Here is a 122323-nt window from a genome sequence, read left to right on the forward strand (position 1 = left end):
ATAGTGTATTTATCGGTGGTGACAGAGTTTCCTATCCTCAGTGCAGTGGGCAGCTGGGAGGAGGTGTTCTTATTCTCCATGGACTTTACAGTGTCCCAGAAGCTTTTGATTTTGTGCTGCAGGAAGCAAATTTCTGCTTGAAAAAGCTAGCCTTGGCTTTTCTAACTGCCTGTGTATATTGGTTTCTATCTTCCTTGAAAAGTTGCATATCACGGGGGCTGTTCGATACTAATGCAGAACGCCACAGGATGTTTTTGTGTTGGTTAAGGGCAGTCAGGTCTGGAGAGAACCAAGGGCTATATCTGTTCCTGGTTATACATTTCTTGAATGGGGCATGCTTATTTAAGACGGTGAGGAAGGCATTAAAAAAAATAACCAGGCATCCTCTATTGACGGGATGAGGTCAATATCCTTCCAGGATACCCGGGCCAGGTCGATTAGAAAGGCTTGCTCGCTGAAGTGTTTCAGGGAGCGTTTGACAGTGATGAGTGGAGGTCGTTTGACCGCTGACCCATTACGGATGCAGGCAATGAGGCATTGATCGCTGAGATCTTGGTTGAAAACAGCAGAGGTGTATTAAGAGGGCAAGTTGGTTAGGATGATATCTATGAGGGTTCCCGTGTTTATGGCTTTGGTGTGGTACCTGGTAGGTTCCTTGATCATTTGTGTGAGATTGAGGGCATCAAGCTTAGATTGTAGGATGGCTGGGGTGTTAAGTATGTCCCAGTTTAGGTCACCTAGCAGCACGAGCTCTGAAGATAGATGGGGGCAATCAGTTCACATATGGTGTCCAGAGCACAGCTGGGGGCAGAGGGTGGTCTATAGCAGGCGGCAACGGTGAGAGACTTGTTTTTAGAGAGGTGGATTTTTAAAAGTAGAAGTTCAAATTGTTTGGGTACAGACTTGGATAGTAGGACAGAACTCTGCAGGCTATCTCTGCAGTAGATTGCAACACCGACCCCTTTGGCCGTTCTGTCTTGTCTGAAAATGTTGTAGTTAGGGATGAAGATTTCAGAGTTGTTGGTGGTCTTCCTAAGCCAGGATTCAGACACGGCTAGGACATCCGGGTTGGTGGAGTGTGCTAAAGCAGTGAATAAAACAAACTTAGGGAGGAGGCTTCTAATGTTAACATGCATTATTCAGTTACATTGAGCTGATTTCTGACATGCTGTTCCTTCTTTATCCATAGTGTATTTCTGTATTGTTTTAGTGATTCACCATAGTGAAGGGGTAGACTCAGGTTTTTCGGGTCTCTATGTTTTTGGTTTCTCAATTTCTTTCTTAGATTTTTACGTTCTTCATCAAACCATTTGTCATTGTTGTTAATTTTCTTCGGTTTCTATTTGAGATTTTTTAGATTTGATAGGGAAGCTGAGAGGTCAAATATACTGTTAAGATTTTCTACTGCCAAGTTTACACCTTCACTATTACAGCGAAAAGTTTTGTCCAGGAAGTTGTCTAAAAGTGATTGAATTTGTTGCCTAACTGTTTTTTGGTAGGTTTCCAAACTACACTCCTTCTATCTATAGCATTTCTTAATATTATTCAGTTCCTTTGGCTTTGATGCCTCATGATTGAGTATTGCTCTGTTTAAGTAGACTGTGATTTTGCTGTGATCTGATAGGGGTGTCAGTGGGCTGACTGTGAACGCTCTGAGAGACTTTGGGTTGAGGTCAGTGATAAAGTAGTCTACAGTACTACTGCCAAGAGATGAGCTACAGGTGTACCTACCATAGGAGTCCCCACGAAAGCCTACCATTGACTATGTACATACCCAGCTGGTGATAGAGCTACAGGTGTTGTGCCCCGTTTTTGTTGGTTATTTTATCATAGTTGTGCCTAGGTGGGCGTATGGGGGAGGGAATGCTGTCATCTCCAGGCAGGTGTTGGTCCCCCTGTGTGCTGAGGGTGTCCGTTTGCCACAGACTAGTACATGTCCCTGGGCCTGGAAATGATTGAATTCCCCTTCCAGGATGGAGACGCTGTCTTCATTAAAGTATGGGGATTCTAGTGGGGGGATATAGGTAGCACACAGGAGGACATGTTTCTCTGTTAAGATCATTTCCTTTTGAATGTCTAGCCAAATGTAAAATGTTCCTGTTCTGATTAATTTAATGGAGTGAGTTAGGTCTGCTCTATATCAAATTAACATACCCCCTGAGTCCCTTCCCTGTTTCACACCTGGTAGTTTAGTGGATGGGACTACCAGCTCTCTGTAACCTAGAGGGCAACCAGTGGGTCCGTCTCCTCTATACCAGGTTTCTTGTAGGATGACAACGTCTGTATTTCCGATTTCTTTGATGAAGTCCAGGTTCCTGCTCTTTATGCCAATGTTTCTCTCTCTATATCGCTGTCTCTGTTTCTCTCTATATATCTCTATCTGTTTCTCTCTCTATCTCTGTCTCTGTTTCTCTCTCTCTCTCTGTATCTATTTCTATCTATCTTTCTATCTATGTCTCTATTTCTCTCTATCATTGTCTTTATTTCCCTCTCTATTTCGGTCTCAATGTCTTTCTCTATCTCTGCATCTACTTCTCTCTATATATCTCTCTCTGTTTCCCTCTCTCTATCGCTGTCTCTTATTCTCTCTCTCTCTAGTTCTCTCTATTTCTCTCTATATATCTATTTCTCTCTATATATCTCTCTGTCTCTATTTCTCTCTGCTTCTCTCTCTATGTTTCTGTCTCTCAATTTCTCTCTCTATCGCTGTCTCTGTTTCTCTCTCTATATCTCTGTTTCTATTTCTATTTCTCTCTCTGTCTCTATTTATCTCTCTTTCACAGTCTCTATTTCTCTCTCTATCACTGTCTCTATTTTCCTCTCTTTCTCTATCTCTACTTCTCTCTCAATCTCTGTCTTTATTTCTCTCTCTGTCTCTATTCCTCTCTGTTTTTCTTTCGATCTCTGTCTTTATTTCTCTCTCTCATCTAGCTATTTATCTCTGTTTCTCTTTTTGCTTCCCTCTCTCAATTCAATTCAATTCGCTTTATTGGCATGGCGTAAAATGTACATATTGCCAAAGCTTATTTTGTATATTTACAATATAAAAATGAGAATCAAAATTGTCAACGGGACAACAGTAACAACAATAACCAAGGGTCAAAATAACCATACATTCAACAATAACAATAGCCATACAGTAGAGTACATGTGCAGGTTTATTGGTCTGTCAGACACTGTCCCTCATCTTATGGCAGGCAGCAATGTAGTGGGCTGTCAACCCACAGCTCTCTGCGTCCTCCCCCAACAGGACGGGTAGCCTACTCTCATCAGAGAGGTCTTTAAAACCTTGAATAAGGGTTTCAAATTTGGGGAAATGACACTCTCTAATTGTTTTATATTTTTGACATTTTGTCAGGAAATGCAGCTCCGTCTCAGGTTCTGCTGTTGTGCAGTGGTTGCACAGCCTTTCCTCTACAGGGAGACAGGTTTTCCTGTGTCTACCCTTCTCAATGGCAAGGCTGTGCTCACTGAGCCTGTACTTTGTCAAGGTTTTTCTAAGGTTTTGATCAGTAACCATGGTCAAATATTTAGCCATCGTGTACTGTCGATTTAGGGCCAGATAGCACTGCATTTTGCTTTGTGTTCGTGCTTGTGTTTCCCAATAAGCAATGTAGTTTTGTTTTGACTGTGTTTTAATTTGGTTTATTCTGATTGATTGGATGTTCTGGTCCTGAGGCTTCAGTGTGTTAGTAGAACAGGTTTGTGAACTCTGCCCCAGGACCAGCTGGATGAGGGGACTCTTTTCTTTGCTCAGCTCTTGGCATTGCAGGGCTTGGTAATGATATGAGAGGGGGTCACTGTATTTTAGATGTTTCCAAAACTTAGTTGCTATTTTTTGAGTTATTATTAGTGGATATTGGCCTGTCTCTATCTTTATCTATGTCTGTCTGTATTTCTCTCTCTCTATTTCTCTCTCTATGTAACAGCTGTCGTATAGAGGGGACCAAAGCGCAGCGTGTTGAGTGCTCATATTGATATTTATTAACTAAAAAAAACACTAAAGACAAAATAACAAACGGCAAACGATCAGAATACAGTTCTGTCAGGTACAGAGCCTAAACAGAAAATAACTGCCCACAAACACAGGAAGGAAAAACCCTTACTTAAATATTATCTCCAATTAGAGCCAATGAGGACCAGCTGCCTCCAATTGGAGATCAACCCCCCCCAAAAAAACATAGAAATAGAAACCTAGAATTTAAACCTAGAAATAGAAAACATAGAAAACCACCCAAAACACCCCCCTGTCACACCCTGACCTACTCTACTATAGAAAATGACAAGGTTCAGGACGTGACACTATCACTGTCTCTATTTCTTTCTCAATCTCTATCTCTTGATTATTTATTGGTTTATTACGTTAGTATATTATGTATGTTTGCAATAGTGTGTTATATGTGAAAATGTGTTCGTATATAAATTGTATTTTAATATTTAAGGACTCTTGGAAGATTAGTCCAAATGGGGACTAAAAGAGATCCAAATAAAATCAAATCAAATCTCTGTCTCTATTTCTCTCTCTATCACTGTCTCTATTTCTCTCTCTATCACTGTCTCTATTTCTCTCTATATCACTGTCTCTATTTCTCTCTATATCACTGTCTCTATTTCTCTCTATATCACTGTCTCTATTTCTCTCTATATCACTGTCTCTATTTCTCTCTATATCACTGTCTCTATTTCTCTCTCTATCTCTGTCTCTGTTTCTCTTTCTCTATCTCTGTCTCTGTTTCTCGCTCTATCTCTGTCTGTATTTCTCTCTCTATCTCTGTCTCTATTTCTCTCTCTATCTCTGTCTATATTTATCTATATATATCTCTCTCTGTTTCTCTATCTCTGTCTCTATTTCTCCCTATATATCTCTTTCTGTTTCTCTCTCTCTATCTCTGTCTGTATTTCTCTCTCTATCTCTATCTCTATTTCTCTCTCTAGCTCTGTCTCTATTTCAATCTATCTCTGTCTCTCTCTATCTCTGTCTCTGTTTCTCTCTATATATATCTCTGTCTCTGTTTCTCTCTCTATCACTGTCTCTATTTCTCCCTCTATCACTGTCTCTATTTCTCTCTCTATCACTGTCTCTATTTCTCTCTCTATCACTGTCTCTATTTCTCTCTATATCACTGTCTCTATTTCTCTCTATATCACTGTCTCTATTTCTCTCTCTATCTCTGTCTCTGTTTCTCTTTCTCTATCTCTGTCTCTGTTTCTCGCTCTATCTCTGTCTGTATTTCTCTCTCTATCTCTGTCTATTTCTCTCTCTATCTCTGTCTGTATTTATCTATATATATCTCTCTCTATTTCTCTATCTCTGTCTCTATTTCTCCCTATATATCTCTTTCTGTTTCTCTCTCTCTATCTCTGTCTGTATTTCTCTCTCTATCTCTATCTCTATTTCTCTCTCTAGCTCTGTCTCTATTTCAATCTATCTCTGTCTCTCTCTATCTCTGTCTCTGTTTCTCTCTATATATATCTCTGTCTCTGTTTCTCTCTCTATCACTGTCTCTATTTCTCCCTCTATCACTGTCTCTATTTCTCCCTCTATCACTGTCTCTATTTCTCTCTCTATCACTGTCTCTATTTCTCTCTTTGTCACTGTCTCTATTTCTCTCTCTATCACTGTCTCTATTTCTCTCTCTATCACTGTCTCTGTTTCACTCTCTATCACTGTCTCTATTTCACTCTCTGTCACTGTCTCTATTTCTCTCTCTATCACTGTCTCTATTTCTCTCTTTGTCACTGTCTCTATTTCTCTCTATCTCTGTCTCTGTCTGTATTTCTCTCTTTACCTCTGTCTCTATTTCTCTCTTTATCTCTGTCTCTATTTCTATATCTCTCTCTGTTTTTCTCTCTCTATCACTGTCTCTATTTATCTCTGTTTCTCAAATTCAAATTCAAGCTGCTTTATTGGCATGAAAAACATTGTGTCAATATTGCCAAAGCAACAATGTATACAATATACATTGTCATAAAATTATAAAGAATAAAAAATAATAATCTAAAATGGTAGTAAATAATAATACAAATGTAAATACAAAAATAACAACAATATAGTAGAAATGTAATAAATATGAAAAGCTAAACATGGAAAATGAAACTATAACTACCTTATAACTAAATAACTGTCATCTTCACCATTAAATCAGTACTACAACTACCATCATCATTACTACTACTACTACCACCACCATCATTAAACTGCTATCATTACCAGCATCATTACTACTACTACTACCATCATTAAACTGCTATCATTACCATCATCATTACTACTACTACTACCATCATTAAACTGCTATCATTACCATCATCATTACTACTACTACTACCATCATTAAACTGCTATCATTACCATTACCACCCATACCACTACTATTTGGAATGATAAACAACCATAATAATAGAAATAACAATAATAGCAATAACAATAATAGTAATAACATTAATACTAATAATAAGTAAGTTACTATTTACTATGCAGATGTTATTATCCAGTATCCGTCAGGCTACGGCAGGCAAATACATATTTGGCTGCTAGAGGAGCCATTGCTCCGTCGCCCATGAGTATTTTTTATTTTTCCTCTGGGTTTAATAAGTAAAACATTTGAATAAATGTAGTCATTTCTGTGAATAATGAATCTCTTGGTGTGGAATATTTCTCACAGTAAAGGAGAAAGTGCATCTCTGTCTCTACCTCCCCTGTCGTGCAGTGACCACATAAACACTCCTCTTTGGGTAGCCATGTTTTTTTTTATGTCTGCCGGTTTCTATTGCCAATCGGTGGTCACTCAGCCTGTACTTGGTAAGGATCTGTCTCTGCCAGGTGGTCACTCAGCCTGTACTTGGTAAGGATCTGTCTCTGCCAGGTGGTCACTCAGCCTGTACTTGGTAAGGATCTGTCTCTGCCAGGTGGTCACTCAGCCTGTACTTGGTAAGGATCTGTCTCTGCCAGGTGGTCACTCAGCCTGTACTTGGTAAGGATCTGTCTCTGCCAGGTGGTCACTCAGCCTGTACTTGGTAAGGATCTGTCTCTGCCAGGTGGTCACTCAGCCTGTACTTGGTAAGGATCTGTCTCTGCCAGGTGGTCACTCAGCCTGTACTTGGTAAGGATCTGTCTCTGCCAGGTGGTCACTCAGCCTGTACTTGGTAAGGATCTGTCTCTGCTTCGTATCTCTGACAGAGTAGAGATAATCAGCCAATTCATATTCTCTGTTTAGGGTCAGATAGCAATTTAGTCGGCTTTGGGATTTTGTTTAGTTTTTCCAATGTTGTAAATATGAGTCCTTTGATTGGTTCATGATTTTGTTTATTGGATTTTTTTTTTTTTTAAGCAATGCTGGTGTCAGCTTGGTTGGTTAGGTCCAACACCAGCTGACTGAGAGGGCTCGTTTCTGGGCTCAGCTCTTGGGTTTGAAGTGCTTTAAATTGTAGACTTGAATTTGGACTTGAATTTAGATGAGGCCAATATTTGAATGATCTTTTCTGTATTTTCATTACCACTGGAAAGCGGCCCAATTCTGCCCTACATGCATTAGTTGGTGTATTTCTCTGGACTTGTAGAATGTTCCGACAGAATTCTGCATGTAGGGCTTCAATTGGATGTTTGTCCCACATATTAAAGTCCAGTTTATTGAGTGGCCCCCAAACCTCACTTCCGTAAAGAGCTATTGGTAGGATTACACTGTTAAATATTTTGGTCCAAATTCTAATTGGGATCTTGATATTGAATAATTTCATTTTTATTGCATACAATGCTCTGCGGGCTTTTTCTTTGAGTCCATTCACTGCCGTATTAAAGGTTCCCGATGCAGATATGGTCAGACCAAGGTATGTGTCATTTTTTTGTGTGTTCAATTATGGTGTTGTTCAGGGTGAATTTATATTTGTGTGTCTGACATTTATTTAATTTTTTGGAAAATCGTGACTTTCGTTTTTTTTGTAAATATACTGCCAGTGCCCAATTATGGCAATATTGTTCTAGAATATTACGGTTCTGTTGAAGACCTTCTTTGGTTGGTGATAGAAGTACCAAGTCATCAGCATATAGCAGGTATTTTACCTCTGTGTCAAATAGTGTGAGTCTCTATTTATCTCTGTTTCTCTCTCTCTATCTCTGTCTCTATTTCTCTCTATACATATCTCTCTGTTTCTCTCTGTCTATCCCTCTCTCTATGTCTCTCTCTCTTTCATTGTCTCTATTTCTCTATATATCTCTCTGTTTCTCTCTCTCTCACTGTCTCTATTTCTCTCTATATCTCTCTCTGTTTCTCTCTCTATCACTGTCTCTATTTCTCTCTGTTTCTTTCTCTCTGTTTTTCTCTCTCGGTCTCCATTTCTCTATCTCTGTCTCTATTTCGCTCATTCTCTCTCTGTATCTATTTGTCTCTATCTCTGTCTCTATTTCTCTCTATCGTTGTCTATATTTCTCTCTCTATTTCTGTCTCTATTTCTCTCTCTTTTTCTCTATATCTCTGTCTCTATTTATCCCTGTTTCTGTCTCTGTCTGTGTTTCTCTATCTCTGTCTCTTTTTTCTCTACATATCTCTCTCTGTTTCTCTCTCTCTTTCTTTCTTTCTTTCTTTCTATATATTTCTTCTCTGCTAAAGGTGAGAAACCGTCACTGTGTTGAGTTTTAGAATAATCATTAACGTACTTCAGATTAACCTATCCGAGCTCTCGTAGACCTTTAGATAAACACATTCATTGTAGTTCAATTACCAGTCCTCCCCATGGGACAGCGTAATGGTCCAGACAACATAGTTAATGACTGTTTATTTTTAGAGTTGGTTTGGAGACACAGTAAATTGGGCTTTAGAGTAAATATTAGTCCACAGAGAGTCTAGATGTATTTTCAGCTTGGTCCAAATCAAATCAAATCAAATGAATTTTATTTGTCACATACACATGGTTAGCAGATGTTAATGCGAGTGTAGCGAAATGCTTGTGCTTCTAGTTCCGACCATGCAGTAATATCTAACAAATAATCTAACAATTTCACAACAACTACCTTACACACAAGTGTAAAGGAATTAATAAGAATATGTACATAAAAATATATATGGATAAGCGATGGCCGAACGGTATAGGCAAGATGCAGTAGATGGAATAGAGTACAGTATATACATATGAGATGAGTAATGTAGGGTATGTTAACATTATATAAAGTGGCATAGTTTAAAGTGACTAGTGATACATTTATTACATCCAATTTTTAATTATTAAAGTGGCTTGAGATTTGAGTTAGTATGTTGGCAGCAGCCACTCAATGTTAGTGATGGCTGTTTAACAGTCTGATGGCCTTGAGATAAAAGCTGTTTTTCAGTCTCTCGGTCTCAGCTTTGATGCACCTGTACTGACCTCACCTTCTGGATGATAGCGGGGTGAACAGGCAGTGGCTCGGGTGGTTGTTGTCCTTGATGATCTTTTTGGCCTTCCTGTGACATCGGGTGGTGTAGGTGCCCTGGACAGCAGGTAGTTTGCCCCCGGTGTTGCGTTGTGCAGACCTCACTACCCTCTGGAGAGCCTTACGGTTGTGGGCGGAGCAGCTGCCGTATCAGGCGGTGATACAGCCCGTCGAGCTGACACCTCTGTGTTTGTTTATTTGAAATGGAGAGAGATCAGCTATTGTTGGGGGTTAACTGCACCCGGGGAGCAGTTCTTGTTGGGGGTTAACAGCCTTGCTCAATGGCAGAATAGATTTGAACCAGCAACGTTTCAGTTACTGGCTCAAAGCATGTAAATCAAATCAAATCAAATCGTCACATGCGCCAAATACAACAACCTTACAGTGAAATGATTACTTATGAGCCCCTAACCAACAATGCAGTTTTTTAAAATACAAGTAAGAATAAGAAATAAAAGTAACAAGTAATTAAAGAGCAGCAGTAAAATAACAATAGCGAGACCATACACAGAGAGGTACCGCTACAGAGTCAATGTGCGGGTACTGGTCAGTTGAGGTAATATGTACGTGTAGGTAAAGTTATTGAAGTGACTATGCATAGATGATAACAACAAAGAGTAGCAGCGGTGTAAAAGGGGGGGGGCAATGCAAATAGTCTGGGTAGGCATTTGATTAGATGTTCAGGAGTCTTATGGCTTGGGGGTAGAAGCTGTTTAGAAGTCTCTTGGACCTAGACTTGGCGTTCCGGAACCGCTTGCCGTGCGGTAGCAGAGAGAACAGTCTATGACTAGGTGGCTGGAGTCTTTGACAATTTTTAGGGCCTTCCTCTGACACTGCCTGGTGTAGAGGTCCTGGATGGCAGGAAGCTTGGCCCCAGTGATGTACTGGGCCGTACACATTACCCTCTGTAGTGCCTTGCAGACGGAGGCTGAGCAGTTGCCATACCAGGCAGTGATGCAACCAGTCAGGATGCTCTCGATGGTGCAGCTGTAGAACCTTTTGAGGATCTGAGGACCCATGCCAAATCTTTTCAGTCTCCTGAGGGGGAATAGGTTTTGTCATGCCCTCTTCACGACTGTCTTGGTGTGCTTGGACCATGTTAGTTTGTTGGTGATGTAGACACCAAGGAACTTGAAGTGCTCAACCTGCTTCACTACAGCCCCGTTGATGAGAATGGGGGCATGCTCAGTCCTCTTTTCCTGTAGTCCACAATCATCTCCTTTGTCTTGATCATGTTGAGGGAGAGGTTGTTGTCCTGCCACCACACGGCCAGGTCTCTGACCTCATCCCTATAGGCTGTCTTGCCGTTGTCGGTGATCACGCCTACCACAGTTGTGTCATCGGCAAACTTAATGATGGTGTTGAAGTCGTGCCTGGCCATGCAGTCATGAGTGAACAGGGAGTACAGGAGGGGACTCAGCACGCACCCCTGAGGGGCCCCTGTGTTGAGGATCAGCATGGCGGATGTGTTTTTACCTACCCTTACCACCTGGGGGCGGTCCGTCAGGAAGTCCAAGATCCAGTTGCAGAGGGAGGTGTTTAATCCCAGGGTCCTTAGCTTATTGATGAGCTTTGAGGGCACTATGGTGTTAAACTCTGAGCTGTAGTCAATGAATAGCATTCTCACATAGGTGTTCCTTTTGTCCAGGTGGGAAAGGGCAGTGTGGAGTGCAATAGAGATTGCATCATCTGTGGATCTGTTAGGGTGGTATACAAATTGGAGTGGGTCTAGGGTTTCTGGGATAATGGTTTTGATGTTAGCCATGACCAGCCTTTCAAAGCACTTCATGGCTACAGACGTGAGTGCTACGGGTCGGTAGTCATTTAGGCAGGTTACCTTAGTGTTTTTGGGCACAGAGACTGTGGTGGTCTGCTTAAAACATGTTGGTATTACAGACTCGGACAAGGAGAGGTTGAAAATGTCAGTGAAGACACTTGCCAGTTGGTTAGCGCATGCTCGCAGTCCATGTCCTGGTAATCCATCTGGCCCTACGGCCTTGTGAATGTTGACCTGTTTAAAGGTCTGACTTACTTTGGCTGCAGAGAGTGTGATCACACAGTCTTCTGGAACAGCTGGTGCCCTCATGCATGTTTCAGTGTTGTTTGCCTCGAAGCGAGCATAGAAGTACTTTAGCTTGTCTGGTAGGCTTGCGTCACTGGGCAGCTCTCGGCTGTGCTTCCCTTTGTAGTCTGTAATGGTTTGCAAGCCCTGCCACATCCGACAAGCGTCAGAGCCGGTGTAGTACGATTCGATCTTAGTCCTATATTGATGCTTTGCCTGTTTGATGGTTCATCGGAGAGCATAGCGTGATTTCTTATTAGCTTCCTGGTTAGAGTCCCGCTCCTTGAAAGTGGCAGCTCAGTGCGGATGTTGCCTGTAATCCATGGCTTTTGGTTGGGGTATGTACGTACGGTCACTGTGGGGACAATGTCATCGATGCACTTATTGATGAAGCCAATGACTGATGTGGTGTACTCCTCAATGCCATCGGAGGAATCCCAGGTATGTAGACAGCTACAAAAAATAGGTAGATAGTGTGGCCTACAGCTTATCCTGAGATACTCTACCTCGGGAGAGCAAAACCTCAAAACTTCCTTAGATATCGTGCACCAGCTGTTATTTACAAAAATACGTAGGCCGCCGCCCCTTGTCTTACCAGATGCCGCCGTTCTGTCCTGCCGGTACAGTGTATAACCAGCCAGCTGTATGTTGTTAATGTCGTCGTTCAGCCACGACTCCGTGAAGCATAAGATATTACAGTTTTGAATGTCCTGTTGGTAGTTTAATCTTCCGCGTAAGTTATCGATTTTATTTTCCAAAGATTGCACAGTTGCTAGCAGAATGGAAGGAAGTGGGGGTTTATTCGATCGCCTACGAATTCTCAGAAGACAGCCCGCCCTCTTGACCCTTTTTCTCTGCCTTCTCTTCACGCAAATGATGGGGATCTGGGCCTGTTCCCAGGAATCAGTATATCATTCACGTCGGGCACGTCGGACTCGTTAAAGTAAAAAAAGGATTCTGCCAGTCCGTGGTGAGTAATCAGAGTTCTGATGTCCAGAAGTTATTTTTGGTCTTAAGAGACGGTAGCAGCAACATTATGTACAAAATTAGTAAAAAAATAAGTTACAAACAATGCAAAGAAATGAACAAAAAAACACAATTGGTTAGTAATACGTTCAACGTCAGCCTTGTTCCCTGGCGCCGTCTTGCACTTAACTGCTAGGCTACCTGCCGCCTTGAAGCCTTTAAAGTTTTTTTATTCCGACATCATTCTCTTAATTTGTCACGCCCTGATCTGTTTTACCTGTCCTTGTGCTTGTCTCCACCCCCCTCCAGGTGTCGGCCATCTTCCCCCCTTATCCCCTGGGTATTTATACCTGTTTTTTATGTCTGTCTGGGCCAGTTCATCTTGTTTGTTCAAGTCAACCAGCAGTTTGTCTCGGCATCTGCTTTTCCTCAGTCTCTCTTTTTCTCATCCTCCTGGTTTTGACCCTTGCCTGTCCTGACTCTGAGCCTGCCTGCCGTCTGGTGCCTTTGCCCCTACTCTGGATTACCAACCTCTGCCTGACCGGACCCTGGGCCTGCCTTAACCTATCGTTTGCCTGCCCCTGTTGTTGCAATAAACCTTGTTACTTCAACACATTCTGCACTTGAGTCTTATCTGAAACCTGATAAATTAAGTAATATTTTTTTATTTGTTTCTTCTCTGCGCTGTCTGAATGGACTGTGTTTTGTGTGAAAAGCCCTCTGTATCATGTTACTGGTTTCACTTCCTTACTCTGGATTAATAAGGAAGCCATCTTCGTCATGGTGATATTTTTGGCCTGTGAAATTGTAAGGGGATTGTCGAGGAGGTGGTTTGGGAGGCTGTCTGAGAAGCCTTGGAGTTGCTCAGAGTTTAAAAAGACCGAGAAGGTGATTTGACATTAGCTACGCTGTCAGGAAAAAGAGACTGTTTGTCCTTCATACCATCTCCCAACGTCACTCTCTGTTAAACAGTGGTAATAAGGTATTTCCTGAAGGGAAATTTGGAGCCAAATGATGGTTTATTTTAGATGGTTTGAGAATCCAATATAATCACTGTTTAAATAGAGTGAGGCTGTCTCTACCACACCACGTGGCAGAGGAGGCTGCTGGGAGGAGCTATAGGAGGATGGGCTCATTGTAATGGCTGGAATGGAATGAATGGAACGGAGTAAAACATGTGGTTTCCATATGTTTGATGTGTTTGACTCCGTTCCATTGATTCCATTCCAGCCATTCCAATGAGCCCATCCTCCCATAGCTCCTTCCACCAGTCTCCTCTGTTGTACTCAACCTGGTCTGTGTGTCTAGTTCTCAGTCTATTTTCTATCTCTATCTAAATCATTTTAAAGCCTGTTGGTGTTGAATGTTTGCCAGTTAACTAAGTGGATGTGTCCAGGTCAGTTGGAAATCCCATTCATGGCTCATGGAGTGATGCTCTGACGCTCCATGTCCCTTCCAACCGCTCCTCAAAACCTCTCCTAGCTCACAGAAAGAAAAAAGTTGCTCCATTCATTACAGTCACAATTTAACAGTGGTGGAAAAAGTACTCAATTGTCATACTTGAGTAAAAGTAAAGATACCTTAACAGAAAATGACTCAAGTAAAAGTGAAAGTCACCCAGTAAAATACTACTTGAGTAAAAGTCTAAAAGTATTTGGTTTTAAATATACTTAAGTATCAAAAGTAAATGGAATTGCTAAAATGTACTTAAGTATCGAAAGTAAGAGTAGAAACAAACCATATTGATGGATAGCCAGGGGCACACTCCAACACTCAGACATCATTTACAAACAAAGCATTTGTGTTCAGTGAGTCAGCCAGATCAAAGGCAATAGAGATGACCAGGGATGTTCTCTTGATAAGTGTATGAATTGGACCATTTTCCTGTTAAAATGTAACAAGTACTTTTGGATGTCAGGGAAAATGTGTGGAGTAAAAAGTACATTATTTCCTTTAGGAATGTAGTGAAGTAAAAGTAAAAGTTAGCAAAAATATAAATAGTAGCGTAAAGTGTGTGTGTGTGTGTGTGTGAAGGTGTGTGAAGGTGTGTGAAGTTGTGTGTGTACTATGCGTGTCTCGGTCTTTGATTAAGGGTGCATAACTTAGCTATTCCTCCCCCACTTTTCCTCTTCAAATTGACCCTCAGAATGCAGACCTCATCATCAACTAATCATTAGATAACTATGGTATTACATAGCCTTTATTGCACATCGACAGACATTTAACTCAGTACTTTACACCTCTGCAATTAACCAACATCCATCTATTTTGTGACTAAAGAGCCTGGACCTAGCATCTGGTTTTGAAGTATTGAAACTAAACCATATGGATTTGAATGAAAATTATTTTAATAAACATGAACACGTGAATGTAAGAAGCACACATTATTTCAAATAGTCCACATGTCACATTAAACAGCATTTAAACACTCTAAATAGGTCAGGAGCCAGACAGGGAGACTAAGAAGGAACAAAAATGAATTATTTAGGCTATATTATTTCTATTATTTCAAGGCCATAGACTACAAACAAATACATTGTGAAGCATTTGCAAGTGTGACACACTAGGCTCAGCATTTCAACAACATTTTGTTGTATTAAACCATTACATTTAAATTAAATCATTATAGTCTATAAATTGTGCATATAGGTTGTGACTTACTTAGAATTAAATATAAATTAAACGAATAATGACTTATTAGTGCCTCATTTTTAGAAATGGCCAGTCTGTGGCTTCAGGCTCATGCGATGGTCCCTTGAGAGCAGGCCAGCAGCAGAGAATATCCTCTCTATACTGGCAGAGCCACTGGGGATGCTAAACACCATTTTTGCCACTCTTGCCAGGCTGGGCAGAGGTTTGGTTTCTATTGTTTGGACTAAATGTTTTTAGGCAAAATAACCCAATCAAAATGGAAATCTCCTTGAACGTGAGAATACGCCAGGCCTATTGGGACAAAATCAATTATGGCCTATTGTATAGATAATAGAAGAAACATAAATTAACCGTTTAAGAGATCTGATTTGTAGTTTATAAATACTTTGCTACAAAAATACACTTAGTTGTCTACCCATCTTGTTCCTTTCTGTTAGCATGTACATGTAGTAAATACAGTGGCGAGTACACCTATTTTGAGCACCACCTTTTTAGCTAAAAAAACAAATACAAATATTATTTTGTTTTTAATTGAGGGGAGGTTGCCTGTTTTGCCTGTTATTTTGACATTAATACGTGTCACATATCAGTTTGCAAACAATGTAAAAAAAATAATAATAATAATTTGAGTTAATAAAGCCGCAAACAAGCTTGGTGTCACGCCCTGACCTGAGAGAGACGTTTTTCTCTGTTTAGTTAGGTCAGGGTATGAAATGGGGTGGGCATTCTATGTATTTATATTTCTATGTTTTGGCCAGGTATGGTTTCCAATCAGAGGCAGCTGTCTATCGTTGTCTCTGATTTGGAACCATACTTAGGCAGCCCTTTTCCCTCCTTGAGTTGTGGGATCTTATTTTTGTACTGCTCGGTAAGCCTGCAAGACGTGACGGTCGTTTACCATTGTTTATTATTTTGTTTAAGTGTTCTGAGTTAAAATAAATATCAAGATGAACACTTACCACGCTGCACCTTGGTCTACTCCTTTGGACAACTGTTACACTTGGTCTCTTTTTTGTTTTCTTGAGTAAGGCAGCTCCAAAATGCAGGTGTTTCAGCCTAGCTCAGTGCTTTCTGTGGTGGTGGGGCAAACCAGCAGAAAATACAGAGTATAGGGAGGGGTTGGTAATGTTCTCTAGTTGCGCCGTGATTGAGTAATGTTCTCTATTTGTGCCGTGATTGGCTCAGTGTTCTGTCACTCATGGGGACACTAAGTCACCGCCAAATCAAAGGGCAGAGCTCGAAAATTCAAGCCCCTTAGGTGCTGCCATAGAGTTATATTAGAAGTGCCCATCTAAGAAGGCTCAAGGCCATTGGCCAAAGATAAAATTACGTCAAATCACGTTATATATACAGTAGCTTTGATTGGACTGATCATGTCAACATCTTACTTTCAAAATCAAAAGCTAGCAGTCATCATCATGAATCAAGTTGACAATCTACTGGCAAATGCTTTTTAATCCTTGTCATCGGAAGAGAAATAATGAAGAGAAATTATAGATAAAACGTATCGGCGCTCATCGGCCATTGGACATAAACATTACACAACAGTTGGAAATCACAAATTCAACAATGAGGGGTTTGGAAGGAATTAGTGGCTAAATGCAAGCATTGCAAAGCAATCACTAGCCTGCTATTCAGTGGAGTGGGGATTGTGGTTCATGGGTCTGGGTTTAAGGGTCTCTTTTCCCAGCTTAAAAGGATAAACATTCAACATTTGCCATGCTGTCAATCCAGTTTGACTTCTGCCCTGCTCAACAGTGAGTTCCAGATAACTGGGAACTCTGAAAAAATGAGCTCTGACTGGGAAAATATGTTTTGAACGGTCATCCAACTCAGAATTGCAAGTTGGGAACTCAGGCCTCTTTCTAGAGCTCCGACCTGAAGATCACTGACGTCATGATGATTCAACCTTGTTTTTTTCTGAGTTCTCAGTTGTCTTGAAAGCACCATAAATCCAGAGATTGCCAGAATTTGATGACAAAATTTGCCCAGGAAGGACCGCCGCACCACCTTCCTGTTCGAGTGAGTACAGCACAACAAGTCTAAAAATCTATTGTACTGTATTCTGCATAAATGATGTAATATGCCAGGGAGATATGTATACTGTAGCTAAGAAAGTAATACTAAATGTATGTTGTGTAGTAAGCTGTTAGTAGCCCATATGCCTCAGCCTAATAATTTGGTCCCTTTTCCCCTCCTTAATTTTGCCTACTGTTCTGACTTGGTGGTGCACATGTAGCCTATAGCCTGTTTTACACAAATGTAATCATCAAATATTGTAAGAGCTTTCATTGTCTGCTTATATGCCCCCTTTATTTATCCTACATTTTTGACTTGGTGTACAGGGAGAATACAGTAAGAATGGCCCATGTTCTGAATTCTGTCGCTGTACATATCAAAAGTGCTGAACAAATAGTTATAATGACTACGTCCGTCGTCACTCGCTCATTAATGTCTTAATCGAAATTACGGGTTTCCTCTTATCCGCTTGTCGTCCCCTTATGCCATAGTTTGTACATCTCAATTGTCAGTAGAAACCACATTTGTTTAAGCAACTCAGCCATATCAGCTATGTTTTTTAAAAGGTAATAACTGAGGCTGAATTAACTGTTTCTCTGCCAGACAAGGCTCTGCTGATAGTCAGGTGTAGCAGTGGTAAGGTGTTGGGACTGCTGTTGGGACTCTGCTGTTGGGACAGCTTTATGTAGGCCCTAACAATTTGTGGGCACCGTTTGTCACCGTTATAGTGCAATTAATGTATTGTTTAGTGTTGTGTAGTGTTGTGTAGTGGCTTTGCTGGCATGTATCTAAAATAAAAATTGGGTTTGTTTACCCCACCAAGATTTACATGCTAAAATCACCACTGAGTAAGTACACCATCATGCTTTCGGGATACCTGTTTTTTCAGATTCCACAATGATTCTTTAGTTGTGGACACTACATCACCGCACTCCCTCTCTTACTCTTGGTCCTCATCTTTGTAAGTTACCTTGATTTAGCACTTGTGTGTTTTATTAGTTTCTTTATGAAAATATTTAGTGAACTCCATGACAGTAGCTAAAGCAAGGGGCAGCACTCAAGTTGACTACAAATGCATCTGCTCCTCGCTCCGCTCCAGCTCTGCTCACATACTCTGGTCCAGGTCCACAGCCCTAGTCATGTGAAAATGAACATACTCAGCTCTAACCCTTAGGAGAGATCAGACCTGTGGAGCTCACACCCCTTGACCATGGAAGCCTGTTCTGATTGGCCCACGGCCTGTCATCACTTGGAGCTGTGTGAGGCCACAGCGCACTGTCAATGCTGACTGGCTATGTTGGGCTGTATAGTTGCTGTTTAACTTGCTGTTTCTCTATGAAGCATCAGTAGTGGTCCTGCAGATCAACTTAGAAAATGCATGATCACTGCACAGTGCCCCAGCTACAACCTTAGATAAGTGAGTGACTGTGTCTCTCTCTTACCCTATCCTCACCTCTGCCCTCCGTCTGTGTCTCTTTAGGGAGCGGGCGTGTTCTGGAGGTCAACACCAATCAGCCTGGCATTCAGTTCTACACAGCCAACTTCCTGGATGGCTCTTTCAAAGGAAAGGGCGGGACTTCCTACCCTAAACACAAAATCTTCTGCCTGGTGCCCTGTAAGGTAGGTGTCCTGTAAAGTAGTCCTTCAGTAATAGGCGGAGTAGATCAATGGTAGAGGAGAGAGCCATATAATTTCGCCATTGGTCCATAATAGTATTTTTAAATTTAACTAGGCAAGTCAGTTAAGAAAGAATTATTACTTACAATGACGGCCCAATTGTGCCTCACCCTACGGGACTCCCAATCAAAGCCAGATGTGATCCAGCCTGGATTTTAACCAGGGACTGTAGTGTCACCTCTTGCACTGTGATGCAGTGCCTTAGACCACTGCGCCACTCAGGAGCCCAAATAGTAGTCTGTTGGTGCTTTTCCATGTAGACTTACCATTTTTACATTTACATTTTAGTCATTTAGCAGACGCTCTTATCCAGAGCGACTTACAGTAGTGAATACATACATTTCATACATAAAAAGTAATAAAAAAAGACATTTATTTATATATTTTTTTTTTGTACTGGCCCCCCGTGGGAATCGAACCCACAACCCTGGCATTGCACACACCATGCTCTACCAACTGAGCCACAGGGAACCACATGTCAGAGCTATTTTTTTCAGAGTTCCCAGTTATCTGGAACTCACTGTTGAGCAGGGCAGAAGTCAAACTGCATTGACAGCATGGCGAATGTTGAATGTTTATCCTTTTAAGCTGGGAAAAGAGACCCTTAAACCCAGACCCATGAACCACAATCCCCACTCCCCTGAATAGCAGGCTAGTGATTGCTTTGCAATGCTTGCATTTAGCCACTAATTCCTTCCAAACCCCTCATTGTTGAATTTGTGATTTCCAACTGTTGTGTAATGTTTATGTCCAATGGCCGATGAGCGCCGATACGTTTTATCTATAATTTCTCTTCATTATTTCTCTTCCGATGACAAGGATTAAAAAGCATTTGCCAGTAGATTGTCAACTTGATTCATGATGATGACTGCTAGCTAAGATTTTGAAAGTAAGAGAGTTGACATGATCAGTCCAATCAAAGCTACTGTATATATAACGTGATTTGACGTAATTTTATCTTTGGCCAATGGCCTTGTGCCTTCTTAGATGGGCACTTCTAATATAACTCTATGGCAGCACCTAAGGGGCTTGAATTTTCGAGCTCTGCCCTTTGATTTGGCGGTGACTTAGTGTCCCCATGAGTGACAGAACACTGAGCCAATCACGGCACAAATAGAGAACATTACCAACCCCTCCCTATACTCTGTATTTTCTGCTGGTTTGCCCCACCAGGCCAGTGTGTCCCCAGTGTTTTATGTTAATGTGAACTTTTGGTGCAATTGTGTCTCCATCAGAAGTGTGACATTAAAGACTTGGAGCAAGCAGAATCAACAACATCTGCACCATCAAGACAGTTGCTTTGTGAGAAGGTGTTAAATGTTCACAGTTAGCCATTGTTATGTTTATGACAGCTGAAAAGTACGCAGGGCCCTACACTGGCTCCAAGTCAGAGCAGGTCCGCCGGAGCCATGGCCCAGTGAGACACCGGAGCCATGGCCCAGTGAGACACCGGTGCCATGGCCCAGTGAGACACCGGTGCCATGGCCCAGTGAGACACCGGTGCCATGGCCCAGTGAGACACCGGTGCCATGGCCCAGTGAGACACCGGTGCCATGGCCCAGTGAGACACCGGTGCCATGGCCCTGGTAGATGGAAACAGAAAAGTCTGAGTCTTTTGCGTAAAACACTGGTGTATATCCTCAGTGGAAATGCACCATGTGTACACTGTAACCACAGAAATCAACTGCGGAAATGTTAAGTCACAATCACAGTGAATTGGTTTGCTAGTGGTCCATGGGCTAAACTACTGCTGATGTAGACTTTCTATTGATGAGGAACCTTACACACTGTCAGTACGTCTCTTCTATTTATGATGGGCGGTCTGGTGGGTCCACATGCATTTTATAAACTGCAAGGCAGGCTTCTAACACACACACACTCACACACACACTCACATTTTAATTGTCACTGAGCTTTTCCTCACAGTCCAATATCTCTAATAAGACTAACTTACTAATTAACCTCGCTACTATTGTTTTGTTACTACTATTAAGGTACGACGTTAATGATGTGTCCATTAACTAAATGATTAATGAGACTGCTACTGAAAAATGAAGCCTCGAAGACCATTCGATTCTCTTTGATCTAACATTGCAAACGCTCAGCCACTTAGTTGCATACAAATCTTTTTCATTTAAGTAAAATCAAAGGGTTTGTACTGACCAATATTAAACACCTTCATATATTGAATCATACTCACTTGTTTTGCAATTATGTGTAATACTTTGGAGTTACAGTAAAACTAAACCAAACTGTAATGTGTGTCAGTTAAAGTTAGTACTTGTTATACATGAGAGCATAGCCGTTTAATGACTAGAATGACGTGACTAGATTGTAGTTGGTGAATAGACAGTAAAAGCATAATGGAGAGATTGTGTGTCGGTGTGTAGAGGTGATTAAAGTACATGGTGCAGGTAGTGTTGATGTAAAGACTGGGGGTTTAGAGAGATTGTCTGAGCAGAGGACAGTTTCTGGGGGTTTAGAGAGATTGTCTGAGCAGAGGACAGTTTTTAGGGGTTTAGAGAGATTGTCTGAGCAGAGGACAGTTTCTGGGGGTTTAGAGAGATTGTCTGAGCAGAGGACAGGTTCTGGGGGTTTAGAGAGATTGTCTAAGAGCAGAGGACAGGTTCTGGGGGTTTAGAGAGATTGTCTAAGAGCAGAGGACAGGTTCTGGGGGTTTAGAGAGATTGTCTAAGAGCAGAGGACAGGTTCTGGGGGTTTAGAAAGATTGTCTGAGCAGAGGACAGGTTATGGGGGTTTAGAGAGATTGTCTGAGCAGAGGACAGGTTCTGGGGGTTTAGAGAGATTGTCTGAGCAGAGGACAGGTTCTGGGGGTTTAGAGAGATTGTCTGAGCAGAGGACAGGTTCTGGGGGTTTAGAGAGATTGTCTGAGCAGAGGACAGTTTCTGGGGGTTTAGAGAGATTGTCTGAGCAGAGGACAGGTTCTGGGGGTTTAGAGAGATTGTCTGCACAGAGGACAGTTTCTGGGGGTTTAGAGAGATTGTCTGAGCAGAGGACAGTTTCTGGGGGTTTAGAGAGATTGTCTGAGCAGAGGACAGTTTCTGGGGGTTTAGAGAGATTGTTTGAGCAGAGGACAGGTTCTGGGGGTTTAGAGAGATTGTCTGAGCAGAGGACAGTTTCTGGGGGTTTAGAGAGATTGTCTGAGCAGAGGACAGTTTCTGGGGGTTTAGAGAGATTGTCTGAGCAGAGGACAGTTTCTGGGGGTTTAGAGAGATTGTCTGAGCAGAGGACAGGTTCTGGGGGTTTAGAGAGATTGTCTGAGCAGAGGACAGTTTCTGGGGGTTTAGAGAGATTGTTTGAGCAGAGGACAGGTTCTGGGGGTTTAGAGAGATTGTCTGAGCAGAGGACAGTTTCTGGGGGTTTAGAGAGATTGTCTGAGCAGAGGACAGTTTCTGGGGGTTTAGAGAGATTGTCTGAGCAGAGGACAGTTTCTGGGGGTTTAGAGAGATTGTCTGAGCAGAGGACAGGTTCTGGGGGTTTAGAGAGATTGTCTGAGCAGAGGACAGGTTCTGGGGGTTTAGAGAGATTGTCTGAGCAGAGGACAGGTTCTGGGGGTTTAGAGAGATTGTCTGAGCAGAGGACAGGTTCTGGGGGTTTAGAGAGATTGTCTGAGCAGAGGACAGTTTCTGGGGGTTTAGAGAGATTGTCTGAGCAGAGGACAGTTTCTGGGGGTTTAGAGAGATTGTCTAAGAGCAGAGGACAGGTTCTGGGGGTTTAGAGAGATTGTCTAAGAGCAGAGGACAGGTTCTGGGGGTTTAGAGAGATTGTCTGAGCAGAGGGCAGTTTCTGGGGATTTAGAGAGATTTTGTAAAAGCACAGTTTCATGAGGCCAACAGTGGAATCATGGGAAATCAATTGTGGTCAGAGGTGTGGGAGGAGAAGAGAACACTTTACAGATGGAAGGAGAGAAAGAGAGGGAATAGAGAGGCAGTGGAAGGTGTGTGAAGGTGTGTGAAGGTGTGTGAAGTTGTGTGTGTACTATGTGTGTCTCGGTCTTTGATTAAGGGTGCATAACTTAGCTATTCCTCCCCCACTTTTCCTCTTCAAATTGACCCTCAGAATGCAGACCTCATCATCAACTAATCATTAGATAACTATGGTATTACATAGCCTTTATTGCACATCGACAGACATTTAACTGAGTGTCCACATGTGTATTTAGTCTTCAGTCAGAAAGCAATGTAACAACAACAAGTACTTTCCCTGAGTATTGAGTTTTCTCATTGACTGACACCAGAGCCACCAACCCCTGTATGATGCAATGTAATAAAGTGCTTTGACATCTTGTGCTCTTGATTCATCGGGCTCCATCAGCTTATCAGTGAGCTGGCATCCCTTGGCTAGAGTTACAGTACTGCATGGCTGAGCTGTGCAGCAGCCCACTATACATTATCACACACAGAACACGCAGTACAGAGACTGTCTCATGGACTGCATGAAAATAAGCTTTATTGAAACATTTCCCCTTCCTTTGTACACGTATACCTTCACCCCCAGTAATCATGCATTTTAAAGAACCAGATTTAGTTTAATTTATATAGCTTTAAATCTGATGGTGTTTTATTGTGTGTGTGCTGCAGACAGCAGCAAATCACATATACTGCCCATATAGACGGCATGAGGATATATTCCAGACATGGACACAGGACACATACAAGGAGCATGGACACGTGTAAGGTTGACACATGGTGCACTGAGAAATATTGTATAACACACACACACTGTCCAGTTCTCCTCTGTAGTTATAATGCACTCCGGCCCTCTCTCTGCTGGCCCCCTGTGCTTCCATTGGATTTATGGCAGTAATTGTTGCTTGAGTAATCACAGCATCAACGTATAATGGGACTTCAGGGAGTACCCTTCTATGAGATTTACTGAGAACTGTATACTCCTCTCTCCTCTCCTCCTCTCTCCTCTCCTCTTCACTCCTTTCCTCTCCTCCTCTCTCTTCTCCTCTTCACTCCTTTCCTCTCCTCTTCCTCTCCTTTCTCCTCTCCTCACTGTATCTCCTCTCCCCTCTCCGCCTCTCCTGCTCTTTCCTCTCCTCCTCTCTCCTCTCTCCTCTACCCTCCACTCCTCCTCTCTTCACTCCTCTCCTTACCTCTACTCTGCTCCTCTCTCCTCCTCTCCTCTCCTTTCTTCTACTCTCCTCCTCTCCCCCTCTCCTCTCCTCTCCTCTCCTCTCCTCTCCTCTCCTCTCCTCTCCTCTCTAGTCTCCTCTCCGCCTCACTCCACTCCTCTCCTTTCCTCTACTCTCCTCGTCACTCCTCTCCTCTCATCCTCTCTCCTCTCCTCTCCTTTCTTCTACTCTCCTCCTCTCCCCCTCTCCTCTCCTCTCCTCTCCTCTCCTCTCCTCTCCTCTCCTCTCCTCTCTAGTCTCCTCTCCGCCTCTCTCCACTCCTCTCCTTTCCTCTACTCTCCTCGTCACTCCTCTCCTCTCATCCTCTCTCTCTCTCCTCTCATTCTCTCCTCCTCTCCTCTCCTCTCCTCTCCTCTCCTCTCCTCTCCTCTCCTCTCCTCTCCTCTCCTCACTGAATACTCCTCTCTCCTCTCCTTCACTCTCATCTCCTCCTCTCCTCACTGTAACGCATTTTTCTGTCTAGACTGTCTCTTATCTCTCCTCCCATCTCTCTCTTTCTCTTCCTCTTTCTCTTTCATCACTGTTTCTCCCTTCCTCTCTGTTCTTCTTTCCCGACTGCCCTACACGGTATTGGGGGCTGCACAGTATCAGGGTGGCAGGTAGCCTAGCGTTGGGCCAGTAAACGAAAGGTCGCTGGTTCGAATAACCGACAAGTTGAATAATCTGTTGATGTGCCCTACTACGGCTGACCCTGTAAAACAACACATTTCACTGCACATACACAGTGTATGTGACGATACATATATTTGTTTGTATTGCCTCACCTCTCTCCATCTTTCTCTCTAGGCTCCCTTTGTCTTTCCATCCATCTATATCAAAACCCTGAGAAATGTAATTCTGGGCTGGGAGACTGACTTTTTAAGTAAGAGAAGGCTGCGTGAGGTTGTTGATTTCCATAAATCCGGTTGCTCCTTTCCTCTTGCTGTGGTAGCCTTGTGCAGATTAGTTTCACAGCCTCTCTTCTTGCCCACAGTGTCATTAGAGTGAACATGAGCAGGGGAAGGTTACAGGACACTGTACAGGTCTATGAGCCCCATTTCTGTGATTGCAAATGTTTATGTACAGTTGAAGTCAGAAGTTTACATACACCTCAGCCAAATACATTTAAACTCAGTTTTTCACAATTCCTGACATTTAATCATAGTAAAAATTCCCTGTTTTAGGTCAATTAGGATCACCACTTTATTTTTAGAATGTTAAATGTCAGAATAATAGTAGAGAGAATTATTTCTTTCAGCTTTTATTTCTTTCATCACATTCCCAGTCGGTCAGAAGATTACATACACTCAATTAGTATTTGGTAGCATTGCCTTTAAGCCTTTAAATTGTTTAAGTTGGGTTAAACATTTCGGGTAGCCTTCCACAAGCTTCCCACAATAAGTTGGGTGAATTTTGGCCCATTCCTCCTGACAGAGCTGGTGTAACTGAGTCAGGTTTGCAGGCCTCCTTGTTCGCACACACTTTTTCAGTTCTGCCCACAAATTTTCTATAGGATTGAGATCAGGACTTTGTGATGGCCAATCCAATACCTTGACTTTGTTGTCCTTAAGCCATTTTGCCACAACTTTGGAAGTATGCTTGGGGTCATTTTCCATTTGGAAGACCCATTTGCGACCAAGCTTTAACTTCCTGACTGATGTCTTGAGATGTTGCTTCAAATACATCCCTCATGATGCCATCTATTTTGTGAAGTGCACCAGTCCCTCCTGCAGCAAAGCACCCCCACAACATGATGCTGCCACCCCCGTGCTTCACGGTTGGGATGGTGTTCTTCGGCTTGCAAGCATCCCCCTTTTTCCTCCAAACATAATGATGGTCATTATGGCCAAACAGTTCTATTTTTGTTTCATCAGACCAGAGGACATTTCTCCAAAAAGTACAATCTTTGTCCCCATGTGCAGTTGCAAACCGTAGTCAGGCTTTTTAATGGTGGTTCTGGAGCAGTGGCTTCTTCCTTGCTGAGCGGCCTTTCAGGTTATGTCGATATAGGACTCGTTTTACTGTGGCTATAGATACTTTTGTACCTGTTTTCTCCAGCATCTTCACAAGGTCCTTTGCTGTTGTTCTGGGATTGATTTGCACTTTTCGCACCAAAGCACGTTCATCTCTAGGAGACAGAATGCGTCTCCTTCTTGAGCGGTATGACGGCTCAGTGGTCCCATGGTGTTTATACTTGCGCACTATTGTTTGAACAGATGAACGTGGTACCTTCAGGTATTTGGAGATTGCTCCCAAGGATGAACCAGACTTGTGGAGGTCTACAAATTTTTGAGGTCTTGGTTGATTTCTTTTGATTTTCCCATGATGTCAAGCAAAGAGGCGCTGAGTTTGAAGGTAGGCCTTGAAATACATCCACAGGTACACCTCCAATTGAATCAAATGATGTCAATTAGCCTAACAGAAGCTTCTAAAGCCATGACATCATTTTCTGGAATTTTCCAAGCTGTTTAAAGGCACAGTCAACTTAGTGTATGTAAACTTCTGACCCACTGGAATTGTGATACAGTGAATTAAAAGTGAAATAATCTGCCTGTAAACAATTGTTGGAAAAATGACTTGTGTCATGCACAAAGTAGATGTCCTAACCGACTTGTCAAAACTATAGTTTGTTAACAAGAAATGTGTGGAGTGGTTGAAAAACAAGTTTTAATGACTCCAACCTAAGTGTATGTAAACTTCTGACTTCAACTGTATGTGGGTATTTGAATAGGCACGAAGAGTTTTTGAAACATGGCTAATAACGCTGTCTTGAACAGAGGAAATCACAAGCACTCATGCAGGCCTGCACACACATCCATAAATACACTAGAATTACCTCATCACAGAATCTCGCACCACCGCACCACCGCACCAGTCAATAACACACAGAGTCTCAGACATGCCTGCATTCAAAGACTAGCTATGAGAAAGCAGCTATGAGAGACAATGAGCAATATGACTCAGGGTGCTTTCAGACATCGTTTTAACAGCCTTCCATTATTTACTGCATGCTGTGGCCAAAAAGTTTATTTAGAGCTATAAAAATGTGACACATTTACTGTCACTAATTTCATGATATTTTTTGTACAGTAATAAAGAAGGTGAAATATTTAGTGTAGATGTTTCTAAAACTGATTGGACATTATAAAATATGAAAATGTTCATTCACATTTTATGGATTCACATATAATGTTATCATATTTGTATATATTTATTATACTTTTATTGTGTAATAGATCTTATGGAGTGAAAAGTGTTTCTTCTCAGAGATAAATTCAGATGAATTCTGAATTCATTTATTTACACAATTCCAGATGAAATCCAATATCCATACCTTTCTGGCAGGGGACACTACTACATTATTCAATAAATTGCCTTCTTGGTAGATTGATGAATACAGCTATAGTAAAAACAGTGCAAAAGTGCTCTCAGCTTGAGAGTTTAATGGCTGCTGGTGGGTGGGCTGCCTGGTAATTACAGCCCTTTGTGTTGCCACTACGTGGGTCACATTCAGAGTGTTGGCTAGCGCCAGCTCTGGCCCCTGCTCCTCCTCTTCTGTACTGTTGGAGAGACAGCCATTTGCATTGGATTGAGCTCAAGAACAAAGTGTGCAGGCAAATGACAGATTGAGAAGCACTTCTATTTGCATACATATCAAACTGCCGCCCATATGGGAGCAAGAGAACACTGCAGTCAGATCAAGCAGGGGGAGGGGAGGAATGGAGAGGGAGGGTGGGAAGACTGGGTAGAACGTGTCAAAACAGGAGATTTGGAGAGAATGGTACACACACACACACACACACACACTTGGAGAGATTTGAACTGAACACTGCCTCTTGTCTTTTTCAGACTAAACAAGGCCAGCCAGTCCATGTTTTAACTTCTCTTTTTCTTTTTCTGTTTGGATGGTTCTTCTCCAGTTCCTTAAACCCGACCTTGACATGTGATGGGAAACACAAACACTGTGTGTCCGTGCACGTTTGTTCGTGTGTGTTTGTTCATACAGCACAATCACTGAACCTCACATTGAGCTACACAATGCAGCTGTCTGTCATGTGACACTTTGGGCCAACAGAGAGACCTCCATATTCACTCCTAACCACCTAGCAACCACATCTACAGATGCATGCCCCTAGCAACCAGTTTTAGCCTGCCCACGATTCTCCTAAAAGCCTTCACACCTTTCTTCTGTCTTCAAGGTGAGCCTCTTGTGTCCTGTCCTTCAGGTGTGACACTGACCATGTGATCCTATGTTTCTGAACAGGCCTCGTTCCCCGACGCCCTGCTGAGAGGAGTACTGTCATGACACTCGCTTCACCTTTTCCACTGCCTGATGGAGAGAGAGGGGGTTCAGGGATCAGCATCAAGCACCGAGCAACCAATCAGAATCCCAGCCACTGATCAGAGCTGATTCTTTGCTGAAAGGAGGGATTGAGTGACACGGACCAGGAGATGTTAACACTCAAATCAGAGGGATGATATTGCAATATACAAGGACCAATCTGAGATGGACAGGTAATGATTTTGGAATTACAATTCTGAAGATGATTGGCAGCATATTCATGGAAGGCGACGTACATAATTAGAGGTGATGGGTTCATAAAGACACACAGGGACCAATTTGACTCTTTCAATTTCCTCCACATTACTTTGTTCCCCTCTTTTTACAGCTGGATTTTGTACTGCATTAAACATTGTGATATCATATGAAGTTGGCTTTGAGCCCTGTTGAAATTAAGCTTTAAACCTAAATAAACTCAGCAAAAAAAGAAACGTCCTCTCACTGTCAACTGCGTTTATTATCAACAAATTGAACATGTGTAAATGTTTGTATGAACATAAGATTCAACAACTGAGACATAAACTGAACAAGTTCCACAGACATGTGACTAACTGAAATGGAATAATGTGTCCCTGAACAAAGGGGGGGTCAAAATCAAAAGCAACAGTCAGTATCTGGTGTGGCCACCAGCTGCATTAACTACTGCAGTGCATCTTCTCCTCATGGACTGCACCAGATTTGCCAGTTCTTGCTGTGAGATGTTACCCCACTCTTCCACCAAGGCACCTGCAAGTTCCCGGACATTTCTGGGGGGAATGGCCCGAGCCCTCCGATCCAACAGGTCCCAGATGTGCTCAATGGGATTGAGATCCTGTCTTGCAGGAAATCACACACAGAACGAGCAGTATGGCTGGTGGCATTGTCATGCTGGAGGGTCATGTCAGGATGAGCCTGCAGGAAGGGTACCACGTGAGGGAGGAGGATGTCTTCCCTGTAACGCACAGCATTATGAAACTCACCTGGACTCCATCACCTCCCTTGATTACCTGCCCTATATACAGTTGAAGGGGTAAGTTTACATACACTTAGGTTGGAGTCATTAAAATTTGTTTTTCAACCACTCCACACATTTCTTGTTAACAAACTATAGTTTTGGCAAGTCGGTTAGGACATCTACTTTGTACATGACACAAGTCATTTTTCCAACAACTGTGTACAGACAGATTATTTCACTTATAATTCACTGTATCACAATTCCAGTAGGTCAGAAGTTTACATACACTAAGTTGACTGTGCCTTTAAACAGCTTGGAAAATTCCAGAAAAGGATGTCATGGCTTTAGAAGCTTCTGTTAGGCTAATTGACATCATTTCAGTCAACTGGAGGTGTACCTGTGGATGTATTTCAAGGCCTACCTTCAAACTCAGTGCCTCTTTGCTCGACATCATGGGAAAATCAAAAGAAATCAGCCAAGACCTTAGAAAAAAATTGTAGACCTCCACAGGTCTGGTTCATCCTTGGGAGCAATTTCCAAATACCTGAAGTTACCACGTTCATCTGTACAACCAATAGTATGCAAGTATAAACACCATGGGTCCACACAGTTGTGATACCGCTCAGGAAGGAGACATGTTCTGTCTCCTAGAGATCAACGTACTTTGGTGCGAAAAGTGCAAATCAATCACAGAACAACAGCAAAGGACCTTGTGAAGATGCTAGAGGAAACAGGTACAAAAGTATCTATATCCACAGTAAAACGAGTACTATATCGACATTACCTGAAAGGCCGCTCAGCAAGGAAGAAGCCACTGCTCCAGAACCGCCATAAATAAAGCCAGACTACGGTTTGCAACTGCACATGGGGACAAAGATCGTACTTTTTGGAGATTTGTCCTCTGGTCTGATGAAACAAAAATAGAACTGACTGATGTCTTGAGATGTTGCTTCAATATATCCACATAATGTTCCTTCCTCATGATGCCAACTATTTTGTGAAGTGCACCAGTCCATCCTGAAACAAAGCACCCCCACAACATGAAGCAACATCTCAAGACATCAGTCAGTTCTATTATAATGACCATCATTATGTTTGGAGGAAAAAGGAGGGGGCTTGCAAGCCAAAGAACACCATCCCAACCATGAAGCACGGGGGTGGCAGCATCATGTTGTGGGGGTGCTTTGCTGCAAGATGGACTGGTTTACTTCACAAAATAGTTGGCATCATGAGGAAGGAACATTATGTGGATATATTGAAGCAACATCTCAAGACATCAGTCAGTTCTATTATAATGACCATCGTTATGTTTGGAGGAAAAAGGGGGAGGCTTGCAAGCTGAAGAATACCATCCCAACCGTGAAGCACGGGGGGTGGTAGCATCATGTTGTGGGGGTGCTTTACTGCAGGATGGACTGGTGCACTTCACAAAATAGTTGGTATCATGAGGAAGGAACATTAAGTGGATATATTGAAGCAACATCTCAAGACATCAGTCAGGAAGTTAAAGCTTGGTCGCAAATGGGTCTTCCAAATGGACAATGACCCCAAGCATGCTTCCAAAGTTGTGGCAAAATGGATTAAGGACAACAAAGTCAAGGTATTGGATTGGCCATCACAAAGCCCTGACCTCAATCCTATAGAAATGTGTGGGCAGAACTGAAAAGCGTGTGCGAGCAAGGAGGCCTACAAACCTGACTCAGTTACACCAGCTCTGTCAGGAGGAATGGGCCAAAATTCACCCAACTTATTGTGGGAAGCTTGTGGAAGGCTACCCAAAACGTTTGACCCAAGTTAAACAATGTAAAGGCAATGTTACCAAATACTAATTGAGTGTATGTAATCTTCTGAGCCACTGGGAATGTGATGAAAGAAATAAAAGCTGAAATAAATCATTCTCTACTCATTCTCTCAACATTTCACATTCTTAAAATAAAGTGGTGATCCTAACTGACCTTAGACAGGGAATTTACTAGGATTAAATGTCAGGAATTGTGAAAAACTGAGGTTAAATATATTTGGCTAAAGTGTATGTAAACTTCCAACTTCAACTGTACATATGAAATGAGTAAAGCGGTATGGAAATATTATTAAAGTGACCAGTGATTCCATGTCTATGTATATAGGGCAGCAGCCTCTAAGGTGCAGGGTTGAGTAACCGAGTATCCGGCTAGTGATGGCTATTTAACAGTCTGATGGCCTTGAGATAGAAGCTGTTTTTCAGTCTCTCTGTCCCAGCTTTGATGCACCTGTACTGACCTTGCCTTCTGGATGATAGCAGGCCTTGGCTCGGGTGGTTGATGTCTTTTTGGCCTTCCTGTGACATCGGGTGTTGTAGGTGTCTTGGAGGGCAGACAGTGTGCCCCCGGTGATGCGTTAGACAGACCGCACCACCCTCTGGAGAGCCCTGCGGTTGCGGGCAGTGCAGTGCAGTTGCCGTACCAGGCGGTGATACAGCCTGACAAGATGCTCTCAATTGTGCATCTGTAAAAGTTTGTGAGGGGCCAAGACAAAAACTTTTCAGCCACCTGAGGTTGAAGAGACGTTGTTGCGCTGTCTGGCACAAGTGTCGAAATCATGAATCAGCTGGCATAATTTTTATGGATATATACAAAGAAATGTCAAATGAAAAAAGCTTAAACAAACGCAAATGCAGAGACTGTTGTTATTCTGGCTACACTGTTTGACGTGACTGTAAATTAGTCATAGTTGGCTAGCTAGCAAGCAAAGCATTGCCTGTATGGCAATGGAACATTTTGAACGAACGACTGGGTCGCGTCCATAGATACAGAACAAAAAGACTGAACGACTGGGTTGCGTCTCTGACAATAGAACCGATAGAACAACCAGCCGCCTTGGGTAGCAGCCCTAAATTTGTGTCAGGACTATGTCTTGTGGAAGGATTAAATAGTATGAATAAATTCATCAAATTAACGTTCTTAATGAAAATATGTCAATAATTATTTGAATATGTTGGTAACCTGTTGTATAAAAGTCATAATGCCCTCGAAACTGGTGTTTGGAGGATATATTGGTACGGTTTCGACTTTGTCTCGGGCCTAACAACACCCGTGCCAATGTATCCTCTAAACACCGGCTTCGAGGCCATTATCACTTAATTATACTCTATAAATTGACTCCTTGAAATAATTTACTCTGGCAAGTTTGCTACTGGCGTGCTGCAGTAGGGAAGTAAAGCGGAAGTCGAATCCATCACTTCCGTTGTTTGGCTGTGCCCATAGCAACGTTCGAAAACGAGTTGGATAGGGTGGAGTGTATCATTGTGCCATCATAGGCACAATGGAAAGAGTGGTATCCCAAATAAGTTGCCTGTCAAACTAACTTTCTTCAGCACACCATTGAATGTTAATGAAATCCCAATAGTGTTGTTTCTGTCTGCGCCTGTCACACCTTTGGATTCATCTCACATGTGTACTATTTCAATTTGTTGCTACTCTAGCTGTAAGCGATTCATTCTCATCTGAACAAAGTGAGTACTACCCTTTTCGTAAAATCTGCTCAGATACTCGGCAGCAGCGTTGCTATAGTAACTCCTTCGTTCAACCTTCAAAAACTTCAAATTCAGAAGTTGGCCCAAAGCCTTTTTACTCTCTTGGAGAGATGGGGTGTTGAGTTTTAACAGGTTGCTAAATGTTCTTTTGCTTTACTGTTCATCTTTCTAGCATGGGGAAGAAGAGGTGTGTATGGTTGGGCTGGATTTAATTGGATTAGATTAACCTTCTTGTTCTTTTTTTATTGCATCAGTGCAATTGCAGGATTTGGGGATTTGTAAAGTATATTATTCATTCGGGTGGCCGGTTGAGCTGAATGGTTGAATCTAAAGAATGTGACCTGTAGATTTTGTGTTTGTCTTTAATAACTTTCTGAAAGTAAATGTGATTGTTCTGTGTTGACGTAAGGCAGTGTTCAACGTCACAGTTAAGAGAGTGTCATTACAGTCTAAACTCATTTCACATAAAGAATCACCGTGTGAGTGTTATACCACTTTTGTCTGTCACAGCTGAGGCGACATTATCTGGTCATGAACAATGACAAAATCATGCCAATCAGGAATTGTTTCTATAAATGAAAGTTAAGACAGGATTCGTTGAGGAGAGAAAAAACATTTTCCCAGTTAGAGAAATGGCACCATGCCAACTCTTCAGAATGCAGATGAGTGGGCGGGTGGAAGTGTGAAAATGACTGCTGTTACTATAGAAACCAAATCAACACACTGGTGGTGCTGTGTACGGTATTATAAAAAGAGCTTGTCACTGAATATGTTGTGTGTTAAATCAGATCATAAAATAACTTTACTTTAAAATGGTTGCACACATAAATCTGGTTGATGACCCAGGTATAGAGTCGTGAATACAGTATATGAAATATGGCATATTATCACAAACATTACTGAGATACCCTAACAACTCAGATATAAAGAATTATGAGGGAATTACTGTTTACTGTCAAATCATAAATAGACAATAATATTTTTCTGTAAGTATCGTAAGTATACTAATATTAAGTCTTGGTCATCATGTCAGCTCTCTGCACTCTAACCTTAAACCACAGCACTATGAAGATAAAATACACCTCAACTAGTTTCTGTTTTGGGGCTGACAGTTAACCTTATAGGTCATAGGCACTCATTTCTAAAAGAAGATTCCAAATTCTCCCACACTACTCATAGATCGACCTCGCAGTCAAAATAAATGAGGAAATGTTTGGTGACCAGAAATGATGTCACACTTATTAAAATACTAACTGCTCTCTTTTGACTTGTTCCCCATTTGTCAGGGATATGTCAGACACTCTGGCCAACTGCTGCTGTTAGCAATATAAACAAGTGACGATTGTGTCCAGCGGGCCATAATGTGCATGTCACATGTATAATACAGTATATAGAATACAATATGTATATAATGTCATTCACTCCATTTACCTTAGAAGCACGGTATAATAATGCACATTACTCACACTTGCTGTTCAACCTGAGGGCTCACTTGCAGTTATCACCTTTCTCTCTCCTTACCAATGGGCGTAAATGTTGGGATGTAAACTCAGCAAAAAAAGAAATGTCCCTTTTTCAGGACCCTGTCTTTCAAAGACAATTCGTAAAAACCTAAATAACTCACAGATCTTCATTGTAAAGGGTTTAAACAGTGTTTCCCATGCTTGTTCAATGAACCATAAACAATTAATAAACATGCACCTGTGGAACGGTGGTTAAGACACTAACAGCTTACAGACGGTAGACAATTAAGGTCACAGTTCTGAAAACTTAGGACACTAAAGAGGCCTTTCTACTGACTCTGAAAAACACCAAAAGAAAGATGCCCAGGGTCCCTGCTCATCTGTGTGAACGTGTCTTATGCAAGCTGCAAGGAGGCATGAGGACTGCAGATGTGGCCAGGGCAATAAATTGCGATGTCCGTACTGTGAGACGCCTAAGACAGCGCTACAGGGAGACAGGACAGGATGGCAACAACGACTGCCCGAGTTACACCAGGAATGCACAATCCCTCCATCAGTGCTCAGACTGTCCGCAATGGGCTGAGAGAGGCTGGACTGAGGGCTTGTAGGCCTGTTGTAAGTCAGGTCCTCACCAGACATCACCGGCAACAACGTTGCCTATGGGCACAAACCCATCGTCGCAGGACCAGACAGGACTGGCAAAAAGTACTGACGAGTCGTGGTTTTGTCTCACCAGGGGTGATGGTCGAACTCACGTTCATCATCGAAGGAATGAGTGTTTCACCGAGGCCTGTACTCTGGAGCGGGATCGATTTTGGAGGTGGAGGGTGCATCATGGTCTGGGGCGGTGTGTCACAGCATCATCGGACTGAGATTGTTGTCATTGCAGGCAATCTCAACGCTGTGCGTTACAGGGAAGACATCCTCCTCCCTCATGTGGTATCCTTCCTGCAGGTTCATCCTGACATGACCCTTGAGCATGACAATGCCACCAGCCATACTGCTTATTCTGTGTGTGATTTCCTGCAAGACAGGAATGTCAGTGTTCTGCCATGTCCTGTGAAGAGCCTAGATCTCAATCCCATTGAGCACATCTGGGACCTGTTGGATCGGAGGGTGAGGGTTAGGGCCATTCCCCCCAGAAATGTCCGGGGACTTGCAGGTGTCTTGGTGGAAGAGTGGGGTAACATCTCACAACAAGAACTTGCAAATCTGGTGCAGTCCATGAGGAGGAGATGCACTGCAGTAGTTAATGCAGCTGGTGGCCACACCAGATCCCCCCCCCCCCTTTGTTCAGGGACACATTATTCCATTTCAGTTAGTCACATGTCTGTGGAACTTGTTCAGTTTATGTCTCAGTTGTTGAATCTTATGTTCATACAAATATTTACACATGTTAAGTTTGCTGAAAATAAACGCAGTTGACAGTGAGAGAACAGTTCTTTTTTTGCTGAGTTTATTTATATGTCAACTCACCTTTGTTCTCTCATTTGCTGTTTTTTAGCAACAGTTTTTGATGATCACCCACCTCCCACCAGCTATAATAACTTTAAGGCACGTCATTGGAACATCTTTCTCCCAGTGGGGGGGTTTCGATGCCAGCAGCCCCGAATAGGGCAACCTGCTATCACATCATCTCGGAGGATCTTCCCTCAGAAGGCCATTCCCCAAACTATTTAATAAAATGTCATATTGCATTCTGTCTGTGTTGTTCATTCAGTTAAGCCTTTACTGGAATTAAATAAAGGATTGAGTGGCCAACAAGTGACGAGAATATTCCTACTCCAAGGGGCATTTGCACTCCAACATTTCCACACAAATAGGCTATGTGTCACGCCCTGACCTGAGAGAGAAGTTTGGGTGTGATTTGGGTGGGCATTTGAGATTTGTAGTTCTTTGTTCTATTCTATGTTTTCTATTTCTATGTTGTCAGGTTCGAGTTTTGTATTTCTATGTTGGGTTTTGTTTGGGATGATCTCCAATTAGAGGCAGCTGGTCCTCGTTGTCTCTAATTGGAGATCATACTTAAGTAGGGTTTTCTTCCACCTGGGTTTGTGAGAGATTATCTTTGAGTCAGTGTATGTTTCACATCTGCGTCACGGTTTGTTGTTTTTGTTATTCAGTTTATTTATATGTATTGCATAGTTTCAGTGTAAATAAAATGTGGAACGACACACACGCTGCACTTTGGTCCGCTCCTCCTTTCGACAACCGTGACACTATGGTCACTAGGTACAGTGTCACAGACAACAATGCTAATAGAATGATCATTGCTGCTCCTGCACTATTAAGCCATAATGTTAAAATGTAATAAACATTTTGCTGAAATAATGAACAATAACCACTAGAAACAGAAAGTTGTTGCGAAATCTCTCTAAAACTCAATATTCCCATAATAACAATTAGAATAATAAAGATTTTATCTAATTTTAATTAATAGGCTACAACCTCTGTCATCAGAGTTGGACTCTTCTGGCAGTCATGCATTTGAACCAACCCTCAAGCTCAGAGCACTGTTGTGGCATGCCTCTTTCACACTGTTTAGGGGAGGGGGTAGGAAATGGGAATGAAGTCTCCTCTCCCTCTCTGCAGTTTATCCTTTTTATTTGATTTTATTTCACCTTTATTTAACCAGGTAGGCCAGTTGAGAACAAGTTCTCATTTACAACTGCGACCTGGCCAAGATAAGGCAAAGCAGTGCAACAAAAACAACAGCACATAGTTACACATGGGATAAACAAACGCACAGTCAATAACACAATAGAAAATCTGTATACAGTGCGTGCAAATTAAGTAAGGAGGTAGGCAATAAATAGGCCATAGTGGCGAAGTAAATACAATTTAGCAATTAACACTGGAGTGATAGATGTGCAGATGAGGATGTGCAAGTAGAAATACTGGTGTGCAAAAGAGCATAAATACAAATATATAATATATATAATATATAATCTCATTGCAACTCCCCTCCAAATCTCCGACCACTACCTTGTATCCTTTTCCCTCTCGCTCTCATCCAACACTTCTCACTCTGCCCCTACTCGGATGGTATTGCGCCGTCCCAACCTTCACTCTCTCTCTCCCGCTACTCTCTCCTCTTCCATCCTATCATCTCTTCCCTCTGCTCAAACCTTCTCCAACCTATCTCCTGATTCTGCCTCCTCAACCCTCCTCTCCTCCCTTTCTGCATCCTTTGATTTTCTCTGTCCCCTATCCTCCAGGCCGGCTCGGTCCTCCCCTCCTGCTCCGTGGCTTGATGACTCACTGCGAGCTCACAGAACAGGGCTCCGGGCAGCCGAGCGGAAATGGAGGAAAACTCGCCTCCCTGCGGACCTGGCATCCTTTCACTCCCTCCTCTCTACATTCTCCTCTTCTGTCTCTGCTGCTAAAGCAACTTTCTACCACTCTAAATTCCAAGCATCTGCCTCTAACCCTAGGAAGCTCTTTGCTACCTTCTCCTCCCTCCTGAATCCTCCTCCCCCTCCCCCCCCTCCTCCCTCTCTGTGGATGACTTCGTCAACCATTTTGAAAAGAAGGTTGACGATATCCGATCCTCATTTGCTAAGTCAAACGACACCGCTGGTCCTGCTCACACTGCCCTACCCTGTGCTTTGACCTCTTTCTCCCCTCTCTCTCCAGATGAAATCTCGCATCTTGTGACGGCCGGCCGCCCAACAACCTGCCCGCTTGACTCTATCCCCTCCTCTCTTCTCCAGACCATTTCCGGAGACCTTCTCCCCTACCTCACCTCGCTCATCAACTCATCCTTGACCGCTGGCTACGTCCCTTCCGTCTTCAAGAGAGCGAGAGTTGCACCCCTTCTGAAAAAACCTACACTCGATCCCTCCCATGTTAACAACTACAGACCAGTATCCCTTCTTTCTTTTCTCTCCAAAACTCTTGAACGTGCCGTCCTTGGCCAGCTCTCCTGCTATCTCTCTCAGAATGACCTTCTTGATCCTAATCAGTCAGGTTTCAAGACTGGGCATTCAACTGAGACTGCTCTTCTCTGTGTCACGGAGGCTCTCCGCACTGCTAAAGCTAACTCTCTCTCCTCTGCTCTCATCCTTCTAGACCAATCTGCTGCCTTTGATACTGTGAACCATCAGATCCTCCTCTCCACCCTCTCCGAGTTGGGCATCTCCGGCGCGGCCCACGCTTGGATTGCGTCCTACCTGACAGGTCTCTCCTACCAGGTGGCATGGTGAGAATCTGTCTCCGCACCACGCGCTCTCACCACTGGTGTCCCCCAGGGCTCTGTTCTAGGCCCTCTCCTATTCTCGCTATACACCAAGTCACTTGGCTCTGTCATATCCTCACATGGTCTCTCCTATCATTGCTATGCAGACGACACACAATTAATCTTCTCCTTTCCCCCTTCTGATAACCAGGCGGCGAATCGCATCTCTGCATGTCTGGCAGACATATCAGTGTGGATGACGGATCACCACCTCAAGCTGAACCTCGGCAAGACGGAGCTGCTCTTCCTCCCGGGGAAGGACTGCCCGTTCCATGATCTCGCCATCACGGTTGACAACTCCCTTGTGTCCTCCTCCCAGAGTGCTAAGAACCTTGGCGTGATCCTGGACAACACGCTGTCGTTCTCCACTAACATCAAGGCGGTGACCCGATCCTGTAGGTTCATGCTCTACAACATTCGCAGAGTACGACCCTGCCTCACACAGGAAGCGACGCAGGTCCTAATCCAGGCACTTGTCATCTCCCGTCTGGATTACTGCAACTCGCTGTTGGCTGGGCTCCCTGCCTGTGCCATTAAACCCCTACAACTCATCCAGAACGCCGCAGCCCGTCTGGTGTTCAACCTTCCCAAGTTCTCTCACGTCACCCCGCTCCTCCGCTCTCTACACTGGCTTCCAGTTGAAGCTCGCATCCGCTACAAGACCATGGTGCTTGCCTACGGAGCTGTGAAGGGAACGGCACCTCCATACCTTCAGGCTCTGATCAGGCCCTACACCCAAACAAGGGCACTGCGTTCATCCACCTCTGGCCTGCTGGCCCCCCTACCTCTGAGGAAGCACGGTTCCCGCTCAGCCCAGTCCAAACTGTTCGCTGCTCTGGCACCCCAATGGTGGAACAAGCTCCCTCACGACGCCAGGACAGCGGAGTCAATCACCACCTTCCGGAGACACCTGAAACCCCACCTCTTTAAGGAATACCTGGGATAGGATAAAGTAATCCTTCTAACCCCCCCCCCTTAAAAGATTAGATGCACTATTGTAAAGTGGTTGTTCCACTGGATATCATAAGGTGAATGCACCAATTTGTAAGTCGCTCTGGATAAGAGCGTCTGCTAAATGACTTAAATGTAAATATATATATATATATATATATATATATATATATATATATATATATATATATATATATATGGGGATGAGGTATGTAGTTGGTTGGTTGGATGGGCTATTTACAGATGGGCTGTGTACAGCTGTAGCGATCGATAACCTGCTCTGACAGCTGATGCTTAAAGTTAGTGAAGGAGATATGAGTCTCCAACTTCAGTGATTTTTGCAATTCGTTCCAGTCATTGGCAGCAGAGAACCGGAAGGAAAGGCGGCCAAAGCAGGTGTTGGCTTTGGGGATGACCAGTGAAATATACCTGCTGGAGCGAGTGCTACGGGTGGGTGCTGCTATGGTGACCAGTGAGCTGAGATAAGGCAGAGGTTTACCTAGCAAAGACTTATAGATGACCTGGAGCCAGTGGGTTTGGCGACGAATATGTAACGAGGACCAGCCAACGAGAGCATACAGGTCGCAATGGTGGGTAGTATATGGGGTTTTGGTGACAAAATGGATGGCACTGTGAGACTGCATCCAATTTGCTGAGTAAAGTGTTGGAGGCTATTTTGTAAATTACATCGCTGAAGTCAAGGATCGGCAGGATAGTCTGTTTTACGAGGGTATGCTTGGCAGCATGAGTGAAGGAGGCTTTGTTTCAAAATAGGAAGCTGATTCTAGATTTCATTTTGGATTGGAGATGATTAATATGAGTCTGGAAGGAGAGTTTACAGTCTAACCAGACACCTAGGTATTTATAGTTGTCCACATATTCTAAGTCAGAACCATCCAGAGTAGTGACGCGGGACGGGCAGGCGGGTGCGGGCAGCGATCGGTTGAAGAGCATGCATTTAGTTTTACTTGCGTTTAAGAGCAGGTGGAGACCACGGAAGGAGTGTTGTATGGCATTGAAGCTTGTTTGGAGGTTTGTTAACACAGTGTCCAAAGAAGGGCCAGATGTATACAGAATGGTGTTGTCTGCGTAGAGGTGGATCAGAGAATCACCAGCAGCAAGAGCGACATCATTGATATTTATAGAGAAAAGAGTCGGCCCGAGAATTGAACCCTGTGGCACCCCCATAGAGACTGCCAGAAGTCCGGACAACAGGCCCTGATATGGTTTAGGACCTTGAGCGTGGATGAGGTGCACCTGTGACCAGCTCGGAAACCAGATTGCATAGCGGAGAAGGTACGGTGAGATTCGAGATGGTCGGTGATCTGTTTGTTCACTTGGCTTTCGAAGACTTTAGAAAGGCAGGGCAGGATGGATATAGGTCTATAACAGTTTGGGTCTAGAGTGTCTCCCCCTTTGAAGAAGGGGATGACATCGGCCGCTTTCCAATCCTTAGGAATCTCAGACAAAACGAAAGAGAGGTTGAACAGACTAGTAATGGGGTTACGACAATGGGGGCAGATAATTTTAGGAAGAGAGGGTCCAGATTGTCTAGCCCAGCTGATTTGTAGGGATCCAGATTCTGCAGCTCTTTCAGGACATCAGCTGTCTGGATTTGGGTAAGGAGAAGCGGGGGGGTTGCTTGGGCCAGTTGATGTGGGGGGTGCAGAGCTGTTGGTCGGGGTTGGGGTAGTCAGGTGGAAAGCGTGGCCAGCTGTAGAGAAATGCTTATTGAAATTCTCAATTTGTCACGTCCTGACCAGTATAAGGGGTTATTTGTTATTGTAGTTTGGTCAGGACGTGGCAGGGGGTGTTTGTTTAGAGTGTTTCGGGGTTTGTTGGGCTATGTTCATATTTAAGAGGGATGTGTTTGTTTAGAGTGTTTCGGGGTTTGTTGGGCTATGTTCATGTTAGTCTAGTATGTCTATTTCTATGTGGTGTTTGTTGGGTTGACCTTCAATTGGAAGCAGCTGCTCCTAGTTGCTTCTAATTGAAGGTCCTATTTAAGAGGGGTGTTTTTCTGTGGGATTTTGATTGTAGTTGTTCCTTGTTTAGTGTTTGTTGCACCTGACAGGACTGTTTCGTTTTGTTCTTTTTTTGTATACGTATTTAGTTGTTTCTCCTTCTTCAAGATAAAAAAGAAGATGAGTATACATATTCCCGCTGCATTTTGGTCCAATCCTTACGACAACCGTGACACAATTATCGTGGATTCATCGGTAGTGACAGTGTTTCCTAGCCTCAGTGCAGTGGGCAGCTGAGAGGAGGTGCTCTTATTCTCCATGGACTTTACAGTGTCCCAAGAGTTTTTGGAATTAGTGCTGCAGGATGCACATTTCTGTTCAATAAAGCTAGCCTTGGCTTTCCTAACTGAGTGTGTATATTGGTTCCTGACTTCCCTGAAAAGTTGCATATCGTGGGGACTATTCGAAGCTAATGCTGTGCGCCACAGGATGTTTTTGTGCTGGTCAAGGGCAGTCAAGTTTGGAGTGAAGCAAGGCTGATATCGGTTCTTAGTTCTACCTTTTTTGAAAGGGGCATGCTTATTTAAGATGGTGAGGAAGGCACTTTTGAAGAACAACCAGGCATCCTCTACTGATGGGATGAGGTCAATATCCTTCCAGGATACCCGGGCCAGGTCGATTAGAAAGGCTTGCTCGCAGAAGTGTTTTAGGGAGCATTTGACAGTGATGAGGGGTGGTTGTTTGACCGTGGACCCTTAATGAATGCAGGCAATGAGGCAGTGATCGCTGAGATCTTGGTTGAAAACAGCAGAGGTGTATTTAGAGGGCAAGTTGGTCAGGATAATATCTATGAGGGTGCCCATGTTTATGGATTTGGGGTTGTATCTGGTAGGTTCCTTGATCATTTGTGTGAGATAGAGGGCATCTAGCTTAGATTGTAGGAAGGTTGGGGTGTTAAGCATATCCCAGTTTAGGTCACCTAACAGTACAAACTCTGACAATAGACAGGGGGGCAATAAATTCACATATGGGGTCCAGGGCACAGCTGGGAGCTGAAGGGGGTCTATAACAAGTGGCAACAGTGAGAGACTTATTTCTAGAGAGATGGATTTTTAAAAGTAGAAGCTTGAATTCTTTGGGCATAGACCTGGATAGTGTGACAGAACTCTGCAGGCTCTCTACAATAGATTGCAACTCCGCCCCCTTTAGCAGTTTTATCTTGACGGAAAATGTTGTAATTGGGGATGGAAATGTCAGAATTTCCTTCCTAACCCAGGATTCAGACACGGCTAGGACATCAGGGTTGGCGGAGTGTGCTAAAGCAGTGAATAAAGCAAACTTTGGGAGGAGGCTTCTGATGTTAACATGCATGAACCCAAGGCTTTTCCGGTTACAGAAGTCAACAAATGAGAGCACCTGGGGACACACAGGGCCTGGGTTAACCTCTAGATTACCAAAGGAACAGAGGATGAGTAGGATAAGTGTACGGCTAAAGGCTATAAGAACTGGTCATCTAGTGCGTTCGGAACAGAGAGTAAAAGGAGCAGACTTCTGGGCATGGTAGTATAGATTCAGTGCATAATGCACAGACAAGGGCATGGTAGGGTGCAAGCACAGTGGAGGTAAACCTAGGCATTGAGTGATGATGAGAGAGGCTGCATCTCTGGAAGCGCCAGTTAAGCTAGGTGCGGTCTCTGCATGTGTTGATTGGGAAGGCTATGACAACAATGGGTAAACAAATAAAACAACAACAACGGGTAAATTGCAATGAATGGGCAGAGAAGGTCAGTTAGCTACACACAGGGCCTGAATTCGAGGCTGGGGACGACAGATAAACAAAATTAAATACCGTGTTAATGAACAGTCCAGTAGGCATCAGCTGTGTAGCCGAGTGATCATAGGGTTCAATGAGCAGCAATGGATGAAACAGGGAGCCGTTCGGTAGTCGTTACTACGCTAGGCAAGAGGGAGACACGGCGTTCAGAGAGCTAGCGGGCCTTGGCTAGTAGTTGGGTCTTCACCGACATCAACGAAGCAGAGGCCGGTTGAGAGCACATCGGCTGAAATACGTCAGCAGACCAGTCGTGATGGATCGGCGGGGCTCCGTGTCGACAAAGGGTCCAGGCCAATTGGCAGAGAGGTATTGTAGTTGGTGTACTTCGTTTGCTAGCAGGGGGAATGGGCCTAGCTCGATCCTAGGGTCCCTATGGGTTTCCTTCGTCTTGTGTCATCAACTGCCCTCTGAGACTCACTGTCAAAGCCACACCTCATTCATCTTGATATTAGATGCTGTAGACTACCAGAGGGAATATCCGTCAGAGAGTGTTGCATTAGTCAAACTGATCATGATTAAAATTCTAAACATACTCAAATGTAATGAATACGAGGGGAGAAAGAGAGCTGGTTTCAAGCACAGGGCACAGCAGGTGTTTATTTGTAAAGGACCACAGGAGGCAGGTAGCTGGGTCCAGGGGCAGGCAGAAGGTCATACACAGGGAGTCCAAAAAGGCAACAGTACAGGCAGAGAAAAGGCTAGTAATGTAGTCCGGGAGATTAGGCAAGAGGTTGATGACAGCAAATCCGATAGGCAAAAGTACAGGCAGGGAATAGGCAAAAAGGCATCGTTAGTGAGGGTGGCCAAAACTATGATACACAGGAGTACTAATACTGGAAAAAATCAGAGCTCCGAATAGAAATGTGTATCAAAACAAACAATACCTCACAGTGATGGGGTGCAAAGAACTGAACTAAATAGAGTGTGTAAATGACATACAGGTGTGTGAACAGGTGATCAGAATTCAGGTGATTGGGATCTGGAGAGTGAGCCGCATTCAGTGGATCTATGTGTTTGAGAGTGTAAGCTGGAAAGTGGGCTGGAAAGTGAGCTGTGTTCAGGGGATCTACATGTTTGAGAGTGTGAGTTGGAAGCAGACGTTACATCAAGTTGCACTGTTGTTCAACACCCTTTTGACTCACACTGGCGTACTGATCTACTGGACAGGGGCGTCAGAGGGTAGTGATCTACTGGACAGGGAGGTCAGAGGGTAGTGATCTACTGGACAGGGAGGTCAGAGGGTAGTGATCTACTGGACAGGGGGGGTCAGAGGGTGAACACGAGGGGAGAAAGAGAGCTGGTTTCAAGCGCAGGGCGCAGCAGGTGTTTAATGTAATGGACCACAGGAGGAGGCAGGTAGCTGGGTCCAGGGGCAGGCAGAAGGTCATACACAGGGGGTCCAAAAGGGCAACAGTACAGGCAGGGAAAAGGCTAGTAATGTAGTCCAGGAGATCAGGCAATAGGTGAATACCAGGAAATCCAATAGGCTAAAGTACAGGCAAGGAATAGGCAAAAAGGCATCGATAGTGAGGCAGGCAAAAACTATCATCCACGGGAGGAGTAAATCACAGGAAACCCAGCGCTCTGAAAGACGTGTGTCACAAAACAAACAATACCTCACAGTGATGGGGTGCAAAGAACTGAACTAAATAGTGTGTGATAATGACATACAGGAGTGTGAACAGGTGATTAGAATTCAGGTGATTGGGATCTGGACAGTGAGCCGTGTTGAGGAGATCCAGGTGTTTCAGAGTGTTCGCTGGAAAGTGAGCTGCATCCTAGTGATCTCCCTGTTTGAGGGTGTGAGTTGGACGCAGATGTAACAAGAAGTGTGTGAAACATGCTAATCACACTTCCTGCGATTGCAATGCCAGGTTTGTGGGTTTGATTCCCACGGGGGACCAGTACGAAAATGTATGCGCTCATTATCTACTGTAAATTGCTTTGGATTTAGCGTCTGCTAAATTACGTAAATGTAAAATGCTATTGAAGGCTCTTGAGATATGCAAATCTCCCCTTGGCACATATTAAGATTCACTCGTAATGTTTAAGTCGTCCAAATGAGGAACTGCAACTGGGAGAAAAAAACACCTAGCACTGAAGAGGAAGTGAGGCAATAGTGTGTATCTGTGAGTGTGTGTGTGTGTGTGTGTTTGTGGTCTTGTTCTTCTATCCTCATGAGGACCTGAAAACCCTAAATGTCCCCACAAGGATAGTAAAATAAGAAAAATTCTCCCTCGTGGGGACCTTCCTCACGTCCCCATGAAGAGAAAGGCTATTTTAAGGTTAAGGGTTATGGTTACAATTAGGGATTTTGAATACCTTTCAGATCCACACGAGGAAAGTGTGTGTGTGTGTGTGTGTGTGTGTGTCCTTGAGCAAGGAACTTAACCCACCACAAGTCAGAGACCACTATGATGACACACCAATGTGTTTGAGCGATTGCGGGAAAAGCGCAGGAATAGACTTTTGTAGGCTACAGTCCAATATATGTCTTACAATGGTGCAGTGGGTTAGTCTACGGCGATACGGATATCAAAGGTAGAGGCAAAGGTCGAGAGCCATGCATCCTCCGAAACACAGCGCAACCCAACCAAGCCAAGCCAAGCCACACTGCACATCCAACCTGGAAGCAAGCCACACCAATGTGTCTGAGGAAACACCGTACACCTGGCAACGTGCACTGCACCCGGCCCACCACAGGAGTTGCTAGTGCACGATGAGACAAGGATATCCCTGCCAGCCAAACCCTCCCTAACCCAGACGACGCTGGGCCAATTGTGCGCTGCCCCATGGGCCTCCCGGTCACGGCCAGCTGCGACAGAGCCTGGGCTCAAACCCAGAGTCTCTGTTGGCGCGATGTGCCTTAGACCACTGCGCCACCCGGGAGGCCCCTTTTGATAGACTTAAAGGGCGGCAGGTAGCCTAGTGGTTAGAGCATTGGACTAGTAACTGCAAGGTTGCAAGATCGAATCGCTGAGCTGACAAGGTAAAGATCTGTCGTTCTGCCCCTGAACAAGGCAGTTAACACACTGTTCCTAGGCCGTCATTGAAAATAAGAATTTGTTCTTAACTGACTTGCCTAGTTAAATAAAGGTAAATCAAATGGGCAATCTGTAGTTGCTACATCCATTTTTGGACTTATAAATCATATATATATATATATATATATATATATATATCCATTGATTCTTGAAGAATATAACTTATAAATGCCTCATGAGCTTAGTTCAACTGTCATACCCCATGAGAACCCAAAATATAAACTTGTTTTTCTCCAATGTTTGTAAACATTGGAAATGTAAACAAACATGTATAGCCTCATAACATGTTTAAAATAATATGTTTGATATCATGGATGGTCAATCCTTGCATCCATAGCTCTGTCTATTCATCTGAGAGTAGTTACATTTCTCCTGGCCCATCCCTCAGCTTTTTATCAAAACAGAGGCGGGGTGTCCATTTTGTTATTGTTTCATCGGTGGATCTGCCCTTTAAACAGCTGCATATTATTAAGATAAGATATCAAAGTGTCACCAACAAAAAGGTAAACAATAGGCCTATAGCAAATGCAGCATCTGGCATTCATTTTTCACGTGTAAATAGCACTTTTCAGTAGTGCTCAAAGCATGCCTTTCCATGAGCGCAACGTTTATTTTTCAACTCAAATCAATGAGCCCAATAAGTTCTCTATGACAACAAAATCATAAACAGCGTAGGGCTGGCTAATAAGTCCTCTGTTTTGGGGTCATGCTCAGGTAAACCAATTTGGCTAATCTATACTTCCATATTTCCAAGTCCTATTCTTGAAGATCAAGGGGTATAACATTTATTGGAATGACTGGAATTCTGATAGACTTTGGTTTTTAATGTAAATATATAATTTAATTGTATTATATGTAGTAGAAAGCGATAGGTTAGAAGAAGCCTACATAACCAACCCATAAAGTAAAATGTAACATCTATATATCGGCAGCTATGTAAGCTTTAACATTGAATGACATCTACTGCAGGCTTAATCAGTTGGTAACATACATTTTTGTCTTCTTCTAATGCCTCTTAAGGGGAAAGTAATCTAAAAGTAACTGAATATAATCAGATTATGTTACTGAGTTTGGGCAATCCAAAAGTTACAATATTGATTACAATTTTGGACAGGTAACTAGTAACTGTAACGGATTACATTTAGAAAGTAACCTACCCAACGCTGAATCTGAAGCATGCAGCTCAATACTTGACAAGTATCTCAACAGGGAAGAGAGAAGGGTGGAGCATAAAGACAAAGGAACATAGGGGAAAGTGAGAGTAAACAGGTATAAGAGGTTTGAATAACGCACTAAAATTGTGAGAGTTTTTCTGACAATAGAGTAAGTCAATGCTTGCGTAAAACCTCAAATATGTGGAGCACATTGTAAAATTAAGGAACGACGAAGCAAGGATCAAAACTTCGATCTTGAAGTCCTTGAATATCCTTTCAACGCCTCCTACATCAATGAGAAGAAATTAATTGTACAGACCTCATACAACATTTATATGGTAGCTCCTCTGGCCTCCCCCCTGCTGCCCCTACAATTTAGGCAGTGCCATCCAAACAGTGTCATACAAAACAGTGTCATACAAAACAGTGCCATACAAAAAAGCACCATACAAAACAGCGTTGTACAAAACAGCGCCATACAAAACATTTTCATACAAAACAGCGCCATACAAAACAGTGTCATACAAAACAGTGCCATACAGAACAGTGTCATACAAAACAGTGCCATACAAAACAGTGTCATACAAAACAGCGCCATACAAAACAGTGTCATACAAAACAGCGCCATACAAAACAGTGTCATACAAAACAATGACATACAAAACATTTAAGTGCAACACATGCTTCCCTTTGTGCTGAGGTGTAACCTGACTCTCAGGTCATGATGAGGAGATGAAGGAAACACCCAGTTGTTTGGATCCTCTGTGTGTAGGGTCAGAGGAAGATGATGATGAGGTGATATCTCTCGCTTTAACAGGGTCATACAAAACAGAGCCATACAAAACAGAGCCGTAGAAAACAGTGCCGTACAAAACAGTGCCGTACAAAACAGTGCCATACAAAACAGTGCCATACAAAACAGTGTCATACAAAACAGTGTCATACAAAACAGCGCCATATAAAACAGTGTCATACAAAACAGCGCCATACAAAACAGTGTCATACAAAACAGTGTTGTACAAAACAATGACATACAAAACATTTAAGTGCAACACATGCTTCCCTTTGTGCTGAGGTGTAACCTGACTCTCAGGTCATGATGAGGAGATGGAGGAAACACCCAGTTGTTTGGATCCTCTGTGTGTAGGGTCAGAGGAAGATGATGATGAGGTGATATCTCTCGCTTTAACAGGGTCTATAGGGGAGTGTCTCAGGGGTTTCAACAACAGGAGATTGGTGGCAACTTAGTTGGGGAGGATGGGCTTGTGGCAATGGCTGGAGCGTAAAAAGTGGAATGGTATCAAATACATGGTTTCTGGTTCCAGACATTATTATTAGCAGTCCTCCCCTCAGCAGCCTCCCGTGGCTTCAACACGACCCCGATTATCAGACGGAAGCCTCCGTTTGAAGCTTTAACAAACACAGCTCCCATGTCATCCAGGGACAGCCAGGCTTTCTCTGTGAAGAAGAGAGGTGGACGTTGAATAAACATTAGGCATAGATTGTCAATTTAAGCTAGTGCGTTTAGCCTACCGGTATTATTTAGGTGGGCAAAGACTCTAGAGCGCACAAGGACAGCATATAAAACTGAGAAGGTAAGGAAATATTGGGTTTCTGTACATGTGAAACTGACACACCCAAGCCTGAAGCATAGAGAGTCTGAATCCAGAAACTTTTGTTAAGAGCTATTGATTAAGCAGAGGACACTGGGTATTGTGTGTTTCATCCGAGCATGATGCAGAATCAGGAAGCCCAATGGCCAATTTACAACCTTGGTTAGATAGATAAACAGATTTCAGTCACATCTACTAGTCTAGTACCGTGGGAAGGCTTTCTCTTGACTGTAGTTATGATTCTCAACAATATACCACTGGCTGTAAGAATTTGGAGCGGATGGCTGTTCCACTAAGCTGGAGGATCTTCTCAGCTCTTGGACGCACTCAAGTCTAGCATCTTAGTGGGAACTTTAGAGAACCAGGCAATAGACTAAAGTAGGCATATATCAGGTGCAAATATGGAAATTAAGCTAGCCCAAGGCTAGTACTTTTCAGACAACGTTTCAATCCGAACCGGATCTTCGTCAGGTCTGTCCAGTGCCCAAAATTCTTAAATTCCATCCCTGACCAGGTGCAATACAAATATGTGCACCAACTATCGGGTGCTGTGGCAACCCTTCTGGAAGTGTTGAAAAGGGGTCCCAGGATGGTTCCCGTGGCTCTGTGGCAGATTGGTTTGGTAGAAGGCCTATGCTCTACCAAAGGAGGTGGATGGTGCTGTGATTGTTATCTCCCCAACTGAGGGAAAATGGCTTCTTCTGCACTTTTAGGAGATTCTCATATCTGCAGCTATAACTTGGGGCAGGAGAGTTGTATCAGGACTTCAGATATTTTCTCCCACCTTTAAAAGGCTCAAAGAATCATCAGTGATGTCAACATTAGCTAGGAACAAAATTGCAATGGTATCACTATTATGTTGCAATTTTCGAATTCAAACATTATTTCTGTCGCAGGAGATATGACAGCTCGAGCAGCGGCAATAATTTCTGCGTACTTCTTTACTGCATAATATGGAAACTGGAGAGCGACGGCTTTCTGTGTTGACACACAAATACTGGCCAATCGGTAGATGTATTCCTAAGTAGCAAGCACAGACTGTCCAATGAGGGACGTGCTGGGTGGGTTCTCTCCACTCACCTTCTCTGGGCAGCTCTCTGGTACAGAACCGCGGAGGAGGGCACGTTACAGAAGGACATTCAGCTTTCATTGATGCACGCTACGCCAGAGACATTTACGAAAAAGAACGAGAGGGAACTTTCGACGCACCACTAGTCCGTCTTCACGCTCTATCTCCAGATAAAGAAGGGTTCAATCGCTGTCCATCTGAAGAGCCATGTCACTTGTTGAAGAATACGAGGAAGGGGAGTATGGGAGGGCGCCGAAGCGACTGAAGACGGCAGAGGTGGAGGAGGGCGAGGAGCTGGAGGAGGGAGAGGACTCAGACTCGGAGTCTGCAGGGCTGCTCGGAGATGTAGAGAATGTAGGAGCCGAGAAAAAAGCCCTGTGGACCACAACGAAATACGGACCTGCAAGACGGGTAGGGAAGCGCGGCCATCGAGTATATATATCTGAATCTGATCTGTTACAATGTTTCGTAACATTACTAGGATTATTTGGTGACAATGTTGCTACTGAAATATTAGCCTAGCCTATATATAAGCTATTCATTCATTGTGTTCCTCTGCGTTTGATAACCTGTCTGCTCTTTGCAGTCAAGATGTCAATTGACAGGCTGTTTCACATGTAGGGTACCCTCACCAGGTAAACATCGTACAATGTATGGGCAGCCGATAGTTATTTTCTACTCTGACAAGGTGTAAATCTTGTTCAGACTAGATGCCCACGTGTTGAAGTTAAACGGGATTGTAATATGATCCAAATTATATGGATTATAACTGATTTATTGGACAATTGATGCATAACATCAAACTGCAGAAAAAGCAAGTTCTTTACAGAGGAGTTGAAACATACTGAACCCTCATTGACTACGGTAGTTTTAGGCCTACTATGATAGTGACATGTCACGAATATTGAATGAGATTTGTGAAGTTGGTGAAGTCACTTGGCCTAATATTACTATTATTAGCAATTCATTTTGGAAATGTCCTCTGTAAAAGTACATAGTGACATGATGACGTGATTTGCACTGCTTACATAGATAGTCTGTAGACTGTGCTACACTGTCAGAGTATAGTCTACTCTTTGGGGTTGCTCGCTTTGGATAGGCTACAGATGCGAATGGGAACATCTTCACTTCTGTTGTCTAATGTCTGGAATTAAGTTATGTGAAGACCTGCTCATGCCCTGCAACAGACTTTACCATGACATGACTAGTTTAGTATTTAAAAAATATACATATTTAACCTTTATTTAACCAGGTAGGCTAGTTGAGAACAAGTTCTCATTTGCAACTGCAACCCGGCCAAGATAAGGCATAGCAATCGACACACAACAACACAGAGTTACACATGGAATAAACAAAACATACAGCCAATAATACAGTAGGGGGAAAAAGTCTATATACAGTGAGTGCAAAGTATAATTAAAAGTAAATAGTCTACAAACGTATAATAAGTCTACAGAAACACGTTTAACCCTGCAGAAGAGAAGAGGACCCCGGCGTGTAAAGAGGGAAGTGAGTCTTTGGATTGTAAACCAGTCTACTGAGTTGTCCAGTGTAACTGAGAATCCTGATGTTTTAGATCTGATTTATCTCACTTCAACCTCCGCGGGGTGCAGAATACAGCCCAGCATGCCTTGCTTTGAGATCAACAACAGACAGCAATGTGGGAAGAGAAACCAGCTCCCTGCTCTGTGTCCGTATCGCTGCTACATTTTCTCCGCAGATTATCATAAACCGGTCCTGGCCTGGGTAGGCATTGAACGCATTATCTAGATTAGCTATGCAGTGTTTTGGTCTTTGCTACCTCAGGCAGTGCAGATCTTCAGTCCGTTGATCGGCTTTTCCCCTTATCACCATGGAAAAGCTCAGAGTCTGCCACCGGCAAGACAGATTCAGCTGCCTGATGTCACAACCTGCGGTGGAGGACGCGCCTTATCTGCACTCTCTCCCAACTAATGTCTCTACATCAAATGGACGAGCAACAACAACATCCACAGTGGTCCACACATCCACCTGTAGCTTATAACGTGAACCGTGAACACCTGACAATAGGCTAATGTGATTCTACATTTAAATTAGATGCTGTTTGCCAAATATGCTTCACATTACCTATGTTTTTATTTTTAGGCATATCAGATTCATCCCAATTCAACCTGGACTCAGTGCATTTTGTATTATTCTATACGGAAATCTGAGACACTCCATTTAGTATAATATGTTACGTTTCGTATGGTATGTATTCATTTGTGGATGTCCATCATCCATCTTGTATGATATGTTACAAATTTGCAAAGTGTATGATATGTTATGAATTCCAATTTGTTGTGGCTAATGTTAGCTAGTTGGCTAACACTGATGTTAGCTAGCGTTAGCTAGGCTAGGGGTTAGTGTTAAGGGTAGTTAGGTTAAAGGGTTATGGTTATGGTTAGGAGAAGGGTTAGCTAAAAAGTTAGGTTTAGGGTTAGCTTACATGCTAAATAGTGGCAAAGTAGCTAAAAAGTACTAAGTAGTTGCAAAGTTGCTAATTAGCTAAAATTCTACAGTTGTCCCTGATGAAATTCGAACACGCAACCTCTAGGTTGCTAGACGTTCGCGTTATTGGTTGTCCGGGATGAGATTCGAACGAGTAACCTTTGGGTTGCTAGATGTCCACATTAAACATTAACATATCATACTCATTTCAGTCTCCAGGATTTACATTTACTATTTTAGGTCTAGTCTATGAGACCAGGCTGCCCAATTAGGTAGCATATAGGCCGACCTGATATCTGAGTGCTGGATGCCGATGCTGGGTTTGTGCATGGTTAACACCTGGAATTCAACATGATGACAATTTATTTTTCTCCATCCTGCCATGCGCTTTAATGGGATTGGTCCCGCCATAAACAGTTATGTGGATATCTAAGAAATTGCATATTGATTTTATTTCCTAATCTGGTATGCAGGTAGCAGATAGTGCTGGGATCTCTCCTCATTGCTGATGTGTTTGGTTGTGTGTGTGTGACTGTGTGTGTGTTTGTATGTGCGTGTGCCTGCGTGCGTGCGCATGTGTATGTGAGAGCGACCTTGCAGGCAGCATGGACTGCAGACAGACCAGGTTTGTGTGTGTGTGTGTGTGTGTGTGTGTGTGTGTGTGTGTGTGTGTGTGTGTGTGTGTGTGTGTGTGTGTGTGTGTGTGTGTGTGTGTGTGTGGACTGGGTGCTGCTGTGTGATGCAGGGTGACAGGATAAAATGGACTGAGGCTGGGGGTGACCTCCTGAGAGGGCAGAGTGTCTTCTGAATCATCACTACTGGTAATATGACAGCTGGGACTGCTACTGAAACCAGCCATGGGCTGGAGAGAGAGAGATAAAGACAGAGAGAGAGACAGAGAGTGATAAAGAGGTAGAGGAGAGAGAGAGAGAGAGCGAGAGATAAAGAAAGAGAGAGAGACAGAGAGTGATAAAGAGGTAGAGGAGAGAGAGAGAGAGAGCGAGAGATAAAGAAAGAGAGAGAGACAGAGAGTGATAAAGAGGTAGAGGAGAGAGAGAGAGAGAGCGAGAGATAAAGAGAGAGAGAGAGAGAGAGAGAGCGAGAGATAAAGACAGAGAGAGAGAGAGAGAGAGAGAGAGAGAGAGAGATAAAGACAGAGAGAGGGCTATAAAACACTTTTGTATACAGTAAGTCAATAGGTTCCCTATCGGCATAGTGACAGAGACAGACAAGTCCATGACTAAATGTCACACCTAAACGATTAAGAAAAATACGTTTAAAAATGGTGTTTGAGCCTGTGGCACAGAATGTATTTATATATTACACCGTCTTTGAAGACGATGGAAAAGAGAGAGACTCTGACGAAGGGAGAGATTAAGATACAAGCAGACAGAAATTGAGACTAGGGATGGGGGATTTAAAATAATTTCACTATTCAAATACTACAGTGGGGGGGGAAGTATTTGATCCCCTGCTGATTTTGTACGTTTGCCCACTGACAAAGAAATGATCAGTCTATAATTTTAATGGTAGGTTTATTTGAAAAGTGAGAGACAGAATAACAACAAAAAAATCCAGAAAAACGCATGTCAAAAATGTTATAAATTGATTTGCATTTTAATGAGGGAAATAAGTATTTGACCCCTCTGCAAAACATGACTTAGTACTTGGTGGCAAAACCCTTGTTGGCAATCACAGAGGTAAGACGTTTCTTGTAGTTGGCCACCAGGTTTGCACACATCTAAGGAGGGATTTTGTCCCACTCCTCTTTGCAGATCTTCTCCAAGTCATTAAGGTTTCGAGGCTGACGTTTGGCAACTTGAACCTTCAGCTCCCTCCACAGATTTTCTATAGGATTAAGGTCTGGAGACTGGCTAGGCCACTCCAGGACCTTAATGTGCTTCTTCTTGAGCCACTCCTTTGTTGCCTTGGCCGTGTGTTTTGGGTCAATGTCATGCTGGAATACCCATCCATGATCCATTTTCAATGCCCTGGCTGAGGGAAGGAGGTTCTCACCCAAGATTTGACGGTACATGGCCCTGTCCATCGTCCCTTTGATGCGGTGAAGTTGTCCTGTCCCCTTAGCAGAAAAACACCCCCAAAGCATCATATTTCCACCTCCATGTTTGACGGTGGGGATGGTGCTCTTGGGGTCATAGGCAGCATTCCTCCTCCTCCAAACACGGCAAGTTGAGTTGATGCCAAAGAGCTCCATTTTGGTCTCATCTGACCACAACACTTTCACCCAGTTGTCCTCTGAATCAATAAGATGCTCATTGGCAAACTTCAGACGGGCATGTATATGTGCTTTCTTGAGCAGGGGGACCTTGCGGGCGATTTCAGTCCTTCACGGCGTAGTGTGTTACCAATTGTTTTCTTGGTGACTATGGTCCCAGCTGCCTTGAGATCATTGACAAGATCCTCCCGTGTAGTTCTGGGCTGATTCCTCACCGTTCTCATGATCATTGCAACTCCACGAGGTGAGATCTTGCATGGAGCCCCAGGCCGAGGGAGATTGACAGTTCTTTTGTGTTTCTTCCATTTGCGAATAATCGCACCAACTGTTGTCACCTTCTCACCAAGCTGCTTGGCGATGGTCTTGTAGCCCATTCCAGCCTTGTGTAGGTCTACAATCTTGTCCCTGACATCCTTGGAGAGCTCTTTGGTCTTGGCCATGGTGGAGAGTTTGGAATCTGATTGATTGATTGCTTCTGTGGACAGGTGTCTTTTATACAGGTAACAAACTGAGATTAGGAGTACTCCCTTTAAGAGTGTGCTCCTAATCTCAGCTCGTTACCTGTATAAAAGACACCTGGGAGCCAGAAATCTTTCTGATTGAGAGGGGGTCAAATACTTATTTCCCTCATTAAAATGCAAATCAATTTATAACATTTTTGACATGCGTTTTCTGGATTTTTTGTTGTTGTTATTCTGTCTCCCACTGTTCAAATAAACCTACCATTAAAATTATAGACTGATAATTTCTTTGTCAGTGGGCAAACGTACAAAATCAGCAGGGGATCAAATACTTTTTCCCCTCACTGTACACACGTGAAGACTACCGGTCGTTTTATGGGGCACACGTCATAAAAACTGCACTGAAAAGTTTGTAGTTTTATTAAATTAATGATTTGAAATGTCATGGTATATCCTTGTATGTAACAATGTCAAATGTATATTTTTATTTAATTTTGAAAAATCTTATTCAGTGTTAAAATAGGCCTATATTTTATTTGTCAGACAATTATTGGAATTCTAATGCCCGTCAGATATTGGAATATTGGAATAACCGTGCACATCCCTAGTTGAGACAGTCTGCACCCAGTAGAGAAGAGAGAAGACAAGCAAGTTGTCTGAAAGTCTGTGGAAGAGACTACTAGACTGTTCCAAATCAAAACACGGTTTCTGAGATTAGTGAAAAACAATATTATTTCAAGACAACAATAAAGCACGTTTGAACTCATGCAGTTGGATGTCTTGTTTGTTTTCCACTGTAAGCACTGTTTTGATGACGGCTGAGCATGAGTGTATGGTTTTGTAGTGTAAATGTGGTTATGTGTGTATGGTTTGTTCAGTGGTGTAGTTTGTATATTTGTTTAGTTTGTGTGTAAAAGGTAACTCAATAGCCTATTTACCAGTGCAAACATTGTAGCCTACCTAGTGTGCCAGAATATATTAAACATTTCAAGTCAAATCCAAGGCACAACAAAGGGTCAAAGGTTGAATAAAAAACTTTAAGGTAAAAATATCCATTTCAAGTTGTTCTTTTTAAGCTGACGTTATTTTGATAAAGGCGCTCAAAACTTTCTGTGGTGCAAAAGCATGATCTGCCTTAGGTAATTCTAGCAGTGCTGACAGAGTGTGTTTGTGTGTGTGGAGCCTCCTGCTGCTTACAGACCACTCTGTAGAAAGCCTCCCATTACAACCTCCTCCCAGGGAATTCACTCAGTGACAGACTCCAGCTTTCTAGCTCCCATCTCCTCCCTTCTTCCTCCCTCTCTCTCCTCTTCTCCCCCAACACTCCACACTCTGTTAGATTAGAGAAAATGTGAGAGGGAACTTTGTTCTCATATGTCTCCAGTTTTCCTCCTTTAGGCTGTGAAGTGACCTCCTGACTTCTCCTACAGCATCTCAAGTCTTCCACTGTTGCCAGAAGAACAGTGCAAATATGTGTTCGATTTCCCACTGGCTCTTTTGGGGATGTGCGAATTAAATGTATTTTCAAACTGAGAAAGGATTGAGTGTGTGCATATGGGTGTATAGTGTGTGTGTTGGTGACTGCGTGTGTTGTGTGTGTAATTGTATTTCACTAAGTGTGCTCACCATCTTTTATTAGCTGTGCTCTCCCACAAAGGAAGCTGTTGATTTAAAAACAAAGATGTTTTTATTAGGATCCCCATCAGCTAACGTCGTAAAGTTAGCTAATCTTCCTGGGATCTTCCATGAGTTTGATTTAAAAGTTAATGTTGTTGAGACCCTGTTTGTTAGGAGGTGTTGAAGTGGACTGTGTATGTGTGGTCTGCCCTATGCCCTTAATGTATTTGTAGAACTATACTGAACAAAATATAAATGCAGCATCTAAAGGGTTATTTCAATTAACTGATTTCCTTATATGAACTGTAAGTCAGTAAAATTGTTGAAATTGTTGCATGTTGCATTTATATTGTTCGGTATATGTTAAGTGTGTCGTAGCGACGCACTGAGAAGGTGCGTGTGTGTGTGCGCGAGTGCTATGATTCTAGTGTTCTATGCCTGTTACTCACATTTTGTTCATTCTATGTGATTGAGTTAACAGTCTAAAGGTATTTCTGCGCTTTAGAAGTCTGGGTCTTATGTAGAAGCTGTCGTTAGAGTACTAGGAACAATGCTCCTTGTTTTGGTACATTTTTGTGTTTTTAGACCGTCACCATGTGATCACATGCTTCAGGGTTTGCAGCTGCTCACATCAGTTACGGCAATTGCAGCGAGTAGAAAAGAAGGATTGATAAAGGCACTGACTGACATTGTGATTTTGTGTGATTATATGTGTATGTCCAGCATGTGTTCATAGTTTGTGTATTTGTGTGTGTTTAATTAGTTTGTGTATTTGTGTGTGTTTAATTCGTTTGTGTATTTGTGTGTGTTCATAGTTTGTGTATTTGCGTGTGTTTTAATTAGTTTATGTATTTGTGTGTATTTAATTAGTTTGTGTATGAAAGTATATCAGCATAAGTTTCGCATCAGTTCATCAGCCTTCGACTCCACAATGACCCCTTATGCAGATGACTGTTCATTTCACAGATAACATGTATTTCTGGAGGTATCCTTCCTGGTCGTTCTTATTGGTAAAGTTGACCTATCATGCTGCCTGGTCTGTTCATTGTGTTTATGATGTGGAGTCCTCTGTCTGTGTGTCTTTTCTCTCTACTTCCTCCTCACTGCTGGAGACAGTAAGCTTGATTGATTGATACTCAAGTGACAAGTCTCCATTCCCCTCGTAAGATCAAAATACAGGGCAACATATAGGGAGTGTGTTTTTCCTCCTGCTGCTGAGACACAGTATCTACGGCGTAGACTGAGTGTCACGCCACATGCCACGCCACGCCACATGCCTTCAAAATGTCTGTCCTGACTAGGACTGTTGCGGTGACCGTATTACCGCCACACCGGCGGTAACGAGTCATGAAGGCAGTCAAATTCCACTTGACCGTTTAGTCACGGTAATTAGGCTTCTCCAAGCTCTGATGCTGCTGCTGGTCATTAGTAGTCTACCAAAGTTGATAACTGCCTGGTACTCAGCACTCTATTGTCCTCTAATCAAACACTTCAAAATCTAATCAAACACTTCAAAATCTAATCAAACACTTCATGAGAACCCATGAGCTCATGTTGCACAACATTTCTATAGGTTATGCAATTGCGGGAGAAAACAGAGTGATGGCTGCTCATAAAAAGAGGAGAATCCCATCAGTTTTCTATAGGCTAGGCCTACTATGTTTATTTCTTAACGTTCCTAATGTTAAGCACATTGCTTCTCTTTACGACAGGAGTATAGCCTACCTGGCTGGTATATAACCATAGGGAAAAGCCTCCTTCATTCACTGTTTAAGTGCATAGATGACATGTATTTTTTCTGCTGCCCCTGTTTAGAGACAGGTGAATGATAATGGTCCATTCTAAAGCTAAACAAATTTCACACATATATTATTTGGTTTATGTAAAGTCAAGATTAAATCTAGAATAGTCTGATGGGTGACAATATTAGCCTATCACTTGTGAAATATATATTATCACTTGTGAATGCTGCCCAGCATAAGAAACTGCCTTTTTTTTGCGACTTGTTCGAATCATAGTCACACACCTCATGTAGCCTAGCCCATAGGCCTATATGTTTTAATAAGGTCTTTATCACAAACTTCTTAACATTAAGCACATTAATCCGCTTTACAAGGGGTGTAGAGCCTAACTGGCGTACATAAGCAGTACGTGAGTTTCAAGTTTGGGGAAGATCATTTTCACCATAAAAATGCACTTTTATAATAAAAGCATTGCATGCATAATTTCATTTGCGGTCACTTTTGATAATGGTGTTTCTGCTAATGGAACATTCACACTTATAGCCTACAGCCATGTACGCATTTCTGCGCTTATAATGTGAAGAAATAGCCTAATAGTTTATCAACATTTTAAACTAAACGTTCTGATCTGTTGCGTCAGCCACATTGCATTTTTTTTATGTTAGTGGTTGTATTTATTTGGGATCTATCACATCCCACAACTTTCCCAGACTATGTTTGGAATATTTATTTCTCGCACAGAATAGAATAGGTCGGGGCCTCCTGAGTGGTGCAGTGGTCTAAGGCACTGCATCGCAATGCTCGCTGTGCCACTGGAGATCCTGGTACGAGTCCAGCTGCAGCTGCGACCGGGAGACCCATGGGGCGGCGCACAATTGGCCCAACGTCGTCCAGGTTAGGGGAGGGTTTGGCCGGCAGGGATGTCCTTATCCCATCGCGCTCTAGCGACTCCTGTGGCGGGCCGGGCGCATGCACACTGACACGGTCGCCAGGTGTACTGGCTTCCGGGTAAAGCGGGCATTGTCAAGAAGCAGTGCGGTTTGGTTGGGTCGGTTTTCGGAGGACGCACGGGTCTCGACCTTCACCTCTCCCGAGTCCGTACTGGAGTTGCAGCGATGAGACAAGACTGTAACTACCAATTGGGGAGATTAAAAAAAGATTAGAATAGGTTGACTTGTACTATAGGGGATAGTAGATTGACATAGGCTAGTGCTTTTGCTGTTCATTAGGCCTACTCATCTTGTCGGCTGATGAAAAGTAAATGTGGACAGTTCTTCCAATATCTTCAATATGCACCTCGGAATTGGATAAGGACGCGCGGAGTTGCGTCCCCGATGTGTTTGTCTTAACTTGTAGCCTCTGAGAAAGACCCGACCACTTCATGGAGAGCCTCGGATTGCGCAGCACTCTCAGGGAGAAGGGCACAATGCAGCACTTCGTGCCGCAAAAGGGTGCATTACGGCCACAAGGTGATGCCGCGGTGAAATTTGAGGCTTGTCAAGTTGTGAATGAGAGACTATTGGAGTGTGAACAGCCTGCTCAAAAAACAAAGCAGAGCTCATGCCTTTCAAGCAACCTTTTTCAAATCATCATTAGAGTCTCATCATGCAGCCTTAGAATGTATTAAAAATCAAAACATATAGCCCAACGTTTGTAGAGCAACTAAAGTTACATAACTATAAATTAAGCACATAGGAATACCTATTTCTTTGTTAACCGCTCAACACAGAAAAGCCCATGTGCACACTCCCTCAAATCGTTTGGAGAAAATATTTATATTTTATTCAACTTTGTTCAATTGTATTCTTCATACTATAAAATAATGCCATGGAATTCTAAGCAAATCTTGTCTGCTAAATGAACTAGTGTAGCCCACAGCCATTTGGCATAGCCACATCAGGGCCTAACTGTAACGGTTGTTGCAAGGAGAGGACCAAGGTGCATCGTGGTACGTGTTCATCATGTTTGTTAATTCTGAACACTGAATCAAAAAAAAAGTGGAACAAAGCGCAACAGCTCTGTCAGGTGAAAAACACAAGACAGAAAACAACTACCCACAAAAACCCTGTGGGAAAGGCTACCTAAGTATGGCTCCCAATCAGAGACAACGATAGACAGCTGTCCCAAAACAAAGAAATACACAAAACATAGAAAACGGAACATAGAATGCCCACCCTAGTCACACCCTGGCCTAACCAAAATAGAGAACAAAAACCTCTCTATGGCCAGGGCGTGACACTAACATAAGGACAACTCAGAGTCTGCTATTATTTTCGTCTGAAATAGAATACATTTTCTTCATATCATGCTTCTTTAGACCTGTCTAAAATAAATAATGGATTTATTGTGAAGGTGTAGGCTATATTACATGGATTTATTAGACTGTGTGGAAGCCAAGAGATGCTAAATGTGTTTATGTTAACCTGTCTGGGAACGTGGGCCACCCTAGTCAACAGCCAGTGGAATCGCATCGCGCGAAATAAAAAACCTCATAAATGCTATAACTTCAATTTCTCAAACATATGACTATTTTACACCATTTTATAGATACACCTCTCCTGAATCGAACCACGTTGTCCGATTTCAAAAAGGCTTTACAGCAAAAGCAAAACATTAGATAATGTTAGGAGAGTACCCTGCCAAAAAAAATCACACTGCCATTTTCAAAGCAACTAGATGCATCACAAATACCCAAAACACAGCTAAATGCAGCACTAACCTTTGACAATCTTCATCAGATGACACTCCTAGGACATCATGTTACACAATACATGCATTTTTTGTTCGATAAAGTTCATATTTATATATAAAAACAGCATTTTACATCGGCGCGTGACGTTCAGAAAATATTTTCCCTCAAATGCTTCCGGTGAATCAGCGCTACAATTTACAAAATTACTATTTGAAAACATTGTTAAAATGTAATATTGTCATTCAAAGAATTATAGATTAACATCTCGTGAATGCAACCGCATTGCCAGATTTAAAAATAACTTTACTGGGAAATCACACTTTGCAATAAACGAGGTGCTATGCTCAGAAAAATAGGCTAGGCGATACATGTTAGCGCCATCTTGGAACCATCTAAAATCAAATATACTATTGTAAATATTCCCTTACCTTTGATTATCTTCATCAGAAGGCACTTCCAGGTATCCCAGGTCCACAACAAATGTAGTTTTGTTCGAAAAAGTTAATAATTTATGTCCCAATAGTTCCTTCTTGTTAGCGCGTTCCGAATGCTACTCATAATGTACTGAAGCGCGCGGGACTTGTCGTCACGAATGTGCAAAAAATATATATTTACGTTCGTTCAAACATGTCAAACGTTGTATAACATAAATCTTTAGGGCCTTTTTCAACCAGAGCTTCAATAATATTCAAGGCGGACGATTGCATTGTCTTACTAAACGTTTTGGAACAAAAGGGTTCCCATGGGCGCCCGCGTCATAGTAGTAATGGCCCTCCCCCTGTGACCAACTTCCCAAGCCTCTCTTTGGGTCAGTTTCTAGCATAGAAGACTCAAACCACTTTGTAAAGACTGTTGACATCTAGTGGAAGCCTTAGGAAGTGCTAAATGATTAATAAGTCCCTGTGTGTTTCAATGGCAAAGGCTTGAAGTGATTCCACACATCAGATTTCCACTTCCTGTTAGGATTTGTCTCAGGGTTTTGACTGCCATATGAGTTCTGTTATACTCACAGACACCATTCAAACAGTTTTAGAAACTTTAGAGTGTTTCCTATCCAAATCTACTAATTGTATGCATATTCTAGTTACTGGGCAGGAGTAGTAACCAGATTAAATCAGGTATGTTTTTTATCCAGCCGTGCAAATACTGCCCCCTAGCCCCAACAGGTTAATTAACGGTCAATTACCTTGAGACCAACAGTTATTTGCTTGACAATCACCGACTGACGAAATGTTGTGACCGCCACAGCCCTAGTCCTGACTGAACATGGTAAAATGCAGGTGTCAAATGGAAGGCCTGTGTTTGCCCCCAGTGCTGTGGAGCTAAACGTGTGTGTGTGCAACTGTGCTTGTGTCCATGCGTGTGCGAGTGTGTGTGTGTGTGTGTGTGTGTCTGTTCATCACAGCAGCTCTCTCAGCGTTTCCCAGCAGAATGAGTGTGATAATACACCTTAGTGAGGCATCCTGAAAGGCATCAGGAAAAAAACATAAAAATGAATGCCCGTGTTCAGATAACGGCAGAACTCTTCTCAGCTAAAACAGCACAACACTGGTAATTGGCTTCTATATTAAACAATAGGCCTGAATTCAGCTGAAATTCATAAATGCCAAACATTGCCTGATACATACTCAGAATAAATGGTTGTGAAAGGGCCAGTGAGAGGCCTGTTATTGTCCCAGACTTGATGAGACTTGATTGCTAATGTACTCAGACAGCGACACAGGTGTTAGAGCAGAGTTGGACTGAAACATTACCCTTTAAAGCTGCTTCGTCTGACTGTGGTGTTCGCTTGATTGAATGGTTAGTGTTTTTGGCATCATTTAAGTCAGAATGACAAATTACGTCAAAGTCCATTTTGTACAAATAATTATCACTGGTTCTATCTTTCATTTGAAGGTGTTATTCATATAAGATAGTCGAGGCTGGTCTAAATTATGATCATTATTCAGCCAGTGTTTCTGTCATGTGGATTAAGTCTGTTAATCCAAGTGCTGTAAGGCTGATTTATATGAAAGAGAGGAATCTGTATGATTAATGAGGGTCATGTGAAATGGAATGGTAGACTGACATTGTCACATAGCAACAATCCCTGTAGAATTCTCAAATGTTGTTTTTATGGATGGAGCTCTGTGGGAAACTGATGTTTCTCATCAATGTGAAGTCCTTATATATTTCAGGGATGCAGTCTGCTATAGAATGAAATGGTCTCATTTCAACTGAAGCCCGGTGGAATTGTAGAGGGATGATGTGCTGTATAGTATGTCTCTTTGAGAATATGTCTCAGTGAGGAATGGAGGGGCTGTCACTAGCAAGGTTGTTTTTTATACATATCTGTCCTGTGGATGATATAATATTCCTCCCAGACGTGTGGGGGGGACCGGGTGGGGGAAGGGCGTTGGGCTCCTGGGAAGCAAAGCCTCAACAGTCGATGTTCAGCACTCAAACGCATACAGAGGGACACACACGCGCAATCATGTTTCACACATTCGCACACTCTCCAACACACACACACACCAGAGTATGTGAGATGAGTTGAGTGGTCGGAAATCCTGCTCATCGTTCTGTTCGAACCACTCCGCTAAAAACTTGCTCCTCGCTCAAAGAAAATAAAACCAGCCGCTCCGAATTCCTTCCATTCATTAAAATCACTATTGAACCAAAACCCATCTATTAGTGTGACTACCTGGATCTAACGTTTTGTTTTGAAGTTTTAAAACCAAACCATATGATTTGAATGAAAAGTATTTTAATAAACAACAGGAAAAGGTGATTAAGAAGCTCTTATCATTTCAAATAGTCCACATGTCATATTAAACAGCATTTAAACACGAAATAGGTCAGGAGCCAGACAGGGAGACTAAGAAGGAACAAAAATGAATTATTATTTATTATTATTTCAATTATTTTAAGGCTATAGCCGACAAACAAATACATTGTGAAGCATTTGCAAGTGCGACACACTAGGCTGGCAGGGACATTAAGCGCTCAGCATTTAAACAACATTTTGTTGTATTAAATTATCATAGTGTATAAACTACACATATAGGTTGTGATTTACTTAGAATGAAATACAAATGAAAGGAAAAATGCCTTATTAGGCTCCATCTACAGGGCCTTTGAATTCATTTTAGAAACATGAGTTTGGCCGAAGTCTGTGGCTTCAGGCCCATGTGATGGTGCCTGGAGAGCAGGCCAGTAGCGGAGAATATCCTCTCAGCGCTTCCAGAGCCACTGGGGATGCTGAACACCCGTTGGGACGCTCTTGCCAGGCTGGGCAGGGATGTGTAGTTGTTTTTTTATATTTCTGAAGCTAGGCCTAAAGGATTTTAGGTAAAACAATCCTATCAAAACAGAAAGCTACTTGAAAGATGTAAAATGCCAGGCCTATTGGGACAAAATCAATGATGGCCTATTGTATAGATAATATAATGAAAATTAACAAAACTTTCAAGAGATCAGATTTTTTGTTTATAAATACTTTGCTACAATGACACACTTAGCTAGCTACCGACCTCCTTCCTTTCTGTTAGCATGAACACATACCAAGTACCCCATCATGCTTTCGGGATACCTGTCTTTTCAGATTCCACAATCATTCTTTACTCCCTCTCTTACTCTTGGTCCTCATCTTTGTAAATCACCTGATGCTCCAGCCTTTGGGAAACTCGCACTCCGCTCTACTCCTCGTTCCACTCCAGCTCCGCTCCAGCTCCACTCCTCGCTCCAGCTCCGCTCCACTCCACACCTCGCTCCGCTCTGCTCCTCCAGCTCCACTCCTCGTTCCGCTCCAGCTCCACTCCTCGCTCCAGCTCCGCTCCACTCCTCGCTCCGCTCTGCTCCTCCAGCTCCACCCCTCGATCCACTCCTTGCTCCGCTCCAGCTCCGCTCCTCTTCACTCCTCGCTCCGCTCTACTCCTTGCTCCACTCCAGCTCCGCTCCGCTCTGCTCCTCCAGCTCTTCTCCACTCCTTGCTCCGCTCCAGCTCCGCTCCGCTCTGCTCCTCCAGCTCTTCTCCACTCCTCGCTCCGCTCTACTCCTTGCTCCGCTCCAGCTCTGCTCCGCTCTGCTCCTCCAGCTCTTCTCCACTCCTCGTTCCGCTCTACTCCTCGCTCCACTCCGCTCACACAAACACACACATATACAAACAGGTTCAAGCCCCTAGGAAGCAAACCCTGGAAAGCTGATGTTGAGCACAAATTGAGAACAAATTCCATCTTACTCACACACTTGCATGGCCACACACTCTCCCAGGGGACGTGGCCTGGAAAGCTGATGTTCACAGTCCAAGGAACATCACTCCTTACTCTCAACATGCTAACAGACTCCCCCAATACATGTTCAGAATGCCTCTACTGACTCTCAACACAATTACACACTCTCTCCTCCTAAAAATGCTGTAATATAATATTATAAAAATACTGTACTACTTTATAGGGTTGGGCGGTATCCAGATTTTCATATTGTCATACCGGCCTTCTTTCATACTGGTATTACCGGCTTAGTACACAAGGGAGCGCCAAAAATGCAAAAAAGCCTATTGAGCGTCTATTACCAGAATGCTAACAATATTATAACAAGTAATAGCGGATTTCCGTGACGGCTGTTAGCTAAATATGCTAATTAGCACAAATGCAATTGCAAAGACAGGCAATCCAGCTCATAATGTTATACATATATAGGTAGGAGCTACCGAATGTTATTTTTTGTTGACATTTACAGGCGAATGTGAATGATAGAAATGTGTTCATTTGCACAATGTCTATGCATGCTTGTCTGAAGGAAGAACAGTACTAGCTCTGGAGCAGCATGTGTAGGCTGCACGCTGTGATCGTGTGGAGCCTGGAGTCGTTAGGGCCACAGGCCTGCCTGTCTGCTCGGAGAAGAGGGGGGAGGAGAAGATGAATAACTCATCCAAAGGGCTTTGACTCAAACACTGCAGAAAGCTAACACAATATGATGCCCCATCACCTTATTTATTCAGCCACTTATTAGATAACTAACAAGTTCAATTTAGGGATTGGGTTAAAGCAGAATTCTACGTTTTTCACGCAAGAAGAAAATATGTAGCGGATTAGAAACATCTTGCTGTGTTTTGTAAACGCAGATTTAAAATGCTTGTTATTGTAATTTCTGCTCGGCATCAGACTAATTTTGTGCTTCAGTTGCACTTCTCCACTGGATGAGAATTCACAAACGGGCATTCTATCAGCAGACAGAGCTCTGACTGATGTGTAGCTACTGTTCTCCATCATTCTATCAGCAGACAGAGCTCTGACTGATGTGGAGCTACTGTTCTCCATCATTCTATCAGCAGACAGCGCTCTGACGGATGTGGAGCTACTGTTCTCCATCATTCTATCAGCAGACAGCACTCTGACTGATGTGTAGCTACTGTTCTCCATCATTCTATCAGCAGACAGCGCTCTGACTGATGTGTAGCTACTGTTCTCCATCATTCTATCAGCAGACAGCGCTCTGACTGATGTGTAGCTACTGTTCTCCATCATTCTATCAGCAGACAGCGCTCTGACTGATGTGGAGCTACTGTTCTCCATCATTCTATCAGCAGACAGTGCTCTGACTGATGTGGAGCTACTGTTCTCCATCATTCTATCAGCAGACAGCGCTCTGACTGATGTGGAGCTACTGTTCTCCATCATTCTATCAGCAGACAGCGCTCTGACTGATGTGGAGCTACTGTTCTCCATCATTCTATCAGCAGACAGCGCTCTGACTGATGTGTAGCTACTGTTCTCCATCATTCTATCAGCAGACAGCACTCTGACTGATGTGGAGCTACTGTTCTCCATCATTCTATCAGCAGACAGCGCTCTGGCTGATGTGGAGCTACTGTTCTCCATCATTCTATCAGCAGACAGCACTCTGACTGATGTGGAGCTACTGTTCTCCATCATTCTATCAGCAGACAGCGCTCTGACTGATGTGTAGCTACTGTTCTCCATCATTCTATCAGCAGACAGCACTCTGACTGATGTGGAGCTACTGTTCTCCATCATTCTATCAGCAGACAGCGCTCTGGCTGATGTGTAGCTACTGTTCTCCATCATTCTATCAGCAGACAGCGCTCTGACTGATGTGGAGCTACTGTTCTCCATCATTCTATCAGCAGACAGTGCTCTGGCTGATGTGTAGCTACTGTTCTCCATCATTCTATCAGCAGACAGCGCTCTGACTGATGTGGAGCTACTGTTCTCCATCATTCTATCAGCAGACAGTGCTCTGGCTGATGTGGAGCTACTGTTCTCCATCATTCTATCAGCAGACAGCGCTCTGACTGATGTGGAGCTACTGTTCTCCATCATTCTATCAGCAGACAGCACTCTGACTGATGTGGAGCTACTGTTCTCCATCATTCTATCAGCAGACAGCACTCTGACTGATGTGGAGCTACTGTTCTCCATCATTCTATCAGCAGACAGCGCTCTGGCTGATGTGGAGCTACTGTTCTCCATCATTCTATCAGCAGACAGCGCTCTGACTGATGTGGAGCTACTGTTCTCCATCATTCTATCAGCAGACAGCACTCTGACTGATGTGGAGCTACTGTTCTCCATCATTCTATCAGCAGACAGCGCTCTGGCTGATGTGGAGCTACTGTTCTCCATCATTCTATCAGCAGACAGCGCTCTGACTGATGTGGAGCTACTGTTCTCCATCATTCTATCAGCAGACAGCACTCTGATGTGTAGCTACTGTTCTCCATCATTCTATCAGCAGACAGCACTCTGACTGATGTGGAGCTACTGTTCTCCATCATTCTATCAGCAGACAACACTCTGACTGATGTGGAGCTACTGTTCTCCATCATTCTATCAGCAAACAGCGCTCTGACTGATGTGTAGCTACTGTTCTCCATCATTCTATCAGCAGACAGCACTCTGACTGATGTGGAGCTACTGTTCTCCATCATTCTATCAGCAGACAGCACTCTGACTGATGTGGAGCTACTGTTCTCCTGTTCTTTTCTTGGTGTAGCCAGACTACTTTTCTCAGGTAAAATGCTAGATTAACATTAAGCAAAACATTAGGAAATGTAGCTGGCTACATTGTTTCTATGATAAAAATTTGAAATATGATGGACATGTATCGTTTTTGATTTTTTTAAAATACCTTGCTTTTTCATTGTAAGCTAATTTACTTATGTGTCTGCCAGCCAATTAGCGTTGCACTTCTGTTGTCGTCTGATGAAAGTTAAAGTATTTTCTGCCTTATGTGTTTCATTAATGTATTTTCTGTAAAGGAAAACAATAGGAGGAAAAAAACACTGTTAACTTACATTATAAAACGCGACCCCTATTACACAGCTGGACCTGCTCCCGCTTTCTCCCGTTATGCTATTTACGAACAAACACGTGACTGTCTCAACTGTTCTGGGGAACTAAGCTTGTAAAATAATGTGACAGGTGAAATGAAGAACGCAATCTGCTTTATCTCCTAACATATTGCACAATTTGACTGCAGGTATTTACTTAGAAATTAGCTACAAATATAAAAATGTGTTGAAAAACTTCAAAGAAATGGTTTCAAGTTATTCATGGTATTGAAAAACCCTCCAGTGGCTATTTCCAAATACCCCGGTATACGGTATATACCAGTGGAGGCTGCTGAGAGGAAGACGGCTCATAATAATGGCAGGAACGGAGTGAATGGAATGGCATGAAACCATGTGTTTGATGTATTTGATACCATTCCACTGATTCCATTCCAGCCATTACCACGAGCCCGTCCTCCCCAATGAAGGTACTTTTAAAGACTCCCTTCACCACATATCTGCTGTATTGCTTTCTCCCATCAGCCTTTATATATTTTCTGACATAGATTTATTAATCTGATCTGTTTGTATTCCCAGAACAGCATAATGTTTAGTTGGTCTAGCTACAGGTTGTAGAGAGACTCGCCTGAGGAGACCATGCAGACTTTGAGGCTCCCAAAGCTCTCACAGGGATGAGTGTAAATCTGAGCTTTCAGGACTCAAATTCACCTGTTGAAAGTTTGATGTAAAATCAAATCAAATGTTATTTGTCATATGCACTGAATACAACAGGTATACCTTACCGTGAAATACTTACAAGCCCTTAACCAACAATGCAGTTTTGTTTTGCTATTTTATTTTATAGAAAATACAATAAACACATTTAATAGAAGGTAACACAATAAAATATGTAAAAATAGCCTACCTAAGGCCAACAAATAAAAACATTGCTGCCTGCAGGTAGAAAATAAATATATTATAAATCACATTGGCTGTGCGTGACCTCTCTGCAATGAACTTGAAACATTGTGTCAACTATCAACTGGGTCCGACCCAATGCTTGCACTATCAAACTTGCAACATTGTTGGACAGTATTCTGGGCCCTCAGAGTTTCCCACACCAGTGAGCTCCGGACAGACACAGCTAAGCTTTGTGCAAGGGATAAGTAGTACTCAGGTAGGTATAACGAGACACAGAGAGTCAAGGAGGTGCAGATGAAACGTTTAATAAAACAACAAATGTTGACCGAGACAACATAACAGTAGCGTCTACACATAAACACAGGAACAATACTGACTGGGGAAGGAACCTAAGGGAGTGCCAGATATAGGGGAGGTAATAAGTGAGGTAATGGAGTCCAGGTGTGCCTCATGATGACGTGCAGCTGCGAGTAATGATTGATGCCAGGTGTGTGTAATGATGGATCCCAGGGCCGGTGGTTAGTAGACCGGCGACGTGACAGTAGGCCTATTTTAGGATTTTTACACTGGATCAGACCATTACATTTTTTCCCTTTCACACCAAGTGGTTATCAAAAGGGAGAGAGCTGAAAATATTTTTCTAACAGGCTACATTGACAATAGTTCCTCATTCTCAATGGATGTAAAAAAAAATAATAATACTTTGAGAAACTCCACAGCTCATTAGTGGTGGTGAGTTAAGACATACTATCAGATCCCCAAATGGGCACATTTATATGCTTACATTTGCAAGCAGGCCAGGTAGCCTAGGCCTACTTCCATGCATAATCAGGTCCGCGTCCTTACACAACATTGACAGGAGCTCTCCAAACAAAAGACACTAAATAAATTGACAAAACTTGTAAATGGAATGAAATAAACCAAAACTTGTTTCTCACAAGTGTAGCATAGGTTGTGCGCTCTGCAAACAACATGTCCACTCCAACAATGAAAACAGTAAAAGACTGGAATAATATTGAATGCATTAAGGGAAATTACTGTAACCAAACAAACATTGTAGATTAGAAATTATGGGGATTAACAGCATGTATTACTGGTGAAATGTAATAGGGAATTGATAGACACTAACAATCAAAAATATCTAGGTCGACAAACAACCTACCGACCAAATAATCAATCAGTCGACTAAATGGGGGCAGGTCTAATACACAGGGTATCAGTACCAAGTCAATGTGCAGGGGTACGATGTAGTTGAGGTAGATATGTACATATGGGCAGGGGTACGATGTAGTTGAGGTAGATATGTACATATGGGCAGGGGTACGATGTAGTTGAGGTAGATATGTACATATGGGCAGGGGTACGATGTAGTTGAGGTAGATATGTACATATGGGCAGGGGTACGATGTAGTTGAGGTAGATATGTACATACGGGCAGGGGTACGATGTAGTTGAGGTAGATATGTACATATGGGCAGAGGTACGATGTAGTTGAGGTAGATATGTACATATGGGCAGGGGTACGATGTAGTTGAGGTAGATATGTACATATGGGTAGGGGTACGATGTAGTTGAGGTAGATATGTACATATGGGCAGGGGTACGATGTAGTTGAGGTAGATATGTACATATGGGCAGGGGTACGATGTAGTTGAGGTAGATATGTACAAACGGGCAGGGGTACGATGTAGTTGAGGTAGATATGTACATATGGGCAGGGGTACGATGTAGTTGAGGTAGATATGTACATATGGGCAGAGGTACGATGTAGTTGAGGTAGATATGTACATATGGGCAGGGGTATGATGTAGTTGAGGTAGATATGTACATATGGGCAGGGGTAAAGCGACTAGGCAACAGGATAGATAATAAGCAGTAGCGTATGTGATGAGTCAAAAGAGTTAGTGCAAAGGCTGGGGTCAATGTCTGGGTAGCTATTGGTTAACTACTTAGCCTTTGTATTTCAAGGTTCTTTATTTATTTTCTTAGTCAACCTTGTTCTGTTTCGTTGTGTTCTTGAACATAGCCCTGTTTCTTTGTGTTCTTGAATGTAGCCCTGTCTTTCATTTTTGTTCATTGATTTCACCTGTGTTAGTTACTCACCTGGTCTCATCAGCTCCTTATTTAGTTCAGTTCATTCTGTTTGTGCCTTTGTGAGGTATTGTTCGTTTTGACTCTACTAAGCCTTTTCCTAGCTCGTTTGTGAGAACCAGTTATAGCCTTCAAGTCCTAGTTTTGATTCACCTGCCTGTTCGCCTACCTGTGACCACGATTCCTGCCTTCTGTGAAGGTGAAATAAACACCTGCTGCGCACTGCGTGTGAATCTACACCTTTTTCTTCCTGAGTATTCATTACACGTATGGCTTGGGGGTAGAAGCAGTTCAGGGTGCGTGCGTGAGACTGTATAACAGGTTCTAACCAGGGTTGGGATCAATTCCGTTTTCAACTCATGCAATTCAGGAAGTGAAAAGTAAGGACTTTTTAAACTCATGAATTGAATGTAAATTCTGTACTTATCGCAGACACTATCTGTTTGTTATATTGTGTTTATTATGAAGAAGTGGGTGTATAAACACATTACTTACGTTGGCCTTTTAATCCTCCTGGAACATAGTAATAGTAGGCCTTTTAATCCTCCTGGAACATAGTAGGCCTTTTAATCCTCCTGGAACATAGTAGGCCTGTCACTTCTCACGTTGAAATGTTCAAGTCATTCCTCTTCATCTCGCACGCATTGTTATCGTTTCATCAATAGTCTGAGAAAAATATACAGTATATCTTGCGTTTTTCATTTTCTCGATTTCTCTTCACCATGTAAGGAAGCATGATATTAACTTTATCTCTTAAAGGAAGGAAGTTAGACTTGCACAAGCAGAGTACACTCTCCCTCCTTTAAGTATTAAGAAATAACATCACTTGATTCACACTTGAATTTAGTTCAACTGCACCACCAGTACAGGTTTAGGTGTCCGTGGATGTTGGCAGGAATTATGTTTGCAGGACTTCTCTTTATACCAGGTCTGCTGCCTGCAGCAGGGACTCAGCCAAGTACAGTTTTAGATTTAAAACACAACAGGGGAACTACAATGACCAATTTCAGGTCACAGACGTACGTGTAAACGTTAGTCCTGACATCGTCGTGGAGGGAGAGGAAGTCCGGATCTTGTGCGAGACTTCCTGCTTTCTGAACCTTAACTCTAATAACAACAGACTACTTCCTAACCCAAACCAACACTGGGGTATCCTATACTGTACCTTGGCCCAGTCAGCAGTGAGGATGCAGGCAGCTACTCCTGTGCATTGGTTGGCATCGAGAATCACTGGTCCCTTGCAGCTATGCTCATTGTGAGATATCCTCCAAGGTCCACCACCGTGACAGTCAATAAAATATTGGAAGGCGGTGCAGTGACTCTGACCTGCAGCAGTGGAGAAATACACCTGGTACCAAAGGAACGGAACTGAAGTGACGGTTTTACAGGGAGAAACAAAGTTACACCCGTGTCAGTTTTGGGTACATTGACCAGTACTTCTGTGAGGCTAAGAATGAGATTGGAGCTCAGAACTGTACCTGGGACCTGACCACAGATGATAGACCAGTGTCTTGGCTCCTGTACTGGGGGTGGTGACTGCCCTGACTGCTGGAACTCTTCTAGTCCTCAGCTACTACACACTGAACAGGAGAAACCGTGGAGAAAGGGATCTCAGAGCTGATACACTGAGAGCCCATTATGTCAGTAAGGATGCCTTGAATGTCGACGTGTGTGAGAAGGTGAGCATAGATCATATCTACGCTGACGCTGCCGAGTTCAATGACATACAGGATGAACCTGATGAGTATAATGACATACAGGATGAACCTGATGAGTATAATGACATACAGGATGAACCTGATGAGTATGATGACATACAGGATGAACCTGATGAGTATAATGACATACAGGATGAACCTGATGAGTATGATGACATACAGGATGAACCTGATGAGTATGATGACATACAGGATGAACCTGATGAGTATAATGACATACAGGATGAACCTGATGAGTATAATGACATACAGGATGAACCTGATGAGTATAATGACATACAGGATGAACCTGATGAGTATGATGACATACAGGATGAACCTGATGAGTATGATGACATACAGGATGAACCTGATGAGTATGATGACATACAGGATGAACCTGATGAATATAATGACATACAGGATGAACCTGATGAGTATGATGACATACAGGATGAACCTGATGAGTATGATGACATACAGGATGAACCTGATGAGTATGATGACATACAGGATGAACCTGATGAGTATGATGACATACAGGATGAACCTGATGAGTATAATGACATACAGGATGAACCTGATGAGTATGATGACATACAGGATGAACCTGATGAGTATGATGACATACAGGATGAACCTGATGAGTATGATGACATACAGGATGAACCTGATGAGTATGATGACATACAGGATGAACCTGATGAGTATGATGACATACAGGATGAACCTGATGAGTATGATGACATACAGGATGAACCTGATGAGTATGATGACATACAGGATGAACCTGATGAGTATGATGACATACAGGATGAACCTGATGAGTATGATGACATACAGGATGAACCTGATGAGTATGATGACATACAGGATGAACCTGATGAGTATGATGACATACAGGATGAACCTGATGAGTATGATGACATACAGGATGAACCTGATGAGTATGATGACATACAGGATGAACCTGATGAGTATGATGACATACAGGATGAACCTGATGAGTATGATGACATACAGGATGAACCTGATGAGTATGATGACATACAGGATGAACCTGATGAGTATGATGACATACAGGATGAACCTGATGAGTATGATGACATACAGGATGAACCTGATGAGTATGATGACATACAGGATGAACCTGATGAGTATGATGACATACAGGATGAACCTGATGAGTATGATGACATACAGGATGAACCTGATGAGTATGATGACATACAGGATGAACCTGATGAGTATGATGACATACAGGATGAACCTGATGAGTATGATGACATACAGGATGAACCTGATGAGTATGATGACATACAGGATGAACCTGATGAGTATGATGACATACAGGATGAACCTGATGAGTATGATGACATACAGGATGAACCTGATGAGTATGATGACATACAGGATGAACCTGATGAGTATGATGACATACAGGATGAACCTGATGAGTATGATGACATACAGGATGAACCTGATGAGTATGATGACATACAGGATGAACCTGATGAGTATGATGACATACAGGATGAACCTGATGAGTATGATGACATACAGGATGAACCTGATGAGTATGATGACATACAGGATGAACCTGATGAGTATGATGACATACAGGATGAACCTGATGAGTATGATGACATACAGGATGAACCTGATGAGTATGATGACATACAGGATGAACCTGATGAGTATGATGACATACAGGATGAACCTGATGAGTATAATGACATACAGGATGAACCTGATGAGTATGATGACATACAGGATGACACCTACACAGCCCTTCAGAAAGACCCTCGCCGCTCAGTGTACGATACTATCCCTAACAGAATCACCATAGAGCCTGAACTGAAGACCTATGGCAACAAACCAAAGACAGGCCTAACACCTTTTTCCCCTGCTATCACATTGACCTGTGTGGGATGTTTTCCAGACATTGACCTTTAATGTTTGAGTTTATGCTGGACTTGAATAAGCGTGCTGAATTGTTTTGCCGTTGGCTACTGGCTACTGCTATTGTAAATTGTGTTAGATTATTTGGTGTTAGAGTTGATTGTTGCTTACTACACAAGATGAGGTTGAAAGAAACGTCATCAAATCACATGCATGTTTTCCTATTCTTTATATTAAGTGAAATATATTAAAATATACCATTTAGTGATTGCACTTTCTTAATTACTGCTCATACTCTGGTAATTCTCTTTAAACAATTGAAGCGTGTAGATCAGGCAATAACCAAAGCTATTCTATAGCTAAGATATCTAGGAATACATCAGCAATCGTGCAGACATTTCAGTATTGTTAATATAATACTAAGGTGTTTCTATCTAAGTCAATGAAATTTCAATAAATGTTTGCTGTATGATAAGAAAAACATTTATTGACCCCTGGTTTATTAGCATACTGTAGTACTCTTCACATAGTCATTTAATTGATGGCAGTTTTTTTATTAGCAGCTACACACACACACACACACAAAAAAAATATTGTCCCTAACTGACATATTTTACCAATAACAAACATACAATTTTGAAACTTCAGAATCTGTTATGAAAACATGACATTTCAGAGTACATTGAGGGAGTTACTACTTTCAATAAATAAAAAAAAGGCACACATTTTGCATGAGGTTTTCGTCAGACACTCACCACGCCCACCTCCCAGTACCAACGACCATACTGCAAGCTAATTGGTCACCTATCACAATACACTGCACCAGCCCTTTTCCTGTAGGGCCTACATTTTTACTGCAGCCACTCTGAAATGTCAGCAGTGTGCTATAAATATCAGAGAGGGGAGAAGAACACACTCAGTCAGAGCAGCGCAGCAGAACACAGGGAGGTTGTGAGAGGAGTACACACAGTGAGGGTATGTATGGGAAGGAACATATATTCTGGCTCTCAATGCTCGTACTGGTGCCTTGCTCTCCCTAAACGGCAGGTGCTGCTGTCTGTGCCAAGGGGTCACCTCCCTCTGAGACTGTCGGGGTCTTAGTTAACAGCACAGACAGTAAAACACTGACACACACAATAGGCTGAGGACATCAGCTCAGCAAGGAAGTGTAGTCCACCACCACATCATAACTGACAGAGAGAAGAGAGAGAAAGGTAAAGTAGTGTAGAGAGACTGAGAAGTCATTTAACCTCCTTTTAGCCCCGGTCACCTGTGCTGTTGTGAGGATTATTCAGGATTAGAGTGAGGAATGAGCTGGAATACAAGGCCAGTAGGCCACTCTCACACACCACTTTAACAAACACTGAAAAAACAGCACCCTGGGAAAATGAGTCTGCTGATGGATTGGACTGCCACTTAACCCTGCGCAACCATCTGCCCATGCCTACACAAACACACACACACACACACAAACACACACATACAGACACATACACTTGCGTGGCCAACTGATCCTTGCACACTTGGTTATTAGTATTTCCCTAAGCAGTGATGAGGAATGTTGAAATCCCAGAACGGGAGAGGAGAGGACTAAGTTAGAAAGCCCAGGAAAGAGAAAGGAACAAGTTATTCCACTATTTCCATCTTAAAGCCACCTCATTCTATTTACCTGATTGTCACCAAATATCTGTCTCTAACCAGGTTTCCATCCAATCTTTTTATGCAAATAAAGTGCACGTCGGATAAAAACTGTCACGACAGGCCTGATGGAAACAGAAGATGTGTCAGTAAACTTTCCAATCGTCGACCCCAAAAAATACGACAGACCAAGTGAGATTTTGATGTGTCAGTAAAATAAATTGTGTGAAATGTCAGTGGAACTGCTTATATGCGCAAATATTGATATAATAAATCAACTTGGAGTCACGCGGTGACATCTTTTGTGGTCCTCCCACTATGACTCGTCGGGAACAGTGATGCCAATTTAGAAATTTTGTTGATAGATTTAGCAACTTTTCAGACTACCCTGGCAACTTTTTTTTCAAACAGCACCTAGCAACAAATGTAGCTACTTTTAAAAATGTATTTTGAACTTTTAGCAACTTTTGAAAAGTGTCTCAAATACTAAAATGCAAGCATTTTCCCTCTAAATGACACAAAAACGATTTCACACACTCAGTCACAACACATGTGCCTGGCTGCAAAAGTGCACTGTGAGTGACGTCAGCACCAGGCGCTCAGCTCGTGCACAGGCAGCAGCAATTTCAGCAAATTGCAAATCGTTGTTGGCTGACTGCAGCAGCAGCAGTACGGGATCGACTAGCCAAACCCAGTGAATATAGTTGGTCACGAATGTTTGATCTTGAACAGAACTTACAACATCAATCAACATGTCTCAATCAAAATTGTACAGCCAGAAATCCTATTTTTCGCCGAGATGGCCAGTCAATTTGAGTAACGTTATTGTGTATTCTACGTAATGACGCAGTTTTACGTTATCACGCAATGAAATCACAACGTCATTTAGCAACTTTTAGCAACAAATCATCCTGCCTCTAGCAATTTACCCTGAAAATGAGTTGGCATCACTGGTCGGGAAAGCATGTTTATTAGGCTCCAGATTAAATACATTATGATGAACTTCACAGGGGGGTGAAAGTGCACGGTGATGAGATTGATGCTCCTTTCCAATAAACATTGTGGGTCTTATTTTGGTGACATGATCATCGATGCTTGGCTTCCGTTTGACAAATAAAAATAATCGCGTTCTCTTGTCGATAATAATCTCATCATGTACTGCAGGTAGGCTATACCCACACTGTGTCTGCGAGCTGTTTGCTAGAGTGCACATGCCCATACCAGAGTGGCCACACTCGCTCTATAAACCGCCCCAAAAATTGTGAGAAAACCATGAGTAGAGTTGAAAATGCGATGGAAACCCATTTAACTTGTATTTTTTTATTCGCATCGATCGTCATGTCACCAGAACAAGACCCTCAGTATTTATTGGAAAGGAGCATCAAGATCACCATACACTTTCACCAGCCTGTGAAATCCATCATAAATTATTTCATCTGTAGCCTAATAAACTGTTTAGTTTCCTGAGTCGTAGTGGAAGGACCCCATACCGTACCATTGCATGACTCCAAGTTTACTTCGATATAATAGTTATTATATCAATATTTGCTTTGCGCATAAATGCGTTTCATTTAATACATTTTACAGACACACAAAGATCCCACCATGTCGAACAAACAAATTATCTGTCGGTGTAGTGGGGTAATATTGGATATGTGTATTATACACCTCACATGCAAGAATAAGCAATTAGCCTATTAAAATGTTTATCTGACTCCATAAAGATGATTAAAATATGCAAGAGACTATAGTTGATTTAGAGTAATAGGCAATCAAGAAATGTCTGAGAATGGAATTCTAAATACAGTTGAAGTCAGAAGTTTACATACACCTCAGCCAAATACATTTAAACTCAGTTTTTCACAATTCCTGACATTTAATCCTAGTAAAAATTCCCTGTCTTAAGTCAGTTAGGATCAGCATTTTATTTTAAGAATGTGAAATGTCAGAATAATAGTAGAGAAAATTATTTATTTAAGTTTTGATTTATTTCATCACATTCCCAGTCGGTCAAATGTTTACATACACTCAATTTGTATTTGGTAGCATTGCCTTTAAATTGTTTAACTTGAGTTAAACGTTTTGGTGTAGCCTTCCGCAAGCTTCCCACAATAAGTTGGGGGAATTTTGGCCCATTCCTTCTGACAGAGCTGGTGTAACTGAGTCAGGTTTGCAGGCCTCCTTGCTCGCACACATTTTCTATAGGCTTGAGGTCAGGGCTTTGTGATGGCCACTCCAATACCTTGACTTTGTTGTCCTTAAGCTATTTTGCCACAACTTTGGAAGTATGCTTGGGGTCATTGTCCATTTGGAAGACCCATTTGTGGCCAAGCTTTAACTTCCTGACTGATGTCTTGAGATGTTGCTTCAATATATCCACAGAATTTTCCTTATGATGCCATCTATTTTGTGAAGTGCACCAGTCCCTCCTGCAGCAAAGCACCCCACAACATGACGCTGCCACCCCCGTGCTTCACGGTTGGGATGGTGTTCTTCGGCTTGCAAGCCTCCCCCTTTTTCCTCCAAACATAACGATGGTCATTATGGTCAAATAGTTCTATTTTTGTTTCATCAGACCAGAGGACATTTCTCCAAAATGTATGATCTTTGACCCCATGTGCAGTTGCAAACCGTAGTCTGGCTATTTTATGGCAGTTTTGGAGCAGTGGCTTCTTCCGTGCTGAGCGGCCTTTCAGGTTATGTCGATATAGGACTCGTTTTTACTGTGGATATAGATAATTTTGTACCTGTTTCCTCCAGCATCTTCACAAGGTCCTTTGCTGTTGTTCTGGGATTGATTTGCACTTTTCACACCAAAGTACATTCATCTCTAGGAGACAGAACGCGTCTCCTTCCTGAGTGGTATGACGGCTGCGCGGTCCCATGGTGTTTATACTCGCGTGCTATTGTTGGTACAGACAGATGAACGTGGTACCTTCAGGCATTTGGAAATTGCTCCCAAGGATGAACCAGACTTGTGGAGGTCTACAATTTTTTTTCTGAGGTCTTGGCTGATTTATTTAGATTTTCCCATGATGTCAAGCAAAGAGGCTCTGAGTTTGAAGGTAGGCCTTGAAATACATCCACAGGTAAACCTCCAATTGACTCAAATTATGTCAATTAGCCTATCAGAAGCTTCTAAAGCCATGACATCATTTTCTGGAATTTTTCAAGCTGTTTAAAGGCACAGTCAACTTAGTGTATGTAAACTTCTGACCCATTGGAATTGTGATACAGTGAATTATAGGTGAAATAATCTGTCTGTAAACAATTATTGAAAAAATGACTTGTGTCATGCACAAAGTAGATGTCCTAACCGACTTGCCAAAACTATAGTTTGTTAACAATAAATTTGTGGAGTGATTGAAAAACGAGGTTTAATGACTCCAACCTAAGTGTCTGTAAAGTTCCGACTTCAACTGTACAAGTATTATTTAATTACTTTGTAAAATGAATGGATTCACATACAAGGCATGAAACTTAATTTACAAAGCATTAACAAGCATTACAAGGCCTTAATCCAGGCATGATCAGAGAGAGAGAGATAATGAAACCGTGACTTGTGCCATGGTCCACAGCTCACTGGAGAGAATCTCACCAGTGCAGGTCAGGAAAAAAAAGAGAGAGAGAATATTAATCTAAGACCCTTTAATAACATCTGAGTTGTTGGCCAATAGCATTACTGTAAAGTTAACCTCCAATCAGATATCAGACCTACATCATGTAATCACATCAGAACCTCTACTGCTCAGAGATGTGACAATGGGGTTTGGTGAGATCAACACAGAGAATGTTGAATTCCTAAGACACAGAGGAAATTCTTGCATGCAGTGTAAAGGGTCACTTCTGGGGTTGCCCTACATCGGCATTTATAAAACTGTACCGAAAGTTGGTATTTCCAACAAACCGGTTTAGATTTTTTATTTATTCGGTATGACTTTACTCACATTAAAACTTGGTATGGAAACGTTAAACACTGTGTGATATATTTTGAATCGCATTATGCGTTATCAGAGTCTGCAGGGACTGAACTGTGGGCCATTTGAAATGAACTTCATTTTGGAGACAGACACTTCTAGCAAGTACTTTAATCTTACTGCCTTGTCCAAAGTGTCTCTCTCTCTCTCTCGCGCTCTCTCTCTCTCTCTTTGCACGGGCTGTAGTCTCTCTCTTTCGCTCTCTCCATTTGTATAACTAAAACCCTACCTCTCTTTGACCCTCTTTCTTTAAAGTCCCAGTGGAGTCAAAAACATGATTTTCCTGTGTTTGATATACACTGAACAAAAACATGATTTTCCTGTGTTTGATATACACTGAACAAAAACATGATTTTCCTGTGTTTGATATACACTGAACAAAAACATGATTTTCCTGTGTTTGATATACACTGAACAAAAACATGATTTTCCTGTGTTTGATATACACTGAACAAAAACATGATTTTCCTGTGTTTGATATACACTGAAAAAAAACATAGACACAACATGCAACAATTTCAAAGATTTTACTGAGTTACAGTTAATATAAGGAAATCAGTCAATTGAAATAAATTCATTAGGCCCTAATCTATGGATTTCACATGACTGGGAATACAGATATGCATCTGTTTGTCACAGATACAGTACCTTAAAAAAAGGTAGGGGTGTGGATCAGAAAACCAGTCAGTATCTGGTGTGACCACCATTTTCCTCATGCAGCGTGACACATCTTCACATATAGTTGGTCAGGCTGTTGATTGTGGCCTGTGGAAAGTTGTCCCACTCCTCTTCAATGGCTGTGTGAAGTTGCTGAACATGGGTGGGAACTGAAACACGCTGTCGTACATGTCGATGCAGAGCATCTCAAACATTCTCAATGGGTGACATGTCTGGTGAGTATGCAGGCCATGGAAGATCTGGGACATTTTCCGTTTCCAGCAATTGTGTACAGATCCTTGCGACATGGGGCCGTGCATTATCATGCTGAAACATGACGATGAGGGTGGTGGATGAATGGCACAACGTTCTTGTCACGGTATCCCTGGACATTCAAAATGCAATTGTGTTTGTTGTCCGTAGCTTATGCCTGCCCATAACATAACCCCACTGCCACCATGGGGCACTCTGTTCACAACGTTGACATCAGAAAACCACTCGCCCACACAACGCCATACACGCTGCTTGCCATCTGCCCGGTACAGTTGACACCGGGATTCATTTGTGAAGAGCACACTTCTCCAGCGTGCAAGTGGCCATCGAAGGTGAACATTTCCCCACTGAGTGGTCTTTTATTGTCCCCAGCACAATGTGCACCTGTGTAAGGATCATGCTGTTTAATCAGCTTCTTGATATGCCACAACTGTCAGGTGGATGGATTATCTTGGCAAAGGAGAAATTCTCACTAACAGGGATGTAAACAAATGTGTGCACAACATTTTTGAGAATTAAGCTATTTGTGCGTTTGGAAAATTTCTGGGATGTTTTATTTCAGCTCATGAAACATGGGACCAACACCTTACATGTTGTGTTTAGATCTTTTTTCAGTATTTCCACACTGTGAGGTTGGAGTAATACTGTGCAATTAGTTACAATTAAATTAGTTAATAGACCAATAAGAAAGAGTTCCAAACCTCTCTGCCAGTAACAGCTATTTTTCCATTTTCCCCATCCAAACTCAACTCTGACCAATCCCAGACAGCTAAATTCTTGCTTGAGAAATTGCTCTTTGCTAAGAGGCATTTTTTGTTTCTTTTTGACCATTTGAATTGAAAACAATCACTGTAAGGTATTTCATTCTTACCCCAAAATGATTTGATATTAAGATAAAAACATCTACATTGGACCTTTAACTCCATCTGCATCACTCCTTTTCACCCCTTTTCTTGCATTCTCTCTTAGTGCTGTCTTTTGACTTTCAACCTCCCCATTCTGCCTATTTTCCTCTTTCCCTGCCTGGCTCTCCCTTATAGACTGAGTGGAGTAGGACATCTGAAAGGGCAGAGTGGGATGTTTTTGTTGCACTATAGGGATGGAGATGTTGTATTGCCACAGCAGACAGAGAGAGGTGATTGAAACTTTTACTTTTACTTCACTACATTCCTAAAGAAAATAATGTACTTTTTACTCCATACATTTTCCCTGACACCAAAAAGTACTCGTTACATTTGGAATGCTCAGGCAGGACAGAATTATGGTTCAAAACACGCAACTATCAATGTCAGCCCTACTGCCTCTGATCTGGCGGACTCACTAAACACAAATACTGCATTTGTTAGTTATGTCTGAGTGTTGGAGTGTGCTCCTGGCCGTCCGTAAATACAATTATAAATAAAGATTGTTTTGGTGTGCTTAATATAAGGAGTTTGATGTTTAACATTTACCTTTTACTTTTACTCAAGTATGACAATTGAGTACTTTTTTCTACCACTGACTCTATGCTCCACAAGCACCTTGTCCATTGGGCATAGGTCTTGACCATTATTCCTGCATGTCATATATTTAATGGGAATGTAACCATATTCATATTACTATCACAGAGAGATGGATTCCCGCCCACTACTGCTAGAGAAAGCCAGCTAAGCCCCACCCAGTTACATCCTGAGCCTATTAGATCACAGAGCTAGTGTAAACATCACTCTGTTGCTAAAGCCTGAAATAGACTCATCGGACATTCTCCGAGCACGCCATGGTTTTTCGTCTAAGTATTTTATCTTGCCCAGGCATTTGGTGCCCCCACCACACCCAGCTAACTTTCTGTATTTCTACACATTTTGTCATGAGACTAAGATAAAATGTTGCAGTTTCAAGCTAGCTAATTTCCTGCTATTCTACACATTTTACTATGAGGCTGAGAGAACATTTAGCAGTTTTAAATCAAATCTCCTGCTATTCTACACATTTTACCATGAGGCTGAGAGAACATTTAGCTGTTTTAAACCAAATCTCCTGCCCACCTCCCCAAAAAATCTGTCCCTCTTGCACCCTTGGCACTAATGGGACTTGACTTGCAAACCCTTCACGTCAGGGCCTCCCGAGTGGTGCAGTGGTCTAAGGCACTGCATCGCAGTGCTAGCTGTGCCACTAGAGATTCTGGGTTCGAGTCCAGGCTCTGTCGCAGCCGGCCGCGACCGGGAGACCCATGGGGCGGCGCACAATTGGCCCAACGTCGTCCAGGTTAGGGGAGGGTTTGGCCGGCAGGGATGTCCTTGTCCCGTTGCGCACTAGTGACTCCTGTGGTGGGCTGGGCGCAGTGCATGCTGACACGTTCACCAGGTGTACGGTGTTTCCTCCGACACATTGGTGTGGCTGGGTTCCGGGTTAAGCGAGCAGTGTGTCAAGAAGCAGTGCGGCTTGGCTGGGTCGTGTTTCGGAGGACGCACGGCTCTTGACCTTCGCCTCTCCCGAGTCCGTAGGGGAGTTGCAGCGATGAGACAAGACTGTAACTACCAATTGGATACCACGAAATTGGGGAGAAAAATAGGTAAAAATTACAAATAATAAAAATAAAGAAACGGAATTACAGTCGGGAATCCTTGAAACGACCCATCCTCTCATGAATAGATGTACTTAAACGCTCTCACATAGAGGGGTACAGTCCCAGTTAGGGAAAGATAACCTGTACTGGAGGTCATCCATTTTTAGCTGCAGTTAAATTATTCAACCTGAAACCTCCTCCCTACATCCACTCTTTTCAAAATGACTCCTATTTTAGATAGGTATTATACAGGACATTGCACTTCAGTTGTTATATGATTTAATACAGTTGATTTATGATCAACATAACCTCTGCCACTATTCCAGGTATTGTGTGTTCTAGTCTCTAACCAATGTTGTTTGTGTGTGTTGCAGGACAGTGGGGAGGACTCCCATAGGATTGCACAGTCCCCAGTCGTCCATGTCAGGGGGCTGTGTGAGGCTGTGGTGGAGGCTGACCTGGTGGAGGCCCTTGAGAAGTTTGGACCCATATGGTAAGAATCCACCCAAATGTGTTGGGTAGAATATGCACCCCACCCCTTAACCCCTTGTTTTCCTCATTGTTAGACCTAATAATGAAAATACATTTATCCCACCTTTTTTTGTTAAACAGGAAAATATGCACAGAAAATCATTTTACCAAATATTTAAGAGGTCATCATTTCATGGAGTCTGTAAAGGAAGAAACCATATGGAAAGAGTGATACGCAACTTAGGTCCAAAAAACAGATTTTCACCAAGTCAAATGAATGAATTATGTTAGAGTTTTCATGATGCTTGTATCTAAACCAATGTAGGTCATTTTAAGATTGTTTCTATACATCAGTTGAGGTCTATATAAGCTCCTAAACCTAGCATGAAAGTGTATCCTTGTAGCTGTGTGGGCTAATATAGTCCAAATGTTTGCCTTGGGGTAAGTTGAGCCAATGGTTGAGCAAATTGAAATGTAGTGCTGAGTGATTAACCAAAATGAATGTTATTTTTTGTTTTTTAAACAACTAATTGAGCAAAATCTGTTCAATTATTTGAATTACAAAAAGCAGTAATGGGCAGTCACTACCATCATGGGACTTTTATTCATAATTTTATTCTGTGTTGTTACAGCATCAACCCACATAATGCATAGTGCATTTAACCATGATCATTGTTTTATAACCAAACCCAAACCGAACCAACCTCAAAAAGCGCTAATCACTCATCACTACTTCCCAGGTGTAATGCAAGGAAATCGCTGGGATATGAGGTAACAACAAGGTCTGGCCTATGTCAAGTCTTTTAAAAAGTGTTTGTTAGATGCTTAAAATGATTAAAAGACCAAAATGCTATTGTGATTGAATTGTGTTTGGGAAATAAAGATAGACATGGTTTTAAAAAATAACTGGTAATATGTCATACAGTACAAAAATGTGTAGGTGGCTTAACTTACCCTATACCCGGGGTAAGTTATGCTGAGACCACTTTTTTTGGACAAGATATGTTCTCAAAACTGTAACGGTTACATAAATTCTGATTATTTCCAGGTATAAACAACACCCTGAAATATATGTAGATTTCTTTCGTTAGAAATAATAATATATTTACATTTACATTTACATTACATATTTCCCTTGACGGAGTGATGCTGAATGGAAAAAAATTGCTCAGATTACCCCACTCTCCCCTACCTCACAGAGACCTTGAGTAATAGAGAGATCTCAGTGTTACTCAGGCTCCTTATGTGGTGCAATATTCATTAACATCCCATCAACCCTAAGAGAGCTGTGGAAACAGCATACGACAGCATGGGTAACCCACAACATAGAGACAATCTACTGTACCATGGTAACTGTAGAAACTATGGTAACTGTCCAATTAGACCAGCACTGCCCACAGTATTGTCACAGCAGCAGTTTCTCCCCTCCTCTGTTTTGTGTGCTTTTGTGTTGAGCCACTTTAGGCTCAGTGAAGGTAATATAAACAAGAAATAGATAGAGCAGTTTCCTTTCTGCTAGAATTGTTTGACAGTTGACCAAAACCTAACAATTTGACTAGGAAATGTTTTACAATTCAAATTTTCAATTTAAATTCTGTCAGTTCAGGACATGAGTTTTCATTGGGGAAATCTCAAAGAGACCCTCTTCCCAATAGTGCTCTCTTTATGGCATTACGGTAGACAGCAGGGAATAGGGTGTAATTTGAGCCTCAGTCCATTTAGAGTAATGGACACATTTTCCACTCAGTCAATTGAATTCTAATGGACTTCCTTGTTGTTCTGTGTTGATGGCAGCTACGTGATGATGATGCCCTTTAAGCGGCAGGCGCTGGTGGAGTTTGAGATGGTGGAGAGTGCTGATAAGTGTGTGGCGTGTGGGAGTAGCGAGGCCGTCTACATCGCAGGCCAGCAGGCCTTCTTCAACTACTCCACCAGCAAGAGGATCACTCGCCCCACCAACTCAGACAACCCCAACAGTGGCAACAAAGTCCTGCTCCTGTCTATCCAGAATCCACTCTACCCCATCACCACGGTAATCAGTGCTGGAAATACATACTGTATTATACATTAGAATTATAAAATATATGTAATATATGCCATTTAGCAAATGCTTTTATCCAAAGCAACTTACCAAAGCAAACACATTGCTTTATCCAAAGCAATGTGTTCATTCATTTTGCGTATGGGTGGTCCCAGGAATCAAACCCACTATCCAGGCATTAAAAGCACCATACTCTATCAACTGAGCGACAAAGAACCATTACCACAGTGGCAGTTATTAAGTCACTCTGTGCCACGCCCCTGGTACTGTATGTATGCTATACTCTCACCATGGTAACAGTAGCTAACGAGAGTCCCTGATTATTGCCCATGTTAACAGTAGTCAAGTGAATATATGAATCGAAAGCATTGTGTATTATCATCTTTTTACTCTTTCTTGCTCTCTCACTCCTCTATATCTCAATGTTATCTCTCTCTGTCTCACTCTCGCTCCTAATGTGAGCCGACGGGCTACATTTAGAAAGTAGTGTTTTAAAGCATCCTGGGGCTGTTTCAAGGTTTATTTCCCCCGGAGTTTGCATATCCCCCTCCCCCTTGCTCTCTCTCTCATCTCTCCCTGCTCTCTTTCTGTCTTTCTCCCTCTCAGGTACTGCTAGATAGAGAGGTATCTCAGCGTGGCGTCTGTAGATGTGTTCAGATAGCATGTGTCTGATGATTAGAATACCAGGAAGCTCACGTATATCAGTCTTCTTCAGATATGGATGAACAAATAGGTTGAGAAAGCATCCAGCACTGCTTCCCTGTGTCTCATTCCAGCTGAGCAGAGAGGAAATACAATAGTTATGCACGCTGGTCATGGATAGGGTTGAATTGTCTTATTATTGAGTCAAACAGAGTCTGATTAGAGAGACACTGTCACTGTGCTAGAACATTCAAGCATTATGGAAGAATGAACACACACTAAAGGACTGATAGATGTATGCACATAGATATACACTCACTCTTATAGATAGACATACAATGCCACACTAGAGTGTCTTATATCAAGACCAACTTTAAAATGGATAACATATAGGTTCCTGCATCCAGATTGCTCTCGCTATTGTATAATTGTGTAATGGCACCGGAGGGGATGGCTGCCGTTTTACGGGCTCCTAACCAACTGTGCTATTTTGTTTGTTTTTTCGCATTGTTTGTAACTCATTTTGTACATAATGTTGCTGCTACCGTCTCTTGTGACCGAAAAGAGCTTCTGGACATCAGAACAGCGATTACTCACCTCGAACTGGACCGAGATTATTTCTTTAATGAGTCCGACGCAAAGGATATACTGCTTTGTTGAGACAAGGCCCAAGTCCCCGTCATCCGCGTGAAGAAAAGACGGAGGGGGGTGTCTTGTAAGAATTTGCAGACGAGTATGTAAACCACCACTACTCTCCGTATTATTGGCCAACGTGCAATCATTGGAAAACAAACTGGACAATCTACGATTAAGACTATCCTACCAACGGGACATTAAAAACGGTAATATCTTATGTTTGACAAGACGTGGCTAAATAACGACACGGATAATATAGAGCTAGCTGGCTGGCTGGCTGGCTTCTCCGTGCATTGGCAGAACAGAGCAGCTATGTCTGGTAAGATGAGGGGCGGGGCGTGTGTCCATTTGTCAATAACTGCTGATGCGCAATGTCTAATATTAAAGAAGTCTCAAGGTATTGCTCGCCTGAGGTAGAATACCTCATGATAAGCTGTAGACCACACTATCTACCAAGAGAGTTGTCATCTATATTATTCGTAGCCATCTATTTACCACCACAAACCGATGCTGACACTAAGACCGCACTCAACGAGCTGTATAAGGCCATAAGCAAATAAGAAAATGCTCATCCAGAAGCGGCGCTCCTAGTGGCCGGGGACTTAAATCCATTTTACCTAATTCCACCAGAGGAAACGAAGCTCTATACCACCTTTACTCCAAACACAGAGACGCATACAAAGCTCTCTCTCGCCCTCCATTTGGCAAATCTGACCATAATTCTATCCTCCTTATTCCTGCTTAAAAGCAAAAACTAAAGCAGGAAGTATGCAGGCTGGTCATGGACAGGGTTGAATTGTCTTATTATTGAGTCAAACAGAGTCTGATTAGAGAGACACGGAAGTGGTCAGAGGATGCGGAGGCTACGCTACTGGACTGTTTTGTTAGCACAGACTGGAATATGTTCTGGGATCCATCCAATGGCATTGAGGAGTATACCACCTCAGTCACCGGCTTCGTCAATAAGTGCATCAACGACGTCGTCCCCACAGTGACCGTACGTACATATCCCAACCAGAAGCCATGGATTACAGACAACATCCGCACCGAGCTAAAGGCTAGATCTGCCGCTTTCAAAGAGCGGGACTCTAACCCGGATGCTTATAAGAAATCCCGCTATGCCCTCAGACGAACTATCAAACAGGCAAAGCGTCAATACAGGACTAAGATTGAATTATACTACACCGGCTCTGATGCTCGTCGGATGTAGCAGGGCTTGAAAACTAATACGGACTACAAAGGGAAACACAGCCGCGAGCTGCCCAGTGACGCGAGCCTACCAGACGAGCTAAATGCCTTTTATGCTTGCTTCGAGGCAAGGAACACTGGTACTGGTACCTGAATATAGTCTCATTGTTGTTATGTAATTTTCTTGTGTTACTTTTTGATTTTATTTTTACTTTAATTTATTTAGGAAATATTTTCATAACTCTATTTCTTGAACTGCATTGTTGGTTAAGGGCTTGTAAGTAAGCATTTCTCAGTAAGGTCTACACCTGTTGTATTCGGCACATGGGACAAATAAAATATGATTTAATTTGATTGGAGCTTATCTTCTGTGTGCAGCCTTGGTGAGAGCTGACTCAAACATTCTCTCTGTCTCCCTCTGTTGTCTCCAAGGACGTTCTCTACACCGTCTGCAACCCCATCGGCAGTGTAATGCGCATCGTCATCTTCAAACGCAACGGCATCCAGGCCATGGTGGAATATCCTTTCTGTCTGTCTGTCTGTCTGTCTGTCTGTCTGTCTGTCTGTCTGTCTGTCTGTCTGTCTGTCTGTCTGTCTGTCTGTCTGTCTGTTAGGGTGTGAGTGTTAGGGGTGGAGGGTGAGGCAATAAGGTCAAATTATTCAACGAGCATAGACTTGTTTTTGTTGATGAGTTTAGAGGTTTTATAACTTCTATCCGGGGACTTGTAATTGTGAATTGAGGCTTGAGGTTCGTTGGTTGTTTTGCTGTTGTCCTTAACTTGCCCTCCTCACATTTGAGTCCGTCGAGTGTGCTCAGAAAGCTAAGGCTGCTCTCAATGGAGCCGACATCTATGCCGGCTGCTGCACCTTAAAAATCGAATATGCAAGGGTAAGTCTATATTCACCACACACAATCAAATATATAATGCTTAGCAAATAGATTTTGTTTAAAACGCCAGAGCACTTCCTGATGATCAGCCTCAGCATGCAGCAACATATCTGTTGTTTCCCCCCTGTAGCCAACTCGCTTGAACGTGATCAGAAATGACAACGAGAGCTGGGACTACACAAAGCCTTACCTGGTCCGAAGAGGTAACAATCTGCTCCTTGTTCTGTAGTCTATGGAGCACTCTCATTGTGTAGAAGCTGCTGTGTTAGGACTAAAACCTGCCATATCGGGCTGTCAGAGAGTCCATGGGCAGCCTGCAGGGCAGAGTCAGGTTTTCCTCCCTCTGGCTCAGTAACTCAAATTTGTCCAGGCTGCAAACAGAACAGCAGGAAAGGAGCGGTAAGGATATCAAATACGTGTGGCTCTTTCTGTCTTTTCATTCCTGCAGGCTGTAGATAAATCAGATCTTAGTTGTTGGAGAGAGAGAGCGACAGAGAGAGGAGAGAGAGCGACAGAGAGAGGAGAGAGAGCGACAGAGAGAGGAGAGAGAGCGACAGAGAGAGGAGAGAGAGCGACAGAGAGAGGAGAGAAAGCGACAGAGAGAGGAGAGAGAGCGACAGAGAGAGGAGAGAGAGCGACAGAGAGGAGAGAGAGCGACAGAGATAGGAGAGAGAGTGACAGAGATAGGAGAGAGAGCGAGAGAGAGAGAGAAAGACTGTTTGTCTTGAGTTTAGTCTGCATCAGCTAAAATGAAACAGATACTTGGCGATACTTCTCTATATCCTCGCTAACGTTGCTAAATGTGAGACAGAGAGATACTGAGTCAGAGGCTGATGTGGGTACAGCGGTTTTATCATTGTATGAGGAATGTTACAGTAGCAAAGATGCTGTTTGAAAAAAGAGCAGAGATATGGCCCTGTCTATGTGAAGTCATCATTGTCACTGTAGCGCACCTATTGGAAGGTGTTTAAGGACCAGTATGGACCACAGACCTGCAGTCAACCAAGCCAACACAAGATCGACCCACTGCGCGTCCTTCTCCAAGCAACACACTCTCACATCCGTCTCTCACAAGCCTGCACCTGCCACCCATGGGAATAGAGAGAGAGAGAGAGAGAGAGAAAGAGGGATGGACGACAGGCTGACCCTGCACAACAACATGCATCCATCTTCACCCAAACCTCAAGAGAGAGGGAGAGAGACTACTCATTCATCCTGACCTCATGCAACCTCAACATCAACATGCCCAGGACAACCCACCAGTGCCACCTCATGGCTGGAGGACTGACTGCTTTTAGACTGGACCTATTTTCTTCTCTTGCTTGCATCCTGATCTTATTCAGTCAGTGCTCTGACTGGCTAAATCCCTTTATATCCCCTCACCAAATGACCAGTAGTAGAAATATTCATGTATTAGTGTATACAATCCCTAGTCTGGACATGGGAACATTAGAGTGCATTTCTCTCTGTCTTCAGGCCTGTAGAGAAAGCCTGTATTCTGTTAAATCAGACAATAAGATACACACCTATGCTCTGTAATCTACATTAATACCAAATTTACACTATCTTCTTCTATAAGCTCTACTTTATATTATAGTATTTCTGTCAATGTCAATGTGTTGAAATGCCTATTTTAGCAGAGAGAAAAGTTTAGATAACAAATGTTTAGATAATAATTATTGCATGCACTGTTAATGGAAGCACATTGTGTGGATGAAGAGAGTCACAGTTCCTTTTATGATTGTCTCAACTCCCTAGTAAAGTCACAGCTCTGTGAAATCTGGAGTCCCTCTATCAGAGGTCCAACTTCTCTATCTCCATCTGAAAGTCACAGCTCTGTGAGACCTGGAGTCACTCTATCAGAGGTCCAACTTCTCTATCTCCATCTGAAAGTCACAGCTCTGTGAGACCTGGAGTCCCTCTATCAGAGGTCCAACTTCTCTATCTCCATCTGAAAGTCACAGCTCTGTGAGACCTGGGTTCCCTCTATCAGAGGTCCAACTTCTCTATCTCCATCTGAAAGTCACAGCTCTGTGAGACCTGGAGTCCCTCTATCAGAGGTCCAACTTCTCTATCTCCATCTGAAAGTCACAGCTCTGTGAGACCTGGGTTCCCTCTATCAGAGGTCCAACTTCTCTATCTCCATCTGAAAGTCACAGCTCTGTGAATGTCATAGCCCCTTGTCTCTTAAAGTGCATCTATCTATTCAGACTAACCAGGAGACATTAGTAACCTGCTTAGGAGGTTTACTTTACTATGAACATCTCCCTTTACGGCGTGGCTAAATTAGAAAACTCAGGCAAGATGCTAACTCATTTGAAACCCCAGTGAGAGTGAGTTAGCCTCCTGCTGTGGCGTTCCCACGGCATTCTAATTTATTCCTCCATCGTCCTCTGTGGACAGCTCTTACCTCGGGACAGACTGCTTAAGTAACCTGCTTACCTGAGAGGAACTGATATTTTATTCACTTTGAAGCACCCTCACACCTTTATTATACTGGGTGTTGGATTGTATATCAGCCCATTTAAGTGATCTGATAAACAGTGCTTAACTTGGACTGAAATAGTGTCGGTACTCATTTTGGGTACTGGTACTGTTTATTATTTAGGTGCCAGAACTCCCCAATACTTTTAATCCAATATTCTATAAGAGTTGCAGGAACTCGAGCAGTACTCAGTTCCTGTGAGCTCCTGCCCAAGCCAAGCTCTGGTGATAAATCATAGCTCTATCAGCTAGAATGAAGTAACCCAGACCTCTACTCTATCTATCATCTGGTCTGCAGCACCTTCTCCTACAGAACCCATTTCGCTGGCATTGAGGTACAGGTGTTAACATGGTTTTACAACGTGTTAGTGCTTGATGCTCTACCAACTGCAACAGCAAAGTATCTGTTTTACATCCCAAGGGGACCAGCCAGAGAGGCTCTCTGTGACATCACGTCCCCTCTGAGATGCTTTAACCGCAGCAGGGTTCATATTGCTGTAGCCTACAGCAAATATTTTAATTTGAGCCAGTTTGCTACAGCAAGAAAATTATCCTGCAGCAATAGCAAATGTGAATTATTATGTGGATTATAATTAATGGCTTTTTTGTAGGGGTTGATAAATTACAAACTTCAGAAGCCTGAAATACAGTACAAGTTTTACATTTCCTGGAAAGTTCTCCTGTAACAAGGTGATCAAATTAAGATCCTACATCTGTAGTAGGCCTCCTCAAGGAGGCTCAGCTATGACCCTCACCCGCTGGCACCTTTGTAGGAAATAGCATTCAGCTTGGGTGGGGTAATAACTAGCAATTTACACTGGAAATCTAATGGACCATTTCCCCAAAAATGTAGAAAGTCAGTCAAGAAGAGAAGCAGCGCTTTAATTTTCTTATCAGCTCAGCAGGGAAATTATGATTGCCAAAGTAAATCTCTGGTAGCTTTTGATTTGATTTATTAGGATCCCCAATGGTGACAGCTAGTCTTACTGGGGTCCGACATATAACGAAAAAGACATTACAGACAAAATACTTTACAATTTACATACATTTAAAAACATTAACATGTAGTGTGTGTGTGTGTGTGTGTGTGTGTGTGTGTGTGTGTGTGTGTGTGTGTGTGTGTGTGTGTGTGTGTGTGTGTGTGTGTGTGTGTGCGCACATCTATTAGTTACACATACTGTACATGTCAGTACATACACACAAGTAGGTCACATGGGGGAGAGGCGTTGTGGTGTGAGGTGTTGCGTTATCTGTTTTTTGAAAGCAGGTTTGCTGTTCACTTGCGCTAAATAAGATGGAAGGGAGTTCCATGCACTCATGGCTCTGTATAATACTGTACATTTCCTTGAATTTGTTTTGGATATGGAGGGCATGCCTGGTGGGGTAAGTGTGTGTGTCAGTGCTGTGTGTAAGTTGAAAATATGTTTTGAGCATGACAGTTTACAATCTAAGGTAACACCGAGTAATTTAGTCTCCTCAACTTGTTCAACAGCCGCACCATTCATTACCAGATTCAGCTGAGGTCTAGAACATAGGGAATGATTTGTACCAAATACAATGCTCTTAGTTTTAGAGATGTTCAGGACCAGTTTATTACTGGCCACCCATTCCAAAACAGACTGCAACTCTTTAAGGGTTTCAGTGACTTCATTAGCTGTGGTTGCTGATGCGGATATGGTTGAATCATCAGCATACACGGACACATATGCTTTGTTTAATGCCTGAGGCAGGTCATTGGTAAAAATGGAAATGAGTAGTGTCTAGAAAGCTGCCCTGCGGTACACCACACTTTACATGTTTGACCTTAGAGAAGCTTCCATTTAAGAAAACCCTCTGAGTTCTATTAGATAGATTGCCATATCATGGATTCAGAGCTGAGGTTAAAAAACCACAACACATACGTTTTCTCAACAACAGATTATGGTCAATAATATCAAAGGCTGCACTGAAATCTAACAGTACAGCTCCCACAATCTTCTTATCAATTTCTTTCAACCAATCATCATTCATTTGTGTCAGTGCGGTACATGTTGAGTGCCCTTCTCAAAAAGCATGCTGAAAGTCTCTTGTTAATTTGTTTACAGAGAAATAGCATTGTGTTTGGTCAAACACATTTTTTCCCAACAGTTTGCTAAGAGCTGGCAGCAAGCTGATAGGTCTGCTGTTAGAACCAGTAAAAGCCGCTTTACCATTCTTGGGTAACCTGAATGACTTTGGCTTCCCTCCAGGCCTGAGGACAAAGACTTTCCTCTAGGCTCAGATTAAAGATATGACAGATAGGAGGGGCTATAGAGTCAGCTACCATCCTCAGTAGCTTTCCATCTAAGTTGTCAATGCCAGAAGGTTTGTCATTATTGATCAATAACAATAATTTGTCCAATTCTTCCACACTAACTTTCCAAAATTCAAACTTACAATGATTTTCTTTCATTCTTAGTTTTTTCATGCATGAGTATGATGGCTCTGTGTTCGCTATTGGCATTTTCTGCAAAAGTTTGCCTGCTTTGTCAATGAAGTAATCATTAAAATAATATTATGGTTAAACTCAAATATACTAATTGATAAAAAAAAACATTCTTTTTGGAAGAACATTTTTAGAAACTGTATAATCTTTGAAGATTGTATCATAAATAGGAAGGGTGGAGTTATGTCACACATGCAAATAACCAAAATATATGGAAATGTCTGTTCTATCCAAAATTACAACCAGCTGCAGCATTACCGCAAAAAAAAGAGGACGCAAGTGGAAATGGGAGAAGGTAAAGAACTCTGTCGGCCCTGCATTGAAGACCAAAATTACAAAAGAATTGACAGCTGCACCATATAGGTTGCAAAATAGTTGGGAGGAGATTTTAGATGTACTGATTCCATGGCACATGATTTTATGAACTGAAACACAAAACGACGGCGGATTCAAAACATTCAATTTCAATTGTTATACAAAATTCTTACAACCAATAGAATGTTATATATATGGGGGATAAAACGATCCCAGCTCTGCAGATTTTTCTGTGAAGAGACAGAATAATTAGATCATTTGTTTTGGTACTGCCCATATATACAGTTGAAGTTGGAAGTTAACATACACTTAGGTTGGAGTCATTAAAACTCGTTGTTCAACCACTGCACAAATTTCTTGTTAACAAACTATAGTTTTGGTAAGTCGGTTAGGACATCTACTTTGTGCATGACACAAGTCATTTTTCCAATAATTGTTTACAGACAGATTACTTCACTTATAATTCACTGTATCACAATTTCAGTGGGTCAGAAGTTTACATACACTAAGTTGACTGTGCCTTTAAACAGCTTGGAAAATTCCAGAAAATGATGTCATGGCTTCAGAAGCTTCTGATAGGCTAATTGACATCATTTCAGTCAATTGGAGTTGTACCTGTGGATGAATTTCAAGGCCTACCTTCAAACGCAGTGCCTTTTTGCTTGACATCATGGGAAAATCAAAAGAAATCAGCCAAGACCTCAGAAAATAAATTGTAGACCTCCACAAGTCTGGTTCATCCTTGGCAGCAATTTCCAAACGCCTGAAGGTACCACGTTCATCTACAAACAATAGTACGCAAGTATAAACACCATGGGACCACGCAGCCGTCATACTGCTCAGGAAGGAGATGTGTTCTGTCTCCTAGAGATGAACGTACTTTGGTGCGAAAAGTGCATATCAGTCCCAGAACAACAGCAAAGGACCTTGTGAAGATGCTGGAGGAAACAGGTACAAAATAATCTATATCGGCAGTAAAAACAAGTCCTATATCGACATAACCTGAAAGGCCGCTCAGCAAGGAACAAGCCACTGCTCCAGAACCGCAATAAAAAAGCCAGACTACAGTTTGCAACTGCACATGGGGGCAAAGATCGTACTTTTTGGAGAAATGTCCTCTGGTCTGATGAAACAAAAATAGAACTGTTTGGCCATAATGACCATCCTTATGTTTGGAGGGAAAAGGGGGATGCTTGCAAGCCGAAGAACACCAACCCAACCGTGAAGCATGGGGGTGGCAACATCATGTTGTGGGGTGCTTTGCTGCAGGAGGGACTGGTGCACTTCACAAAATAGATGGCATCATGAGGCAGGAAAATAATGTGGATATATTGAAGCAACATCTCAAGACATCAGTCTGGAAGTTAAAGCTTGGTCGCAAATGGGTCTTCCAAATGGACAATGCTCCCAAGCATACTTCCAAAGTTGTGGCAAAATGGCTTAAGGACAACAAAGTCAAGGTATTGGAGTGGCCATCACAAAGCCCTGACCTCAATCCTATAGAACATTTGTCGGCAGAAGTGAAAAAGTGTGTGCAAACAAGGAGGGAAAATATATGGCAGCTAGAAATGAAAACTGGATGGTCTTCAGAGATAGATGGGAGGGGTTGAGGGGAGTTGAAGGCTGGGACTTAAAACAAACAGAAGATAACCAATGTAAAATATACTGTCCATGAAATGTATGTAGTATATATAAGCTGGAAGTGGAAGCCTAAGTATTGTTGTCCATTAGTTTACTCCAATTAGGGGAGGGGTGATAGAGTTAGGGAACAATAATAAAGGAAAATGTATTTTACAAAATCTATATTTAAAATAATATATTTGCCCCCGAAAAATAGATGGGGGATTGGAAAGGATGCACAATTGTCCCAGCATCGTCCGGTTAGGGGAGGGTTTGGCCGGGCTAGGCCGTCATTTTAAAATAAGAATTTGTTCTTAACTGACTTGCCTAGTTAAATAAAGGTTTAAAAAATTATGATACTTTAGTTTATTTAGTAAATATTTTCTTAACTCTATTTCTTGAACTGCATTGTTGGATAAGGGCTTGTAAGTAAGCATTTCATGGTAAGGTCTACACCTGTTGTATTTGGCACATGTGACAAATACAATTTGATTTGATTTGATCTGATCCCTGACAGAGACAGAATACTTATTGGTGCAAAAGATCACGCTTTGGGTTTGAAACTCTGCAGGTGTAAGGAGTTCCAAAGTAGCCCAACAGGCATCCCTGGAACTCATAGCACATTAACATCAGGGTGCAGTAAGCTAGAGTCCTACTAACTAACTAACCCTTCCCATGTGCAGCACAGCACAGCAGCAGAGTATTAGCAAGGCTGTTAACAGTCAACTCTGTGCCCGCTCTCATCCCCAGAGTCCATCCCAAGCCCCCACAGCTCCCAAACAAACAATACTCCACCAGCTCTGATCCGACTGCTGTGAGACAATATTTAGAGGGTGTGACTTTAAAGCAGGAGCGCCGACGAGATGTTGCATGCGGCACATGTGACAAATAAAAATTGATTTGAATATTTGATTTGAACTATTATTAGGCATGTTGAGGGCTCCTTTGGGACTGTTCTTGTGGAAGATGGGACTGCAGCTGCTCTTTGTCCATCCTGTGCCTCCATGTATCTCACTGTGATTCTGTGGCAGATGTGAACTGACTGTATGATAATGTAACACAGGTTGATGTTGTGCACTTGTGCTGAGAGACAACCTGTGCCAATAAAGCCAAGACCTCAGTGAGAGGGTTGCTGACTGTTCACGCTAGTGATGTAATTCAGGTACTGTTCCTCCACCAATCTTTGTATTACAAATGTAACAATGTTTTCCCCCTATTTAAAATGTGATATTTTATGTTGTTTCTTTCTATTTTTGTGTTTTCTCTCTACTGTTCCTTGTCTATAGGTTGTGAAGGATTTAAATGGTATTTTTTAAAGTGAACTGCCGTTGGGGTTAACAGTAGGACCTACTTTTTAAAGCATTTATTGGTGCCTTCTTCTCTCTGTGTGTATTAGTACAACATAGTACTACTATTTAAAGTGCAACTACTATGGTAAAGGTAAAACTGTGGATGCATTGTAGTCCTTCTAATGCAAATTATTACCAGGAGCATGCTCTGATGGAGCGGCAGGTATTGGGCCAGTAACTGAAAGGTTGCTTGTTTGAATACTGGAGCCGACAAGGTGAAAAATCTGTTGCTGTGCCCTTGAGCAAGGCACTTAACCCTAATTGCTCTAGGCGTGCTGTACAATGATGACCCCACTCTTTGTGGGTGTCTCAGGGGGAGTTGGGATACGCAAGAAACACATTTCTATTACACACTTGTGTGTAACAGGACAAATATAAGCCCCCCAATAATTATAATTATGTGTGATAATCAATAGCATTTTTTCCATATGTAGCTTTGACTTCATTATTGTGCCCTTTTGTGCCCTATGCCTGCACTGTTACTATGTGAACTTGTAATGTAAAGTAAGACGTCAACAGAGAGTGGGTTTCCCCAGTCGGTGTACTCATACTCACCTGTAATGTCATAATAGGGTTTCTGTTGCCTCTAATTATTCTGCTTCTTTACTTTCAATGACCTTTCTATCAGTGTGTCTATGTGAATAGCACCTATTTGTATTTACCTCATACTCTCTCCCTATGTTGTGAATGTGTGGATGTTTCAGAGCGTGGGAAGGGCAGGCAGGCCATACTGGGGGAGCACCCGTCCTCTTACGGAGACAATGGATATGGTAAGATCCCGCCTCTCAGCATCAAAACACTACCATATTACTTAGTGTATCGGCTTCTTCCATCTCTAGACATCTCTAGACACAAACTGCTACATTATCCACTCTATCCACACAGACTGCTACATTATCCACTCTATCCACACAGACTGCTACATTATCCACTCTATCCACACAGACTGCTACATTATCCACTCTATCCACACAGACTGCTACATTATTCACTCTATCCATACAGACTGCTAGTTTATTCACTCTATCCATACAGACTGCTACATTATCCTCTATCCAGACAGACTGATACATTATCCACTATATCCACATATACTGCTACATTATCCATCCATGCAGATGGCTACATTATCCATCCCATCCATACAGACTGCTACATTATCCACCACTTCCACACTCCCCATTCCTCAGGTGAAACCCTGCCCAACCACCTCTATGCCTCAGATGGATGGTATAGATTCCCAACCTTATCTGAAGGTGAGAGGAGTAGAGAGTAGAGACCTCCCACCCTGCTTTGTCTCCAGAGGCTACCCATACGTAACCCACCTCCAGACTCCTTTTACCATCAGGGTTGTGTTTAGTAGGATCAAACAGGACAAGAAAGTAGTAGCTGACCTCCTCCATTTCAAAATGTTTTATCCCGTTACATGCCTACTGAACACAACTCAGGTGGAAGTGAAAGTTGTAACCCCTCCTCCTCCTTTCCCCTTGTGTTATGTATTCCAGGGTCACACTGCCCCCTGCTGCCTCTCCCAGGGAACAGCAGGTATAAGCTGAGCTCCCACGACATCCCAGAGGTGGTGGCTTACCCCCTGCCCCAAAGCTCCTCCTACAACAACCACGGCTCTAGCTCTGTCGCCATGGTGAGCGGCCTGCACCCCACCAAGATGAACTGCACCCGCATCTTCAACCTTTTCTGTCTCTATGGCAACATCGAAAAGGTCAGCAGCAGAGGTCCACCTTAGGAGGGACTTGAGGGCATCCATGTGTGTGTTTGTGATAGTTTGAGTGTGAATGAACATTTCTTTGATGAATTCATTTTTTGTTGTTGTCAGTGTGTGTTATTCTGTTTGAAGTATTTCTGTTTGAAGTAGGTGTGCTAAAGCAGTAGTTCTCAAATCTCTGTAGGGGACCCACAACTGTTCCATGGATTTAATCTATTCCAGAGCTAGCACATCTGATTCATGGCGCCGGAGTAGATGGCTGACGTTTTACGTGCTCCTAACCAACTGTGGGGGTTTTTTCTCGTTTTTTTTCGTTGTTTGTAACTTATATTTTAACTTATTCTGTACATAATGTTGCTACTACCGTCTCTTATGACCGAAAATAACTTCTGGACATCAGAACAGCGATTACTCATCACGAACTGGCAAAAGCTTTTTTTTCCTTTAACGAGTCCAACGAGCCCAATGTGAAAGACATACTGCTTTCCCAGGAACAGGCCCAACTCCCCATCATTTGCGTGAAGAGAAGACAGAGAAAAAGAGGACGGAGGTCGGGCTGCCTTCTGAGAATTCGTAGGCGATCGAATAAACCCCCACTGCCTTCCGTTCTACTAGCTAACATGCAATCATCGGAAAATAAAAACAACGACCTACGAGGAAGGTTAAACTACCAACAGGACATTTAAAAACTGTAATATCTTATGCTTCACTGAGTTGTGGCTGAACGACAACATTATCAACATACAGCTGGCTGGTTATACGCTGTATCGGCAGAATATAACAGCTGTGTCTGGTAAGACAAGGGCTGGCGTACTATGTATATTTGTAAACAACAGCTGGTGCACGATATCTAAGAAAGTCTCAAGGTTTTGCTCGACTGAGGTAGAGTATCTCATGATAAGCTGTAGACCACACTATCTACCTAGAAAGTTTTCATCTGTATTTTTTTGTAGCTGTCTACATACCACCACAGACCAATGCTGACACTAAGACCGCACTCAATGAGCTGTATTCCACCGTAAGCAAACAGGAAAACACTCATCCAGAGGCGGCGCACCTAGTGGCCGGGACATTAATGCAGGGAAACTTAAATCCGTTTTACCAAATTTCTATCAGCATGTTAAATGTGTAACCAGAGGGGAAAAAAACTCTGGACCACCTTTACTCCACACACAGAGACGCATACAAAGCTCTCCCTTGCCCTCCATTTGGCAAATTTGACCATAATTCTATCCTCTTGATTCCTGCTTACAAGCAAAAATGAAAGCGGGAAGCACCAGTGACTCGGTCAATAAAAAAGTGGTCAGATGAAGCAGATGCTAAGCTACAGGACTGTTTTGCGAGCACAGACTGGAATATGTTCCGGGATTCTTCTGATGGCATTGAGGAGTACGCCACGTCAGTCATTGGCTTCATCAATAAGTGCATCGATGACGTCATCCCCACAATGACCGAGAGTACATACCCCAACCAGAAGCCATGGATTACAGGCATCATCCGCACTGAGCTAAAGGCTAGAGCTGCCGCTTTCAAGGAGCGGGACTCTAACCCGGAAGCTTATAAGAAATCCCACTATGCCCTCTGATGAACCATCAAACAGGCAAAGTGTCAATACAGGACTAAGATTGAATCATACTACATCATACTACTACGTCGGATGTGGCAGGGCTTGCAAACCATTACAGACTACAAAGAGAAGCACAGCCGAGAGCTGCCCAGTGACACGAGCCTACCAGACGAGCTAAACTACTTCGATGCTCACTTTGAGGCAAACAACACTGAAACATGCATGAGAGCACCAGCTGTTCCGGACGACTGTGTGATCACGCTCTCCGCAGCCGATGTGAGTAAGACCTTTAAACAGGACAACATTCACAAGGCTGCAGGGCTATACGGATTATCAGGACGTGAACTACGAGCATGCGCTGACAAACTGGCAAGTGTCTTCACTGACATTTTCAACCTCTCCCTGTCCAAGTCTGTAATGCCAATATGTTTTAAGCAGACCCCCATAGTCTCTGTGCCCAAGAACACTAAGGTAACCTGCCTAAATGACTACTGACCTGTAGCACTCACGTATGTAGCCATGAAGTGCTTTGAAAGGCTGATTATGGTTCACATCAACACCATTATCCCAAAAACCCTAGACCCACTCCAATTTGCCTACCGCCCTAACAGATCCACAGATGATGCAATCTCTATTGCACTCCACACTGCCCTTTCCCACCTGGACAAAAGGAACACCTATGTGAGAATGCTATTCATTGACTACAGCTCAGCGTTCAACACCATAGTGCCCTCAAAGCTCATCAATAAGCTAAGCACCCTGGGACTGAACACCTCCCTCTACAACTGGATCCTGGACTTCCTGACGGGCCGCCTGCATGTGGTAAGATTAGGTAACAACACATCCGCCACGCTGATCCTCAACACAGGGGACCCTCAGGGCTGCGTGCTCAGTCCCCGCCTGTACTCCCTGTTCACTCATGACTGCACGGCCAGGCATGACTCCAACACCAACATTAAGTTTGCTGACGACACAACAGTAGTAGGCCTGGTCACCGACAACGATGAGACAGCCTATAGGGAGGAGGTCAGAGAACTGGCCGTGTGGTGTCAGGACAACAACCTCTCCCTCAACATGATCACGACAAATGATTGTGGACTACAGAAAAAGGAGGACCGAGCATGCCTCCATTCTCATCAACTGGGCTGTAGTGGAGCAGGTTGAGAACTTCCTTGGTGTCCACATCACCAACAAACTAACATGGTCAAAGCACACCAAGACAGTCGTGAAGAGGGCACAACAAAACCTCTTCCCCCTCAGGAGACTGAAAGGATTTGGCATGGGTCCTCAGATCCTCAAACGGTTCTACAGCTGCACCATCGAGAGCCAGACTATTTCCATTGCCCCCCCAACCCCTCTTTTACGCCGCTGCTACTCTCTGTTATTATCTATGCATAGTCACTTTAATAACTCTACCGGCATGTAGCCTAGTGGTTAGAGGGTTGGGCCAGTAACCGAAAGGTTGCTAGATAGAATCCCTGAGCTGACAAGGTAAAAATCTGTTGTTCTGCCCCTGAACAAGGCAGTTAACCCACTGTTCCCCGGTAGGCCGTCATTGTAAATAAGAATTTGTTCTTAACTCACTTGCCTAGTTAAATAAAGGTTAAATAAATAAACCTACATGTACATATTACCTCGACTAACCAGTGCCCCTGCACATTGACTCTGTACCGGTACTCCCTGTATATAGTCTCGCTATTGTTATTTTTACTGCTGCTCTTTAATGTCTTGTTCCTTTTATTTCTTATTATTAGTATTTTTTAAACTGCATTGTTGGTTAAGGGCTTGTAAGTAAGCATTTCACTGTTGTATTCAGCGCATGTGACTAATTAAATTTGATTTGATTCAAATTGTCAACTAATTATCAAGCCCTTGACTAAGTGAATCAGGTTAGCTAGTTCAGGGTGAAACAAAATTGTGAAATGTCTGGGGGGCCCCGAGGATAGGTTTGAGAAGCACTGTGCTAAAGGTGTATGTAGCTACTGTAATTTCCGGACTATAAGCCGCAACTTTTTTCCCAGGCTTTGAACCTCGCGGCTTAATCAATGATGCGGCTAATATATGGATTTTTCCCGCTTTCAATTATTTTTTTCTCCAAAAAAACACATTCTGTGACGTGCTCAGTTTTTTTGGCGGCATGAAGCTTTCATTAGACCAATGAAATTGCCGAACGGGTTAAGGTCAAACAACTTTTTTGTTTACTGTTTAGATTAAATCGAGCGCTCTCAAACTTCCCATCATTCTGATTACGGTAGTCATTTTGTCACCCTCATCATGGCAAAGACACGGAGAAATGCATATGATGCAGCTTTCAAGTTGAAGGCGATTGATCTGGCTGTTGGAAAAGGAAATAGAGCTGCTGCACGGGAGCTTGGTCTTAATGAGTCAATGATAAGACATTGGAAACAGCAGCGTGAGGAATTGACTCAGTGCAAAAAGACAACTAAAGCTTACTGCTAATTATTCATTTTTTTACAAGCCGTGTTTCGTTAAAGCCTATTTATTTTTGTTGCAAGCCGTGTTTTGTTAAAGCCTGTGTAAAGTTCATTTGTTTCAATGTACCGGTAGGCACCTGCGGCTTATAGACATGTGCGGCTTATTTATGTTCAAAATAAAAAAAAAAATTTAATTCAGTGGGTGCGGCTTATATTCAGGTGCGCTCAATAGTCCAGAAATTACGGTATATAGTATTTGAGGCTTGCTATGTACATCATGTGTCTAAATCTGTGTGTGTGGCAGGTGAAGTTCATGAAGAGTGTCCCGGGCACTGCCCTAGTAGAGATGGGGGATGAGTATGCAGTGGACAGGGCCATCACTCACCTCAACAGCATCAAGGTGTTTGGCAAGCGGCTTAATGTCTGGTGAGTGTCCTTGTTAGCATGCTAGAGGATAGCTTAGCACCTGCAGTATTCAACCACGGAATTAATGTTATTATCTAGTATCTTTTTACTCATTCTTTGTATTCTATTCCCTTCCTCTCCATTTCTCTCTTCCTCCTCTTTCTCCCTCTCTCTCTCTCCAGTGTGTCCAAGCAACATGCGGTCATCCCGAGCCAGGTGTTTGAGCTGGAGGACGGCAGCAGCAGCTATAAGGACTTTGCCATGACCAGGAACAACCGCTTCACCAGCCAAGGCCAGGCCTCCAAGAACATCATCCAGCCTCCCTCCTGTGTGTTGCACTACTACAACGTCCCCCCCTGCATCTCAGAGGACCAGCTACTGAGGGTAGGGCTGTAATGATGTCTATGGTAGCGATAGGATGTGAGCAGAAGCCTGAGGGGTTGTGGGTCAAGGCTAGGGGACGGGATATAGGAAGTAAGGTAAGGTTTATGGTTAACTCCCATCCTGTATACTGCACTACTGCAACGTCCCATCTGAAAGTACCAGCTGCTGAGGTTATGGCTGGAATGACAGGGTAGCGTATGGGGAATGGGGAAGGGTTTCTGCGGTCTATATGGGGTAGGGTTTAGCGTTGACTCACATCCTGTGAGCGGCACGATTACAATGCCCCTCCCCCTACATTTCAGAGGGCCAGCTGGATCTTGGAACGAGGGTGGATATCTGATGTTTGGTGGATAGGAGGCCTAAGAGATGAAACTCTTTTGCTGAACAATTACTTCCATAGAAGAAGCGGACCGCTGATGGATCTATCAGTCATTCATTCACTGTCAATGATCTCTGTAGTTTGACTGTTATTAAAGAGCTCCATCTTGTGGATGTGGTTAGAAAAACATGAGCATTGTCTCAGCAGTCCTTGTTGACTGTTGTTTGATTTTTTCCAGTTATGCTCAGAGCATGATGTGCCAGGTTTCACCAAGTTCAAGATGTTTGATGCAAAGCGTAAGTTTAGCATTTTTTCACTTTTTTAAATTTTGTTAGGCTGTTGAAGGAGTTAGCTGTACTGTCATACTTAAGTTGTCCTATTGTCCTCTCTTGTCATCAGCCTCCTCCAAAACTATCTCTGGGTTGTTAGAGTTTGACTCCAAGACGCACGCGGTCGAGGTCTTGACCGTCCTAAACCACTACCAGATCAGAATACCAAGTAAGTGACCAGATGGTTTTGCTTTCCTCAACAGTGACCGCACGCTAGCACCAAACACTCCACCATTAGTAGTCACTCTCAGCAGGATAACTGAGTGTGTCACATAGTCAGAGAAATGCCCAGAGAAATTGGATTCAGACCAAATTTACATGAAGACCTGAAGACTAAATCCTATCTTGCATTCAATCTTCCTCTTTACTGCATTGGCATAGCCTGTCTTATTGCCACACTATTATTCCTGAGTGAAATAGCATGGGGGACATGTTATAAAATCCAAGAAGGCTTTAATGCTGTCTGTTCTAGGAGCAGGTGGTTGATTTTCACAATATTTATCCTGTCTGTTGGTTGGCTCCACAGGTGTTTCAGCCTGGCCCTGTGGAGTTGGTTGTTATCAGAGAGGGAGATTAGGTGTGTGTGTGTGTGTGTGTGCGCGCGTGCGTGTGTCATGAGACAGGGAGCACACTAGGACCGGAGTCTGTGCATCATCTGCTGCACACCTTTTTCTCTTCTCAGACCGGACTTAACGCTGCTGTGTTCAGAATTCTCCCTGCCAATGTCCCCAACAGAGTGAACATGTGTGTTTGTTTATGTGTAGGAATATGTGTGAGTGTGTGTATAGTAGGTGTGTAATCCAGTGTGTCTGACCTTTTCCAGATGGCTCTAACCCCTACACCCTGAAGCTGTGCTTCTCCACGTCCTCTCACCTCTGAGAAACTCAGGACCAGGGCACCAGCAGGACTGACCAGAGCCCAGCAGGAGATGGAGAGAGAGAAAGGATGGGACTGGGAGGGACAGAGTACTGAGCTAACAAGACACTGAGACTCACTGTCTCCCGTTGAAGTGGAGAAGACTACTGAAACACACAAGTGTGAAACACTGGAAAATTGCTGTACCTCTTATTTTCTAGTATTTTCTGTTCTGTTAGTTTTTAAGTTATCTCTGTATAGAGAGAGCCAATCAGAACTAAGAACAGAGAGACGACACCCTCTCTTCCCAGCGTCCATTGGGGCTGAGCATGGTACTGTAATGTAACAGATGACCCCTGAAAAGACTTGTTGTGGACAGAATGAGATTACTTGCCAATTTTTGCATTGTGTTCGAAGACTGAATAGAGGACGTCCAATATGCATCCGTGCTGGTGAAGACTATCCAAAATGGTCGCCATATTTATGGGTTGACAGCGCTGCATTTATGCTCACCTTATTTAGTTGAGCAGCAGAAACTCAGTCGGTACTTCAGTGGAACAATGTGTCAATATGAATTTAAAATCGCACTGTAACATGTAAATGTGTATAGAATTGAAATGAAAGCTCTGCTATAGAGGGTTGGGACAGGGGAGCGGGAGATATTCTTCATCTTATTTGAGGTCATTGTGTCAGCAGGTGTTTTGCTTTGGAGTGGACCGTTTTAATGATGCGTTTTAGACACTGTGTTTGTATGATGTTTACACACGAAGAGCCCATGGTCTGTGTAGTATGTCAGTGTTTTGGGGCACACTGTTTGAATGTTAGTACTGGGTTCAGTGTAGTATCATGGCTCGCCTGCACTGTGTTCAGTGTCAGTAGTTTTGTACATTCAGACTGTTTTAGTGTTTAGTGACACGCCGATATGTCTTATGTTCACAAAATGGCTGTATCCAGAATCATTATACATCACCCCTACCTCTTTGCCTCATTAATTAGCAAATATTTTGATATTAATTAGTATATTTAAAACATTTATGGACATTTTCAGATTTCTTAATCCCTCAAATACCTAAGGTTATTTGGGAACAGCCCTGTCAAAGAGTGTAACAAATAATATGACTGTACAAATGCTTTGCACAACAAATTTGGAATTTCATTTTACTTGCAAAATAAGGAAATTACATGTTAAAGCCAAATTCCATTGGTCTACTCTGTATGTACTACTGTATAACATGAGCAAATACATACAGTACAAAACTTAAGGTGTTAATCAACCTTTCTGCAAGTAGCAAACTGCTATTGTATCTGCTGCAGGGGAGGCTTATCCAGGCACAGGATCAGGTTTGGTTGGTTCTGGATGCATCCTGAGAACATGACATTCATTAAGCATTCAACCGTCTACAGATCCTCTTACATTTTATTATTCCAGATTTGCTCCGACTTCCATTTCAAAAGCCTGGAGTTACTATAAACAGCAGTCTTGTGCTTAAGTTCATGTTATCATCAAATGTAAGACACTACACGCATGTTCAGGTGGGTAGATCCCATGACTTCCATGTCGACTTCCATGTCTGACTGGTCATTAAATGGCGTATCTATGGCTTTGTTGTGGATTTTATAGAGTTTTGTGATCTGTGCCAGTGTTAGTCACTGGAGTGACACCAGAATAGAATCCTCATGCACACTACAGAGTGTGCATTCTCCTGCCCTATGAGCTTTGAGAGCACACTCCAATGAATTCCCTTAAACAAACTTCAGAGGATCCCTCTGCACACAAATGTATCTCTGAGGGCATAACTTGTTCAAATAGAACACTGCAGCCTTTGCTTTCTAGAGTCCCCATTGTCAATAAAGGAAAGTAGCTTCCCACAGCTAAAGCTTTACTTTACATTGTAATGTGGTGAGAGCTGGTTGGGAGGATGGGAGAAAGACCAGGAAAGGTGAGGATGAAAACTGAGACACACACAGTAACATTATTAGTGATAGTTATTTTCCCTGTGCTCAGCTAGTGACATGTACTTGAATAACAAACATGACTTGCTCTTTCAACTCTTAACACTAAGAAAAACACAAACTTATGCAAACCCAAGTGGGCACACCCTTACAACAAACACCTCTCTCTCCTATCTCTCTCTTTTTCACACTCCAGCCTAGTCTCTAGCTTTGCTGCACACTCCTACACACACCCTTGGTGCCCAGTAATCCGTTGGGGAACGCTGGTCTCTCGTGACCCTCTCTCTAAATTTACAGCGGCCTGTTGCTGTTCCCTGTGTGGGTCTCTCATATTTCTCTAGCCGGCTGCGACACTAATAATAGCAGTGCTGCGACACAGATTACTTCACTCTGAGCCGAGGAGGGTACCTCTCTCTCTCTGCTGGGGCCTTTTCTAGTTCCCTTGGTTTCTTTATTTAGCCACTGACCCGCTCCTCTTTTCTCTTTGGAACAGAGGGCAGGTCACAGGCTCATTAGCATATTAAGGCTGTATGCATGTTTTTATCATTACTGGGTCTTATGGTCAGCACTTATTATGAGTGCTATACTGAAGGTGATAAAAAACCAACAGCAAGGATTTAGGAGGAAGATAGTAGCTCATATGAACTTACACAGACTTCACATGAGCAGAGAGGGAGGGACTGTAATAAGAAAGTCAGAATAAGCACAGACGTCCTCCAGCTTTTTGTGCCCCAGTTTTCTAGGTTAGCCAGGCTTATCTATGTAAACAGGTGCCCTTGAGCCCAGAGATACCCAAAGAGATCCTTGTCTCTTCAAAGATGCGATTCCCACTAACCACTCCATTATGATTCAAGCCTCACATGCCAGGCTTGACAGCTCTCCTGTAAACTGACAGCTACCTCTGATTCTCTGTACATGAAAGCCACATATATGTGCCTGTCGCACACAGGGGAAAAGTCCTTCAGGAGAACCATCATGTCACATTTAATCCTGGGATGGAAGGGGGATCTTCTGGCTCAGTAGTCCTGGCAATTGGACGTGTGTGTTTGTGCATGCGTAGGCCTATGTGTGTGTTTATCACGTATGTGTGTGTGTTGATCCAGTGCCACCTGCCTGGATATCCGACCGCAGTCTTTTTCTCAGGTCCAGTAAATCTCTTATGGCTATGTGAGGGGTTATTTGAGGACAGCTGTGAATCCCACCTCGAGCCATCCGGCGGACTGTCACACCTCGCCAGTCCAGCATCGCTGACCAGTGAGCCCTGGCCGTGACCTTGTCACATGGGTCTTACAGTGTGTGCATCAAAGGAGACTGTGTATGAGGAGTACTCTAAGGTAATGTGTTTATACAGCTTTAAGGACACATTATATTTATTTGACAGGGCTGCGTTCAGTACGAAAAAAGGGTGTGAAACGTAACGGTGCTGTTCTGAACGACCAGTTGAACGACCAGTTGAACGACCAGTGAGGGGTTGGGTTGTGGGTTGCTGTCAGCATGGCCGCTACCCTTGAAATACTTTCACTCATTGCTTCAAGCCACACCCTTCCACACCAAACGGAGCAAATGTACCTCAAAGTCTGTTCAAGAAAGTTGAAGAACGTTTTGGGGAAAGGCACCTCAGGTGTGCTGTAATCCTCTGCTACCCCACCAGGATATGATTAAAACATAATTACAGCAAGATATTTTGGTCTTTGACCGAAGGCCTTATACATCATTTATAATGTTCACATTAGTTATTTTGGGGGAGCTATAGCTAGCTATTTATTTTATGTCTGTGTAATTACAAGCACTTCCTTAGGCATCAGTAAAAAGAATACCCCTACAAGGTAAACGTATTACCCTTTATGAAAATGAGCTCTTGAGATCCATTACAATACACAATATTATTATATTAACTTCCTAACACTCAGCCCAACTCTAAACAAACTCCTTTATAAACTCAGCAAAAAAAGAAACGTCCCCTTTTCAGGACCCTGTCTTTTAACGATCGTTCGTAAAAAACCCAAATAACTTCACAGATCTTAATTGTAAAGGGTTTAAACACTGTTTCCCATGCTCGTTCAATGAATCATAAACAATTAATGAATATGCACCAGTGGAATGGTCGTTAAGACACTAACAGCTTACAGACGGTAGGCAATTAAGGTCACAGTTCTGAAAACTTAGGACACTAAAGAGGCCTTTCTACTGACTCTGAAAAACACCAAAAGAAAGATGCCCAGGGTCCCTGCTCATCTGCGTGAACGTGCCTTAGGCATGCTGCAAGGAGGCATGAGGACTGCAAATGTGGCCACGGCAATAAATTGCAATGTCCGTACTGTGAGACGCCTAAGACAGCGCTACAGGGAGACAGGACGGACAGCTGATCATCCTCGCAGTGGCAGACCACGTGCAGCAACACCTGCACAGGATCGGTACATCCGAGCATCACTCCTGCGGGACAAGTACAGGATGGCAACAACAACTGCCGAGTTACACCAGGGAACGCACAATCCCTCCATCAGTGCTCAGACTGTCCGCAATAGGCTGAGAGAGGCTGGACTGAGGGCTTGTAGGCCTCTTGTAAGGCAGACATCACTGGCAACAACGTCGCCTATGGGCATAAACCCACCGTCGCTAAACCAGACAGGACTGACAAAAAGTGCTCTTCACTGACGAGTCGCGGTTTTGTCTCACCAGAGGTGATGGTCGGATTCACGTTTATCATCGAATGAGCGTGTACTCTGGAGCGGGATCGATTTGGAGGATCCGTCATGGTCTGGGGCAGTGTTATCAAACTGAGCTTGTTGCCATTACAGGCAAGACATCCACCTCCCTCATGTGGTACCCTTCCTGCAGGCTCATCCTGACATGATCCTCCAGCATAACAATGCCACCAGCCATACTGCTCGTTCTGTGCGTGATTTTCTGCAAGACAGGAATGTCAGTGTTCTGCCATGGCCAGCGAAGTGCCCGGATCTCAATCCCATTGAGCATGTCTGGGACCTGTTGAATCGGAGGGTGAGGGCTAGGGCCATTTGAGGGTGCCTTGGTGGAAGAGTGGGGTAACATACTGACTGTTACTTTTGATTTTGACCCACCCCCTCCCCCCTTTGTTCAGGGACACAATATTCAATTTCTGTAAGTCACATGTCTGTGGAACTTGTTCAGTTTATGTCTCAGTTGTTGAATCTTGTTATGTTCATACAGATATTTACACATGTTAAGTTTGCTGAAAATAAACGCAGTTGACAGTGAGAGGACGTTTCTTTTTTTGCTGAGTTTATAAATCCCATGAACCCTGGGAGAGAGCCAAGTTCAAACCCTGCCAATGCAAACACACTAACTGAGAAATTAGGCTATGAATGCAAGTTTGTGGAAGTCTGACTAGCTCAAATTAATCAAATAGAGGGTTATCTTGTCCTTGTTCTTTTAATTGTGTCAGTGTTGAAGGATTACAATGCATATGTCTCATATTTTGCAACTAGTCAGTTTGCTGCCAAAAAACATAGCTATTTATTACATTATGGACCTCCACATCTAGCACTTACTGTATGGTGACTGATCGTCACATTTAGCATGCTCTTCTATGTCAGCGCTCCTATTCAGAATGAATTTACTGTGGAGGTTTGTCCTTGGCCTTGTTTTATTCGAGCATGAACACAAACAGTAGCCATCATTGATGCGATGCCGTGACTTTGTCGACTTTCAAACAACTGAAACAAAAGTTGGTGAAGACCTGAGCAATCGAGACTAGTCTGAAGCCTCCATACCTCGAGGGCCGTACTCCAGTTTTATTGTGTTTGTTCTGTTCCACAAGGAGACCATTACCTCAATCAACATCACTATACGTTTACTGCTCTTATCCAAATAGTGATAGTATGCAGCAGATGATATGACTTCAGGTAAATAACAGAATGTTATTGCACCTCTCAACTGAAGATGTTTTATTGCTTTTTAAAGTGCCTCAATGATCCCTAAGTACTAACCATAACGGCTAGACAAAGATAAACCGACACAGAATCCATTCAGCTCCATGGGCAATACTGTATATACACATTTTTCAGTAGCTCGTGTGATTTTCTTAGTCACTCTATGGTGGATCTACAGTTGCTGAAGGGGACTCAAGTTCCCACCTCATCCTCTCTGACCTCCTTTTCTCCTCAAATTGTCTAGAGAGCAGTGTGGGTAGAGCATAGTTATGTAAATGGTTCTAGCAGTTTCTCTCAAGTGCAATGTGGGTAGTGTCAAGCCTTAGTCTGCTCTCCTCTGAGGAATACAAAAGGGTTTTTCTCTCCCCCTCACCTCTGCTACTGCTGCTAGAATCAATAGGCCAAGTATAAAATATAGGTATAATCAGAGACAACTTCTCTGGGTTTATAACCAGCAGGAACACCATACTGCAGCCTGTCATTTTATTTCCCTCTTCTGGCTTTAAAAATGCTCTGCTAAGCTTGAGGCATTATTCAACCAAACTGAGACCTCCTTTCTGTGTGGCCTATTTTGAATGACCCGGTCTCTCCTGCAACTTCTCTTTTGAGAAACACCTCCACATCTAATATTTATGAATGCGAGAAAGGCGTTTGGAAACTTTCATAACTAGTTTATATCTTAGCCACAGAAAGCTAGAAGCTGTGTAGCGTCTACATTATACTATTGACATAAACGTTAATATATTAGAAATTAGGTATCTAAAATGAAAACAAATCAAGGACTACAGTGGAAGAGGATTTCTGGCAGTGGGCTAAAAGAGGCTTGGCTCCTGAGTCATATATTAAGTAATATAATCATATAATTGATACAATCTGCACTCCCAGGCAGTTCTAGGTTGTTAATACAGTAGAGTAGATGTAGCCTGTTATCACAAACCATGAGAAGGAGAGAGAGAAAAGAGTAGGAAGTAGAGAGAGGAGACAATGATTTATTGATCAGACTGCACTTCACTCACAACTTATTTTTGTTTTAATCACAGTGCTTGTAATGACTATAATGTGCTGTTGTATCATGCCTCATTTTCAAAGTTAACTCTGGAAATGAGATTTCACCATCAGTGACCAAATTCCAGTAGTGTACAAGTTGTGTACATTTTCTAGACCCAAAAGAGTAATCTAAGGAGGATTTTGGAGCTGGAAAACAGAAAAAAGTGGACAATGGACATCAGCCCACTGATGGACTTGACCTTCCTTTAGGACAGTGGAGTGTGTCGAGGAAGATTGGCGTCAAGTACAAACAGAGCCATACTCCAGTAGCACTGGAGGTGAATTGGATGGGAAAAAGGATGAATTACCTGATGGCAGGTGTGGTGATGGTCATGATAAAGATGATTCTGGGCCAGTGGGGGTGACATTTTGGGAGAAAGTGGATCCCTACCTTTTGGCTGACCCACGTGTGGTTTTGGGTTCGGTGAGGGAGTTGGGTGCTGTTGAATCGGTGAAGGTGATCATTTTTTTGTGTTTCTTGGTATTTGGTATTTTATTTGGATCCTCATTAGCTGTTGCAAAAGCAGCAGCTACTCTTCCTGCGGTCCACACAAAACATGAAACATGACATAATACAGAACATTAATAGACAAGAACAGCTCAGGGACAGAACTACATCAATAAAATAAACATATCAATACATACACAAACTATGTAAGTCAAATAGGGGAGAGGAGTTATGTTTTTTACATTTAAAATGTCTTTTCACCAGGTAGGCTAGTTGAGAACAAGTTCTCAATTACAACTGCGACCTGGCTAAGATTAAGCAAAGCTGTCTGACACAAAAACAACACATGGAATAAACAAACATACAGTCAATAATACAATAGAAAAAGTCTATATACAATGCAAATGAGGTAGGACAAGGGAGGAAAGGCAATAAATAGGCCATAGTGGCGAAATAATTACAATATAGCAATTAAACACTGGAGTGATAGATGTGCAGAAGATGAGTGTGCAAGTAGAAATACTGGGGTGCAAAGGAGCAAAATAAATAAAATAAACAACAGTATGGGGATGAGGTAGTTGAATGGGCTATTTACAGATGAGCTATGTACAGGTGCAGTGATCTGTGAGCTGCTCGGACTGCTGGTAATAATATCAAAGGCTGCGTTGTAATCTAACAGTTTGCTAACAGCTGGCAGCAAGCTGATAGGTCTGCTGTTAGAACCAGTAAAAGCCTCTTTACCACTCTTAGGTAGCGAAATTACTTTGGCTTCCCTCCAGGCCTGAGGACAAAGACTTTCCTCTAGCCTCAGACATCTTAGGGCTAGACCCGGCTTTTCTCAATTTCCGCCTGAATGACGTGCCCAAAGTAAACTGCCTGTTGCTCAGGCCCTGAAGCCAGGATATGCATATAATTGGTACCATTGGAAAGAAAACACTTTGAAGTTTGTAGAAATGTTAACATAATGTAGGAGAATATAACACAATAGAAAATCCAAAGAAAAACCAACCTGAATTTTTTGGGGAGAGAGACCATCCTCTTAGAAAGGCAAGTATAAGGTCATACTGAGAATTAGCTCCCTTGATGCAATTCCTATGGCTTCCACAGTGTGTCAGCAGTCTATGTTCAAGGTTTCAGGCTTGTAACTTTGAAAACAAATAAGAAATATCCATTTTAATACAGGGACACAGTCTTGGAAATGTGTGTTTGCGCGCGCCATGAAGACAGGACGCACCTGCTAAAATCTGTTTCCTATTGAACATACTTCTTTCTGTAAGAAATATTATAGTTTGATTACATTTTAGGGTATCTGAGGAGTAAATCGAAATGTATTTTGAGTTTAGGGGTAGATTTTCGGACTCCTTTCTCTGCATGTTGAACGACTGGATTACTCAAATCGATGGCGCCAACAAAACAGACTTTTTGGGATATAAAAAACAATTTTATCTAACAAAACAACACTACATGTTATAGCTGGGACCCTTTGGATGACAAATCAGAGGAATATTTTCAAAAGTAAGTGAATATTTAATCGCTATTTGTGAATTTATGAAACCTGTGCCGGTGGAAAAATATTTCGATGTGGGGCGCCGTCCTCAAACAATCGCATGGCATGTTTTTGCAGTAATAGCTACTGTAAATCGGACAGTGCAATTAGATTAACAATAATTGAAGCTTTCAAATCAAAATCAAATCAAATTTATTTATATAGCCCTTCGTACATCAGCTGAAATCTCAAAGTGCTGTACAGAAACCCAGCCTAAAACCCCAAACAGCAAGCAATGCATGTGAAAGAAGCACGGTGGCTGGGAAAAACTCCCTAGGAAAAACTCCTGAGAAAGGCCAAAAACCTAGGAAGAAACCTAGAGAGGAACCAGGCTATGAGGGGTGGCCAGTCCTCTTCTGGCTGTGCCGGGTGGATATTATAACAGAACATGGTCAAGATGTTAAAATGTTCGTAAATGACCAGCATGGTCAAATAATAATAATCATAGTAATTGTCGAGGGTGCAACAAGCACGTCCGGTGAACAGGTCAGGGTTCCGTAGCCGCAGGCAGAACAGTTGAAACTGGAGCAGCAGCATGGCCAGATGGACTGGGGACAGCAAGGAGTCATCATGCCAGGTAGTCCTGAGGCATGGTCCTAGGGCTCAGGTCCTCCGAGAGAAAGAAAGAAAGAGAGAAAGAGAGAATTAGAGAGAGCATATTTACATTCACACAGGACACCGGATAAGACAAGAGAATACTCCAGATGTAACAGACTGACCCTAGCCCCCCGACACATAAACTACTGCAGCATAAATACTGGAGGCTGAGACAGGAGGGATCAGAAGACACTGTGGCCCCATCCGATGATACCCCCGGACAGGGCCAAACAGGCAGGATATAACCCCACCCACTTTGCCAAAGCACAGCCCCCACACCACTAGAGGGATATCTACAACCACCAACTTACCGTCCGAAGACAAGGCCGAGTATAGCCCACAAAGATGTCCGCCACGGCACAACCCAAGGGGGGGGCGCCAACCCAGACAGGAAGACCACGTCAGTGGCTCAACCTACTCAAGTGACGCACCCCTCCCATGGACGGCATGGAAGAGCACCAGTAAGTCAGTGACTCAGCCCCTGTAAAAGGGTTAGAGGCAGAGAATCCCAGTGGGAAGAGGGGAACCGACAAGGCAGAGACAGCAAGGGCGGTTCGTTGCTCCAGCCTTTCCGTTCACCTTCACACTCCTGGGCCAGACTATACTTAATCATAGGACCTACTGAAGAGATAAGTCTTCAGTAAAGACTTAAAGGTTGAGACTGAGTCTGCGTCTCTCACATGGGTAGGCAGACCATTCCATAAAAATGGAGCTCTATAGGAGAAAGCCCTACCTCCAGCCGTTTGCTTAGAAATTCTAGGGACAATTAGGAGGCCTGCATCTTGTGACCGTAGCGTACGTGTAGGTATGTACGGCAGGACCAAATCGGAAAGATAGGTAGGAGCAAGCCCATGTAATGCTTTGTAGGTTAGCAGTAAAACCTTGAAATCAGCCCTTGCCTTAACAGGAAGCCAGTGTAGGAAGCCAGTGTCTTATATCAACTGATATAAGACACTTATATGTACCTAAATGTTTAATATCCATAATTTTTATGATTATTTATTTGAATTGTGCGCCCTCCAGTTTCACCAGAAGATGTCCCACTAGCGGGATGCCTAGGCTTAAGTTAAAGATATGACAGATAGGAGAGACTATTGTAACGCTCATTGTTAGGAGGAAAAGTGGACCAAGGCACAGCGTGGTAAGTGTTCATGATTCTTTATTTTCACAACACACTCAAACAAAATAACAAAAGGGGACAAAAAAAGTGCACAGTTCTGTCAGGCAACAGAATGCTAAACCGAAAACAACCTCCCACAAAAACAGGTGGAAAACAGGCTGCCTAAGTATGATTCCCAATCAGAGACAAAGATAGACAGCTGCCTCTGATTGGGAACCACACTGGCCCAAAAACAAAGAAACAGAAAACATAGACTTCCCACCTGAGTCACACCCTGACCTAACCAAACATAGAAAATAATAAGGATCTCTAGGGTCAGAGCGTGACACCTATAGAGTCAGCTTCCATCCTCAGTAGCTTTCAATCTAAGTTGTCAATGCCAGGAGGTTTGTCATTATTGATCGATAACAGTCATTTTTCTACCTTTCCCATACTAACTTAAAAAAATTCTAACTTGTAATGCTTTTCTTTCATTCTTAGTTTTTTTATGGATTAATATGATGGCTCACTGTCCATTGTTGGCATTTCCTGCCTAAGTTTGCCCACTTTGCCAATGAAGTCATTATAAAAAATAATTGGCAACATCAAATGGTTTTGTGATGAATAAGCCATCTGATTCGATGAAAGATGGAGTTGAATTTGTCTTTCTGGCCACAATTAAATTTAAAGTACTCAAGTTTTTTTCCATCATTCTTTCTATCATCGATCTTGGCTTCATAATACAGTTTCTTCTTCCTTTTGTTGAGTTTAGTGTCGTGTCTTTAGTATCCTTAGTGTGATGACATGCTATTTTATCAAATCGATTACCTAACGTTTAATTGATTACGTGATTGAATTAAATCATGCAACAATTAACTCATTAATAACCTGGGGCACCACGGAGAAGTTTATTTAAGGAGTTCCATCTTCCGAATCTTACATTTCAGTCATCAATCAGTCATTAATTATTCTTTACCTTCTATCAGTCTCATCTGAATGTTGTAAAATACTTGGTTATCTGCACGAACCTTAGTTTCCATAATGAATCAGCAATATACAAATTGGCTTAATTATTTATTTACTAACTAACTAACTAATCACAAAAATACATTGGTTACTAACACAATGCATTGATAAGTCCCTAGTGGGACTATTCGAGAATAATTGCAATTTATATATTTAAGCCCGTATGTCGTTGTTGTCTTCTCTGTTGGAATCCTCGATCGTCCTGCAGGGTTCATCAGAGCCTCTGGTTAACTTTACCAGAAGTCACAATGTCTTCTATGGTTGTAAGTGGTTAGATGGATACTTCAGAGTACCATTCAGCCATGTAGTCTGTGTGGCTCAGTTGGTAGAGCATGGTGTTTGCAACGCCAGGGTTGTGGGTTCGATTCCCACGGGGGACCAGTATGGGGGAAAAAAATGTATGAAATGTATGCATTCACTACTGTAAGTCACTCTGGATAAGAGCGTCTGTTAAATGACTAAAATGTAGTCATAGAATAGATGCTTCGGCGGTTGTTGGTGTTCTAGATTTACGTAATTTCTAGCTACAGACTAGTAATTATACGTTTAAGATTTGCTCTTATTCTGTAGTGATCGATAGTGTCAGATTTTAATAATTTGCAACCTTAGCTCGAGACGTCCGGCTTACCGTGGGTCTCTTTGGCATGAAATGTACATTTCGTCACAGGTGGTTTTATACATTTCAGTAGAAAAGGGTGGTCCATGACGCCAACATAATGTCTATGCTCTCGTGTGCGTGGTTACTGACTTGGTTGACTTTATATGAAAATCCATGCTCTCATTTAAGAAGGTAAATATCACATTATATATTTTCACAAATAGTTTCATGTTTAATCACATACGTTTCACAATATTTAGATGTAAACCTGACAGCTCGGAAATGTACACTTTAAGAGATACCGATATGTATGTTTCCTGTCCTTCACGAGATCACCAAATGAAATACACTCATCGTAACTGTCCCACATTCTCAAACATGGAAATATTGTTTAATTCTCCCATTTTGGGGATTTAGGAGTTTGGCCAAGTCTAGTTCTTTGTTCTCACTCTCTCAATACTGCATGTCCAAAGGGGGAGACGGTTCCTTCCAGGAATTTACGACCTGTCGTTAAGTCATAAAACTGTGGAGAGTGGGGGGGGTTGCCTATGATACCCCCAGGGCACGTCATGACATTAGTCACATAATTGCTCAATATGCAATAGATCAGCCAGTCAGATGTGTAGCCAGACTTATTAACCACTCATTTTGCCCCATCTCTTTCAACCATACAGTTGTTCAATTCCTCATCAATCCATGGAGCCTTAACAGTTCTCACAGTCAGTTTCTTAACAGGTGCATGTTTATCAATAATTGGAAGAAGCAATTTCATAAATTCATCAAGTGCAGCATCTGGATGCTCCTTATTAATCACATCACACCATCAAATATTTTAACATCATCCACATACGAGTCACAGCAAAATATACACTATTTTAGGACCAGCTTTTGGAACTGTGGCTTTCCTGGATATAGCCACTATACGGTGATCACTTCATCCAATGGGTACGGATACAGCTTTAGAACAAAGTTCTACAGTATTAGTAAAAATGTGATGAATACATGTGGATGATCTTGTTCCTGTAGTGTTTGTAAACACCCTGGTAGGTTGATTAATAACCTGAACCAGATTACAGGCACTGGTTACAGTGAGAAGCTTTCTCTTGAGTGGACAGCTTGATGAAAACCAGTCAATATTCAGGCTCCCAAGAAAGAAGACCTCTCTGTTTACATCACATACACTATCAAGCATTTCACACATATTATTTACATACTGACTGCTTGGCCTATAGCAACACCCAAAAAGAAAAGGCTTTTGATGTGCCAAGTGAACCTGCAACCACAACACTTCAATAACACTTGACATAAGATCTTCTCTAAGCATTACAGGGTATATAAAGCAACACCTCCCCCATAAGCATTTCTGTCTCTTCTACAGATGTTATATCCTTGTACAGATACTGCTGTATCATCAAATTATGGCAAATATATGAATCTTATCTGATGTTAGCAAGTTATTGATTTCATGAACCTTATTTCTAAGGCTACAAATGTTAACATGGGCCATTTTCAGCCCCTTTCTGGGTAGCTTATCAGAGATTGACATGATATGGAAAAGAGCAAACAAAGCAAGAGAAAAAAATATACATTCAGCAGTCCATTAATCAATTTGTGTGTGTGTGTGTGTGCTGCAGGGTTGAAGCTATGAACCCATAGGCTTGGCTCTTTCATCCCTTCCAGGCTTCTGGGAGGGAAGGTGGACAATGAGCCTGTCATAGCGGATGTAAGCAATGTCCCCACAACGCCAGGGTTGTGGGTTTGATTCCCAAGGGGGCCAGTATAAAAAAAAATGCATGAAATGAAATGTATGCATTCACTACTGTAAGTCGCTCTGGATAAGAGTGTCTGCTAAATGACTAAAATGTAAAAATGTTTTCCAGTCCTGTGGGCGTGCTCCACCTCAATCTTCCTGTGGTCCATGATTTCTCTGTCATTGTTATCATGGATTCACACACAGAACTGATGTCCTCTCTCAATGACTTACAGATTGCTGTCATCTTGCCATTCTCCTGTTTCAACTCATCGAGCTGACCCTGGGAGAACTGCCAGCTGTTCTTCAGGTCCTGGACCTCTCTGGTCAGGTCGTTCATTCTTTTGTTAGTTGAATTGAGCAGTGTATATTCTTGTTGTTGTAACAACTGCTTGTAGAACTATTTTTGTTTGTTTAAAAGATCCTTCACCTGTGATAGTGAGACACCACTGTCCTCAATGGTGCTACCGCCGGCTTTGGTCTTTGTTATGGGCAGGGCAGGTCACAGGAAAGATTGAAAAAAAACAAAAGCAGCAGGGACCTAGACAGCCACAAACCTGGGACAATCCGTGGTCCCTGCCACAATGGCTAACCGTGTCACGGGCTGCGTTCAAGCTCTCATGAAAACCCTGCTAGCTTGATAGGCAGCTAGCTAGCAGCTAGGCTAGCTCCTACACCAGCAACTCCTCAGACCCGGCCTTGGTCGGTGGGATCACTGGACCGAGAGTAGCAGGGGGATGATTCCCGGTGTCTGTGAAGCCCGTCATTTGGTGCAACGCAGACCCAGTAGCGAGCGTTTCCACTACAAAGTAATGTTAGGATATATCAGTTATCTTATAAGAGCTTTTGTGCAGAACACACTACTGTGTTTCAGGTATCAAGCTTATGGTCATGTTGCAGCAGTATGTAGGAGGGAGATTCCTAGATGTGAGAAGTGTGCAGAAAGGCAATGGACAAAGACATGTGTAGTGTCGGTGAAATAAGTAGTATGTGTTAACTATAGGGTTGCCCTTGTTGCTGGGGATCAGAAGTGTCCCATGCGAGATAGGCAGGTTGAGGTTGCCAGCGTCAGAGTTGTACAGAAGATGTCGTATACTGAGGCAGTGAAGAAAGTAGAGGAAGATGGGTCGAGGGTGAGGTATCGTAGAGGGTCCCGGTGAGTAGTAGACCTTTGCCAGTACGAATTAAATGCAATTCAGTAAAGTTGGCTTTTTAGAGTACATTGCCATGGTTATAAACTATACTGCAGAAATTAAACATTCATCACAAAAATAGGTGTTATGGTGGCAGCTGCAGAGAAGTACTTGGGTTTATGAGATTTTACTGCAGAGGAGTTACAGGGTGTGTTGAATGGTAGTGTCCCGTCCTCCCTGGCTGTCGGTCAAAGTAGTGTAATGGGGTGGTGTTTTTTTATGATCATTTTCCCCCTTTTCCCTTTTTTGCATCACAGTGTAATGGATTTACACTCCAGTTCAATTGGTGGTGGTGATGCATATTTTCGGTAGAAGAAGAAGAAGGAGGAGGCTGGTGGGAAAATGGCAGAAGTGGATGCTGAGTTCGAATCAAGCAGCGTGTCAAGCAAATTTGGTGAAGTCGAATGTTCTGAATGGACAGTAGTATTGAAAACTGGAACAAAAAGGAAATTGTCTAAAATTGGAGTGGAGTGTGTGACTGATATTTTGATTCATTATATTTCTGAAGAACAGAGGAAGATTCTAGTGGGCCTCAAAAGAATCCGGACAACAGAAGTTTTGTGTTTTGAACTTCGGATTAGGGCACCCGTCAAAGGAGTCATCTCAGGGGTGACAACGGATGTTCAGGTTGAATACGTGAAGACAATTCTTGGCGTGGTTGGTGCCCTGTGTCTGAGCTGCTGGGTGAATAGAGAAAAAGAAGAAAGTCTGTCGGTCTTGTTGTTTTTTGATAAAGAGCAAATACCTACGCATGTGAAGCTTGGTTATGTAAGATACGTTGTAAGAGTTTTCGTCCCCAAACCAATGCAGTGT

General features: G+C 42.7%; 1 protein-coding gene across 2 annotated transcripts; it reads left to right on the forward strand.

Moving 5' to 3' along the window:
* Nucleotides 1-50083: 50083 nt before the first annotated feature.
* LOC115193625 (heterogeneous nuclear ribonucleoprotein L-like) lies at nucleotides 50084-107944 on the forward strand. Of its 2 annotated transcripts, none has more exons than XM_029752453.1 (13): nucleotides 50084-50446; nucleotides 84601-84719; nucleotides 86492-86729; nucleotides 89637-89722; nucleotides 89997-90093; nucleotides 90224-90296; nucleotides 99021-99095; nucleotides 99831-100045; nucleotides 104355-104476; nucleotides 104638-104839; nucleotides 105397-105454; nucleotides 105558-105656; nucleotides 106311-107944. In XM_029752453.1, exons 1-13 carry the CDS (start codon nucleotides 50243-50245, stop codon nucleotides 106364-106366), a joined length of 1644 nt encoding a protein of 547 aa, XP_029608313.1. In that variant the 5' UTR covers nucleotides 50084-50242; the 3' UTR covers nucleotides 106367-107944. The 2 variants fall into 2 exon arrangements, with proteins under 2 accessions (XP_029608313.1, XP_029608314.1); XM_029752454.1 differs by having other exon boundaries at nucleotides 99030-99095.
* Nucleotides 107945-122323: the final 14379 nt, after the last annotated feature.

The sequence above is a fragment of the Salmo trutta genome, chromosome 5, assembly GCF_901001165.1.
Source record: "Salmo trutta chromosome 5, fSalTru1.1, whole genome shotgun sequence".
In the NCBI taxonomy this organism is placed as follows: Eukaryota; Metazoa; Chordata; class Actinopteri; order Salmoniformes; family Salmonidae; genus Salmo; species Salmo trutta.

What these genes read in the sequence shown, in the direction of transcription:
- LOC115193625 (XM_029752453.1), top strand. Translation starts at nt 50,243, where the DNA reads ATGTCACTTGTTGAAGAATACGAGGAAGGGGAGTATGGGAGGGCGCCG. An exon ending in GGCAAGCGGCTTAATGTCTG is followed by an intron (nt 104,477 to 104,637) that starts GTGAGTGTCCTT and finishes CTCTCTCTCCAG; the next exon opens with TGTGTCCAAGCAACATGCGG. An exon ending in CTACCAGATCAGAATACCAA is followed by an intron (nt 105,657 to 106,310) that starts GTAAGTGACCAG and finishes GACCTTTTCCAG; the next exon opens with ATGGCTCTAACCCCTACACC.